Source organism: Echiichthys vipera (genome assembly GCF_963691815.1).
Source record: "Echiichthys vipera genome assembly, chromosome: 13".
Classification (NCBI taxonomy): domain Eukaryota; kingdom Metazoa; phylum Chordata; class Actinopteri; order Perciformes; family Trachinidae; genus Echiichthys; species Echiichthys vipera.
In genome coordinates, this window is record NC_139838.1 from 2908762 (window position 1) to 3030737 (window position 121976).

Here is a 121976-nt window from a genome sequence, read left to right on the forward strand (position 1 = left end):
TCTAACACAGTCTACATCACTCTTGGCTTTAAATAACTTTAAGACAATAGTCTACATAACTCTTTGCTTTAAGTAGCTCTAACACAAAAGTCAACATCACTCTTTGCTTTAAGTAGCCTTAAGACATAAGTCTACATCCCTCTCAGCTTTAAGGAACCGATCTAACACAAAAGTCTACATCCATTTTAGCTTTACGTAGCTCTAACAAAAAGTCTACTTCACTCTTAGCTTTAAGTAGTTCTAACACAAATGTCAACATAACTCTTAGCTTTAAGTAGCTCTAACACAAAAGTCTACATCACTCTCAGCTAAGTAGCTAACACAAAAGTCTACATCACTCTTAGTTTTAAGTAGCTCTAATGAAAGTCTACGTCACTCTTAGCTTTACGTAGCTCTAACACAAAAGTCTACTTCACTCTTAGCTTTAAGTAGTTCTAACACAAAAGTCTACCTCGCTCTAAGCATAAGGTAGCTCTAACACAAATGTCAAGATAACTCTTAGCTTTAAGTAGTTCTAATACAAAAGTCTACTTCACTCTTAGCTTTAAGTAGTTCTAACACAAAAGTCTACGTCACTCTTAGCTCTAAGTAGCTCTAACAGAAAGTCTGTCACTCTTAGCTTTAAGTAGCCTTAACACAAAAGTCTACATTTCTCTTAGCTTTAAGTAGCCTTAACACAAACGTCTACCTCACTCTAAGCTTTAAGTAGCTGTAACACAAAAGTCTACATCACTATTAGCTTTAAGTAGCTCTAACAAAAAGGTTTATGTCCCTCTCGATACTGTTAGCTTTCAGTAGCTCTAACACAAAGGTCTACATAACTCTTAGCTTTAAGTATCTCTAACACAAAAGTCTACATAACTATTAGCTTTCAGTAGCCTTAACACAAAAGTCTACATCACTCTTAGCTTTAAGTAGCTCTAACACAAAAGTCTACATGACTCTTAGCTTTAAGTAGCACTAACACAAAAGTCTATGACACTCTTAGCTTTAAGTATTTCGAACACAAAAGGCTAAGTCACTCTTAGCTTTGAGGAGCTCTAACACAAAAGTCTACGTCACTCTTAGCTTTAAGGAGCTCTAAAACAAAAGTCTACGTCATTCTTAGCTTTAAGTAGCTCTAACAAAAAGGTTTATGTCCCTCTACGTCACTGTTAGCTTTAAGTAGCTCTAACACAAAAGTCTACATAACTCTAAAATTTAAGTCGCTCAAACACAAGTCTACATAACTCTTAGCTTTCAGTAGCCTTAACACAAAAGTCTACATCACTCTTAGCTTTAAGTAGCCTTAACACAAAAGTCTACATCCATTTTAGCTTTACGTAGCTCTAACACAAAAGTCTACTTCACTCTTAGCTTTAAGTAGTTCTAACACAAATGTCAACATAACTCTTAGCTTTAAGTAGCTCTAACACAAAAGTCTACATCACTCTCAGCTAAGTAGCTAACACAAAAGTCTACATCACTCTTAGTTTTAAGTAGCTCTAATGAAAGTCTACGTCACTCTTAGCTTTACGTAGCTCTAACACAAAAGTCTACTTCACTCTTAGCTTTAAGTAGTTCTAACACAAAAGTCTACCTCGCTCTAAGCATTAAGTAGCTCTAACACAAATGTCAAGATAACTCTTAGCTTTAAGTAGTTCTAATACAAAAGTCTACTTCACTCTTAGCTTTAAGTAGTTCTAACACAAAAGTCTACGTCACTCTTAGCTCTAAGTAGCTCTAACAGAAAGTCTGTCACTCTTAGCTTTAAGTAGCCTTAACACAAAAGTCTACATTTCTCTTAGCTTTAAGTAGCCTTAACACAAACGTCTACCTCACTCTAAGCTTTAAGTAGCTGTAACACAAAAGTCTACATCACTATTAGCTTTAAGTAGCTCTAACAAAAAGGTTTATGTCCCTCTCGATACTGTTAGCTTTCAGTAGCTCTAACACAAAGGTCTACATAACTCTTAGCTTTAAGTATCTCTAACACAAAAGTCTACATAACTATTAGCTTTCAGTAGCCTTAGCACAAAAGTCTACATCACTCTTAGCTTTAAGTAGCTCTAACACAAAAGTCTACATGACTCTTAGCTTTAAGTAGCTCTAACACAAAAGTCTATGACACTCTTAGCTTTAAGTATTTCGAACACAAAAGGCTAAGTCACTCTTAGCTTTGAGGAGCTCTAACACAAAAGTCTACGTCACTCTTAGCTTTAAGGAGCTCTAAAACAAAAGTCTACGTCATTCTTAGCTTTAAGTAGCTCTAACAAAAAGGTTTATGTCCCTCTACGTCACTGTTAGCTTTAAGTAGCTCTAACACAAAAGTCTACATCACTCTTAGTTTTAAGTAGCTCTAATGAAAGTCTACGTCACTCTTAGCTTTACGTAGCTCTAACACAAAAGTCTACTTCACTCTTAGCTTTAAGTAGTTCTAACACAAAAGTCTACCTCGCTCTAAGCATAAGGTAGCTCTAACACAAATGTCAAGATAACTCTTAGCTTTAAGTAGTTCTAATACAAAAGTCTACTTCACTCTTAGCTTTAAGTAGTTCTAACACAAAAGTCTACGTCACTCTTAGCTCTAAGTAGCTCTAACAGAAAGTCTGTCACTCTTAGCTTTAAGTAGCCTTAACACAAAAGTCTACATTTCTCTTAGCTTTAAGTAGCCTTAACACAAACGTCTAACTCACTCTAAGCTTTAAGTAGCTGTAACACAAAAGTCTACATCACTATTAGCTTTAAGTAGCTCTAACAAAAAGGTTTATGTCCCTCTCGATACTGTTAGCTTTCAGTAGCTCTAACACAAAGGTCTACATAACTCTTAGCTTTAAGTATCTCTAACACAAAAGTCTACATAACTATTAGTAGCCTTAACACAAAAGTCTACATCACTCTTAGCTTTAAGTAGCTCTAACACAAAAGTCTACATGACTCTTAGCTTTAAGTAGCTCTAACACAAAAGTCTATGACACTCTTAGCTTTAAGTATTTCGAACACAAAAGGCTAAGTCACTCTTAGCTTTGAGGAGCTCTAACACAAAAGTCTACGTCACTCTTAGCTTTAAGGAGCTCTAAAACAAAAGTCTACGTCATTCTTAGCTTTAAGTAGCTCTAACAAAAAGGTTTATGTCCCTCTACGTCACTGTTAGCTTTAAGTAGCTCTAACACAAAAGTCTACATAACTCTAAAATTTAAGTCGCTCAAACACAAGTCTACATAACTCTTAGCTTTCAGTAGCCTTAACACAAAAGTCTACATCACTCTTAGCTTTAAGTAGTTCTAACACAAATGTCAACATAACTCTTAGCTTTAAGTAGCTCTAACACAAAAGTCTACATCACTCTCAGCTAAGTAGCTAACACAAAAGTCTACATCACTCTTAGTTTTAAGTAGCTCTAATGAAAGTCTACGTCACTCTTAGCTTCACGTAGCTCTAACACAAAAGTCTACTTCACTCTTAGCTTTAAGTAGTTCTAACACAAAAGTCTACCTCGCTCTAAGCATTAAGTAGCTCTAACACAAATGTCAAGATAACTCTTAGCTTTAAGTAGTTCTAATACAAAAGTCTACATAACTCTTTGCTTTAAGTAGAACTAACACAAAAGTATAAGTCACTCTTAGCTTTAAGTAGCCTTAAGACAGAAGTCTACATCACTCTCAGCATAAGGAACCGATCTAACACAAAAGTCTACATCCATTTTAGCTTTAAGTAGCTCTAACGCAAACGTCTATGTCACTCTCAGCTTTAAGTAGCTCTAAAACAAAAGTCTACGTCACTCTTAGCTTTAAGTAGCTCTAACAAAAAGGTTTGTCCCTCTACGTCACTGTTAGCTTTAAGTAGCTCTAACACAAAAGTCTAAGTCACTCTTAGCTTTGAGGAATTCTAACAAAAAAGTCTACATCACTCTTAGCTTTAAGTAGCTCTAACAAAGAGGTTTATGTCCCTCTACGTCACTCTTAGCTTTAAGTAGCTCTAACACAAAGTCTACATCACTCTTGGCTTTAAATAGCTTTAAGACAAAAGTCTACATAACTCTTCGCTTTAAGTAGAACTAACACAAAAGTCTAAGTCACTCTTAGCTTTAAGTAGCCTTAAGACAGAAGTCTACATCACTCTCAGCAGAAGGAACCGATCTAACACAAAAGTCTACATCCATTTAAGCTTTAAGTAGCTCTAACACAAACGTCTATGTCACTCTCAGCTTTAAGTAGCTCTAAAACAAAAGTCTACGTCACTCTTAGCTTTAAGTAGCTCTAACAAAAAGGTTTGTCCCTCTACGTCACTGTTAGCTTTAAGTAGCTCTAACACAAAAGTCTACGTCATTCTTAGCTTTAAGTAGCTCTAACACAAAAGTCTACTTCACTCTTAGCTTTAAGTAGTTCTAACACAAAAGTCTACCTCGCTCTAAGCATAAGGTAGCTCTAACACAAATGTCAAGATAACTCTTAGCTTTAAGTAGTTCTAATACAAAAGTCTACTTCACTCTTAGCTTTAAGTAGTTCTAACACAAAAGTCTACGTCACTCTTAGCTCTAAGTAGCTCTAACAGAAAGTCTGTCACTCTTAGCTTTAAGTAGCCTTAACACAAAAGTCTACATTTCTCTTAGCTTTAAGTAGCCTTAACACAAACGTCTACCTCACTCTAAGCTTTAAGTAGCTGTAACACAAAAGTCTACATCACTATTAGCTTTAAGTAGCTCTAACAAAAAGGTTTATGTCCCTCTCGATACTGTTAGCTTTCAGTAGCTCTAACACAAAGGTCTACATAACTCTTAGCTTTAAGTATCTCTAACACAAAAGTCTACATAACTATTAGCTTTCAGTAGCCTTAACACAAAAGTCTACATCACTCTTAGCTTTAAGTAGCTCTAACACAAAAGTCTACATGACTCTTAGCTTTAAGTAGCTCTAACACAAAAGTCTATGACACTCTTAGCTTTAAGTATTTCGAACACAAAAGGCTAAGTCACTCTTAGCTTTGAGGAGCTCTAACACAAAAGTCTACGTCACTCTTAGCTTTAAGGAGCTCTAAAACAAAAGTCTACGTCATTCTTAGCTTTAAGTAGCTCTAACAAAAAGGTTTATGTCCCTCTACGTCACTGTTAGCTTTAAGTAGCTCTAACACAAAAGTCTACATAACTCTAAAATTTAAGTCGCTCAAACACAAGTCTACATAACTCTTAGCTTTCAGTAGCCTTAACACAAAAGTCTACATCACTCTTAGCTTTAAGTAGTTCTAACACAAATGTCAACATAACTCTTAGCTTTAAGTAGCTCTAACACAAAAGTCTACATCACTCTCAGCTAAGTAGCTAACACAAAAGTCTACATCACTCTTAGTTTTAAGTAGCTCTAATGAAAGTCTACGTCACTCTTAGCTTCACGTAGCTCTAACACAAAAGTCTACTTCACTCTTAGCTTTAAGTAGTTCTAACACAAAAGTCTACCTCGCTCTAAGCATTAAGTAGCTCTAACACAAATGTCAAGATAACTCTTAGCTTTAAGTAGTTCTAATACAAAAGTCTACATAACTCTTTGCTTTAAGTAGAACTAACACAAAAGTATAAGTCACTCTTAGCTTTAAGTAGCCTTAAGACAGAAGTCTACATCACTCTCAGCATAAGGAACCGATCTAACACAAAAGTCTACATCCATTTTAGCTTTAAGTAGCTCTAACGCAAACGTCTATGTCACTCTCAGCTTTAAGTAGCTCTAAAACAAAAGTCTACGTCACTCTTAGCTTTAAGTAGCTCTAACAAAAAGGTTTGTCCCTCTACGTCACTGTTAGCTTTAAGTAGCTCTAACACAAAAGTCTAAGTCACTCTTAGCTTTGAGGAATTCTAACAAAAAAGTCTACATCACTCTTAGCTTTAAGTAGCTCTAACAAAGAGGTTTATGTCCCTCTACGTCACTCTTAGCTTTAAGTAGCTCTAATACAAAGTCTACATCACTCTTGGCTTTAAATAGCTTTAAGACAAAAGTCTACATAACTCTTCGCTTTAAGTAGAACTAACACAAAAGTCTAAGTCACTCTTAGCTTTAAGTAGCCTTAAGACAGAAGTCTACATCACTCTCAGCAGAAGGAACCGATCTAACACAAAAGTCTACATCCATTTTAGCTTTAAGTAGCTCTAACACAAACGTCTATGTCACTCTCAGCTTTAAGTAGCTCTAAAACAAAAGTCTACGTCATTCTTAGCTTTAAGTAGCTCTAACAAAAAGGTTTATGTCCCTCTACGTCACTGTTAGCTTTAAGTAGCTCTAACACAAAAGTCTACATAACTCTAAAATTTAAGTCGCTCAAACACAAGTCTACATAACTCTTAGCTTTCAGTAGCCTTAACACAAAAGTCTACATCACTCTTAGCTTTAAGTAGTTCTAACACAAATGTCAACATAACTCTTAGCTTTAAGTAGCTCTAACACAAAAGTCTACATCACTCTCAGCTAAGTAGCTAACACAAAAGTCTACATCACTCTTAGTTTTAAGTAGCTCTAATGAAAGTCTACGTCACTCTTAGCTTCACGTAGCTCTAACACAAAAGTCTACTTCACTCTTAGCTTTAAGTAGTTCTAACACAAAAGTCTACCTCGCTCTAAGCATTAAGTAGCTCTAACACAAATGTCAAGATAACTCTTAGCTTTAAGTAGTTCTAATACAAAAGTCTACATAACTCTTTGCTTTAAGTAGAACTAACACAAAAGTATAAGTCACTCTTAGCTTTAAGTAGCCTTAAGACAGAAGTCTACATCACTCTCAGCATAAGGAACCGATCTAACACAAAAGTCTACATCCATTTTAGCTTTAAGTAGCTCTAACGCAAACGTCTATGTCACTCTCAGCTTTAAGTAGCTCTAAAACAAAAGTCTACGTCACTCTTAGCTTTAAGTAGCTCTAACAAAAAGGTTTGTCCCTCTACATCACTCTTAGCTTTAAGTAGCTCTAACAAAGAGGTTTATGTCCCTCTACGTCACTCTTAGCTTTAAGTAGCTCTAACACAAAGTCTACATCACTCTTGGCTTTAAATAGCTTTAAGACAAAAGTCTACATAACTCTTCGCTTTAAGTAGAACTAACACAAAAGTCTAAGTCACTCTTAGCTTTAAGTAGCCTTAAGACAGAAGTCTACATCACTCTCAGCAGAAGGAACCGATCTAACACAAAAGTCTACATCCATTTAAGCTTTAAGTAGCTCTAACACAAACGTCTATGTCACTCTCAGCTTTAAGTAGCTCTAAAACAAAAGTCTACGTCACTCTTAGCTTTAAGTAGCTCTAACAAAAAGGTTTGTCCCTCTACGTCACTGTTAGCTTTAAGTAGCTCTAACACAAAAGTCTACGTCACTCTTAGCTTTAAGTAGCTCTAACACAAAAGTCTACATAACTCTTAGCTTTAAATAGCTCTAACACAAAAGTCTACGTCATTCTTAGCTTTAAGTAGCTCTAACACAAAAGTCTACTTCACTCTTAGCTTTAAGTAGTTCTAACACAAAAGTCTACCTCGCTCTAAGCATAAGGTAGCTCTAACACAAATGTCAAGATAACTCTTAGCTTTAAGTAGTTCTAATACAAAAGTCTACTTCACTCTTAGCTTTAAGTAGTTCTAACACAAAAGTCTACGTCACTCTTAGCTCTAAGTAGCTCTAACAGAAAGTCTGTCACTCTTAGCTTTAAGTAGCCTTAACACAAAAGTCTACATTTCTCTTAGCTTTAAGTAGCCTTAACACAAACGTCTACCTCACTCTAAGCTTTAAGTAGCTGTAACACAAAAGTCTACATCACTATTAGCTTTAAGTAGCTCTAACAAAAAGGTTTATGTCCCTGTCGATACTGTTAGCTTTCAGTAGCTCTAACACAAAGGTCTACATAACTCTTAGCTTTAAGTATCTCTAACACAAAAGTCTACATAACTATTAGCTTTCAGTAGCCTTAACACAAAAGTCTACATCACTCTTAGCTTTAAGTAGCTCTAACACAAAAGTCTACATGACTCTTAGCTTTAAGTAGCTCTAAAACAAAAGTGTACGTCATTCTTAGCTTTAAGTAGCTCTAACAAAAAGGTTTATGTCCCTCTACGTCACTGTTAGCTTTAAGTAGCTCTAACACAAAAGTCTACATAACTCTAAAATTTAAGTCGCTCAAACACAAGTCTACATAACTCTTAGCTTTCAGTAGCCTTAACACAAAAGTCTACATCACTCTTAGCTTTAAGTAGCCTTAACACAGAAGTCTACATCACTCTTAGCTTTAAGTAGCCTTAACACAAAAGTCTACATCACTCTTAGCTTTAAGTAGCCTTAACACAAAAGTCTATATAACTCTAAAATTTAAGTCGCTCAAACACAAGTCTACATAACTCTTAGCTTTCAGTAGCCTTAACACAAAACTCTACATCACTCTTAGCTTCAAGTAGCTCTAACACAAAAGTCTACGTCACTCTTAGCTTTAAGTATTTCGAACACAAAAGTCTAAGTCACTCTTAGCTTTGAGGAATTCTAACAAAAAAGTCTACGTCACTCTTAGCTTTAAGTAGCTCTAACAAAAAGGTTTATGTCCCTCTACAGCACTCTTAGCTTTAAGTAGCTCTAACACAAAGTCTACATCACTCTTGGCTTTAAATAGCTTTAAGACAAAAGTCTACATAACTCTTTGCTTTAAGTAGAACTAACACAAAAGTCTAAGTCACTCTTAGCTTTAAGTAGCCTTAAGACAGAAGTCTACATCACTCTCAGCATAAGGAACCGATCTAACACAAAAGTCTACATCCATTTTAGCTTTAAGTAGATCTAACACAAACGTCTATGTCACTCTCAGCTTTAAGTAGCTCTAAAACAAAAGTCTACGTCACTCTTAGCTTTAAGTAGCTCTAACAAAAAGGTTTGTCCCTCTATGTCACTGTTAGCTTTAAGTAGCTCTAACACAAAAGTCTAAGTCACTCTTAGCTTTGAGGAATTCTAACAAAAAAGTCTACGTCACTCTTAGCTTTAAGTAGCTCTAACAAAGAGGTTTATGTCCCTCTACGTCACTCTTAGCTTTAAGTAGCTCTAACACAAAGTCTACATCACTCTTGGCTTTAAATAGCTTTAAGACAAAAGTCTACATAACTCTTTGCTTTAAGTAGAACTAACACAAAAGTCTAAGTCACTCTTAGCTTTAAGTAGCCTTAAGACAGAAGTCTACATCACTCTCAATATAAGGAACCGATCTAACACAAAAGTCTACATCCATTTTAGCTTTAAGTAGCTCTAACACAAACGTCTACGTCACTCTTAGCTTTAAGTAGCTCTAAAACAAAAGTCTACGTCACTCTTAGCTTTAACTAGCTCTAACAAAAAGGTTTATGTCCCTCTAAGTCACTGTTAGCTTTAAGTAGCTCTAACACAAAAGTCTACATAACTCTTAGCTTTAAGGAGCTCTAACACAAAAGTCTACGTCACTCTTAGCTTTAAGTAGCCTTAAGACAAAAGTCTACATCACTCTTAGCTTTAAGGAACCAATCTAACAGAAAAGTCTACATCACTTTTAGCTTTGAATAGCTCTAACACAAACGTTTACGTCACTCATAGCTTTAAGTAGCTCTAACACAAAAGTCACCATCACTTTAGCTTGAAGTAGAACTAACACAAAATCTAAATCACTCTTAGCTTTAAGTATTTCGAACACAAAAATCTACATCACTCTTAGCTTTAAGTAGCTCTGACACAAAAGTCTACGTCACTCTTAGCTTCAAGTATTTCGAACACAAAAGTCTAAGTCACTCTTAGCTTTGAGGAGCTCTAACACAAAAATCTACGTCACTCTTAGCTTTAAGTAGCCTAAAGACAAAAGTCTACATCACTCTTAGCTTTAAGGAAACGATCTAACACAAAAGTCTACATCACTTTTAGCTTTGAATAGCTCTAACACAAACGTTTACATCATTCATAGCTTTAAGTAGCTCTAACACAAAAGTCACCATCACTTTAGCTTGAAGTAGAACTAACACAAAATCTAAATCACTCTTAGCTTTAAGTATTTTGAACACAAAAATCTACATCACTCTTAGCTTTAAGTAGCTCTAACACAAAAGTCTACGTCACTCTTAGCTTCAAGTATTTCGAACACAAAAGTCTAAGTCACTCTTAGCTTTGAGGAGCTCTAACACAAAAATCTACGTCACTCTTAGCTTTAAGTAGCCTAAAGACAAAAGTCTACATCACTCTTAGCTTAAAGGAAACGATCTAACACAAAAGTCTACATCACTTTTAGCTTTGGGGCGGGAGGTACTACTATGGTACTGTCTGGACCATGTATGGACCATGTATGGAGCGTGGATTGGTGGCTGGAGAGGTGCCAGTTCATCTCCTGGGCACTGCCGAGGTGCTGTTGAGCAAGGCACCGAACCCCCAACTGCTCGGGGCGCTGGTCACTGGCAGCCCCCTCGCTCTAACATCTCTCCTTAATTGCAGGTATAGGTCCTGTTTGTGCATGTGTGTATTTCGGGCCTGTGTGTGTAACATGTATAATAATAAGAGTGAAAAAATTCAATTTCCCTGTGCGGGATAAATAAAGTAATTCTTCTTCTTCTTCTTCTTCTTCTGAAGTAGCTCTAACACAAACGTCTACCTCACTCTTAGCTTCAAGTAGCTCTAACACAAAAGTCTACGTCACTCTTAGCTTTAAGTATTTCGAACACAAAAGTCTAAGTCAGTCTTAGCTTTGAGGAATTCTAACAAAAAAGTCTACGTCACTCTTAGCTTTAAGTAGCTCTAACAAAAAGGTTTATGTCCCTCTACGTCACTCTTAGCTTTAAGTAGCTCTAACACAAAAGTCTACCTCACTCTTAGCTCTATGTAGCTCTAACACAAAGTCTACACTGATAAAAATATTGACCTTGATCTACTTAAAAAAGGTAAGGCAACTTTTTGCATCAAATTAGTACGTAGATAAAGCAAGGCTAGTCTTTGTATAGGCTACTTAATTTCTTATGTGTAAGAAATGAGTTTTGCAAGTAAAGTCAACATTCATTTATCAAGTAAAGTCAACATTCATTTATCAATTAAAGTCAACATTCATTTATCAAGTAAAGTCAACTTAGCTTTGCTAATGAGTGAACTAAATTTTATAAGTATTTCTATTTAATTAAGCTAAGTTGACTTTACTTGCAAAATTAAAATTGAATTTATATGCGAAACATTAAGTAGACTTTACTTACTAAATGAAATAGACTTTACTTCCAAAACTAATTTCTTACATTCAAAAAATTAAGTAGCCTATACAAAGACTAGCCTTGCATTATATACATGATCATCTGATGCAAAAAGTTGCCTTACCTTTTTTAAGTAGATCAGGCACAATATTTTGTATCATGCTTGGTCTATTTAAAGTTAAAGTTAGGTACATGTATGTGTCATTTAACTGTTGGAAATGACAATCTTCTTACCACATGGCAAGATATGCGCCAAGTGTTGACCATACTGATAAATAGCCACGAGCTGCAACGATTAGTTGATTAATCAATTAGTTGCTAACAACTAAATTAATCCTCAACATTATTGATAGTTTTCTTTGAGTCATTTTTGAAGAAGAAAAACCCCACATTCTCTGACATTAATATGTTAAATTGTCAACTGTTGATCTGGACAAAACAAGATATATTAGGTTGCGTCTTGGGCTTTAGGAGACAGTGATAGATTTTTTGTAATTTTCTTACATTGCATGGACCAATGTACAATCGATACAATCGATCTATCAATTTATCACACTGTATACTGTGAACACGACCCATATGAGTCAAACAATATCAGGTATAGTTATGCAGCATAACCCGAAATGAGACTTGGAAGTCGTTTTCGTTTAGCTCAAATAAACAAATTTATTTGACAATCAAAGAGTCATGAACACTGTAGAAAAAATTGCCATCAGCTATCAGAACCCCACTGTCACCTTAATAAAATCAAAATTGTGGCTGTCAAAACAAATACAGTCACATTCACAGCTACATTCTGGTTCACTGATAAGGCAAAAAAAAAAACAACCAAAATCCAGCAGCTCTAAAAATTAAAAAATGTAGTAAAGAAAATTCTGCATGGTTTCTCTGCCTCTTGTGGCAATACCTTCAATGCCATCTGTATGGCTTTTAAGTGTGCAAACAGACCTTAAGATCGTGGACTTTGGAGGACATTTTTTTGTTTGCATCCTCCAGCTCGAGAAAGATCTTTTGAAAGACCTCAAACGTGTATTTGAGTTTGTTGGGGTACCTTAGTTCCATGGCATAAATAAGGCCCATCAAATAAGTGCAGGCATGTGCCACATCTGGAATACCAAAGAGTACTTCAGCTCCCTCAATTGCTATTCCAGCTTGCTTGGGGAGACCATCCCTGGGTTTGCCGGTAACAAAGATGCCAAGGACAAAGGCTGTAATGGCATCTTGGACAGCTGCAGCATCATCGTCATCGAACACCTGTGAAATACACCAGAAAGAGAATAAAACTTATTTATTGTATAGTAATGTAAAGGATGCATAACTCTTTGTTACCTCTCCAAACAGAGGATCAGATTGTTTTAGTAGTTTTGAGTAGTATTGTACCTTAGCAAGGGTGTCTACAGGTATCACAGGGTTCTATTAAATGCCATTTAAGGCCATTTTTAGTCCATGTAAGACCTTTTGTTGGACAAATCATCTTTTACTCATTCAATAAAGAAATGCAGCTTTATATAAAAAGTGTCATATATTTGGTTCTATTAGCTAGAATTCTATAAATAGTTCTACGTTGGGCATTACTTTTTGTTCTTTCACTACAGCATTTTTAATAATTTAAAAAATCAAATTCTTCGAAATTCCATAAAATAACCAAATCCAATTGTTAGCAGCAGTTATCAGCAAACCCCAGCATATTCTTGTACAGTGTACAAGTAGTCTTTAGATATCTGTGTTTTTTATTCTCAAATGTACAATTAATTAAATAAATCAAATCAATCATCATTATTAAAAATCTATTAAAAAAATTTCAAAAGTCATCAGCAAACAGCTATTTTTGCACAAACTTCTCTCATATTGAAGGGTTTCGAAACAGAGTTAGATTTTCTTTACCTGGAAGTCCTTGATCAACTCTCCAGTGTTTTCCCCAAGGTAGAGTGTGAGGCCTCTGATTGCAACTTCTCTACGGGAGTCAATGTTGCTGTCCTACAAAAATATGAAATTAGATTACTCATTAATATGAAAAATATGAGATTACAAACTTCAGAATACAAATACATAAAACTAACTACTACTACATTGTTGTAAATACATGCCTCATTTAAGATGTCAAGGGTTTTATCAAGTTTCTTCCCAACGGCTCCACCCTTCCTCCTGTACAGGCTCAACAGCTTGGGTGTGTATTCGTCCAACTTGCCCAGGAATGTGGACTGCAGTGGCTTTAGTGTAATTCTGTGGAATTCCTCCTCAATCTTAGAAAGACCAAGAGAGAAACATGGAGATGTAGAAACATAATGAGATACAGAGAGAAAGGTACACTGGCAAGAGAAACAGAATGTGACACAGAAAAATGTATCCAAAGACTACGCTGAAATGGACATTTAAGTGATAATGCTTTTTCCACAGGTAATCAGGCAAGAATAGCTTTCATTCTAGACTTAGGGATGACTCCCACAGGGATCAATAAAGTGAAGTCTAAGTCTAAGTTAATCAAATAAGTTTAGCTTTTATTCTCAAAGCTTCATGAGCTAAGCATTGTGCTCATTTGTGTTCACAGATGATTAGTAGTAGGTAAAGTTTTTCTTTACAGCTTAATTTTGGCATGCGATTGCTCCCTCTGACACAGAAGGAACCCCTCACTGCTCAGCCAGCTATATGCTAAAACTAAGCAGCTGCCTACAGCTATGCACTTAGGAATTAAAAGCACGCTCAAAACACTTTTGAATCTTAAAAAACAGTAAGATGTGTAACTTTCACTTCAGAAAGTGTCACATAGGTTACAGGATAATGGCAGGGATACTGTCAAATTAGGAAATAAATATTAATTCACATTAGTGACATTCACTTTGAAACTTCACCCAACACCCTGTATTGGAGAAGCCGTGATTAAAATGTTAAATATACCTGGGAAAACTCAAACAAGGCAGGCCATCGAGCTTTGAAGTCAATCACAGGTGGTTTGTTGAGGATTACATCTTTTCGACGCAGTGAGAAGGTTTTTGCCATCTTTTCATTTATGAGTTTGTTATTGTCTCTCTTCTTGTACTCATAGAGAAGCTCCACTCGCTCCTTCTCAAGTGTTGCATCGGTTTCACCTTGAGGGTGAGGTGGGAGGTAGTTTACCTCAGATTTCTTTGCCTTTTTCAACTTTCTGCCTGGAGTGCTGGAGTCTGCAGCCATTTTTTTTTTCCGGGAGTTAACATTTAGTTCTGGTAGACCAAGGTGTCTCACCTTTGCTCTGTAATTGCCAAGCTTATACTTCAAGCTGTTATGCCAACTATATAAACCATTGAAGGACACTGGGTCCCTCAAAGATGGATGCTTCGCAACCAGGGCCTCAGCAACTTGCTCCCTTTGTGCTTGTGAAGGATATGCAGTGTAGACAAAGATGCTCTCTGCTAGTTTGTCCAGAATGTTGGATTTTACTGCAGGATTGTTGAGTAAGGTTCCATCCTTTCTGTAAGCTTCATTTGCAGCTTGCAAAATGAGTTCAGTGTCAAAGGAGAAGGTAGGTATCTCAAACTGAGCTGGCCAGGACTCAGAACGAAGGGAGGAGGTACTCTCTGGAGAAGACAGAATTATGGTGGATGCTGTGGAACAGGCATCTTCCGATGATTCTGCACAACTGCTGCCAATGCTCTCGTTGAGTCTTTTAGCATTCAAAGAATCCTCAAACGTTAGTGTGGTCATTGGTTCAATAAGAACCACCTTGATAGTGTCTTTGTCGTTTATGTCCTTAGTTTCAAGGAGACTAAAAAACTGACCATCAAAATCTTGGTCTTGAAACTGAATACTAAAATCTTGTTCAATTGCAAATGTCTCTTGTAAAACATTCTTCAATTCCCCCACAGTCTGAGGGATTCCTGAGGGCAGGGAAAGCTTGCGAATTTCTTCTTGCAGTATGACTCGAAGTCGTACAGACATGTTGGTTCTGCAGTAGGTAAAAAAGACAAAAAGCACAAAAAGTTATGTTGAATTTAGGCATGCAAACAATGAATTTACATCTTATTACAAAGAGATAACTTAAATTAAAAAAAAAAAAGATAGTATTAAAACACATAAGAGGCATTCTCAGGTAAGTAAATCATTACATTAAACACTAAAACAAGCCTCTAGGCCAGTGATTTTAATGTTGTGCAAAATCAGTGTATGCAATAGAAGTAGTGTTTTCAATGCAAGTAAAGGTAAATAAGAACCAAGTATTCAACAACAATACTTATATATTAATACTTAATATTACTTTAATGATTTTTTCTATTTTCAGTTTTGTCTACTGTTTTGTATTCTATCTCATTAAAATTATCAATTGTGTTTGTGTAAACTGCATGCTTTTTATGAGATTGTTTTATTAGCTCACAAAATACCTGAGAATAGTTTGACCTTTCCTTGCTGCTCATAATTGTCAATGTTGCTGTAAATAATGCTGTAATTTCTTCAGTTTCATCTCATATAAACCAATGACAGTTTGGCGCATGCACACATCAATCTGACAACAAGTGAAATGAAACTATGATCCTGGGAAAGGTAAAAAATCATTTGAAACACTGATGGTATTGAAAAATCAAGAACAATATTAAACATGTAATTATATACTGTATTTACTACCTAATCTTGCAGGGGAATGTGACGCTTCAAGGTCACAAATCTCTTTTGCTCAACAGTGTATGCTGCAAGAGGGTAGGAATCTGTCAATTCCTGTAGGTCGAGGACTGTCACATGTCTTGTAGATTCCAATTCGAAAGACCTTAGGTGCTCACTGTACCATGAATTCAGACATTTGACAGCAAATGCAGGCTGGCCTTGCACAATGAGGATGAGACTTAGTTCAACAAAATCTGGAAGTCCTCCAGTGGATCCATAGGGCAAGATCATTCCCACTGAGTAACTGGTGCCATAGCAATTCACTGTATTTGCCACCTGAACACAAGTCTCTACTGGAAACTTTTTTTGCACTGCTTCCTGTAAGTTTTCCTTGAGGACATCCAAAGGCACTGTGGACAGATTTGAAACACTGAGGGCAGGTTTAAGTATGTCTGTGCCATGCAGATGGTAAGCCAGCATCAACTGATGCTTGAGAGCAAGAGACAGTAAAATGTTGCGAAAACAGCTGGTATGTCGAACGACTCGCTTAAAAAAGCTGTGTTTCGCTTCAAATCGCATCGTCCACAGAGCTACAAGGGGTCCAAATTCTTTGATCAGTTGAGGGTAATGCTCCAGGAAATGGTGCTTTGGCAGAAGTTTTGCATTAGGGAAAAGTTGCTTGTATCTATGCCTGTGTTCTGATATCTTGGTGTCCAAGTGTCTAATTGTGTCATTTGTGTGAAATGGAGAAACGACTAGCTCCACAATGTCCTTCAGATCCATTATAAGATGCCATGCTGGTTCACTCTCTGGCACTTTAAAACCAATGATGAGAGGGAGCAAACGCAAGATGCTCCAATTTTCATGAGCATTTCCACCTATGCTCTTCCGTCTGGCAAAATTCAGTGGCACAGGCTGTGGTCTGTCAGCTTTGTCAGTCCACTTGTAGGGGAACTGTCTGATTAAGTCATTGAGTTGAATGAATGTCAAGTATTTTTTCTTGAACAGAACATCAAGGCATAAAGCCAACTCCAGAGGTACTATTCCCTCAAAAAGGTCGTGTAGCAGATCTTGTGGATACCCTGACAAAACATGAAAATATTTCAATTTATCAGTTAAGGCACACTGCCTTTTCACACCAAAGCAGTGAGTCCGAGTGGGACTTTCCAAAGCTGCTTGCAGATGAAGTGAATGTTCCTGTTTTGTTCTGGCTTGGAAGGATCCCGTTCTCACTTCTTTTTCCTGAAACTCAGAGAGCTGTCCCAAACAAAACCTGCAGACATGCGACCCAGAAAAGCTTTCCAAAAAGCCACAAATTGAATGGGCACCTAAATTATCAGCTATTACACTAACTATTGTGCCCTTGATTTTCCTTTCAAACACAGGAATAAAAACTCCTTCCTCTTCCAGCTGGACAAGGTCTTTTAACAGTGGCTGAAGTACTTCCTCATAACCATACTTCTTAACATCCACAACCTTGCAAAGCAGAGCCAAATAAATTGACTTCAGTGTAGCGCGAAACTGTGTTGGAAAATTTGCCAATACCCAGTACACTGCAGTAATCTTGTGTTTTTTTCTAGACGTTCCTAGGGGATTGCAAACCTCAAAATCATCAATGTAGAGAAGAAGTGAGATGGTTATGCTTTCAGTGGATAGCAGTGCATTTTCTTTGAAATGTGTTCCATCATGAAAGGACTCGTATCTACCCTCGTGAGTAGTGTATGAAGAATTGAAAGCTTTCTCTTGTATGACTTTCAGGCTTAATATCTGTGACAATGACTGAAGAATGGGAACATACTGAAATGTTTTACCTTCCTTCTTGTCCAGAATGTATTCAACTGGCTCAACCACATTAAAGGTCTTCTTATAAAACTCCTTTCGTTTGTAAGATGTGGAAAGAGGACCATCAGCTCTTAAAGCTGTGCTAATTGGGTTTGACTGACTCAACTGTTTGACTAAATCGGAGAGGAATAGGTCATCAAGTACACAGTCATGTTTCCTTAAACATAAGTTTACAGTATTTCTTATGTCAGGACCTGACACCAAGGAGGATATAAACTGGAGCTCTGCCACTACTTCAGAGATGCACTTGCTTGGCACATTGTAAATGCTCTCCAATTTTAATAAAAGGTGACCTAAATTCAGTTCAATTTCTTCCCCTTTCAATTCTTCTATTTCATACTCTCCTATACAGTCGTTTGTTTCTGAATGCTCGTATGCATCAGAACAATGTGCTTCAGCAATATCTGTGATATTTGTCTGACCTACATACTTATGTAGAACTTGTGGCCGAAAATCACTTGAAGAATGTATAGTGTGTTTTCTGGATCTATGTGATGCAAAGGTTCCATACACATTTGTGTAGAAATCACACTCTTTAAAGACACAATGCACAGTTTGATTTTTCCTAAGATGAAATCCAAGATGTTGGAAGTAATCCTTCTCAGTGGAGAAACAAGAACTGCAAAGTTCACAATTGAAATAAATTACTTCTGGTGTTGACTTTTTAGTTGAATGTTTCCTTGACAAATGTGATTTGAGGCTATTCCAGGTTTTGAAGGAGCAGGGGCAATCCGCATACACACAGGGAAGATATCTGCTGTGGTTATGCCTTAACTTGTAGTGCCTCAAAAGTGCATTTGTTTCAGGTGCAACGAAGGGACAGATCTTGCAAATCCACCCCATAAACAGTGAAAGTCAGATGCTAAATCGAAGTAGTCCAGACCAAAAGAGCAAAGTGGGTTCCGTCTCTGTCTGCTTGTCCGTCCTTCCTCCAAAAATTAAACAAAAAAAGACCACAATCAATTTCTGCTGTTTACATGTTAAATATAAACAAATCAAGGAAATATTCAACTTATAAGCCAACACCGTACACTATTTGTGGATTACTTTTAACATCTTTGAGTTCATCTTAATGAAACTATACACATTCTTTAGTTTGATTTTTATATAAAGGGGTACACTTGTGTTAAGTGTTAATATTTTGTCCCCCTCAAATATGTTAATAGTTGGCAAAAAGTACAAGGATCTGTGCTCTCAATAATAAACATGAAGTATAATTATCACCTTTCTGACAATGTCAACAAAAAACAAAAATGTAAAAATTTTGTAAAAATAAACTTTATGGCATAACTGTTGTATTGAATTGCATTAGATTGCACACGTTCCTAATGAAGTGGCTGATAAGTCTAGATTGGTCAAATATTAAAGACTATTTTGCTGAAGCATATTGTTCTGAGGCATACAAGAGTAAGGAGCATACAATCGTTCAAGAAAGTATATAACTTGAGAACTGAAAGAAAAAAATGAACTAAAGCTAGGTCACCTTAAATAATGTAGTGAAGTATGGCTTTTATTCTGAGAGCTGCCTCAGGTAATATATACTGCTTGCCACCCCCCACCCCCCAGTTAATCAGGTAAGTTTAGCCTTTATTCTCAAAGCTTCATGAGCCAAGCATTGTGTTCATTAGTTTGTGCATATAATGAAAACAGCATAGTTTTTCCCTGGCAGTTTAATTTTGGCATTTGTCTAAATGAACTTGGGAATTAACAGCTAGTAACAATAGTAATAGTAATAGTAATAGTTGCAAATACAATAACATAATAAAGTTCTAATAAATAAAGCTGTTCTATATATGGGTTAAATACACACATAAAATATGTATCACCAACTCCCCCCCCCCCCCCCCCGAGAGAACAGTGAGTCTAATTTTTCCCCCACATTCAATTAACCAAGTGTTCGTACAAACCTTAATCCGTAGTTGTAGAGTCACCTGCAGCACACTTTCATCCAGTAGTTGTAGTTGTTCAGTAACAGCTGATAAAGATACATCATAGTTAGTTATTGACCATGGCAATTAACCAACTGCACTATAATAAACATCCAAAATAAAATGCATGAAATCTAGTAAGTCAACTTTACAGATTTGAGTTTACCAATACATCTTTATTTTACATCTTCCACATTAATCTCATGTTCATTTGTATCTCTTTACAGATTATTTCTGTTTCTTGCATGAGTTCACATCTTAACAGTTCACTACTTTTTTTAATGTTATTTAAAGAGGCACTATGCAACATTTTTATAGTTATAAAACCGCTTAGAAATCATAGTTCAGGGTTTATACAGAGATTCTTAAGTTGAATTTACTACCTTTTTATACCATCACAATATTTTTTACTACCGGCACGACTTCAAGCTTCAACTGTAGCAGCGTAAAGTGTGAAGTAAAGTGACGTGTAAAGTAATTAAATATGTTTCCAAAACTAAAACTAAAATAATAAGTAATCGTTTTTACTGAATAAGGCTTAATATTCAGAATATACCTTGGAAAAAAAAATGGATGTAAAATATGAACTATGAACTGTAAACATACAAAAACAACATGCATGGAAACATTGGCCTCTTTTTTCCAGGTCAGTCCTGATGTAAAAAATACACCGGCAGAAACAGCCTCTGTCTCTTTAGGAGCCGCTGAGACGCGTTGTCTGCGATTACCGTAATGACCCGCATGTAACATTTATAACATCCCTCAGTAGACATGATGAGTGACCGTAATCTGGCTCTGAAACAGCTGATACAAGGGGGGGTTGTCGCTTATATCCTCTATGGGGCTCCCCCTGAGACTTGCAAGAAAAAAGTTACTGAGTGCCTCTGACGAGCGGCTTAACTGCTGCTGTGTTTGCATTCTGGTTTCTTTCCTATTGGACGCGCAGAAATTTATAAATGTTCTATTCGGGCGCCGCGCACGAACGGCGGCAGTGGCCGACCTAGCCCGCCGCTCAGATCGGTGCAAATGAATCGGTTTGCTAACGGCCGCCTGCGCTTTGGTGTGGAGAGGCCTTAACAGTTCTGCTGTTCAAACAGTAACAATTGCAAGTCGCTTTATGAGCAAGTTAATTTTGTAATAAACTTGAAATACTATGAAAACTGGAAACTGCCGTACCAACAGGCGGGCTAAATCTACTTTCTGGCGGCCCTGTTGGCTAGCGTTCAGAGCCAGAGTACGAAAAACCACATACAACATTATCCAAACTGAAAAGTCAGTAATATTTCATTTATTACTTATTATTTAGTATTATAACCAGCTATTGGCGAACTTTATTCTTACCTTTAAGTTCAGCCTCTGGAAACGTGGCAGTCTGCTTTCCATGCAGGAAGTACCCAGAATGCATTGTCAGTTGGCGAGTTACAGAGCAACGTAAATGAAACGCGTTTGCTGTTCGTTGAGTGTTTGTACTTAAGAAGATCAACTGGTATAACTGAATAACGCTTGTAAATGAAAAAAACACACAATATATTGTATTTTGAACAAATGCATATTAATTTCAAACAATAAATTTCCATGTAAAGATACAAACTAAGATATGTATTGTTCATTTCACAGATTTTATTTATGTTAGATGTACACATGCTCAGAATCACTTTTTTCAGTGTACATCACTCTTGGCTTTAAATAGCTTTAAGACAAAAGTCTACATAACTCTTTGCTTTAAGTAGAACTAACACAAAAGTCTAAGTCACTCTTAGCTTTAAGTAGCCTTAAGACAGAAGTCTACATCACTCACAGCATAAGGAACCCATCTAACACAAAAGTCTACATCCATTTTAGCTTTAAGTAGCTCTAACACAAAAGTCTACGTCACTCTTAGCTTTAAGTAGCTCTAACAAAAAGGTTTGTCCCTCTACGTCATTGTTAGCTTTAAGTAGCTCTAACACAAAAGTCTACATATCTCTTAGCTTTAAGTAGCTCTAACACAAAATTCTAAATAACTCTTAGCTTTCAGTAGCCTTAACACAAAAGTCTACATCACTCTTAGCTTTAAATAGCTCTAACACAAAAGTCTACGTCATTCTTAGCTTTAAGTAGCTCTAACACAAAAGTCTACGTCACTCTTAGCTTTAAAGAACCGATCTAACACAAAAGTCTACCTCACTCTTAGCTTTAAGAAGCCCTAACACAAAAGTCTGTCACTCTTAGCTTTAAATAGTTCTAACACAAAAGTCTACCTCACTCTTGGCTCTAACACAAAGTCGACATCACTCTTGGCTTTAAATAACTTTAAGACAAAAGTCTACATAACTCTTTGCTTTAAGTAGCTCTAAAAACAAAAGTCAACATCACTCTTTGCTTTAAGTAGCCTTAAGACATAAGTCTACATCACTCTCAGCTTTAAGGAACCGATCTAACACAAAAGTCTACATCCATTTTAGCTTTAAGTAGCTCTAACACAAACGTCTACGTCACTCTTAGCTTTAAGTCGCTCTAAAACAAAAGTCTACGTCACTCTTAGCTTTAAGTAGCTCTAACAAAAAGGTTTATGTCCCTCTAAGTCACTATTAGCTTTAAGTAGCTCTAACACAAAAGTCTACATAACTCTTAGCTTTAAGGAGCTCTAACACAAAAGTCTACGTCACTCTTAGCTTTAAGTAGCCTTAAGACAAAAGTCTACATCACTCTTAGCTTTAAGGAAACGATCTAACAGAAAAGTCTACATCACTTTTAGCTTTGAATACCTCTAACACAAACGTTTACGTCACTCATAGCTTTAAGTAGCCCTAACACAAAAGTCACCATCACTCTTAGCTTGAAGTAGAACTAACACAAAAGTCTACGTCACTCTTAACTTTAAGTAGTTCTAACATAAAATCTAAATCACTCTTAGCTTTAAGTATTTTGAACACAAAAATCTACATCACTCTTAGCTTTAAGAAGCTCTAACACAAAAATCTACGTCACTCTTAGCTTTAAATAGTTCTAACACAAAATCTAAATCACTCTTAGCTTTAAGTATTTCGAACACAAAAATCTACATCACTCTTAGCTTTAAGAAGCTCTACCACAAAAATCTACGTCACTCTTAGCTTCAAGTATTTCGAACACAAAAGTCTAAGTCACTCTTAGCTTTGAGGAGCTCTAACACAAAACTCTACGTCACTCTTAGCTTTAAGTAGCCTTAAGACAAAAGTCTACATCACTCTTAGCTTTAAGGAACCATTCTAACACAAAAGTCTCCATCACTTTTAGCTTTAAGTAGCTCTAACACAAACGTCTACGTCACTCTTAGCTTCAAGTAGCTCTATCACAAAAGTCTACATCACTCTTAGCTTTAAGTATTTTGAACACAAAAGTCTAAGTCACTCTTAGCTTTGAGGAATTCTAACAAAAAAGACTACGTCACTCTTAGCTTTAAGTAGCTCTAACAAAAAGGTTTATGTCCCTCTACGTCACTCTAAGCTTTAACTAGCTCTAACACAAAAGTCTACCTCACTCTTAGCTCTATGTAGCTCTAACACAAAGTCTACATCACTCTTGGCTTTAAGAAGCTCTACCACAAAAATCTACGTCACTCTTAGCTTCAAGTATTTCGAACACAAAAGTCTAAGTCACTCTTAGCTTTGAGGAGCTCTAACACAAAACTCTACGTCACTCTTAGCTTTAAGTAGCCTTAAGACAAAAGTCTACATCACTCTTAGCTTTAAGGAACCATTCTAACACAAAAGTCTCCATCACTTTTAGCTTTAAGTAGCTCTAACACAAACGTCTACGTCACTCTTAGCTTCAAGTAGCTCTATCACAAAAGTCTACATCACTCTTAGCTTTAAGTATTTTGAACACAAAAGTCTAAGTCACTCTTAGCTTTGAGGAATTCTAACAAAAAAGACTACGTCACTCTTAGCTTTAAGTAGCTCTAACAAAAAGGTTTATGTCCCTCTACGTCACTCTAAGCTTTAACTAGCTCTAACACAAAAGTCTACCTCACTCTTAGCTCTATGTAGCTCTAACACAAAGTCTACATCACTCTTGGCTTTAAATAGCTTTAAGACAAAAGTCTACATAACTCTTTGCTTTAAGTAGCTCTAACACAAAAGTCAACATCACTCTTAGCTTTAAGTAGAACTAACACAAAAGTCTAAGTCACTCTTAGCTTGAAGTAGCCTTAAGACAGAAGTCTACATCCCTCTCAGCTTTAAGGAACCGATCTAACACAAAAGTCTACATCCATTTTAGCTTTAAGTAGCTCTAACACAAACGTCTATGTCACTCTCAGCTTTTAGTAGCTCTAAAACAAAAGTCTATGTCACTCTTAGCTTTAAGTAGCTCTAACAAAAAGGTTTATGTCCCTCTATGTCACTGTTAGCTTTAAGTAGCTCCAACACAAAAGTCTACATATCTCTTAGCTTTAAGTAGCTCTAACACAAAATTCTACATAACTCTTAGCTTTCAGTAGCCTTAACACAAAAGTCTACATCACTCTTGGCTTTAAGTAGCCTTAACAAAAAAAGTGTACATCACTCTTAGCTTTAAGTAGCTCTAACACAAAAGTCAACATCACCCTTAGCTTTAAGTAGCTCTAACACAAAAGTCTACTACACGCTTAGCTTTAAGTATTTCGAACACACAAGTCTAAGTCACTCTTAGCTCTAATGAGCTCTAACAAAAAAGTCTACGTCACTCTTAGCTTTAAGAAGCTCTAAAACAAAAGTCTACGTCATTCTTAGCTTTAAGGAGCTCTAAAACAAAAGTCTACGTCATTCTTAGCTTTCAGTAGCTCTAACAAAAAGGTTTATGTCCCTCTGCGTCACTGTTAGCTTTAAGTAGCTCTAACACAAAAGTCTACGTAACTCTTAGTTTTAAGTAGCTCTAACACAAAAGTCTGCATAACTCTTAGCTTTCAGTAGTCTTACCACAAAAGTCTACATCACTCTTAGCTTTAAGTGGCATTAACACAAAAGTCTACATCACTCATAGCTTTAAGTATTTCGAACACAAAAGTCTACATCACTCTTAGCTTTAAGTAGCTCTAACACAAAAGTCTACGTCACTCTTAGCTTTAAGTATTGCGAACACAAAAGTCTAAGTCACTCTTAGCTTTGAGGAGCTCTAACACAAAAGTCTACGTCACTCTTAGCTTTATGTAGCCTTAAGACAAAAGTCTACATCACTCTTAGCTTTAAGGAACCGATCTAACACAAAAGCCTACATCACTTTAAGCTGTAAGTAGCTCTAACACAAAAGTCTACGTCACTCTTAGCTTTAAGTAGCTCTAGCACAAAAGTCTACATAACTCTTAGCTTTAAGTAGCCTTAACACAAAAGTCTACATCACTCTTTGCTTTAAGTAGCTCTAACACAAAAGTCAACATCACTCTTAGCTTTAAGTAGAACTAACACAAAAGTCTACGTCACTCTTAGCTTTAAGTATTTCTAACACAAAAGTCTAAATCACTCTTAGCGTTAAGTAGCTGTAACTTAAAAGTCTACATCACTCTTAGCTTTAAGTAGCTCTAACACAAAAGTCTACGTCACTCTTAGCTTTAAGTAGCTCTAACAAAAAGGTTTATGCCCCCTCTACGTCACTCTTTGCTTTAAGTAGCTCTAACACAAAAGTCAACATCACTCTTTGCTTTAAGTAGAACTAACACAAAAGTCTGTCCCTCTACGTCACTCTTAGCTTTAAGTAGCTCTAACACAAAAGTCTACATCACTCTTAGCTTTAAGTAGCCTTAACACAAAAGTCTACATCACTCTTTGCTTGAAGTAGAACTAACACAAAAGTCTACGTCAATCTTTGCTTTAAGTAGCTCTAACACAAAAGTCTACATCACTCTTAGCTTTAAGTAGAACTAACACAAAAGTCTACGTCACTCTTAGCTTTAAGTATTTCTAACACAAAAGTCTAAATCACTCTTAGCTTTAAGTAGCTGTAACTTAAAAGTCTACATCACTCTTAGCTTTAAGTAGCTCTAACACAAAAGTCTACGTTACTCTTTGCTTTAAGTAGCTCTAACACAAAAGTCAACATCACTCTTAGCTTTAAGTAGAACTAACACAAAAGTCTAAGTCACTCTTAGCTTTAAGTAGCCTTAAGACAGAAGTCTACATCCCTCTCAGCTTTAAGGAACCGATCTAACACAAAAGTCTACATCCATTTTAGCTTTAAGTAGCTCTAACACAAACGTCTATGTCACTCTCAGCTTTTAGTAGCTCTAAAACAAAAGTCTATGTCACTCTTAGCTTTAAGTAGCTCTAACAAAAAGGTTTATGTCCCTCTATGTCACTGTTAGCTTTAAGTAGCTCTAACACAAAAGTCTACATATCTCTTAGCTTTAAGTAGCTCTAACACAAAATTCTACATAACTCTTAGCTTTCAGTAGCCTTAACACAAAAGTCTACATCACTCTTGGCTTTAAGTAGCCTTAACAAAAAAAGTGTACATCACTCTTAGCTTTAAGTAGCTCTAACACAAAAGTCAACATCACCCTTAGCTTTAAGTAGCTCTAACACAAAAGTCTACTACACGCTTAGCTTTAAGTATTTCGAACACACAAGTCTAAGTCACTCTTAGCTCTAATGAGCTCTAACAAAAAAGTCTACGTCACTCTTAGCTTTAAGAAGCTCTAAAACAAAAGTCTACGTCATTCTTAGCTTTAAGGAGCTCTAAAACAAAAGTCTACGTCATTCTTAGCTTTCAGTAGCTCTAACAAAAAGGTTTATGTCCCTCTGCGTCACTGTTAGCTTTAAGTAGCTCTAACACAAAAGTCTACGTAACTCTTAGTTTTAAGTAGCTCTAACACAAAAGTCTGCATAACTCTTAGCTTTCAGTAGTCTTACCACAAAAGTCTACATCACTCTTAGCTTTAAGTGGCCTTAACACAAAAGTCTACATCACTCATAGCTTTAAGTATTTCGAACACAAAAGTCTACATCACTCTTAGCTTTAAGTAGCTCTAACACAAAAGTCTACGTCACTCTTAGCTTTAAGTATTGCGAACACAAAAGTCTAAGTCACTCTTAGCTTTGAGGAGCTCTAACACAAAAGTCTACGTCACTCTTAGCTTTATGTAGCCTTAAGACAAAAGTCTACATCACTCTTAGCTTTAAGGAACCGATCTAACACAAAAGCCTACATCACTTTAAGCTGTAAGTAGCTCTAACACAAAAGTCTACGTCACTCTTAGCTTTAAGTAGCTCTAGCACAAAAGTCTACATAACTCTTAGCTTTAAGTAGCCTTAACACAAAAGTCTACATCACTCTTTGCTTTAAGTAGCTCTAACACAAAAGTCAACATCACTCTTAGCTTTAAGTAGAACTAACACAAAAGTCTACGTCACTCTTAGCTTTAAGTAGAACTAACACAAAAGTCTAAATCACTCTTAGCGTTAAGTAGCTGTAACTTAAAAGTCTACATCACTCTTAGCTTTAAGTAGCTCTAACACAAAAGTCTACGTCACTCTTAGCTTTAAGTAGCTCTAACAAAAAGGTTTATGCCCCCTCTACGTCACTCTTAGCTTTAAGTAGCTCTAACACAAAAGTCAACATCACTCTTTGCTTTAAGTAGAACTAACACAAAAGTCTGTCCCTCTACGTCACTCTTAGCTTTAAGTAGCTCTAACACAAAAGTCTACATCACTCTTAGCTTTAAGTAGCCTTAACACAAAAGTCTACATCACTCTTTGCTTGAAGTAGAACTAACACAAAAGTCTACGTCACTCTTAGCTTCAAGTAGTTCTAACACAAAATCTAAATCACTCTTAGCTTTAAGTAGCTCTAACACAAAAGTCTACATCAATCTTTGCTTTAAGTAGCTCTAACACAAAAGTCTACATCACTCTTAGCTTTAAGTAGAACTAACACAAAAGTCTACGTCACTCTTAGCTTTAAGTATTTCTAACACAAAAGTCTAAGTCACTCTTAGCTTTGAGGGGCTCTAACACAAAATTATGTCCCTATTAGCTTTAAGTAGCCTTAATACAAAAGTCTACATCACTCTTAGCTTTAAGTAGCTCTAACACAAAAGTCTACGTCACTCTTAGCTTTAAGTAGCTCTAACACAAAAGTCTGCGTCACTCTTAGCTTTAAGTAGCTCTAACACAAAAGTCTGCGTCACTCTTAGCTTTAAGTAGCTCTAACACAAAAGTTAACATCACTCTCTGCTTTAAGTAGAACTAACACAAAAGTCTATGTCCCTCTATGTCACTCTTAGCTTTAAGTATCTCTAACACAAAAGTCTACATCACTCTTACCTTTAAGTATTTCTAACACAAAAGTCTAAATCACTCTTAGCTTTAAGTAGCTGTAACTTAAAAGTCTACATCACTCTTAGCTTTAAGTAGCTCTAACACAAAAGTCTACGTTACTCTTTGCTTTAAGTAGCTCTAACACAAAAGTCTACATCACTCTTAGCTTTCAGTAGCCTTAACACAAAAGTCTACATCACTCTTAGCTTTAAGTAGCCTTAACACAAAAGTCTACATAACTCTTAGCTTTAAGTAGCTCTAACACCAAAGTCTACATCACTCTTGGCTTTAAGTAGCTCTAACACAAAAGTTTACGTCACTCTTAGCTTTAAGTAATTCAAACACAAAAGTCTAAGTCACTCTTAGCTTTGAGGTGCTCTAACACAAAAGTATGTCCCTATTAGCTTTAAGTAGCCTTAATACAAAAGTCTACATCACTCTTAGCTTTAAGTAGCTCTAACACAAACGTCTACGTCACTCTTAGCTTTAAGTAGCTCTAACACAAAAGTCTGCGTCACTCTTAGCTTTAAGTAGCTCTAACACAAAAGTCTGCGTCACTCTTAGCTTTAAGTAGCTCTAACACAAAAGTTAACATCACTCTCTGCTTTAAGTAGAACTAACACAAAAGTCTATGTCCCTCTATGTCACTCTTAGCTTTAAGTATCTCTAACACAAAAGTCTACATCACTCTTACCTTTAAGTATTTCTAACACAAAAGTCTAAATCACTCTTAGCTTTAAGTAGCTGTAACTTAAAAGTCTACATCACTCTTAGCTTTAAGTAGCTCTAACACAAAAGTCTACGTTACTCTTTGCTTTAAGTAGCTCTAACACAAAAGTCTACATCACTCTTAGCTTTCAGTAGCCTTAACACAAAAGTCTACATCACTCTTAGCTTTAAGTAGCCTTAACACAAAAGTCTACATAACTCTTAGCTTTAAGTAGCTCTAACACCAAAGTCTACATCACTCTTGGCTTTAAGTAGCTCTAACACAAAAGTTTACGTCACTCTTAGCTTTAAGTAATTCAAACACAAAAGTCTAAGTCACTCTTAGCTTTGAGGGGCTCTAACACAAAAGTATGTCCCTATTAGCTTTAAGTAGCCTTAATACAAAAGTCTACATCACTCTTAGCTTTAAGTAGCTCTAACACAAACGTCTAAGTCACTCTTAGCTTTAAGTAGCTCTAACACTAAAGTCTGCGTCACTCTTAGCTTTAAGTAGCTCTAACACAAAAGTCTGCGTCACTCTTAGCTTTAAGTAGCTCTAACACAAAAGTTAACATCACTCTCTGCTTTAAGTAGAACTAACACAAAAGTCTATGTCCCTCTATGTCACTCTTAGCTTTAAGTATCTCTAACACAAAAGTCTACATCACTCTTACCTTTAAGTAGCTTTAACACAAAAGTCTTCATCACTGTTAGCTTTAAGTATCTCTAACACAAAAGTCTACATCACTCTTAGCTTTAAGTAGCTCTAACACAAAAGTCTACATCACTCTTAGCTTTAAGTAGCTCTAACACAAAAGTCTACATCAGTCTTAGCTTTAAGTAGCTCTAACACAAAGGTCTACACCACTCTTAGCTTTAAGTATCTCTAACACAAAAGTCTACGTCACTCTTAGGTTTAAGTAGCTCTAACACAAAAGTCTGCGTCACTCTTAGCTTTAAGTAGCTCTAACACAAAAGTCAACATCACCCTTAGCTTTAAGTAGCTCTAACACAAAAGTCTACGACACGCTTAGCTTTAAGTATTTCGAACACACAAGTCTAAGTCACTCTTAGCTTTAATGAGCTCTAACAAAAAAGTCTACGTCACTCTTAGCTTTAAGAAGCTCTAAAACAAAAGTCTACGTCATTCTTAGCTTTAAGGAGCTCTAAAACAAAAGTCTACGTCATTCTTAGCTTTCAGTAGCTCTAACAAAAAGGTTTATGTCCCTCTGCGTCACTGTTAGCTTTAAGTAGCTCTAACACAAAAGTCTACGTAACTCTTAGTTTTAAGTAGCTCTAACACAAAAGTCTGCATAACTCTTAGCTTTCAGTAGTCTTACCACCAAAGTCTACATCACTCTTAGCTTTAAGTGGCCTTAACACAAAAGTCTACATAACTCTTAGCTTTAAGTATTTCGAACACAAAAGTCTACATCACTCTTAGCTTTAAGTAGCTCTAACACAAAAGTCTACGTCACTCTTAGCTTTAAGTATTTCGAACACAAAAGTCTAAGTCACTCTTAGCTTTGAGGAGCTCTAACACAAAAGTCTACGTCACTCTTAGCTTTATGTAGCTTTAAGACAAAAGTCTACATCACTCTTAGCTTTAAGGAACCGATCTAACACAAAAGTCTACATCACTTTAAGCTGTAAGTAGCTCTAACAAAAAAGTCTACGTCACTCTTAGCTTTAAGTAGCTCTAGCACAAAAGTCTACATAACTCTTAGCTTTAAGTAGCCTTAACACAAAAGTCTACATCACTCTTTGCTTTAAGTAGCTCTAACACAAAAGTCAACATCACTCTTAGCTTTAAGTAGAACTAACACAAAAGTCTACGTCACTCTTAGCTTTAAGTATTTCTAACACAAAAGTCTAAATCACTCTTAGCGTTAAGTAGCTGTAACTTAAAAGTCTACATCACTCTTAGCTTTAAGTAGCTCTAACACAAAAGTCTACCTCACTCTTAGCTTTAAGTAGCTCTAACAAAAAGGTTTATGCCCCCTGTACGTCACTCTTAGCTTTAAGTAGCTCTAACACAAAAGTCAACATCACTCTTTGCTTTAAGTAGAACTAACACAAAAGTCTGTCCCTCTACGTCACTCTTAGCTTTAAGTAGCTCTAACACAAAAGTCTACATCACTCTTAGCTTTAAGTAGCCTTAACACAAAAGTCTACATCACTCTTTGCTTGAAGTAGAACTAACACAAAAGTCTACGTCACTCTTAGCTTCAAGTAGTTCTAACACAAAATCTAAATCACTCTTAGCTTTAAGTAGCTCTAACACAAAAGTCTACATCAATCTTTGCTTTAAGTAGCTCTAACACAAAAGTCTACATCACTCTTAGCTTTAAGTAGAACTAACACAAAAGTCTACGTCACTCTTAGCTTTAAGTATTTCTAACACAAAAGTCTAAATCACCCTTAGCTTTAAGTAGCTGTAACTTAAAAGTCTACATCACTCTTAGCTTTAAGTAGCTCTAACACAAAAGTCTACGTTACTCTTTGCTTTAAGTAGCTCTAACACAAAAGTCTACATCACTCTTAGCTTTCAGTAGCCTTAACACAAAAGTCTACATCACTCTTAGCTTTAAGTAGCCTTAACACAAAAGTCTACATAACTCTTAGCTTTAAGTAGCCCTAACACCAAAGTCTACATCACTCTTGGCTTTAAGTAGCTCTAACACAAAAGTTTACGTCACTCTTAGCTTTAAGTAATTCAAACACAAAAGTCTAAGTCACTCTTAGCTTTGAGGGGCTCTAACACAAAAGTATGTCCCTATTAGCTTTAAGTAGCCTTAATACAAAAGTCTACATCACTCTTAGCTTTAAGTAGCTCTAACACAAACGTCTACGTCACTCTTAGCTTTAAGTAGCTCTAACACAAAAGTCTGCGTCACTCTTAGCTTTAAGTAGCTCTAACACAAAAGTCTGCGTCACTCTTAGCTTTAAGTAGCTCTAACACAAAAGTTAACATCACTCTCGCTTTAAGTAGAACTAACACAAAAGTCTATGTCCCTCTATGTCACTCTTAGCTTTAAGTATCTCTAACACAAAAGTCTACATCACTCTTACCTTTAAGTATTTCTAACACAAAAGTCTAAATCACTCTTAGCTTTAAGTAGCTGTAACTTAAAAGTCTACATCACTCTTAGCTTTAAGTAGCTCTAACACAAAAGTTTACGTTACTCTTTGCTTTAAGTAGCTCTAACACAAAAGTCTACATCACTCTTAGCTTTCAGTAGCCTTAACACAAAAGTCTACATCACTCTTAGCTTTAAGTAGCCTTAACACAAAAGTCTACATAACTCTTAGCTTTAAGTAGCTCTAACACCAAAGTCTACATCACTCTTGGCTTTAAGTAGCTCTAACACAAAAGTTTACGTCACTCTTAGCTTTAAGTAATTCAAACACAAAAGTCTAAGTCACTCTTAGCTTTGAGGGGCTCTAACACAAAAGTATGTCCCTATTAGCTTTAAGTAGCCTTAATACAAAAGTCTACATCACTCTTAGCTTTAAGTAGCTCTAACACAAACGTCTACGTCACTCTTAGCTTTGAGTAGCTCTAACACAAAAGTCTGCGTCACTCTTAGCTTTAAGTAGCTCTAACACAAAAGTCTGCGTCACTCTTAGCTTTAAGTAGCTCTAACACAAAAGTTAACATCACTCTCTGCTTTAAGTAGAACTAACACAAAAGTCTATGTCCCTCTATGTCACTCTTAGCTTTAATTATCTCTAACACAAAAGTCTACATCACTCTTACCTTTAAGTAGCTTTAACACAAAAGTCTTCATCACTGTTAGCTTTAAGTATCTCTAACACAAAAGTCTACATCACTCTTAGCTTTAAGTAGCTCTAACACAAAAGTCTACATCACTCTTAGCTTTAAGTAGCTCTAACACAAAAGTCTACATCAGTCTTAGCTTTAAGTAGCTCTAACACAAAGGTCTAGACCACTCTTAGCTTTAAGTATCTCTAACACAAAAGTCTACGTCACTCTTAGGTTTAAGTAGCTCTTACAAAAGTCTACATCATTCTTACCTTTAAGTAGCTCTAACAAAAGTCTACATCACTCTTGATCGCTAACATCACTTTCATCTTTATTTAGCTGGAAGGGCTAACGTTAATGGCTAACACTAACTGTCAGTCAAACTCCTCTAGTCCTTGTTTTTATGGTGTTATTTGCTGGAGGGTATGTGTTCAAACAGGCCCAAACAGACTCTGGTCTCCTGTAGGCTACTGGACAACGAACCTGGAAACCTGACTGCTCGAATTATTTTTTATTGTTGCGTCTACGATCTTGAAACACTAGATGGTGGTGTTCTGCTCATTCTCCATATTCAACCTTTAATGTTCAGCACAAAATGCATCAACAGAAATTTAAAAATATGAGTTGAAGTGTCACTGAGCTTTCAATAATTTCACCAAATACAATTATTTCAGTGTAAATCTTATTTAACTTTAAGTAACAAAAGAGTAAAAGACCATGAAATCACAGTTTCTATATCATGCAGCTCCACATTCAAAAACCAACAGCTGAAACAAAAAAAATTCCTTGAAAAGTTTCACCAGGGTCATGTAGCTCAGCTCTGAAATAAAGTGGCCACTTTTCCTAAGGCAGTGCCATAGGACTGGTTCAGATGATGGAGGATGATCGCATGCATGTGGTCAGTAGCAGTAGGCCAGTGACCCAGCCTACCTCTCAGGTTACATCCTATATATAACCCCCCCTCCCTCTCCAGCACAACTTCCCTGGAAGCTCCCTCTCCTTCCACACTGGTCCTGGCGTTCTCCGCTGTCATCTGAAATCCCCTTTCACTGTTTACCCGCCATCCGCGTGTCGACCGTCTGCATGCTCAGGATTACCGGAGAATTTTTTTTCAACATCATCTCTACCCTTCTTTAGCTGCCTTTCTTTGGGAATTAGGGGGTCTGGAGGTCTGAACTGAGAGGGGCTTCAAGGAGAGTTGGGACTTGCTGTCCACATCACTGACTTCTTTTCCTTTCTTCTTGCTTGTTGTTTTGAGAGTTGGTTGAATCTGACAGGCAGAGTGAGGTTTTGGAGGAGTCCTCCACCATGGATCACTCTTTGTTTGGTTGCATACGCAGCCCTCACGCCCCAGCCCAGGGCCTGCACCCTGCCATCACCCAATCACCACTGACCCTGCACGGCCGGAGTGACTATGCATCCTACATTGATCTACCCAACTCCTCACCCCCCTGCAGGTACTCTGGAGGAGAGGACAATGGAGCGTTTGGTGGCCCAACCCTGCGTGACCACCTGCCACAGCAGCAGCACCCTGTCCACCCTCAGCACCCACCTGGGTGGCTGGTCCCCCCGCAGATACTCTCACCTAACACTGGGCACAGTGTCTGTCTGCCATCGCTTGAGGCCACGGCCCCGGAACTGTGCTCAAGGGGCCCAAACCTGTGTGGCAACAACCCTGGTTTGGGCAATGGCGACCCCACTTCCTGTGTGACTGGGGAATATGGCCTGCAGAGTCTGTCTTCAGAGGACTCACGCAGAAGGAGCAGTAAAGGCAAGAATGATAGCTCAGGTAAGATCAGGAGGTCCATAATGCATTTCATTTTGAGCTGTTTCCCAAGAAATGTTCTCTGCCCTGCAAAGATATTCCTCTTTTCACAGACTCAACTCCCTGAATGAAATAAGTTTTTGGGATTGTACGTCCTTTTTATCCAATGCTCAAAACCTCTGTTTTTAAAATGTATTTTGCTTGTGTTATGATGGTGTTCTTTTGTTTACACTGCAAAAATGTACTAAGAAAACATAGTACAGACTGTGAAATATCTGAATCTTCCTTTAACTTGGGAAAATAGTCTGCAGGATTCAAAGAATCTTTTAGAAGTTTTTAAATCTAAAATTGTTTAGTGGGACTGTCATATACCATCATTTAGCATAAGTTGAGTCCAAAATTCTTATTTTCTTGGGTCAAAAAAAAATCTGCCAATGTGCTGACATGGTATTACATGTTTCTATTGCAAGCTAACTTTTTCGTCTGTCTTTTCTAAATCTTCTGGAAACAAAAGCAACTGAATTGTTTCTGTCCTACTTCTTATTTGAGAACTAAAGACTTGAGTTGAATTTGTTGTGGACTGGGTTTTTACAGCACAGTGCTGATACTGACTTGCTCATACAAGGCTTTCAAACTCATTGTACTATTATTGATGAAGACCAAACATTGTTTTTAGTCTAATTTCAATCTAATGAAAAAGGGCACGTCATTTTTTTATTTTATATTTCTCAGTTAATTTGAAAATACAGTATGTATGTCACCAATAGCTTTACTCCTAAATGATATTCCATCATAAACAGTAAAACTAGATATGCTTCAGATGTTTACAGCATTAATAAACAAAAAGATACTGTGTTAGGCATTATGATATTCCTTATAAGACAATCATGTAATATTTTCTTAATTTTGAGTGAGAGCATTCATTTATTTTGAATAAAAAAATGTAAAATATATATTTATGTAGGCAAGGCAATGGAAGTTTATGCTATAGCACAATTCAACAACAGGGTGATTCAAAGTGCTTTACATAAAACATTAAAAGCCATAATATATACCATAATATACATGTATCTTTAGATACAGCCTTCAGCAAATATGAACAAGTAGTCCAAATGTATTGAAAATAAACTCCCTCCAGATGGTTAAAATCCCCAAACCTAGTCACTGCTGAAGTAGTTAAGGTGAAGGAAAGTGTAGGTCACTTAGGCCTCTCAACAGCATAAATTTTAAAGTTTTACATCTGCACACATGCTTCCTATGAATGCTGAAGGACACGAAAGAGCACATCATCTCCAGGATATATCCACAAGATTTAATAACAGGCACCATATCTGCATCTCTCTCTCTCTCTCTCTGACGTGCAGCTCGGAGTGGTTGCCAAGTTGAGAACTTTCCGATTCCCCTGAGTCGATGTCCCAGCCAGGAGAAAGGGAGCTTTGACTGACAGATTGAACACTTGGAAAGGATATGCTGAAGCTGCCAATGGTCTAACCTAAATCCAATTTCCTAACTCTAACTTCACTGGCACTCACCGAAGCCACAGCACTTTTATTACAGAGGTTTTTTCTGGACTTGATGTTCTAAAAAAGGATCTATGACTAAATATACATAGTTACTGACATACAGCGCAGAGCAGGTTGTGTGGATGATGAGGCTGAAAAAAAAACTCTGTCTGGTAAAGTGAAATTCTGGCGTAAAATCATCCCATGGTCTTTTTTGACACTTCAAATAAGCCACCGAGATTGTTTTTCTGGTGTATGAACTATTAACGGAAAAATCTCGGAGAGTAACTAACAGACGCTAACAGCCAGACGTGGCTAACAGTGATTAGCTCAGGGCAGTACGATGAAGGCATTCAAACGTCTTTTTTAACCATTAATACTGCTCAAAATAACACCAAACATCCGCAGTAGCATGAGAAGAGTCCCTACACAGAAAAAAAAGCACCAATGGGCTCCTTCCATTGGGATTGACTTTGGTAATCCACTTGAATGGACTTTACTATAAGAGGAGCTGGTACAGGGGCCAGTAGGTAAGTCTTTAAAACACACTTTTAATTAACTCTGGCTTCACTAACTACGTAGTTGGTGCGTTGTTTTCTGTGTAGGGACTCTTCTCATACTATTGCAGAGGTTTGGTGTTATTTTGAGCAGTATTAGTGGTTAAAAAAGACGTTTGAATGCCTTCACCGTGCTGCCCTAAGCTAATCAGTGTTAGCCACATCCGGCTGTTAGCAACACTCCAGGATTTGTCCGTTTTTAGTTTTTACACAAAAAAAATTGTCTCGATGGCTTATTTGATGTGTGGAAGTCTAGAAAAAAAGACCATGGGATGATTTTAGGCCGGAATTTCCCTTTAACTGCACTGATTCCAACTGACTGAATGACTGAAAACATAAATTCTTTAAATGAAAGACTCCAAGGCTGAATGTGAGAATCTAGACGGGGCAGTTATTAATGACACTGAATGAAAAAACATGACAAAAGGATCATATTAGACAAAAACACCAGCGGACCATGTCTTTGATTAATTCATTGGCTGTCTGTCTGTAGTGTCACATTACGGCACAGACAGGGTCTCTTTCCTGGCATTCTGTGGTTTGTCAGCACATCCCACATTTACACAGTTAATGAAATGTCGGCTAGATTTATGCACTGAGGACTGGAGAACAGCGTAGAAATGATGCGCTCTGTCTATTTTCACCATTCTCTGACCACAAATGCATAAAAGACATTCTTGCAATATACTTGTAATGACAGACAATATGAGAGGAAAAAATGTGATTTCACCCTTAAAGCATGAACAATTGGGGAAAAGTTTAGTGTTTATATGTAATAAAATGTTGAGTAGGACTAAAGAGTGTACATATTAACATGTGGCTTTTCCCTTTATTCTGAAACATCCAGATACTGTAGCTACGAGAATATGTAGTTGTGAATAGTTTAAATGTCACAAATATATAGTTTTAAAGGATAATTCCAGTTTATTCCAATCATTCCCATCAGTAATAATAAGTACTCCTAAGATCATACAATCCTATTGCCAGAAAACAACATTAGCATTACATGATTCAGCAAAACCTGAATTACATCCATTGTTACTTTTCTTTTTCATTTTATTTCTAATCCATCTATTCACTCTGACTACAGTTTTAATAAAGTTGAAGAAAGACTAGTTATGGCAAATCAATAAGATGGTTAAAGTGGGTAAAGGTCATAAACTTTCTCAAATAAGCGAAACAGTACACCAAAATCAAATAGAACTGTCAATCTAGGCAACACTGATCGAATATGACTAAATATTCTGTTATTGTATTTTTTATTTATTGTCATTTTTCCATCCATCCATCCATCCATCCATCCATGGATCTGGTCAGCTGGTGATCTGTCTGAATGGGAGTCGGGCCAGACTTCCTTCCAGAGCAAATGAAACATGAGCTCAGCACATTCGTCTGGTTCCCAGGCTAGGGTGCTCACATTTGCTTGTTCAATACACAATTGTTGATACACAGCATTTATTATGCATGGGTAAAGTGGTTCAGATAATTTTGTTTAACTTATTACACCATAGTTCAAATTGGAATTATCCTCATATAGTATATTTCTTCTAAGAAATTCTATGTGTGCAGTAGGTGTTTAAAAGCAGATCAGATCAGTTATCTCAAACAAGAGTGGCTAAGGAGTGTTAGTTTTCACTGATGATAGAACACAGCTGTCTGGGAGCAAACTCCCTGCTCCGGTTGAATACAGCAGGAGGCAACACCAATAAAAGGTGATTGGCACTCCTAATCGTCTTGCCTTCATTTTTATTTTTGTTGCAGATGGGCCCCTGCAGTTTGTCAATCCCCCCTAATTTTTTCAACCCTTTTTTGTTCTTCCTCCCCCTCTCTATTGGAGACTCAGCTGTGGTCGGAAAATGTTCTGTTTTTCATTTCAGAGTCCCAAGACGGGAGCTATAAGTCAGACATGAACAGCAAGCCCAGGAAGGAACGCACAGCCTTCACCAAAGAACAGATCCGGGAACTGGAGTCCGAGTTTGCACACCACAACTATTTGACCAGACTGAGACGCTACGAAATAGCTGTCAACCTCGACCTCACGGAACGACAAGTACGGTACCTGCTGAATGACTGTGAATCATTGTGAGGGAACAGGAGCAGCCTGATAAATACTTTAGCCCTCCAAATCTTACTAGCTAATGTGCTCCAAGTCATGAACGAGGGATTAAAGAGGGATTCAAGAGGGATTCAATTGGCCATGACTTTTATGAAACATTTTTTGGCAACCACTAGGTATGGCAACAAAAACAACAGGTCTCACTAATTATCACTTGAGTCTTAATAGTTTTTTTTAAAGCAGAGATCCAAAAGAAATGTCTAGGGAGGTAATAAATCCCACTGTAATACCGTAGTCATTGTTTGTCTTGAGAACAATGTTTCTGCTCTGTGGGGGAAAGGGGAGAAGAAGTACTTTAATACTCAAAGTAAACTATATATATATATATATATATATATATATATATATATATATATATATATATATATATAAGAGGAGCTCTTTTCCAAAACGCTATAAATCCATTTTAATAGTTTTCAGGAAAATTAAATTTTTTTACCTAGACCCACACATTTGGTTAATATTCAATTGATCTTGTCAAAATGGTTTATGGCTCAGTCTGAACATGTTGAACGGACGGACAAAACAAAAAACTGTCCCGCTTCAGAGCGCCGCCATGTTGGATCGCATAGAACGCTCACTGAATTCTGATTGGTCGAGAGGACGTATCGCATTTAGGCTAAAAATAGGTTTGCCGCTGGTCGCGGTTTGGAAAGGAACTGCATCTTGAGGACCATTTTAAACAAGGAAATATAGCGATTTGGCATGAAACATTGATGAAGCAGTGAAAAGGTTCTGTATACAGCAAAGTGGCATGACAAACTAATTTTTTTTAAATTTGGCTTTTATCTCGTTTTGGAAAAGAGCCCTCCATATATATATATCTATATATATATATATAAAATATCAAATTTACAATAATATATACAGTACTGTAATAACATGCAAAGTACCGTATAAATGTGCAAAAAACAGATTGTTTATGATTGAGTTCGTATTACAGAGAGGGGGTGACAGACTCTCCTAGGGATGCGTTATATAGTTTAACGATCACAGGCAGGAAAGATTTCCTGTGGCGCTCTGTGGTGCATCTGGGTGCGAGGAGTCTTCTGCTGAAGGTGCTCCTCTGCTGGGCCATTGTGTCGTAGAGAGGGTGGGAGACATTGTCCAGGATAGACCGAAGCCTGGACAGCATCCTCCTCTCTGCCACGGTCGTCAGGGTGTCCAGCTCCTCCCCCACGACATCACCGGCCCTCCTGATCAGTTTGTTCAGTCTGGCACTGGCCCAGCCTGTGACAGCGAAGAAGATCGCACTGGACACAACAGACTCATAAAACATCCTCAGAATCGTCAGGCAGATGTTAAAGGACCTCAGCCTCCTCAGGAAGAAGAGTCGACTTTTGCCCTTTTTGTAGACCGCCTCTGCGTTTCTAGTCCAGCTCAACTTTTTATTGAAGTATACCCCCAGGTACTTGTACTCCTCTACAGTGTCCACAGGGACACCCTGGATGGAGACAGGGGTCACAGTTGTTTTCACCCTCCTCAAATCCACTATGCGCTCCTTTGTTTTAGTCACGTTAAACTGCAAATGATTCAGCAAGTGACAAAGTTGCCCACAACAGTCCTGTAGTCACTTTCATCCCCCTTTCCAATGCAGCCAACTATTGCTGAGTCATCAGAAAACTTCTGAAGGACTCATAGTTGCAATAGTGCAATAGTTGAAGTCTGAGGGGGAGAGGGTGAAGACAAAGGGAGAGAGGACAGTCCCCTGTGGGGCCCCAGTGTTGCGGGCCACCCTGTCAGACACACAGTTCTGTAGGCGTACATACTGTGGTCTGCCCATCAGGTAATCCAAAATCCAGGACATGATGGGGGGCCTCCACCTGCATCACAGGCATCTTCTCACCCAGTAGAGCCGGACAGATGGTGTTGAATGCACTGGAGAAGTCAAAGAACTTGGCTCTCACAGTGCTCGCAGGCTTGTCCAGATGACTGTAGACTCTGTTCAGCAGGTAGGTGATGCAGTCCTCAACTCCCAGGCGGGGCTGGTAAGCGAACTGTAGCAGATCAGTGAAGGGCCTGACCAAAGGCCTTAGCTGCTCCAGGACGAGTCTCTCCATGGTCTTCATGATGTGGGACTTCAGGGCGACCGGTCTGTAGTCCTGCGGGCCACTGGGACCTGGCGTCTTTGGCACAGGCACGAGGCAGGACGTCTTCCACAGCACAGGGACCCTCTGGAGGTGCAGGCTCAGGCTGAAGACTTGACTCATTACTCCACACAGCTGGGGGGCACAGGCTTTAAGCACCCTGGAAAACAGCCATCGGGGTATGCAGCTTTTGCCAGAGTGGAATCTTGTCAACTAGGTCAGGTGTGAAGGAAACTGTAGAGGTGTTCGTTGGGGGAGGGCTGAGGTTGTCAGGTTGTGGAAGACATGATGTAGAGCAGGTGGGAGGAGTGGAATAAGTAGGAGTGAAGGGAGGTGGTAAGGGGAAGGTAAGGGGTCTGTAAGGAGGAGGAGTAGGTGGAGGTAAAGTGGCATTAGTTGAGAGGCAGCCAGCAGCAGAGTCATGTGGGGGATGGGCCGCAGTATCAAACCTATTGAAAAATAGGTTCAGTTCATTGGCCTGGTCCAGACGGTCCTCCAACTCTGTGCTACCAGTCTTCTGGAACCCGGTGATGGTTCTCATGCCCCTCCAAACGTCCCTCATGTTGTTACACTGGAGTTTATTTTCCAGCTTTCTCCTATAATCGTCTTTAGCCTCCCTGATTTTAAGTCTGTGTACCCCTTGCACTCTCCTCAGCTCATCACTGTCGTCATCTCTGAAGGCTTTCTTCATTTCATTCAGGATGGCCTGAGTGTCCTTGGTGATCCAGGGTTTGTTGTTGGCATAGCAGGTTACAGTCGAGCTGGGACATTGCAGTCCACACAAAAATTCATGTAGTCTGTGATGCACTCAGTGATCGATGTCCTCCCCATGCGGCTCACAAAGTGCTCACCTGCAGTGTCTCATAAGCCTCCTCAGACCACCTCCTCACAGTCCTTGTGGTCGTAGACTTCCTCTTCACCAGAGGACTATAGCAGGGTCTTAGGGTGAACCAGGTTATGATCTGACCTGCCCAGAGGGGGGAGAGAAGAGATGTATGCATCCTTAATGTTGGCATACATCAGGTCCAGACCATAGACTGTATACTGTAAATGAATGGACAGAGCGACCGGGTCTGAAAAATGAAACCAACGCAGAGGTGTCTTAAGCCTAGATTCTAGCCGGTGGCCGGCAGGGGGCGATTCGTGGGTTGCAGTAGACATCCAGTTGCATTCATTTCAACAGTGAAAAGGTACTGGTCCGTGATGTCCCTGTGCAGCCATGTCTCCGTGAAACACATCAGACTGCACTCACAGTACTCCGGGTGGCTCCAGGTTAGTGCCGTCAGTTCATCCATTTTATTGTACAGAGACCGTACATCGCCCATAACAACAGGGGGGAGACACGGCTTAAATCTTCTCCTCTCCATAAGCCAGTCCCGTCTTGACCCTCTGCCCCGATGTTACTTCCCAGAGTTCGGGTGGAATTATGCCGGCATTAGCGCGATCAGCTGTTCTCTGGAGTAAACAAAGACAGCATGTCCCTGTGGAAGTGGCATTGACAAACAACACGAAAAGAAACACGAAGACTAGCGAAAGTAACCTCATTTTAGAAGGCAGAACTTCACAGAAGTTAAGGGTGAAGAAACAAGTGAACGCAAAGGCTGGAGTAGAAAAGAAGCTAACATTAGCAGTATCAAGGTAGCAATACCTCACGGATAGCGTTATCATTACCTCACTACAGGTAGCCCAGAGGAATGTGACGCAACTTTTAAACGGAAATGTAAAGATATTTTTCTAGGGATGCTCGATATTGGCTTTTCTGCCGATATCCGATATTCCGATATTGTCCAACCCTTAATTTCCGATACCGATATCAGCCGATGCCGATATATGCAGCCTTTTTACACCAAAATTCATCACATATCACCTATTATGGAATTAACACATTATGCCTAATTTTATTGTGATGCCCCACTGGATGCATACATAAATGCAACACGGCTTTTCAAATGTAAACACAGTCTGTACAAAATAAGTTATTGAAAAAAGTGCCATTCATTTATTTGTTTGTGTTTTTAGAGAGAATATTTTGCCTCAAACAACACTACAGACAACATCACAACAAGGAAGATGCATAGCTTCAGTCCAGAGTAGTAAACAAACATAGTCCTCTTTTTCCAGACTGAGTAACGACTGAGCCGTAACTTGGCAAATAATACAATCAATAAATTAGCAGTCAAGCTCAACATGCTAACCTGTATTGGATCTAACGGATACAGCACCAGAAATTAACTTCTCGACGTGACTGTAAGAAATGCTGTGCAATTCGGGTAAACACTGGTCTGAGAAATACCTGGGCGTTATACAGACATAACGGGGCTAGAGGAACTCCACACGTTTGGTGAATCCGGCATCCTGAACGATAGAAAAAGTTTGTTTCTCGGTGTCGGCTGTTGCTTCTTTTCATCACTTTGCTGCACAGATGTAGCGTTTAACTCCGCATGATTCTTCTTGAGGTGGATGATCAAATGTGATGTATTAAAGGAAGACTCCTTGTTTCCTCCTCTCATAACTAACGCCTTGCAGTCATTGCAAAGCGCACATTTACTGTTAGTAGATGACACTTGGAAATACTTCCAAACCACGGACATCTCATGCACCGGGAGAGCTGAAGCTTGTTAGCCACGGTTAGCAACCTACGAGTGAAGCGTGTTGTTGTTGTTATACGTCATCAAGCACGCGCCTGTAAACGGCCCGTGTTGCATTCAGGTACACTCGGAAATGCTGAAGCCTACAGAACTAACATCGGTTGTAAAAACCCGATACCGATAATTCCCGATATTACATTTTTAACTCAATATCGGCCGATAATATCGGTGGGCCGATATTATCGGACATCCCTATATTTTTCCATTGTTTTTCACCCAGTGGCTGCATTAGCTGTTTAGCGTAGTGTCTTTAGCCCATCAGCTAACCATGGCCATGACTAATAACCATGGTTAGCTGGAAAAAAATAATTCTTTAATGATTTTTTTGTACAGTAGAGCTGAAGATTAACAGGAAATGGGGGAGAGAGAGGGGATACAGCAAAGAGCTGCAGAGGACTTTAAGGGCACACTCACACTGTCCATCCGTACCGTGCCCGAGCACGTTTCAAGGCTAAAGTCTAGTTCGTTTGACCAGTGTGAGTGCAACTGCACCATGCCGAGCACGGCTCTCTACTGGTTTAGAGAGGTGGGCTTCACCACGGCATGAGCACGCACATTGACGGCAGTCCTGACAACTATTTATATACGACTGTTCCCAGCGACGGACATTTAAAAAATGCCACTGAAGGGTTTGTTTTGGTCTAATGTGGAGGTGGAGTGTTTACTTCAGATTTGGTTTAAAAACAGTTGGACAAAACACAACACACACTGGCACACGGACTGATAGTTGGGAGCAGTGTGCACCTGCAGTCACTGAGAGAGACTCATACCAGGAGTTCTGAATCACAGGGTGGATCTGTTTTTTCCCCCAATAAAGGGTGTACATTTTACATGGTCTGTGAGTGCTTCACTTGTCGTGAGAACAGCACAGTCGATCATGATGTTAGCATTGTTAGCTCTGTCATGTTAGCGCTGTTGATTATGTGATTAGCCTGGTTGTGCCTAGACCATGGTTGTGCGTACGGCTCATAAGGTATTTATAATCCACTGGTTAGCTGCCCCTCCACATCATTCACCGCATACTGCCCAGGTTGAGAGAGCATGGATGAGCAGTGCAGTCCTTATTATAGAAGTGGCACTCTGGTTCTCCCACGTGTTTCATGTAATTTGAGCAGTTAATAGATACATTTCAATTTTCTTTTCACTACTCTCTGAATCAAACAGGATAGGGAATGAGAATTCCTCGTCATTGCCTGTAGTTCGCTATGATTGGTTGTGATTTTGGGCAGAGCATAGAACAGCAGTGTCCTACAGATGATACTACGATCTCTCTGCTTTGGCAGATCGTCAACACGTTGTAATCCTTCATATTCTAATATTGTCATATCTACCACCCATAGTAGATCATCATATTGTTGTCATGGTTTAGTATTACTGGTACAGCAGGGAAAACAAAAGCACATCAGATACCATATTGGCATTTATTTTGATAGTGGCTCATTGGCTAATTAATTACATTTTCTAATAAAATAAGGCAATGAAGATCAATGAAATTCAAACGGGCTCATCATGTGTTACTTTTGTCTTGAAACAGCAGACAATATGCACAATATTTTTGACTGAGTTATAAGATCTAACGTCTGTCAGTAGTGGCATCTCTCGGCCTACTGCTGCTCAATAGCGCTCTGAACACACGGCCTAAGGAAGGACGAGAGACACCAACATCATACAGAGAGAGAGATGTTATGTTTTTATTATGAACTGAAGAATCTCAGTGTCATCAAATATGATAATTTCTCCCTGGGATTTTTTTCTGATTCTGATTGTGATATGTCTTAATGATGCCAACAAAGCTAGGTTAGCATGTAGGCTACATACAGCTTTCACATTCAGTTTAACATTGAATACTGTTCATACTCAGTCAAGTTTTTACACAGTAAAGTAATCCAACTGAAGAAAGTTGTGTACCGAACCAACATTCTGCACCGAACTGTACAGGACAAATACAGACAGACTAGCCATGATGTCACCTAAAAATGTATACAGTATAAGTATAATTTTATTGTGTGATATTGACTTTTTAATAATCAATCCACTGTAGGCTACACAACCCATACAGAACAATGATAACGAAACAACAATGATATTGAAAGTGACAGATTATTGCACTTCTGGTCTGCAAGCAGATTCTTTCATTGTACTGAGTTGAATGAAAATCAGTGGGTTCCTGTAAAGTGGCTAAACAGATTCATACTGAGGTATCTGGGTCAGCAGAACTATAGTTTAGTGTGATGTAGATGTTTTGAGGTAAAACATATAAAACACTACTACTGTCTAATGAAATGTTGACATATGGTGATGAGCAGTAGTTTTTTTCACTTTCTTATTCAGCCTGCTGGATTTGTACAGAAGAATCTTTTTAAGTGAAGCTTTGACTAAAGATTAATCTCTTCCTGTGGGTTTTAGTACTCTAGCTTTACATTGTCCTGTAAATGTCTTATAAGTATAGGTTTGAAGACAGTTCAGCACTTCTGTCCAACAACAACCCTGCAGTCTCAGCACCCCAATTAAGTACAGTGCACATCAGTGTTTTGGCTCAGGCAACAGTCAAGACAACTCACTCAGGATTTAGGTCTTCCTGTCTGGAGCCAACTCCCTTAACTCCCCCTTACATTGGCTGCTTTTCCAAACGTCTCAATAGTAGTCGAATAAATCTGTGCATTACAGCTTTGATTCTGGTTCCCTAACGTTGTGACTGTTATGTTATGGCTTCTGCTTCCCACTTACTGCACGGATGTACAAGTTATGTTCAATTGAGCTGTTTCTTTAACAACGAGATACGCCCTCTACATATGGCCTTTTCATGACTCAACAATACAATTAATCAATAACAAGGATTAACTGACTTTGTACAATCATAGATCAAATTAATATCTGTAATGTGACTGTGTCACTCAACTCTGCTGTTCTCTTCAACTCTATGGGGAGTTTTAGTGTCCTTCAGCTCACTGTTTTACCACCCACCAATTTGCCTCGGTTCAGTCCATGCGTTAACCTCTGGGTCAATGCGGAAATGCCAAAAAACTGCAGTTCACTGAGTGTCCCGATAGAGCCCCATGTTAAGAAGCACAACTTTACAGCAGAAATAAACATGTTTACAGACTGGTACAAAAGTGTGATTTGGCTGTCACCAAACTGACTCGCTGGACATGTGTTGGTGTTTTTTGGGGAACTTTTCATCCAAATATTTGACTAATAATCCATGTCCATGGTTTAACTGGACTAAAGGACCACTAAAGAAGTAACGTTATGTGCTCCAGTTTTTTCAGTGAGTGAAATTCTGATATTTTATTGTAACTGACTGGGGGAGTCTCAGTCTTCAGTTAGCTGCAGTAGAGATTCAAATTCAGGCAGAACAAACCCCAGGGTCCAGTTCACACTCTTGTTCCAGACTGCCTTGACTTGTTGCTGCTGTACACAGGGTAGACCCAGCACTGCAGCTGGCCTCCACACTGCTGTGACCCATGGTGCTGTGGTTGTCCCTGCCTGAATTTGATTTACCTCCACTACCACAGTTTAAGTGTAATTCCGGCGCAAAATCATCCCAGGGTATTTTTCGGCACCGACGTAGATTAAATAAGCAATCTAGATTTTTTCATTGATCAATTCAATTCAATTCAATTCAAAAAACTTTATTTGTCCCCGGGGGGCAATTCAAGGCACACAGAGCAGCAAATCACGACAGTGCAACTATACAAAAACATTTTAACCTAATAACAAGAATAAAGTGTAAAAGAAGAGTAAGTGTCAGGATGTTAGTGTGTTAGTACAGGTAGGATAAGTGTCAGGATGTTAGTGTGTAAGTACAGGTTAGATACAGAGAACATCGTCGGCGTGAGATGTAGAAAGACATGTGTGTATCAGATGTAAGCAGACATGTGAACGGGTGTATAAGATGTAAACAATGTAAACATGCAGTAGACTGTTGAAACAGGTATAAACAGAACTGTAGTGCAGAGAAGATATAAGTGGACAGTGATCGGATTCAGATGAGGTCAGACATGATACATGTGTGTAATGAGCAGACGTAAACAGAACTATAGTGCAGTAATAGAGTATAAATATAATATACAACTATAAGCTAAATAATAAAGTGATAGTGGTGCATGGCAGGAAAACAGCAGTCTAAGTATATGCTAGCTCTGTGTAACAGATGAATACTGAAAAATAAAGTGACCATAGTGCTGTGATGGATACAATATTAGACCTGATAGACACAATAAAGTGGAGTAGTGCATTAATACCATAAACTAACATAATTAACAGAATCAAGTGGACCAGTAAGAACAGAGTAACAGAATAAGTCCGGTGTGAACATAATAACAGAATAAATAAGTAAGTGGCGTAGTGCAACAGACCGGAGTAACATTATAAACAGAATAAATAAGTGGCGTAGTGCAACAGTCCAGTAACATTATAAACCGAGTGAACAGCATAAGTGGAATTGTGCATCAAACCAGTAGTTCACAGCTTTGAGGACAGGAGTGGAGGTAGATAGCCAGTTCACGTGTCCGGTAAGTGTCCAGGGGGGGGGGGGGGGTGTCCAGGGGGTGAAGGTGTCCAGGGAAGGTGTCAGGGTTGGGAAGGGGGGGGGGGGTGATGGTGATGGTGTCCAGGGAGGGTGTTCTGGGGAGGGGAGGAGGAGGGGTGAAGGGAGGGGTGTCCAGGGGGAGAGGTGTCCAGGGAGGGTGTCTGGAGTGGGGGTGGGGGGGGGGGTGGGGTGAAGTGTCCAGGGGAGGGTGTCAAGAGTGGGGAGGGGGATGGTCAGAGGGGTCAGGAGTTGAGGAGCTGGACAGCCCTGAGGATGAAGGTTGCTCTTCTCCTCTGTGTCCTGCAGCAGGGACAGCGAAGACGGCGTCCTGAGGGGAGCCACTCAAACGCTGAGAAAGAGAGCGTGAGAGGGGTCCTGCATGATCCGACCAGCTAACCCGAGTGTCTGCTGCTCGTGGATGGTCGACAGAGTTCTAACAGGAAGTCCAATGATCTTAGAGCAGACCGTGGCGACGCTCTGCAGGCGGTTTCTGTTCTGGAGGCTGGTGGAGTAGAACCAGCATGTGATGGAGAACGTGATGATGCTCTCGATGAAGGAGTAGTAAAAGGTCAGGAGGATGTTCTTGCTGACTCCAAAGGAATTGAGCTTCCTAAGGAGGTATTTCCGCTGCTGACATTTCCTGAGAATCTCCTCTGTGTTGGAGGAGAATTTCAGCAGGCTGTCGAAGATGGTGCCCAGGTACCTGTACTCCTCAACTGCTTCAACAGGCTTCCCGTGGATCACGGTGTTTGCTGATGCAGCCAGTTCCCTCTGCTTGTTGGAGAAGGTCACCACCATGTCTTTGGTTTTGTTGACATTCAGCTCCAGGCAGGAGCTGTCACACCACTCCACAAACTCCTGAAGAGCTGGTCCGTGGTGCAGAGATGGGCCTGACAGCAGAGACAGGAGGACGGTGTCGTCAGCGTACTTCACCAGATGACAGTTAGGCTGTGTGGTTCTGCAGTCATCGGTGTAGAGGATGAAGAGCAGAGGTGAGAGCACACAGCCCTGAGGGGTGCCGGTTGAGGTGTGTTGGAGGTCGGAGAAGGTGCTGTTGACCAGGACTCTCTGTGAACGGTTGGTCAGGAAGTCCAGTATCCACAGGATTAGCAGTTGGTCCAGATGAAAGAGGGCTGAGAGTTTGTCAGCCAGGATGTGGGGCTGCATGGTGTTAAATGCAGAGGAGAAGTCTGCAAACAGGAGTCTGGCTGCGGTGTTGGGGCGCTCCAGGTGTTTGTGAACAGTGTCTATTATTAATGTTTTTGCATCATCGACGCCCCTGCCAGCTCGATAAGCGAATTGGAGCGGGTCCATCTGGGAGTGGGTTTCCCTGATGATGTGTTGTTTTATGATCCTCTCCATGGCCTTCATCACAAGAGAGGTGAGGGCCACCGGCTGTAGGTCATTCAGACATTTGACGGCGCTCTTCTTCGGGATGGGGATAACTGTAGAGTGTTTCCATTGCTGGGGGACTATGCTGCTGTCCATGGATCTTTGGAACAGGGTCTGAAACACGCCCCCTAGCTGCTCAGCACAGTGCTTCAGGACGCGGCCGCTGATGTTGTCTGGGCCAGGTGAGCTGTTCTCCCTTGTCTTCCTGAGGGCTTTCACCACGTCCTCTTCACTGAAGGTGAAGGCTGCTGAGTCACTGGGCTTGAGCTTGGACATCGCTTCTTCCAGCTGGGTGGTGTTGTCCTGCTCGAACCTTGTGTAGAAAGAGTTAAGGTCATTGGGGAGAGATGAAGAGCTGCTGCCTGAAACCTGGATGGTTTTTGTGTTGCTGGCAGCAGTGTTCACAGCAGCCATGTTCTTAAGTCCCTGCCAGGCTGAGCGGAGGTTACCCTGCGTGAAGCACTCCTCCACTTTGTTCTTGTACTCCAGCTTGGCAGTTTTTATGGCATGCTTGACCTCTCTGTTGACCTCCTTTTTCTCCATTTCAGAGCCGGTGAAGAAGACCCTTTTCTTCTTGTTGAGGATCTCCTTGAGCTCTTTGGTGATCCAGGGTTTGTTGTTGGGGTAGATAGTGACCGTTTTGGAGGGGATGATGTTGTCCACACAGAAGGAAATGTACGATGACACAGTGTCCACATGTTCATTAATGCCATCAGAGGGGGCCAGGAGGTTGTCCCAGTCAGTGGATTCAAAGCATCCTTGGAGTGTGATGATGCTTTCGTTGGTCCACTGCTTGATGTTCTTGACAACTTTCTTCACCCTTCTCATGACAGAGATGTAAGCCGGAGCAAGCAGGATGGCATGGTGATCAGCAGAGCCCAGAGGGGGGAGGGCGACAGATCTGTATGCGTCGGGTACTGAACCATAGCACTTGTCCAGTGTCTTCTCCTGGCGTGTGGCATGTGATATACTGTTGATAACCTTTTAATGATTTGTCCAGGGAGCAGTGGTTGAAATCACCCAAGATGAATTTGGGAGAGTCCGGTGAAATGTGGTCCAGTTTGTTTAAGGAAAATCAACTATTAATGGAAAAATCTGGTACAGCCGGACGTGGCTAACAGTGATTAGCTTGGGGCAGTACGGTGAAGGCATTCAAACGTCTTTTTTTAACCACTAATACTGCTCAAATTAACAGCAAACCTCTGCAGTAGCATGAGAAGAGTCACTACACAGAAGTCTAGTGGGCGCAGCCGTGTTTGAAAGTGTAGTGAACGTCCTGTGGATGGATAAAAAGTTATGTGCATAATTTGTTATTTATCTGAGGGGTTTGAAAACGTTTGATGTTAGATTTGCTGTGTTAACAGATCTCACAGAGGCTCAAGCTGAGACAGAAACAGGTCTCAAACTCATTTTCTCCTGATCTGTCCGTCTTAAAAATGCCATTTTATTGTCAGAATGTTCTGGAAATATGTGTTTTGTAAAAAATGGGACTAATATAACTTATTTTGGGGCTAAGTGAAAGGTCATAATCCGTGTTCATATTCATTACTCCCATTGGAGTCAAGTCTTTGTTAAATAAATGGGCTGTTATATCTGACGTTCTCAAATAAAACAGGGAGTTGTTTGAACTACAGAATGGAATTGATCACAAAAGGATCTGAATGAAGAAACAGGAATCAGTTTTGCCATATTTCATTTACTGCGCATTCTTCAGTAGAGAAGGGGGTTATAATCTGAGGGGGAAAATAGATTTAAAACTGTTATTGTGTGCACCACAATGAAAAGTTTCTGTATTTCAGTCCGGGGGGGATAAGGAGTGTGAGTGTGGAGTTGAGTACAAGATTCAGTTTAAAAAAGATGTATAAAGTAGGAATTTTCATAAAGTACATAGAGGAAGAAGGAAGACATAATTACAGATCATAAAGATGGACTGAAGAAAAAAAAGAAGAAAGTGGCTAAATGTCTAAACTGTATATTATGAAATGGATTTAAAAAGCATTTCTGACTTCTGGTATGGCTGAGATGGTGTAGACACGGGTCGAGTCTTGTTCCCGCAACTTTTGATAATTTTACGTTTCAGGACCCCGAAAGTCACTGCAATAGTAATATTTGTTGGCTACACCACCAGAATTTGTCAACGTATGCGACCAGACAGACTGTAAAAGACCAGGGGGCGAAGGCTAGCACCGCAGACGAGGCAGGTGACAAGATTAGCATGGTGGCTAACCTCTGGGAAGAGCACCATACAGCCCTCTCTGTTGAGTTCAATGCCCTGTCCGTTGATCTTAGTCTCCATTTCAACGTTCAAAGCCAAGCTGGACCACTTCCACGCCACAGTGTCCAACCATGCTCAGAAGATAGGCTCCCTCAAGGTAAATGCAAATTTACAAGATGAGCGTCTGCTAACGCTGGAGGCCTCCTGTGCCACGCTAACAGAGAGCAACGCTAAGCTGCTGGCTAAAGACGGTAAACTGGAATCCAGGAGCCGGTGGAATAATCTCTGTGTGATTGGCCTACCTGAATGAGTGGAGGGTCCGCGGCTGAAAGCCTTCTTCGTCGAGCTGCTCATGGAGGTTTTCGGAGATGGCTTCCTAGAATCACTGCCAGAATCTGACAGGGCTCACTGCACACTCTCCGAGAAGCCGCAGACGAGTCGCTGTCATGTTATCTGGATAACCATGAGTTGATGTGATGCCAACTGTATAGCTGTGCTTTAACCAGCCAAGGACCGGCCGGATTTTATTTTTGGAACGCAGTATTAGTTACGGTCCTGACGGGTTGCTGATATTCTGACTGTTAAGAGTTTTGAACAGAAATCGCTAAGCGGACATTTTAACACATCACGGACATGTTCTGGTGATCTGGTGTTTTCGGATGTTTCAGAATTCCCAATAATCGTCTTCAATCTGCTCCCGTGCCATGTACAGGAAGCTCGTTTACATGTGGATTTCAGTTCCTTATTATATATTTTCTCATCTCATCTCATCTTCATCCGCTTATCCGGGGTCGGGTCGCAGGGGCAGCAGCTTTAGCAGGGGACCCCAAACTTCCCTTTCCCGGGCCACATTAACCAGCTCTAACTGGGGGATCCCGAGGCGTTCCCAAGCCAGTGTGGAGATATAATCTCTCCACCTAGTGTTGGGTCTTCCCCGAGGCCTCCTCCCAGCTGGACGTGCCTGGAACACCTCCCTAGGGTGGCGCCCAGGGGGCATCCTTACTAGATGTCCGAACCACCTCAACTGGCTCCTTTCAACGCAAAGGAGCAGCGACTCTACTCCGAGTTCCTCACGGATGGCTGAACTTCTCACCCTATCTCTAAGGGAGACTCCAGCCACCCTCCTGAGAAAACCCATTTCGGCCGCTTGTACCCGCGACCTCGTTCTTTCGGTCATGACCTAGCTTTCATGACCATAGGTGAGGGTATGAACGAAGATTGACCGGTAGATCGAGAGCTTTGCCTTTTGGCTCAGCTCTCTTTTCATCACAACGGTGCGGTAGAGCGACTGCAACACCGCCCCCACTGGTCCGATTCTCCGGCCAAACTCACGCTCCATCGTCCCCTCACTCGTGAACATGATCCCGAGGTACTTGAACTCCTTCACTTGGGGTAAGGATTCCCTACCTGGAGTAGGAAATCCACCGGTTTCCTGCTGAGAGCCATGGCCTCAGATTTAGAGGTGCTGATCCTCATCCCAGCCGTTTCACACTCGGCTGAGAACTGATCCAGTGAGTGCTGAAGGTCACTGACCGACGATGCCATCAGGACCACATCATCTGCAAAAAGGGGAGATCCTCAGCCCACTGAACTGCAACCTCTCCCCACCATGACTACGCCTCGATATCCTGTCCGTGAAAAATCACGAATAGGATTGGTGACAAAGCGCACCCCTGGCGGAGGCCAACCCCCACCGGGAGGACACAGCTCTCGCTTTGGGTGTACGGAGATTTGATGGCCCACAGAAGTGACTCCCTCACCCCATACTCCCGCAGCACCTCCCACAGTATCTCCCGGGTGACCCGGTCATATGCCTACTCCAGATCCACAAAACACATGTAGACTGGATGGGCATACTCCCAGCCCCCTCCAGGATCCTTGCGAGAGTGAAGAGCTGGTCCGTTGTTCCACGTCCAGGACGGAATCCGCATTGTTCCTCTTCAATCTGAGGTTCGACTATAGGACGAACCCTCCTTTCCAGCACCTTGGAGTAGACTTTACCAGGGAGGCTGAGTAGTGTGATACCCCTGTAGTTGGCACACACCCTCTGGTCCCCCTTTTTAAATAGGGGAACCACCACCCCGGTCTGCCACTCCCTTGGCACTGTCCCAGACTTCCACGCATATTGAAGAGACGTGTCAACCAAGACAGCCCCTCCAAACCCAAAGCTTTCAGCATTTCTGGACAAATCTCATCAATCCCTGGGGCTTTGCCACTGTAGAGTTGTTTGACTACCTCAGTGACTTCCGCCAGAGATATTGACAATGATTCCCCATCAGCCTCCAGCTCTGCCTCTACCAAAGAGGGTGTGTTAGTTGGATAGTTCGGTGCATATGCATAAACAACAGTCAGAGTTTTCCCCCCTACCACCCGTAGGTGTAAGGAGGCGACCCTCTCGTCCACCGGGTGAACTCCAACACCGCGGCGCTCAGCTGGGGGTTTGTGAGTGAGTGTAAAGCTACTGTTCCAAGCTTTTCTAACCCCAAACGACTACAGAAATGCAAAACGACCACAAAGACACAGTAATGACAGTTAATTGAGTGAATTAATATTGGTAACCTTATTACCTACTGACAAGCTTGTAAATACCGGGTAAACTGTATTTCACTTGTTTTCATCAGAATAATAATTTTGTATGTAGTATGATAAAAAGATAGAAAATATTATCTTGGTGACATTGCATTGATATGCTTTTATATTATATAAACATAACTTTTATGACTACGTTTCATGTTGAATTTGGTTGGCGTTGACTTTAAAACTTGTGTGTCTGTGTTGTCTGCTTTAGGTGGCTTAATGCTCATCAGTTTCTATTATTTGACAGTTCTGTGTCTTTTTAAAGCTGACTGAAACTAAGCTTTGTACTTTTTTTTAATCATTATTAGAATTCCCATTGTAAATGCCTATTTTTATTTTGTATCACAAAAAATGATGTACAATAGGTTTTGAGTGTTTTAATGAATATTGCTTTATTTGTTTCCTGTCAGTTTGGTGGTTATGGTTGTTTAATAATACTGTATGACATTTTAACAACACATATGCCCCTCACATTTCAGTGATTTTATTATGCATAACTGAAATAAAAAGATAAAACATAAAGTCATAGAGTGTGGCCTATAGCTACTCTGTAAAGTTTCCTGGGATAACTTTTGTTATGATTTGTTATTTATTTGTGACTACGTCTGACATGGGTTGTTGGGAGGGATAGTTGGATTCATGTTGGGGTTTTTTGTTTTTCCTTTTCACTTTAAGGCAGACGCTCCGACTCAGTTTGCAACTGCTGTATTTTTATTTGCCCGTCTCCAAAAACTCAATAAAGAAAAAAAAAAGGATTTCAATATATGATAAAGTTTGTTAATGTATTCTTCTTACTAATCATGTTAAACTGTTTAAATATAGTGTTGGTTATTTTGTGTTTTATTACTGGCAAAAAAAACACTATAAAAAAGACTTCTGACTTTGTTTTTTCCTTTTCTTTACATTATTTCCATTCGTGTTGTTATTCCTTTCACATGTTCAAAATAATAAACTAAACTAACTAAACAATATCTTCTATAAAGTACTTTATACTGAATGAATGAATGAATGGGTTGTCTTCTGTGGAGCCCACCATGATACACTGCCATGTTTCTACAGTAGCTTAGAACGGACAAACTCATAGAACCTGTACATATTCTTTATGTTATAGTCTATGCAATAGTAATTTTTTGTGTTTCAAACTCAAGTATTGCATATATCGATACATAAGATTGTAAAAGAGATTGAACAGAAACTTCTGTGCTGATACTTTGGGCTGATAATGGCAAAAACAATGATTGTCCCCAAACATATGAAAATGGCAACAGTATATGACCTGTACAAATAAACTGGCAGCAAAGAGATTTGCCACCTTAGTTGTTAAGAGATGATGTCATTAATCATGTCTGTTTATGTTTCCTCTCAGGTGAAGGTTTGGTTCCAAAACAGGAGGATGAAGTGGAAGCGTGTGAAAGGAGGCCAACAGGGGGCAGCAGCACGAGAGAAAGAGCTGGTCAGTGTGAAAAAAGGGGTGTTACCGCCATCAGAGTATTCAGAGATAGAAGGACTTAAGCGCTCTGCCAGCTCACCGAGGCTGGCTACTGAGGAGGACAGTTACGACAGTGACCAGAGCTCAGATAATCCTCACTCATGACCTTCCATGGTGTTATTGGACTGGACCGAAATGAAGGAAGCATTGGTGAGACAAAGAAATACATGTATACAGCTTGCTGTGAGCAAAGACTCTCAACAGACAATAACACGAGACTCAAAGAACATTCCAGAGATGCTTCGTTCTCATGCTTGTACTTTGCACTGTCAAGAATTAGTTTCAGTCAAATACTAATTTACTTCCTTTAACAATCAATATAAACATGTTTATGTTGTGTGGACAATGAAATAACCTGAAAGCACTCAGTTCAATAACTTATCAAAATCAAAGGGGTCCCAAGAATGTAACCATCATAAACTCAAACTTCTAAAGGTATTATTTGCATTCTGAAATAATGTATCAGATAAACGTGTTCGGCCTCTCGCTCTGCTTCTTGGTCCATCTAAAAGTGTACATGCCTTTTGCAAAAACTTGGATTTTCAATGCAAATAAATCAGAAAAATCCAAATGTCTTGGAGGCGATTTGTTTTAGCATATATACACTGTTAGGCAAACGGTACCATTAGGCAACCTTACCTTAGCCGGCCCCCAACAGCTAGAGATTTATTATGATATCTAGTATAGGTACTTTGGGTTTAATTGGATCAATAGTGACTATCAAAATGAAATATTTGATAAGGAAAATTAATAAAGAAAAATTACTAAAAATTAATAACTTCAATTTATTAAAAACGTCATATATAATAACATATGGTAAACACAAACATTTATTAACAGGTTAATAAATGCAACAAACAAGACACAATAAACTAACTAAAGCTAACAGCAAACGTATGTTTGTGTGTATGTGTGCGTGTGTGCGTGTGTGAGAGAGAGAGACAAAGAGAAGAGGTGGGGGCTCGGAGAAGGTGTGAACATTCTCTTTGTTACACAAAGGCCGGAAGCCTGATCTCTCAGTTCTTATGACAAAGTTACAATTGTTTCTAGCCGTTCATACAGTCCTATAACATGTAGTAATGCCCAGTTGGTGATTAGTTACCAGTCCATGAGATGGGAGATGTTGCGCATTGCTTGATGCCAGCAGCTGGGTTGAAGAAAGAAAGCTCCGTGGTAGTTTGTCTTAGTTGTTCTTAGGCAAAAGAGGACTCGGATCGCTCTGTGCGGTGCTCAGTTGAGGATAACCGGTTGGTTAACCTTCGTGGTGATCCCACGCCATAGGCCAGGTCCAGGGCCGAGGGGACAGCGGGAAGCTGGTCTCCTGGATCGGGATCGCGTAGAGTTGGAGAAGAGCAGCAGGAAGATCCGGTAGAAAGATTCAGTAGAAAGATTCAGTAGAAAGAGAGCGAGAGATGGGGGGCTCCACTTTATATAGGCCCGGATGATGTCATTGTCAGTGGTCAATTCAGCCAATGAACAGTTTGGGTGCCTTGGAGAATTCACACCTGGGTGTGACCTGTTGTGGGGGAGAGGGCATGGCAGCCAAACTTTTGAGGTCTTTGTTCCAGCAGGCTGTGGGCCTACTGTAATCAAACTGACAGTTCGAGTTAATCCAGAAAATGAACAATCATCTTTGGGCGCCGGTTGCACCTACATATCCCCCCGATGTCCTTGAGACTGCACCCGATGTGCGGTTTTAAGGGCATCTTTCACAGTCCATAGATGTACAGAGTTCATTTGTCAGTTCATTTAGTGTTTGCAACGTTTTGGGCAGTTATTTCACCAACTGGGAATTGGCTAAACACTACTAATATCTCGACTAGGCAAGAACAAAAGCTACAAAACAAAATCTAAACATGACAATGGCACTATACGAAATACATAATAAACATTGTTTCTCAGCTACTCTTCAGGTTAGTGAGAACAGAAGTGTTAGTTATGTAAATGACTTGGGGTGAGATACAGATGAGATGCAGCTGTCAGTTGCATGAGGACAGTTGTATGATTGGTGTGTCAATCCAAGATGTGTCCTAAATTAGTGTTTACCAGTGAGCTTATAACAAAATACAAGGAGTTGATCCAAAAGTATTTGCAAAGTTTGTACAAGGTGTTAAGTCCAATTACAATTTGGGTCTTATTGAGTTTGCTGCGGCTGCTAACAAATCAAAGTTTACCAATTTAACTGTAAGAAAAGTAAGGCTGCTGAGCTTGCATTAATCTTACTATCAGTGCAGATAGACTGTTACCTACAAAACCGAGAGGAGCTCTGTTGTTTGAAGTACGTCTTCACTGGTGGCTCAGGGCTGTAACGCTGCCTGTAGCCGTGTACAGAAAGACACTCAGAGGCACTGTCACTGTCGGATTCTGAGCTGCGGTCAGAGATGCTGTGGTCATCATCTGAGCAGTGGTTTGGCAGGTCATTATGCTGGGCCAGGATCTCAGAATATGGCCTTCTACAGCTCCTGCTCTGGGCATGACTATCCCGTGGCAGCTGGCGGACATGGCGTTTACGCTCTGCGTCCCTATGCTGTGTTTTGTCCCCCCCTTTCGATCTGTTCTGAGGATGGGGTTCTGAGACAGAAGGTCTGTGTGACCTCACGGTGTTTGAGCTGCTGGAAGCAGATGTTGTTTCCCTTGCTTTACAATTGACAACAGTTTCCCAAGCCACCTGTGCTATTTTCCTAACCTCGTTAAGAGAGAGGTTATCTTTTCTTGTCTCAAGAATAACGTGTGTACATATACAAGGATGAAGGTTCTGCAAGTACAGGGACTTAAAGGTTGGGTTCTCTTCTAAGCCTGGTGCATTCTTTCCTTGGAAGTATACGTGTCTCAAACGTCTGTAATAGTCTCTGGGACTCTCTTGACGGGAATGTTTAATTTGACTAGCTGCAACCAAAGAAGCGATTTCGTCTGCAGTAGAAGAGAATTCTTCTGTCAGTGCATGACGGAGCTCCTTGTAGTCATTTCTGACTCTGGCAGGTTGAGACTGTATAACTTTGCGGACAGCTTTTGAGCTGGTTTTCCACACAAGTTTAACTTTCTCTCTGTGTGTTGCATTGGGCAGGTCAATTAGATTTTGATCTAATTCCCTAAAATGGTCCTCAATGTTATGATCGCAGTTGTCTGGATCAAACACGTCCATATCTTTAGCTAGAAGCTCAAGCTCTTCAAGGCGGGGACATTGTGATGTCACCGTTTGTGAAGGCAAGACTATGCTAGCTCTTTCATCACTCTCAAAGTGATGCAGTGAGGAGGTAGAGCAGGACTGAACTTCCTTGGTCTGCTGTGGAGAGGGTGTTAATCTCTCATTGAGGGAGGAATTTGAATTTGAAAAGCCAGAATCAGCAAGGCTGAACGACTTTGGTGGGGCAAGAGTTTCAGATCTAAGCCCTAACAATTCCTTTTTGTGGGAGAAGAGCTGTGACTCTGCTGAGTGCAAATCTTCTAAATAACGCAGGACTTTGTGATTTGCTATCTGAACTTCACTAATGAGATTAGCATTTTGAGCTTTAAGGGATTCTATCTCCTTTTCTAATGCTGTTTTGCTCTGACAGACAATGTTAATTTGCCGGTGGAAGTTCAGGAGCAAACATCTCAACACTGACCCTTTAGATGTGTCGCTGAGAAGGGAGTCTATTTCTTTACTGCACTCACTTAAGTTCAATGTGTTAATGAACCCAGGGTAGCCAGGTTTAAGGCTCTGTGCTAGGGAAGAAATGAAATTCTCTACACACGGGTTCTCCATTGTGTTAAAATGGAAGGTGAGATTAAAACTTGTTGTCTAGTACAACAATGCAATTGTTTTGGCTCTGGTGTTGCTGGGCAGACACCTTGTGATGTAAATTGGGTAGTACACTAGCCTAAAACAACAGTTCCTCTGATCTACACTGTGTCGGTAGCTTGCTTCCTGCACGGGGAGGGGCAACTACAGCACCATGTGATTCTGGGACCAGAATTTACACTAACTGAGATGCGGGGCCGTCAGTCAGGGAATTATATCTGTACTACTCAAGCTGAGACACATGGAAGAAACAGCTGGGCATGTAACTTTATTTCACAGGGGCTGGTAGCACACTGTGGCTCTATCTATCTCCACTCAGGTTGAAATGCAAGGCAGTTCCAACAGTTAAAACTCTCAGGTTCATAGGGCCGGGGGCACGCTATGAGTTAAGGGGAAGAAGCACTTAATTTAGCAACAACTTATGACAAGACTCATTAAATTGCATTGAATATGTGATATTCAAATGCAAAACCAAACTTCAATAGCTAGCAGCAATAGCAAAATCCTAAGGGTAACTATCAGGCTTACAGAGGTTATCAGTATTCTCAAATCGCTTTAGCTAAATTTGGAGAATTAATCCAATAACACCACCTTGTACTTGTTTGTAAGTACAGCTGGATGTCTACTCCTGTGGAAGACAAGTGGGGTTAAATGGAACGACTTTGGAAAATTTTGGATGAAAAATCCAAAAAATGCAAAATGTCAAAAAATATGATGAATATTAATATCACAAAATTATGAGTTATTGCCAAGCCAACATAACTAAGCCTCACACGGGGCACCAAATGTAGGTACTTTGGCTTTAATTGGATCAATGGTGACTATCAAATGAAATATTTGATAAGGAAAATTAATAAAGAAAAATTACTAAAAATTAATAACTTCAATTTATTAAAAACGTCACACGGAGAACCAATCAAATATAGTGCCTTGACTCACGTTCAGATTATGAGATTGAGTATTCTCAATAAACTTATCGTTAATCAAGGAAATATTAGTTATCACCAATAATTATTAAAGATAATAATAAAAATGACTCTAGTTAAACCAGAATTCCTCGGGGCACCACCGTCATAGACGGAGTGATAACTAATATTAAAGTCTCATAAAATATATTAAACTACTAATTAAGGGTTAAACACCGATAAATGTAATAGTTTCATTAGTTGAAGGATTTAAAAGTTCTTTTCTTAGTAGAAGCTGGCTCATTCATCTTTGTGTAATATTAAATAATCAGACATATGGTAAACACAAACATTTATTAACAGGTTCATAAATGCAACAAACAAGACACAATAAACTAACTAAAGCTAACAGCAAACGTATGTTTGTGTGTATGTGTGTGTGTGTGCGTGTGTGCGTGTGTGAGAGAGAGAGACAAAGAGAAGAGGTGGGGGCTCGGAGAAGGTGTGAACATTCTCTTTGTTACACAAAGGCCGGAAGCCTGATCTCTCAGTTCTTATGACAAAGTTACAATTGTTTCTAGCCGTTCATACAGTCCTATAACATGTAGTAATGCCCAGTTGGTGATTAGTTACCAGTCCATGAGATGGGAGATGTTGCGCATTGCTTGATGCCAGCAGCTGGGTTGAAGAAAGAAAGCTCCGTGGTAGTTTGTCTTAGTTGTTCTTAGGCAAAAGAGGACTCGGATCGCTCTGTGCGGTGCTCAGTTGAGGATAATCGGTTGGTTAACCTTCGTGGTGATCCCACGCCATAGGCCAGGTCCAGGGCCGAGGGGACAGCGGGAAGCTGGTCTCCTGGATCGGGATCGCGTAGAGTTGGAGAAGAGCAGCAGGAAGATCCGGTAGAAAGATTCAGTAGAAAGATTCAGTAGAAAGAGAGCGAGAGATGGGGGGCTCCACTTTATATAGGCCCGGATGATGTCATTGTCAGTGGTCAATTCAGCCAATGAACAGTTTGGGTGCCTTGGAGAATTCACACCTGGGTGTGACCTGTTGTGGGGGAGAGGGCATGGCAGCCAAACTTTTGAGGTCTTTGTTCCAGCAGGCTGTGGGCCTACTGTAATCAAACTGACAATTCGAGTTAATCCAGAAAATGAACAATCATCTTTGGGCGCCGGTTGCACCTACACTAGATACAAATGCCATGACGGTGGCTCAAAGGTAGAGCGAGCGTCCTCCATTTTAAAGATCCCCGGCTCCTCCGGTCCGCATGTCGAAGTGTCCTTGGGCAAGACACTGAACCCTAAATTGCTACTACTACTACTACTGCTACACCATATGGAGGTAATGAGGGTATCACTGATAAATGTAGCTTATGAGGGGTCAGGTAGGTCCTGTAGTCCATTTACTTTTCTGTTTTGGTCCTGATATGTTCTGTACCAAATTTGGGGATGATTGCTCAAAATTTGTAGGAGTGGAGCGATTCTAGGGTCTGACTTTTGGGGGGGCTCAGCCCCCACAGGGGTAGATTGTGTAGGGGGATTTTGAATATTGTAGATGTGATTTCCTGCATTCTGCTGCATTTTAGGGTGACCATTTAGGGTGACATTTTTAGGGATATCCTACATTTATTATGGTGGGGATCTAAATGGATAATAATACATAATAATAAATCTATCTATTTATCTATCTAGTCTAGTGGTTCATTGTCAGAAAAGCACAGACCTTTTATTGAAGTTTAACTGTTAGACTCATAATACCTATATGAGTATTTCATCCCAGAGAAAAGAAATATTAAACACTAGAAGAAGAAAATAAATTGTTTATAACCTAACAGACAACCCATGATTTTTCGGCCCAAGATTCTGTTCCCTTTATTCCCTTCGCTGCTATGCTGCTGCATGTCTGAGCCAATAGATGGCAGAATGAACTAAATCATTTCTTAATTAATAAAAAGTGATGAAAGGAAAAAAGACAGTTCAGATGAAGGAATGATGATATAGATGTGAACTGTAATAACAAATTAGATTTTTCACTCAAATATCGACCATGTTGTATTTTATCCTTTTTTGTATTTACACAGTAACTGAAATTATTCATGGTAAATATAACGGATGCTTAAAATGTGAAGACAAAGTCAAATGTGAACCTCAAAATAAATATTGTTTTATTTATATCAGAATATTGTATAAACATACATTTTCATAAAACTTGTGATGCAAAAAAAGAGTTCTAAAAATAAAAACAACTTCAACATTAGACTATGTATCACCAAGTATAACATGTACTAGCTTAAGCCCATTAGCTTAAACATACAAGCAATTCAAGGATAGGCATTAAATCAGCTTGTGGTTAACTGTGGTCATATAATATACATGTATAATAATCAATATACAACTAAGAGATAATGTCAAGGTTTCCAGACACAAATGGGCGTGGCTTATATTTCCTAACAGATTGTGGCTCTGCTTTATATAGCTTAGCTCAAGATAGCTGCTACATCATCATACAGGACCAGATCCATTATCACAGAGCCGACTGTGATTATTACCAAGGCCAAGGCAATGCCGTCTAGAGTAACTATATGTTATAGAATGGTTCATTGCTAGTGAAGTGGCCATTAAAGCTGATTCTGATCTTCCAGATGACGACTACTTATGCTCCTGTTATTTTTCTGGCTGAATGATGATCCAGGTTTGGGAGTTCACTGAAGCCAGGTGTAGTGGAATGCATCTGGCCAGTGTCATGCCTGATCTCGGATGAACCTCCTACCTTGACCCCTGAGGGAGTAGCTTTCCTCCAGCAGGAAGGGCCATGTTGTCATTACAGTTTGCCATGCCAAGAACAACACAGCCAGCTCAAGACTTTTCAACATTCGACTGGAGTCCCTGCTTTGCTTTCCCAACTCAATTATTTAGTGAGATTGTTGATGGTGGTGGGATTCTTTTCATTTTTTGCGAGTGTTTTAGCAGATCGAATGAATCGAAGCAGCGAATGGAAGAAATGTAATCTTTCATGAAAGCAGAAAATAAAAAGAGATATTTAAGTCAGGGTTGTTAAGCAAAGTCTCAGTTTTTCCTCAGTGACTTGGTCACTTTTGGGAAAAAGCTCTGACCATGGATGTTCCTGCACTGGATCTCTCACAGATTTTTTACTTTGGGATGTTTCCATGCTGTTCATCTGGGATATATTAAAAACAGCCATCTGTGAAAAATCTACAAGTGATACATGTTTATTCAAATAAAAACTGGAAGATCAGTGCTGTTAAAATCTTTTAAGGCAGGTTGTGGTCTGTGGAGAAAACTGAATCCAAATATGATTCACCATAGAAACTGAGAGAGAGCAGATGAAAGTGATTCAGATCTTTATTTGTTCAGTCCTGGTTAAACGTGTGTAATGATGTGATGGTAAGCTGTGTAGGTCTACGACAGTGGAAAGAGGGATCAGGGGCTCAGGAAGTTGTTCAGATTCTGCAGATTATGGCTGAATGAGACTGAATGACGAAACACAGGAAACCACAAACCCTCCAATAAACTGGCAGGGGACCCTGACTGACAGCTGTGATACCTATTTAGAGCTTTAGGTGTTGGACTGAGATCCATGCTGACTTGTGGTATGAGGGAATTGGCTACCTGTACCATAAAATAAGGGTGCACAAACATAAAGTGACTTCACACTCAGATACTGAGAATTATTTGAACTAGTGTTAATTTCGGTGACAAACAAAAAAAAAGGTTAATGGCCCCTAACACCAGACTTTGATGAGATGAACCATGCTCATATAGTATTGTTGACAACAAATACTAAAATGGAAGTTATGAAAGCAAACTTAGAAAAGGAAATGTAAACTAAATTACAAATGAAAAAATAACTAGAGACCATTTTGGCATGGGATCACAGCAGCTGCAATGCCAAATTGAGCCAGGGGAGTGAAGGCTATGGCCCCTTCACTACTTTCTACCCTCCTATTTCGGCCCTCTTTGCTCGGACCACACCCATCTTTGAACTCAGCCTTCGTTTTGATCTCAACTACACCTGCTAAGTTTTTTGACTGCTTATTGCACTTCTTGTTATCGGGCCAGGATTTAATCTTACTGCTCATTTCTGTCATATACAGTCACACATATTTTATCGTATACATTTCCTCTACATTTGACTTTTCTGATTTAACTTTTTTGTGAATTTTATTTGACCTGTATTCTTACATCTACCTCATATACATTTGAGTTTGTTTATTTCCTTTTTTATACTTTATGTATTTATTTAGCCAAGAGTATATTGGTTATCCTATACTGTATTTTTTTTATACCTCCCTTGTGTTTTCCTAAGCTGCTGGAAATTAAATTTCCTTGGGGGGAGTTCATCCCAAAGGATCAATAAAGAGAAGTCTAAGTCTAAGGTCCCCTTCCCTACTTCCGGCCCCCTGGCTCGGACAACACATATTTTGAAACTCTCACTTCAATTTGATTTAAACTACACACCTTTAAAATTCCATGATTACAGTCCCTATAGAAATTCATGATACTTTTGTTTCACAGCCTGAATTGATAATACATAAAATAATATATATTCCAGTGGACTGGTTGTTTGTCTAGGAAGACGTTTCACCTCTCATCCAAGAGTCTGAACGACAGTGGTTGGGGTGACCCCAACCACTGTCGTTCAGACTCAATAGAGCATTAACGAAGTCGAAACCAACGGCCCACCAACGACTGTCACTCTAACGACGGGCGTGGGCACTTGGAGCACAAAGGGCGTCAGTGACATCATCGGCCTTGTGAGAGGTTAAATACCTGGATCTCCACACCAGTTAGTTGGACCAGTCCCAGCCTGGTCAGATGCGTACATGAACTGATGAAGCCTCTTGGATGAGAGGTGAAACGTCTTCCTAGACAAACAACCAGTCCAGTTGTTTTTTGACTGAAATTGCTTTGCGGATAACGATGACCTGGACGAATGAGAACATTCACAGGAATATATATTCCAGCATGATTTAAACATTTTGCCTGACAACATTCAAAATAAATTTTTTTCTTTTCAAAATTTCTGAGAATGAATAAGAATAAAAAAAACTAGAATAGCAGGGTTGTAAAAGTGATGAGTCCCCAGATGTAATCCTTTGTGGAGGCACCTTTTGCTTTAATTACAGCCATCAGTCTGTTTGGATCTGTCTCTACCAGCTTTGTGCACCTAGATTGGGAAATATTTCTCCATTCTTCCTGCAGAACTGTTGGAGTTCAGTCAGATTCTGTGGTGAGTGGTGATGGACTGCACTCTTCAAGTCCATCCACAGGTGTTCTGTAGGATTCAGGTCAGGGCCCTGACTGGGCCACTCTAGGATATTCCGAACTCCCAACTGCTCGAGGCAGCGGTCACTGGCAGCCCCCTCGCTCTAACATCTCTCAATTGGTTGCGTGTATATAGGTCCTGTCTGTGCATGTGTGTGTATTTCGGGCCTGTGTGTGTGTAAAATGAAAAAAATTTGAGTGAAAATTGAATTTCCCCATTCGCGGGACTAATAAAGGAATTCTTCTTCAGGCTTCACTGTATGGATGCTGTGTTTTGGGTGGTGTGCTGTGTTTGGTTTCTGACAAACAGCTTGGAGTTCAGCCCAAAAAGCTTTACAGACTCAGTGTGACATTTTTTAAACTTTAACCTTTTTCAAACTACCAAACATTCAATCATTTTCAGGGTTTTAACTCTTTGAATGTAAGTTTAATTATTTTACAGGCTTTGCTGGTGATTGTAATCTTGGATATGTCAAAGATCAGCAAAAAATATATATGTGATATATTGGACACAATTAAAAAAATCGAATTAATTAAGTTAATTAATCTCAATTAATCGCATATAAATATTTGACTCAAGATACAACATTTTTCAATTTAAATGGATTTTGATATATCACTTAATGAATAGACACAAAAATTAGTTTAAACAACAAAATGTGTGTTTATTTTTTACCAGTGAGCACTAACGTTTTGTAAACGTTTACGTCACATTTGTTTTTGTTTATAAAAAATAGAACTATGCTTAGTACGGTATATTCATGACAAGTGGAAACCTACTATGGAAAAATATTTATAAAAATATTCTTGGCATAAAATAAACAGTTTAAGTATTTTTTTTCCCATGTTTTCAAAAACACAGAAAATAAATGATGATGAACCGTTCGATTGGACAGATGGACTGTCGGTCTTTTAACAGGGAGGAGAGGTGGAAAAACACGGAAATGCACCTATTTTGAAAACATGAATACTTCAGCAGATACTTTGGCTATTATTGGGAAGGGCAGGGCATACATACGACGTGATAGTTGATATATGTTGTCAACTAATCACAACATCAGGATGACTTTACGCATTATGAAGTCATGTTCGAGAGAAGCAGGGTTGCACAGAAGAAAAAACTATTCACAACTGGATGAGTTTAGATTGCCGTTCTACAGAGCTGCGTGGACCAGGGCAACCATTCTGCTATCTGACTATGTGCCAAATACTTTAGCAAAAACACGAGCTACGTGTTAAACAACACACAGTGATGAGATTGCTGAAGCAACTTAATCCACAAAGAATGGATGCAAGAACACGCCAGAGGTTTGTGAGGAAAACATATCCCTCCATATGGCATGTAGATGGATACGATAATTCAATTCAATTCAATTTTATTTATAGTGTCAAATCATAACAAAAGTTATCTCAGGACACTTTACAGAGTAGGTAAAGACCACACTCAATGACTTATTTATGATTTACATAGACCCAACAATTCCGCTGTAGAGTACAGTGGCAACGAAAACCTTCCCTATAACAGTCAGGAACGTCAGACAGACCCAGCTCTGTGGAGGACGGCCATCTGTCTTGACCGGTTGGGGAGGAAGAAAAGGAGAGAGAAAGAGAGAAAAGACACACAGATGGACAGAGAGAGACAGACAGACACACTTCCAGAGATGCAAGCAAAGCCTAACAGTAACTATAATATTTATAGTAATGTGAATATGACGTATATGTTAAGGCAGTTAATACAACAGAATAGTAGAAACAAGCACAGCTAAGGTGACAGAATATGAAAATGATAATAATTATGGTGGCAAACATGATCAATGATGAGTAGTGGCAATAGCAGCTACGATACAGCTACAAATTTTATAGTTTATTAAACTAGTGATAGTATATATGAGTAACAGTGACAATAGCAGCAGGAAGTGTCATGTAGGACCACGGCAGCAGGCACCACCACGATCAGCAGAGACCTGCGAGACGACAAAGCACAAACAGCTCCGGGGAAGAAGCTGAATCAGTAACATGCATTGATGGGACATGAATGATTCAGACAGAGAGGAGAGAAGCTCAGAGTATCAGGAAAAGTATTATCCCCCGGCAGACTAGGCCTATAGCAGCATCATTAAGCAGAATAAAGTCTTATCGTAAGCCCTAGCTGTAAGCTTTATCAAAAAGGAAAGTTTTAAGTTTACTTTTAAATAAGGGGACAGTGTCTGCCTCCCGAATAACATTTGGGAGTTTGTTCCACAGGAGAGGAGCTTGGTAGCTGAAGGCTCTGCCTCCCATTCTACTTTTGGAGACTCTAGGAACGACGAGTAGCCCTGCATTCTCAGAGCGCAGAGATCTAGTTGGGTGATACGGTACTATGAGCTCTTTAAGATACGACGGAACCTGACAAATAAGAGCTTTGTACGTAAGGAGAAGGATTTTAAATTCTATTCTAGATTTTACAGGTAGCCAGTGCAGAGAAGCTAATACAGGAGAAATATGTTCTCTTCTATTTGTTTTAGTTAGTACACGAGCTGCAGATAAGCTGAAACCCTTTGGCTTGGCCCTCTCAGAATGTATATATACAGAATATATACATATTCACATTACTATAGATATTATTATAGCTACTGTTACTCTTTGTTTTTGCTTGCATCTCTGGGACTGTCTCTCTGTCTGTCTTTGTGTCTCTCTGTCCATCTGTCTGTCTTTTCTCTCTTTCTCTCTCCTTTTCTTCCTCCCCAACCGGTGCAGACAGATGGCCGTCCTCCACAGAGCTTGGTCTGTTCCACGTTCCTGCCTGTAATAGGGAAGGTTTTCAACGCCACTGTGCTCAAAGGGGAAATTGTTGGGTCTATGTAAATCATAAATAAGTCATAGAGTGTGGTCTTTACCTACTCTGTAAAATGTCCTGAGATAACTTTTGTTATGATTTGGCACTATAAATAAAATAAAATAAAATTGAATTGAAACCATAGGTCATCACCCAACAACTATTTCAACTGTGTCAAGAGTGTTGGTGTGGTCCCTATGAGACGGAGGACAGACCATGGAACTAAAAATGGCACCACGGCTGCCATACAGTGTACCCTCAGACAGGAGCATACGGACTACTATGCAGGCCCGTTAAGCAGGGCAGTTGCTAGGAATTCTGGGCCCCCTGAAAGAATATCGGTGTGGGCCCCTCTACCCTACCATACTGACACTATGGTAGATGCACACTGTGCATACATAAGTAATTTGGCATTCATAATGAAGTAACCTTCTGCATACTGCACAGAAAAAATGAAACAGAAAAAAAGTATCTGTGTTCTTGTACACCAAGGAAGGATCTTATGCTGACCCAGAGCTCCTCATCTAGCTCCCCAAGGTGTTTACTCACTCACCATCAAAGGCATCATTGGACTGCTGGGGGTGAGCATCTGCTGTGGGGTCAAACTCAGATGAAGCAGGCACTGCTGATTCTGGAGCAGCAGAGGATAAAGGTTTATTGGTAAATTATATATATTGTATATAATAATGGTGGGTGTCAGTAGCTCAGTCCGTTGGGACTTGGCTTGAGAACCAGAAGGTGGCTGGTTCAAGTCCTGATATGGATAAAATATTTTTAAACCATTCAAAAGTCAGTGTAAACTGTCCAAAATTCTAAATAGTCTTTTTTTTACTTTGTTGTTGTCAAAAAAAACAGAACAACAACGACAAATCTTTGAACAATTAACTTTTTTTGTATTTAGACTATTCAAATGTCCCACTAATGACACATTTTACAAGACCACATTGAACACATCATGTAAAACGTAACTGACCTTCGTCAGATGCTCATAATTACTGAGTAGAAATTGAATGGGTCATAATACAATTGAATGCAGCCTCTGAATGGGCGCTTACTGGAGCACTGTCCGACAGTGTTATGTGCGAAACACACAGTCACGGTGGTAGCCCCTAGATTAGTAACGTTCAGTTATAGCTACTCTAGGAACCGTCGCTCTACAATGACCTGGCGATTTTTTTTTAATGAACTGGCGACCTGTCCAGAGCGGGGCCCGATGACAGCTAGCGTAGGCTCCAGCCTGCGCCCCGTCAAAGGTAATATTACAGACATTAAATGAATGAACAAGCAGGCTAATTGTTTAAGCCGCCCTCGGTAGTTTACTCTCACCATTCTTAAAAAAAAAAGGTTTTGATGTCTTGGGCCCCTGCTCTGCTGTTCCTACACCTGACCTCTTTCTCAACTCTTTTCTGGTGTCCAGACTTGTGTTTTTTGGGGGGCATACTGACTCTGCTGCAGTTAGCTTCTCTACCGGCTAGCACTTAATTCCGATGAGGAAGAACCCCGGGAAGAAAGAGCCGCGGTGTGGACCAAACCATTTTCTAAGAAGGGGCCAGGGGGGTTATTGAATAGAATAAACATATATATAGAGTATTGTACAACTTGTGGCTTTGTTTTAATTCGGATTCATTCGTATGAATATATATTAGTTCAGTGCATAATCATTTTGTCATAGAGGCTACTGGAGCAGTGTGTGGGCCCTGGCTGGCTGTGGGCCCTTAGAATTGTCATCACCTTTCCCCCCTATACGACGGCGCTTTTAAGCCACAGTTATGGATCATCGATTGGGAATCAACGTATCGAGGCGTGGAGGTCCATTCTGAGAAGAGGAAGGTAAATGGCCCACTGTTACGGCTCCAGCCGCACAAAAGTGTAATTATGTAAAGTGATTTCAGCCAAATAAAAAGGTATTTTAGCAGGTAAAACAGACTGGGTGGGCTCTAATTTGTCCAGTATAAAAATATAAAGTATATGCTGTAATCACATATGTTATGACTGATCACGCTACAAACTGCAAAATCGATTGAATTAGGTAACAAGAAATTTAAGCTTCAAAAAGACATGTATTTGCAGTTACCACGGACATACAGAATAGTTATGCATATTTGCACATTATGATCCTGATAAAAACAACTGTCCATATAAAAGTGGGCGATGTAGCTTTAACATGTTGTGCCCGTGGCCTGAAATCACTTTTAAGCAGAACACGTTATTAAAGTCAGAGTACGGTCATACCCAAATCAAATGCATAGGACGCATAGAAATATCTCTGTGTTTGGCGTGTGTTTGGCGTGTGTTTGGTTTGGATTGGCGAGATTTCTAAATCCTTCTGCACCGCTGACATTACTTAGCGGCATGTGCTCTCCCTCCTAGGGCATTTAAACTTTGCCATGCGCGTCATTCCGCAAGGGCGCTCTTCCATATCTCGACTTGTCCTCGTCGGTGCCGAACCTCCACGACGTTTTAAGCTTAGATGAAGGATGCCGTTCTGGCCTGCGCTTCTGGTCCCTGCTGCTTCACAATGGAACGGCGTCTTGTTTTTCTAGGACCAGCTGGTGCTTTCTTCTGACTCACTGTTCTTTACGGATGCCACTCCATCCGTAGGTTTCTGGGTTTTTTCTCAGGGACAAACCGTTGGCCCGCCACCTTCGGTCATCTCGATTCTTTGTCCACACTGTACGGAAGTTTCCCCATCGCTGTAGCTTGCCACGTCTGGGGGAAATCATGGGAACAAATTTCCGTTCTCTGCGACAATCAAACCGTAGTAAACATAGTTCATAAAGGTTGCTCTTCCGCAAAAGACATCCTGCCTTTCACGCGAAGCATTACCTGGTCCTCTGTCATGCATAATTTCATTCTCACGGACACTTTCACATCCTAGCTGACTCTCTTTCTCGGTTTAAATTCCAGACGTTCCGGGACATCTGTCCAGCAGCCAGCCCAGAGCCGATCCAAGACATGACACGAGAAAGGGATTAGCTTCTTCCACACTGAGATCATGATGATGATTTTGCCTGGCGCACTTTTGCTTTTTTTTCTGTTTCCATCAATTTGCCCCTTAAACCTATTCTCATTAATACTGTGTGCCCCTTTATTTGCTACTGCATGGATGCTCGCATTTCAGACCTCTGAATACCTGCAATTAAGCTGCAAATATACTGTTTGATATCAGGTGTTTTGACCCTTCTTTTCCTAGTTTATCTGTTCATCCAGCCGTTAAATTCATTTTGAAAGGTATCTCTAAATCTGCTCCTCCTGTCCCAGACAGCAGGCGGCCCATCACCCTCTCTGTTTTGCACAAATGCTTGGGGGCTTTAAGGGAAGACGAGTCTGTATTTTCACTAGCTTTCTATGCATTTCTCAAATGCGGTGAATTTACTAATCCCTCAGGCTCTTTAATCCCGACAGGGATATTACATTTTCTGATCTTACATTTGATCCTAGCCACTACAGACTTCATCTCAAACATTCTAAAAAGTTGCTCGCACCGATTCGCTATTCTTCCCTTTCAGATCCCTTATTCATTACATAAAAACTCAGACCTAAAACCAGCTCTTCTGCTCCCTCGTTTCTTACATCAGATTACACTCACATGACCAAGCCTTGGTTCATTCAGCATCTTGCCATAGTACTCGATAAAATAGGCTTATCCTCCCACATGATATGTTGCCTGCAGAAGTCGTTGCTGCTGATGTTACAGGTAAACAGAAGTAAAACTGCATCATGAAGTAAAGCCAAGATGTTCCCACACAAGGAAGAAAGAGAGACAGCAGGAATGATGCTCAGCCGTTTTCATTGATAACCAGACACTGTTATTTAGAAATGTTACATTCTTTGTGACCTAATGTAAGTCATATTAGAAATTAATACAATGTTTTAAAGCTATTCCTATTTTGTAAGTCAATCACACTAAATACAAAACAATGCTAGTGAAGAGGTCACTTGGGCTAGAACAATTCTTCAGAAGTGTAGGACAATACTTAGTACAACAGCATGGCTCAGAGATGTGTTACTGACTCATGTCACGTGTGAAGGCACAAATAGCAGTGTTCGTCAGTAGTCAACACACACACACACACACACACACACACACACACACACACACACACACACACACACACACACACACACACACACACACACACACACACACACACACACACACACACACACACACACACACACACACACACACACACACACACACACACACACACACACACACACACACACACACACACACACACACACACACACACACACACACACACACACACACACACACACACACACACACACACACACACACACACACACACACACACACACACACACACACAAAAACACCTGATGTCTCACTGCTTCTTTGTCCACTTAGTACTCGATCGTCACTGACTTTGTCTTCAGGTATTCGTTGAGAGCCTCTTGTCCTGTAGGAGTGACAGAGACACTGACAGTAAGTATAGATATGAATCATCATTGCATCAGTGTTTCCAGCTGGGATTCAAAACGTCAGCAGCAAGATGAAGGGAATAAGGGAAAATTACATTTTTGTCTACTGTTATTCGGAACATTGCACAGCAGTTCCTTTGTGAAAAGCTCTTTTACTCAGGTTTTGGTCATGGATATATCACGCGTCAAGTGAGCACTGGTCATCTGGTGGTGCTGAGTCCACAGTCAAATTTAATGATGAGATATGTTCTTTATAGGACATTTACTGTGTGGAATACACTCCACATCAGCAGCAGACACACAAAAAGCAGACTTTCTTTTAAAACGTTACTTTAACATAAATTAATGAATCCTTTTAGATCTACTGTAATTGTGCTTGTTGATTACTATTAGTTACTACTGTTTGTTTACTGTGGAGTGGGTTCACTTATTCACTGTTAATTATTAACCTCCAGATGGATTGATTCTCATTGTCTCAGCATATCCATCTGGAAACTCTGGTTTGGAGATCTTTTGGGAAGGTGCGAAAATACTGGTTGCTGATTGGATACATCTACTGTCCATCACCAACATACGGGCCAAGTTCATCCGTGGAAGCCTTAATGTTGTTTACACTGAACAGTCTCTTCTCGTTTCGTTACTTAAATCCAACTCCAAACCAACACTGATTGGTTCAGACGCTTGGCAAATTTCTCCAAATTTTCTCCGCCGCACGTTACCAGACTGATCTGAGAGTAAAATAGCACTGAAACAATTACGAGTAATATATAACAAAAGAATGTGCAGTCTTTTAGGTTCGATAGCTGCAGCCCTACAGTAAAATACAGTGGAGCTCACAAGATCAGGATGAAAAAAGGCTAGTGAGGCTGTTGATTTTTGTTGTTTGTTTTGTTTTTGTTGTATGAATATAGCTACCTTGTTTTTGTTTTTTTGATATAGTGTGCTTTTATTATTGTTTGTTTGAACTGCTGTCGCTTTCAGTGTAGACCCCAGTAAGACTAGCGGGCACTTTGTGGAAGCTTACAGGGATCCAAATAAAGAATAAAGAATGGGGATATGAGTGACTTTTCCCTTAGGCCACAGTGACAAAGCAGCTACCCTCAGACTGCCTATCTTCCCATTGAACATTTTTTTCTCAGTAACACGACCAACTGTAGAAACCTCTTTCATTTATTTCATATTTGTATCTTCATACATACTTTATATATACGTATATATCCACACATCTACTTTAGAGGAATTGTTGTACACGTTGTTTGACACGTTGTTTGAAACATGCTTATTTCATATTTCTTATGCTTTCTCTCTGCGCTGAGAAGATCCATGAATGATATTGAGTTTCAACTTGTTTTAAATTTTTGTTTTTTGCTAAGCTAGGCTAATCAGCGGAGGGTTCCAGCTACACGTTAAGCGTACAGCCATTACAGTGGTATAGAACTACTCATGTGAGAGAAAGCGGATTTCTAAAAATGTTTCAAGTGTGACTGCAACCCTTTCCTCAATGTATCTTTATTTATTTTACTGTAATCACGATACGTGGATAAAAGACGTACAGCTACACAGTAAGAGCAGCAGGTTTTTTTACCTAGGTCTTTGCCAAAGCCAGACTGTTTGAAGCCTCCGAAAGGCGAGGCCACATCAGTCTTGTTGTAGGTGTTGACAAAAACTGTGCCGGCGTTGAGCTTTTCACTGACATACAGAGCTTTGCTGATGTCCTGTGTGAAAACCCCTGAGGCCAGGCCGTACTCCGTTGCATTGGCTCTTCTCAGGACATCGTCCACCTCACTGAGACATGAAGGCGGCGGGAGAGAAGAGAAGACAAGACAGTGTGAACATTTTGTGAGCCGTGGTAAATGGGGATATGAATCCGGAGTTAGTCTGACCCGCTCTTGAACTTGGAAAGGATCATGACGGGGCCGAATGATTCCTCTATAGCGATGTACATGTGGTCTTGCACATCCGTGAACACCGTGGGCTCGAAGAAAAAACCTGCAAGCAGATATGTAACAAGTCAGCACATTATAGAGCTCCATCACAAATGAATATGGAATAAGTCATCTGCATCAGCAGTCATATCAGCAGTGGACCAAGGGCTACTTACTGTGGTCAGTATTGAGATTACAATTTTGAATGACTCACTGACTTCGGAAACGTGTAAAAAAGAAACAGATAAATTAAATATCTATTTATCTTTTTATGATGTGCATTAATTGCACAGACCGACTAATTACAAGCAGGAGTGTGTAGAAGAACACTTGTCATTTCTTTTTTGTATGATGGAAGTTAGCAAGAAAACAGGAGCTAATGCTAACACTTGTACTTTTATTGGATGCTAGGGAAGTTGTCATAAACAGAATGTGCTGAACTTTTAACAGAAAATAACTTTCAATTAATTGAGCAGCTGAAGCTGGACCACAGAGTCATTACTGTTATATACATTATCAAGCTTCATTGCAGATAGCGAGGCCTTACCTGGCCGCTGCACCTGTGTACCACCACAGACCAGAGTGGCCCCCTCCTTGATGCCGATCTGACAATACTCCACCAGTTTGTCTAGGTGGGCTTTGTGGTTCTGAGGGCCATGGTCTGTGGAACGGTCAAGTGGATCACCGATCTTCATCTTCTTCACCTCCTCTACCTAACAGAAAAGACATCCAAATAAGACCATCAAAATATAGATACATATGGTAGGAGGTACATTCATGTATTTAGTATTATATGTATGTATTATGAATGGTTATCTTTCTCTCTAAGAGATGTACAGAAAAGTTGTTACACGTCTACGTTGATATTATCATTTAAAGTTGTACTTGATGAGAATTGAGATACGTTGTTTCTAGCGGCCTCTTTGGCGGTAAGATGTAACGTCTTTCAGAGCCTCCATATTGTCACGTTCATGGTTCACATTCACTATGTGTGTTGACGTTTTTTTGTTTTTTTTGTAAGAAATAATCAAACAAGATAAAGCCACTATACAATCAAATAAGTAATGACACAGCCAGGCCTTTGGTACAGACTAGGGCAATCAACATAGAATATTCCGGCAGGGGGCGCAATTTGCACCAGATTGAGCACCACTCGGTCCCAACATTATGTGCCTCTTGGAAAGCATCTGGGGTTATACTCCATCAAACACAGCCACTGTGAGACCAGAAATGAAAGGTGAGGTGGGCGGGTTCATGGATGACCCTCCTTGTTCGACATGAACACCAACCATTTCTTCCATCTTGCAAAGTATAAGTCTCTTTTTAGTCTGAGCATGAGTCTCTTCATCTGGTGAATTTCTTTTATGACATCTAACCAGTTAGAGATAGTGGGTAAATCTGACTGCCGCCACTTGCGGATGATTGCTTTTTTTTCTGCTACGGACATTATTTTTAAGAGATATCTATCATTTCCTGCCATCCCATCTGGTAAATCACCAAGATAAAGAGTTGTAAATGACAGAGGAATCTGCTGTTTCAGTATGCAATGTAAACTTTACATCATATCGTTCCAAAATGGCTGCAGTCTGATAACCTATCTCTCGCCAGATGACTTTCGTTTCCTTGCTTCCGTCTTGACTCCGCCTAGCTCCACTCAACCACCTTGGATCGCTCCACTGCAGAGGGATTTCAGGTTCCGCAAAAAAGGGTCAGGCCAATCAGGACCGCCGGGCAGCGTTTTATGGATGTGACGTAGCAGAGAAACGACTGTTCTGATTCAGACAACAATGGTGACTCATGGATGAAGCAGGCGTCAACATGGATGCTGCTGTTTCATCCGTGTTTTTCAATCTAGAGAATCTTTCTTCTTTAAAGAACACCAGAGAACGGCTCTCTTGTTGGTGGAAACCATGTCGGCTGTTCTGTTTGGCTTTTCCCTGCGTCGCTCTTATCAGCGTCACAGGTTGGCTTCCATGTGAGTGGTTGAAGTAGCACGTCAATAAAGATGACGGAAAAGTGGTTTATCCAATCATATGCAAGGATTTTTGATACGACCCAGCCTCCTGAAATCACTTCCCAGTCGAGCGATCCCAAATGGATGAGTGAAGCAAGGAAGAACCAAATTTATATGGAGAGAGTCAGGTTAGCAGTCTGGGGCAGCCCCAAAAGATGTGGTAGTAGTTTTCCTCGTCATCCCCACACTTTCTCCAGCATGTGTGAACTGTTGACACTAAATATGTTTTCATTTTTCATTTACTAAAAAACAAACAAGGTTCTTCCAACCAAATTCACGCCAATACATGGAACGCAAAGTAGAAAAAACAGCATCACACTTGTCATTCCAATGCTCACAGGTTATTTTGTCATCTAGTTCTTTCTCCCATCTCTCTTTGATGTATGTTGTGGTACTATCTCTGCCCCCTGCAATACCACAGGTAAGCTTTGAAACAATTGACTTACAAGTCCCATTATACGCCTGTATTATTGGTTGTATTATTTTGTTTTATTCTGCAGGTTCTTCTTTCAGATTTCTTTCATATAATGTCGTCATACTTGTAAATATCTAAAAGAAATCACAGTTTTTTAAGTTGTATTTGTCTCTCAGCCTGAAAACTTTTCCGTTACATTATAATAGGTAGTAATACCATTATTTGTCCAGTACTTGAAACTAGAATCCATATCATTTGGTTTAAAATCTGTCATGTTCAACCCATCTAAATTTTTTCAATTGGTTCCACAAATTTAATTGCTTCTGAACCCCAAACCAGGTGTGCAGTGTCAAGTAGATGATTGGGTTTTGATGTTCTTGGTGGGTTGTCATTAACTTATAATTTGTCAATGCCCCTGCATTCCCTTTCCATGTCCTTCCATTTTGCCTCATAATTACCATCATACCAGAGAATCACATATTTACACATTATGCATTCAGACAAAACGCAGTACAACTGGGCGTTGCATCACCTTAACATATAGTCAAGTACAACAGAGTTATATTACTCTACTGAGTTTTTTTCACTCCACCAACAGTATGAGCTTTAACAAGTTTGTTCACAAAACAGCGCAGAGCCACTGTCAAATCAATTCAATCAACCAACCAATCAAGTCGCAGCCAAAGCAGTGTCACAGAAACATTCATTAATATATTTTTTAACAATAATATTAACTTAACAAAATAAAGAAAGCTGCAAAAGTCACCAACGAAAATACAAAAATAACTCAACTATAAGCTATACTGTCACGTTAATTTGCTCCATTTATTCCACCACAGGCTCACGCGCCATTATATATCACACAAAGGCATAATTTCAGAAAAAAAATAAAAGGCTTTTAAGGTATAATACAAAGTTGTATTAAGTCCACCAACACTAAAGCGATGAGCTTTAACAAGTGTGTTCACCAAACAGCGCATCATCACACACAGTGTCATAGAAACATGTCTGACGCACACACAGACACTGTTCAGTGAAAAATAAACAATTTACAGAATATTTTCCAATTTAGGTTGTTAATATATATTTAACATTACTAAATAAAATGGGGAAAAGGCTTAAAAATCTAATAAAACATAAATTGCTTTGTACTCACTCAGATCAAGATTATTTGAACACAAAATCCATCCTTCTCATCATTGACTTTAAGCTACCATTCGCCAGCACTGTTGCTTCTGGAAGCAGAGCAACCAACTTAGGAAAGCTATGAAATGAAGAGTATAGACTATGGGGAACAATTTAATACAGATTTGTGGAAAGAATTTATATTTAAAAAATATATTCCTGATTATGTTTAGGCCAGCAGAGAAGGCCTTGCTGGCCTTGAGGGTCCACCACTGGCAGAATGGTAATAATCCCTGACATACCACCTCTTTCTTTATTAATAATTAATGTGCTGTATCTAATCCTTGGCTTTTTCCCTTTACAAATAAAGAATAAGATTTCCTTTTCCCATTCATGAAATTGACGGATTAGAATTTTAATTGGCAGTGACATAAATAGATATAATAGTTTAGGTAAAAGAGACATTTGTATAATGTCAATTCTTGCACTGAAATTTAGTAGAGATGCTGACCAGTTACTAAAATCTTCTTTAATTTTCTGTTGACTTTTTTTTCTCTTTTGTAAACTTTATTAAAACACATTCACCTCTCTACTTCCAGACCGTCCCCTTTATGTTGCCCTCTTAAATCCACACACACACACATGTTCCTATTTCCCTGGGCACCTCCCTAGGGAGGTGTTCCAGGCACGTCCAGCTGGGAGGAAGGCCTCAGGATCCCCCAGTTAGAGCTGGTTAATATGGCCTGGGAAAGTGAAGTTTGAGGTCCCCTGCTAGAGCTGCTACCCCCACGACCCAACCCCCGATAAGAGGCTGAAGATGAGTGATTGATGACATAATTACATCTAGAGAGGGAATGTCTCCACAGACACACAGATGTGAATACTCAGCAAAAATATCCACTAATGAAAAAGTGGATAACCCATTTCACCAAAGTTACTGACACCCCGATGGAGCCTCTTCAGGTTACCTATCGCCCAGGCACAGGAGTCAATGACGCCAAAGCATTCATCATTGACACCATCCATAAGCACCTGGAGCTACCTGCCACCACAGCCAGGCTGCTGTTTGCAGCATTTGGCACCCTGCAGCCACACATTCTGGCTGAAAAGCTCAGCACCCAACTTCACCTGGTTGACCAGCTATCTCTGTGGATCACTGACTTTCTCACCAGCAGGTCACAGCAAGTGCTGGTCAGTGGTGCCTTTTCCAACATCCTGTATACTTCTACCGGCTCCCCGCAGGGCTGCGTGCTTTAACCCCTGCTGTACATTCTCTACACAGACGACTGCAGGTCCACCCAAAAGAACTGTCACCTGGTGAAATTTGCTGACGACACAGTCCTACTGTCCCTGCTGTCAGGACCGTGTCAGACGATTTTCTTCGCCCACGCCCCCATAAAAATAATAATAATAATCCTAATTTCCTAGGGGAAGCCCTGATCCCAATCGAGAAAACCTCAACACCGTGAGATGAAAAGTCACATACCACTTTTTTCACAAACTGGTCATGAATGGTGTCCTCTACAAACAGTCTGCCAGCTGCGATGCAGTTCTCTCCCTTGTTGAAAAACACAGAGCTCATGCCCTGAAATACACAGATATTACAGTGAGTTACTTGTGCAACTCTTTCAAAGTGTATAAAATTATTAAAAACTTGCTCCCATGAATGACCTTACCATGCGTACAGCTTTGTTCATGTCACAGTCACTGAAGATGATGAGAGGGGATTTTCCTCCAAGCTCCAGGGAAACTTTCTTCACGTTACTGAGTGCACAGCTTTGGATGGAGGAGAACACAGGTGCTGAGCACTGACGGGAAATTTGGTTTGGACAGAGTTTTGAAAATGTGCTCTACCTCTCACCTCTTCATGATGTGTTTGCCAATTTCAGTGGAACCTGTGAAGCCCAGTTTACGAACGTCAGGATGGTCAGACATACGCTGACCAACCAGAGCACCTAGAAAGGAAAAGCATGAGATTAATAACAATTAGTTAGTCACATTAGCTAGAGGTTGAATATGTAGAATCTTTATTAAAAGCTATATTTTCAAAAATAACACACCCACGGGGTGTTTTGAAGGGTACAGAATGAAAGTATTGCTTTTCCATAAAAAATATATATTTAGTCTGAATTAATATTTAAAAAATGTTGATGGGTTTGACAATGACTTTCTGTCACATTCTGTTTCCATTGTAGCAGCCAAAAGCGTTGGGCATTGCTGGTTGCCAGGGTTGTCTGTCGTTGCTACAGAAAGGAATAATTTTGAGTTGAGAGCGAGCTTATGGATTCAACAGCACTCAAAGAAAGGCTTCCATAGTTGAGAGACAGCTGCGACAATACAAAAAAAGCTTTTTTAGGCAGGGAGATAAGGCAGGGAGACTCTTGGCACAGCAGGCCCGTGCAGTAGACTGATCTCTAAAATTCAACTACCGGACGGAAGCCACACTTCTGATACAGGGATTATCAACAAGTCTTTTTCTGATTTTTACACCGCACTATATACTTTTGAATGCAACATGTCTTTCCCATCAACTTTTAAGTTTCTTCAGCTTCAGGTTTGTTTTAACTTTGGTATGTACTCACTTATTGACAACAGAGTTCCATATACGTGGGTTCATTCCACATGAATGTGCAGTGTGTTGTGTTTCACGGAGACATGGCTTCACTCACACATCCCGGACCACAGCGTGGTGATTCCCGGCTTCAGCACTGTTCGGGCGGACAGGGACGTGACAAGCAGCGGAAAGAAAAAAGGAGGAGGGATTGCACTGTACGTGAGTGAGAGGTGGGGTAATCCCGGGCATGTTCACGTGAACAAACGTCTCTGTACCCCGGACATTGAACTGTTTACTGTGGGGATGAGGCCTTATTATTTGCCCCGGGAATTCACGTCTGCCATCATTATTGGTGTGTACGTTCCTCCTACAGCTGATGCAGCGCTGGCCTGTGACGTCATCCACTCCGCTGTTGCCCAGATCCAGACGCTCTATCCTAACGCATTTGTTGTCATCACTGGAGATTTTAATCAGGTCTCACTGGATAAAATCCTCCCAACATTTGACCAGTATGTTGACCAGAGACTGTAACACACTGGATCTGTTGTATGCAAATGCTAAGGATGCATACAGTCCCACAGCCCTCCCCCCTCTTGGAAGATCTGACCACAACCTGGTTCTGCTGACCCCTAAGTATATTCCCCTTGTTCAGCGGCAGCCTGTCCACACTAGGAGCGTGAGGAGGTGGACTCAGGAGGCCGCTGACGCACTACAGGACTGCTTTGAGTCGACAGACTGGGATGCACTTGTTGAGCCACATGGAGAGGATCTGGACAGCATGACCGACTGCAACACAGAATACATTTCGTTCGGTGAATACACCACCATGCCAACCCCGGACTGTGAGCCGCTTCCGTAATAATAAGCCGTGGATCACCAATGACCTGAAAGCCCTTCTTAACAAGAAGAAGAGGGCATTCAGGTCTGGAGACAGGGAAGAACTGAGGAGAGTGCAGCATGAACTGAAGGAATATGCTGAGGACCTGTAAAGCCGTCTACAGGAGGAAGCTGGAGGCCAAACTCCAGAAGAACAATGTAATTTGTTTTTGCCATTAGTTTTAATTTTTTTTTTACTTTACCTATCTACTTATCTTATATGTTATTCAGTAACTTGTTTTTGTTATTTTGATCGTGTCTGACGTGGGTTGTTGTGAAGGATGGCAAGATTCATGTTGGGGTTTTTCTGTTTTTGTCTTTATTAATATAAAGCACGTACGGCTGTAATGCTTTTTTTTTTTGCACTTTTTAAATTTTGACAAAAAATAAAAATAACGACCTCCAGTTAAAGGCTAGAGTTAAATACTGTTGTAAAACTAATTCATTGGTCGAAATGAGTGGTTCCCCTGAATGATTCATCACTGACATTGAGCAGGCTGATCACTGACACACTCAGCAACACACCTGGCAACCTGACTGCTGGAATTATTTTTTGTTGTTGCCACTACGTTCTTGAGACACTAGATGGCGGTGTTCTGCTCATTCTCCATTTTCAACCTTTAATTGTAGGCACATGTGATGCTCCTAATGAGCTGCTGGTATTCAAAGTGGATGCTTCATCTGGGGATGATCTTTACCATAAAACTAATGTGTCTGTTCCTACCTGATCCAGGCAGAATATTAATCACTCCTTTGGGCAGACCCGCCCTCGCCGCCAACTCGGCAAACTTCAGTGCTGTCAGTGGAGTCACCTGGAGACAAAAGACTGCAGAAGTTCATGTTCCCTTCAGGATCAATTGTAATAACTGACTAAGACTTTTCATCTACGTAGCGCAATCATCAGGTCAAAACACCTGCAAAACTAATGACACTCCCATAACTACAACTTCCACGTTGGCAATGTGTTCCATTGGGCTAAAAATACTTTTTCCTATTGACTTGTATGGTGAAGGATTCGTCTGTAAATCTGTGGATACATTTTTGTGAGCGTCACGACCCCCACAAAATGACTCATGTAAATATCAGAATTTGATTCTTTCAGTTTGATAACATTTAGAAATGTTATCAGCCCTTCTGTGTGGAGTTTGCATCTTCCCCCCCGTGTCTGCATGACTTTTCTCCGGGTTCACCGGGTTCTTCCTCCCACAATCCAAAGACATGCAGGTGCCCAAATTGCTCCCTGTGCTGGGTGTGTAAATTGGGTTGGATTGGATTAGATGGTATGTAGATGTCTGTGTGAATGTCTGTGTGAATGGGTGAATGTGACAAGTAGTGTGAAAGCGCCTTGAGTAGTCAGAAGACTAGAAAGGAGCTATATAAGTATAAGTCAATTTACCAAGTCCATTCCAATGGGAGAAGTGACCATGAACTCAGATAATGACATTTCCCTTAGTCCCATAATCACTGAAGTCAATATCGGACCCATTTTTCACAAGACGCATCTCTCCAGAACATTCTGACACGAAAATGACAGCAATAAACTCTAGCAAGATCTGTGAACACAGCTAAGCTAACATAAGCTAACACAAGCCTCAAGTAAATACGTTTTGTACTGCTTAATCTGTGTGTAAATATCTAATCCTACTTTAGCACTGAGCCAAAGATAGTTTATGACTAATCAAATAAAAATATTGGCATGCTAAAATGCTACGCTAAGATAGCAAACATTATACCTGCTAAACATCAGCCTGTTCGCATTTAGCTCAAAGCCCTGCTACTCTACGCAGAGCCTTACAGAGCTGCTGGTGTGAATGTTATCCAGTCTACAGTATTACTGCAGACTGCAGTCATTTTCATTTAGTCTTGTATGGACAGAGCCTGACTGACAGTGTGGAGGCTGACCTGAGCAGGTTTGAGGACAATTGTGTTTCCAGCTGCCAGGCAGGCTGCGGTCTTCCAGGCCAGCATCATCAAAGGGTAGTTCCAGGGGATCACAATGGCACACACTCTGAGATGAAAGAAAGGGAAGGTTCTGTTCGTATCTCTAATTTATTTATTCATGTAGTAGAGGAAAAACATTAAGATGACTGTAATTCAAGGCAGTACGTTTAGTTCTAAAGTGTTAAAGACACTTGTTTTGCCTGAGTCACACTAAAAGTTGTATCTGGTAGTGTCTCTATTTGTAACATTTTAAGAACAATAGTCACAAATAACATTTTCTACCTGATCAACATAAGTGTGTGTGTGTGTGTGTAAAATCACACAGTCATGTAAATCCGCTCTCTTACCCTATTGGTTCCTTCTTGGTGAAGGTGAGGTTACGATTGGGTCTGGCCTGGTTGATGGGAATGGTGCTGCCCTATGATGAGAGAACACCATGTACTCCATATGCTATTGCTGATTAGCCATATGCTACTCACATTTGGTGGTTTTTACATATTTAAGAAAAGTTTGATCTAAACTCATGATCAGCTCAAACGGCTGTCTTACTTGGATCTTATCACACCAGCCAGCAAAGTAACGGAAGGTCTGAATGGACATGCCCACATGAGTCTTTAGGGCCAGCGTATAAACGGCTCCAGAGTCGATGGCTTCGATAGTGGCCAGCTCCTCCTGGTGCTCCTCCATCAGGTTAGCCAGCCTGTTGGCAGGGTAACAGAGGAGACACAACGTGTTGACTTTTGAATGTGCTTTTCTTTGCCCAGTGACACAGAATGACTACAACACACAGCTGATTACACTATCTATAAAATAATTAATACTTTATTCTCGGATTTTGATCTCCACTGTATATACACACAGTGGAGATTAGAATTTGATAGAATATCTGTTGTTGCTATACCACTGCTGTACTAGCATGTTTTTTAAATAACCAAAACCTTTATTTAGTGAAAAAAAAACAATGATCAAAATTAGAAACCAGTGTTCATTGTGTCAGAAGAAGCTTTGAATGACTTCAGCACATCTGCGCCCACAGGACATCACTAGTTTCTCACACTGCTCTGGTTTGATCTGCGTCCATTCTGACTCAATCTCTTCCACAGTTCACTAACTGGAGTGGGTTTCTTAGACATTACTTTGTTGATTTTGCAGAGATTCTCTATGGGCTTTAGATCTGGACTCTGGGCTGGACATTTCATTGTTTCAATATTTTTAACTTCAAGGAACTGATTAACCTGTTTTGCAGTGAGACAGGGGTCATATCAAATTCTGAACAATAAAAAGTATCAGTAGTAACAGTATTTCAGAATAAATCAAGTATTTATACTTTGTTCTCTAATTTTGTTATCTCCACTGCATATGATGCAAATGATCTATAACCTGTGTTATTAGCTGTTGCATTTAATGGTGTCCATCCCTGAATAAAGGTTCAAACCATGCAGTATGCAGTGTAACATGCACTGCCTGAGTGTGTTGTCTTAAGAGCTTAAAGCTGCAGAATTAAGTTTAGGAAGAAGAAAACAAGAACAAGTGCACTGACTTGTAAATGAGTCTGCCTCTGTCTCTGGGGTTCATCTTGCCCCACTCTCCCTCTTCAAAGGCCTCCTTAGCAGCAGCCACTGCCCTGTCCACATCACTTATCTGGGCTAGAGACACATCACAGATGGCCTGCAGGACAGACAGATACAGGACATCAAATTACAAAGCCAGCATAGAGGACAATGTGTCGCATCAGTAAGGGTGACAGGAAGGATAACAAAAATAGTGGATTCTGATTTTCCTTCTTTTAAATTGGAATTCTGGTGCATATTTCCTAATATAATGACTGGCTCACATGCATTCTAATGAGCACTGATAACTAACAATGCAGTTAAATAGCCATCAACACCAGAAATAAAAAAATAAATAAAAACTTTTATTGGCCTTGAAAAAAGAAAGTGATATTTTAATGAAAGAACGAATGAACACGGGATAATGTGCTCTAGACTGAACTTGTAGTATTAAAAGTGATTTATAACAGCGTCCTCTGTTGTGGTCCTCACCGTGCCGTCAGTGGGGTTGATGGTCTTGTAGGTCTTTCCTCCTTCTGCATCAACAAACTCCCCGTTGATAAACAGCTGATGCGGCATCTTTATGGTCATATTGTTGGTGTTCTTCTCCACCTGACAAATTAAACAGAGCACTGTTGACAACTGTTGTGATATAAATGTATTTTTTAGTTTTGGTTCATGTGGGGGGTGGGACGGCTTGGAATTAGTGGGTTTACATGCAGTTTATAAACCCGATTATATTACACCCCCTCCCCGCTCCATGGCAGTGGCTTTTGACCCGGGAATAGAATAAACCAGGAAGCAACGCCGCTGAAAACAACATGAAAAAACAACAGCAGAGCGTTCCCTTTAAACTGAGGGAGGACTTCACAACGGCAACTAACTATCACTACCAAGAAGACCCGTTTCTGTCGTGGTTCTGTCCAAAAGTCGGCCATTTTCCCCACGCTTGTGATTTTGACAAAGGTGAACTGGAAAAAAAGCTGTATTCAGTCCAGCTGGATGTTGGTGGAGCTCTACCTACTGTACCGGAGGAAGAGTTACTCCGTCATTTCCCCATTCAACCCCCTTTCATGTATACGTGGGGAACTTCAATAATCTGGTTATTCCCTTAACCGGGGTAAGGCCATTTTCCGGTTACTGATGTGCACGTGAACACACTGTTTTCTCAGTCTTTTTTCACAAAAATGTCTTGTCTCTTGCCACTCATAATCAGTGTGCTCACCCACCACCACTAATGATCATCGTCGTATAAACACCTTTTGAATTGAACAACCACACAGAAGAGTGGGCCGGGCTTCAGTGAAGTCTGAGGGAACTGGTCGTGGGGAACAAGACTACACAGACACACCACCAGGGAGGAAGGTTTGCTTTTTCCCAGGGAAGTCCAAGTCACGTATTTTCATGTCTAATGCAACACTAGGTTAAAGGCCTTATACTGTAAGTTATCATGAGGCTGGTTAGCATAGCAGCGTAACAACACCAGTCAAAATGTCATCTTCGAGGCCAATCAGTTACAAACACCAGCCAGTCGCAGCAGCTCTCTGAGAATTCAAACACAGCCAATCAAACTTACATAGTCAACAACCAGCTCCTCTTCATCATCCTCGCCTCGGAGCTTCCTGACGCACATCTGGATGAAATCCTGGAAAGTGCAGTTCATGTAGACGTCCTCGTTCTGCAGCTGGCAGCTACTGGCCCGGAGCTTCACCTCCTCCACAAGCCTGAGGGCAGCAACAGGAGAGGGAAGGAGGAGGAACATGTATTCACTGAGATAATGAATCAAACTACTTAATTTCCTCTGTTGCAGTACTGTGGTATTTTTGGTGCTTAGATTTTTCAAACTGAGCTGTGAGCAAAATGCTAATGCCAGCATGCTAATATGCTCATAATGACAATGCCAACATGCTGATGTGTAAAAGAAATGTTTGCTCTGTTCCCTGTCTTAGTTTGGGCTGATGGCAATGTTGTTTATTTTTCAAGTATTGGACAAACAGAAATGTTGACATGGGTGAAAAGGTCAGGGAATAAAAGTGAATAAATATTTTAAATATCATGGTAATCCATCCAATAGTTGTCAAGATCATTTACTCTGTTGCATAGTGGCAGAGCAAAGGTCAGAAGGACCTCTGGGGACCGAGGCATGTCTGAAGATTGATATGGAGAGGTGGATTTTGCAACAGAGGTTATTATACATCTCCAAGAGCTGATTCTTATTTTCTGCTGTGCAAACCTTGACACTGTTGGAACTGACAAGAAATAAAGAAAATGAAAAAATACATTAAAGAGTCCAGCAGCTGAAGGAAACAAACGGAAAATAGTTTTTGCCTTTCAAGCCTACAAGCTATGGCAACCTACAGTCACTGCTAAGTTTGTATTAATTACTTTATTTTAATGAACTTACATATATAGTATAGTACAGATAGATTCACTCTTAACTTTTGGATGTTTGGGACTGTCTAGAAATTACTTCTTTTTTTAACAACTGGACTCTGCATCAGATGCCAGTGTCAGCTAAATGTCTATGGTAGGGGTGGGAATTTTTGGGTGCCTCACGGTTCGATTCAGAATCGATTTTCAATTCAAAATCATGTTTTTAATTAGTGCATGCTTCAGGATCTACTCCGGTCCTAATTATGGCATGAACACATAAGATTATACTTTATTGTTTGACAAAGGTATCAACTGATTACTATAATGTGAACACAAAAAGGTAACTCTATAACCAGATATAATTTAGTCATGCTTAACTTTCACATTTTTTTAGTATATCTCATTTCTCAGTGACTTAAATAATAAAAGCGCTATAAACAGATAAAATCATACATAGGCTAAGCTGCCCTTTTTCTCAGAATCCTGGCCATTTCCAAAACAAAAGTTGTACAAAAGTAATACTGCAAAACTGACATTTTTCGTGTTTGTAGTTTTTTATACAATATAATATTTTAGTGTACAGTATATTTTGAAATACCGTTCATCCTGAAATTCAGTGAGCAGTTCTGGGAAAATTATGCAATTAATCTTATTTCCTTATTTATTTGGTATTTGGGCCTGGTTGTGTAACATTTGATATGTCATAGAATGACAGTAAAGTGTTAACCTTCATGTCAGAGTTTCATAATGCAGAGTAAGACAGAATGACAGTAAAGTGTTTACCTTCATGTCAGTTTTATACCGCAGAGTGAGACAGAATGACAGTAAAGTGTTTACCTTCATGTCAGAGTTTCATAATGCAGAGTAAGACAGATTGACAGTAAAGTGTTTACCTTCATGTCAGTTTTATACCGCAGAGTGAGACAGAATGACAGTAAAGTGTTTACCTTCATGTCAGAGTTTTAGACTGCAGAGTGAGACAGAATGACAGTAAAGTGTTTACCTTCATGTCAGAGATTTATACTGCAGAGTGAGACAGAATGACAGTAAAGTGTTTACCTTCAGGTCAGCTCCTCTGAGCAGTTTCAATGCATTTACCATAAATGTTAAAATAAAGGTGCACTACAAATATAGGGCCGGCTGGTTTGACTACGGAGAAGCCAATGACTGCTTAGTGGGCGTTCATTGTTTTGCTGAAATACTTGACTTTCATTTTGCGAAAAACCTTGCGTATTAAATGAGTCATGTCCAACTTCATACTCCTGAAGGTTGTCAAATCCAAAGTGTGCCCAAACGCCTTTAATGACGGGCGGGCTGGCAGTGAATGCAACAGTTGGAGCCGCGATGTGCGCACCGTGAGACAGAATAAAATAGTTTTTTTAAATCGATTTTTGGAAGTTATGAAACGATTGTCGACGATTATTATTATTTTTGCCCACCCCTAGTCTATGGTGTACCAGATTCATTAGATTAGATCTCTCCACCTGTTTTCATTACCTGACAACATCCATGGAAGCAGCACCAGACTTGAAGAAATCTGTGGAGTCTTCAATCTGACAGACATTAGTCAGAATACTCTGCCACACGGTCTGTGATCGTCAAACACAGGACATTTTTAGTGGACAAATACACTACACACACATGTGCCATGCTGGCAACTTCTCAGTTATACTTTCTTTATCATTACAAGTGAGTAGGAGAAGAGGCCCTACCCTCATCTGTGCAGCGAAGGTTTTCTCCTCCTCTGTGAGTTCCACTGCAGCACTGCTCCCTGAGCGGAAGTACTGTGCTGCAGCAATCATCTTCCCATCCTGAAACTGCAGATTCTTTACCAACAGCTGCAGAGAAGGAGAGCATGACATGACCATACAGACTTGATTTCATGTGAAACCAGTGTTACCTAAAAATCAACTTTAAAAACATGACATTAGCAGTGGAAGTCTCAGTCTGTGTGTCTACAGGAGGAAACATCTCACACTGTATTTAAGAGTTCATTAAAAAATTCATTTTTGTGTGCTGACATTTGTTAAGGCCGTGTAAACACACTTTAAGCTAGTGATGGGCAAATGAAGCTTCATGAAGCATTTTCATTATTTTCTGAGTCCACTACATGGAAACTCTCTGTTGAAATACACTGAATCACCATTCATTGAGTCTTTTTCTTTAATGTCCTAAATGTATGCTCTGAAGAAACTTTAGGCAAGTTCATAAGATTGGGACTGAAGAGTTAACAATCTAAAAACATAACGTCTCCATCCATGGATGTTGCTGGAGCAGAGGCATAAAAATGTATGGCATCTGTACATCCTTTTGGAACCCTTTTCAGTTAAAAGATGACGGTACTTTTACAAATCATTTTATCACGTGATGAACAATTCACATGTGTATTCTCTTAGCTCCAAGTGTAATTTAATACATAAGTCGGATGACCACGCTGTTTTTGAACTCCGAACGCAAGTTGACATTTGTTTCAAACACCCCGCGTGGTCGGGACATTTGAAACAGATATGACGAATGAAACAGCCGATTTAAAACAGAAACTATTGGCTTTTACTCTTGTTTTATGCAACATACCAGAAAACATACTAGTGAACTCGTCATTGCTAAAGTTTCAAATCATTTCTCAGAATATAAATAGGTCAGAGATATATTTTTTATATTTATTAGTGTGTTTATCAATTCATTTTTAACTTGGTGATTTATACAGGTTTTGATCACGCAATGTGACCGCAATTGTGCATGGTGGAGCTGTTGGAACGACTGAAACACTTGTTTCTTTTCTTATTAATTGTGTTTCCTTTTACAAAGCATTTTATATAGTTACACAGTATTTTCACAGTATTACAGCAAATTAATTATAGTAATTATAATGTACATCTTTTAAAAAAAAAAAACCTTCAACAAAGGAAGGGTGTTTCAGGGAAATGAATTCAGATTGCTGGAGCCTCGTTAAAAAAGGGATTATTTCCGTTACAAACACATCGTAAATAATATCAGTTTGGTTAAATCACCACATCAATGTCTCTTTCTACTCTGAAAAAAAGAAAGGTTGACACAGAAAACCGTCAGTTCACCAGAGAATGGACAGAGAAGTTTTTGTTTCGGTCTCTGTGAAGCCTGTGTTTACTCTGCAGCCATATCTGAGTGTAAAGAGGAGAAGTTGATAAAAATCATGCTACTCTGCATTTATGTGACGTTCATTTGTGTCAGTCCAGTTTTTGATGAATAAACTAATGTTTCATATGTGCTTGTCAGCCTGGTAAAGTAACTAGTAACTGCAGTAATCAGATAAATGCAGTTGAGTAAAAAGTTGAATATTTTATATTTTTGATTTGTAGCGGAGTAGAAGAATAAAGTAGCATGTAAATAAAATACTCAAGTAAAGGAGAAGAGCCTCAAGCTTGTCCTTTGTCCAATAATGGAGTGAAAACCTCTGGTTTGTTCACAGGTTTGATCATTCAACAAGGATTGTTTTTTGACAAGCTTGTTGCACTTTGAGGCCTATTGTTCCTATTTATATTGATAAAATAAAGACAATAAATGCACTCATATGTCGCTGTAGTGTTTTACAATATCCATTACGCTTATATTTTTCTGGCCTCTCATTTTGGATCATTTTTGTCAACCGGCCCAGAACCCAAGTTAACTGAGTAGCCCTGGTGTAGAGCATGTAGAAATCTGTATCAGAGAGAGAGGACGTGAAAGAAGACATGATAGATTAGAGCTAACAGGAGCAGAAGGGAAGAGCATGCTGTAATGTAGTGTGGTGGAAGTGGACAAGGCATCTAAGTTCAGCTTCCTGAGGAGAACAGGATACTGTATGAGTGAACTCAATCCAGAAGATGGCGGAAATGCAACATGTTAAAGCTCAAAGAAGAAGAAATCTACATTGACTGACCGCCTTGCCGTCATTGCCATACAGCACCAGGCCTGCCTTGGTGACGATGCCGGGGCAGCTCGCTCCGGGGATCTCTAGGGGCTGACCGTTAGCTGTGGTGCCGTTATCCACCAGAGTGGATCCGTAGAACGTCACATTCTACAGGAAGAGAGACACAGAAGATCATTAGTTTTATGAATTATAAAATTTGTAGCCATAAAAACATCATGTAATACATCTCATTGTATCACATCTGTTATTATCACTTCTCATCATTGATCATGTTTGCCACCATAATTATTATCTTTTCATAATCTATCACCTTAGCTTGGCTTGTTTCTACTTTTCTGCTGTATTAACTGCTCTAACATATAAGTCATATTCACATTACTATAGATATTATTATAGTTTATGTTACTTTTGTGGTTGCTTGCATCTCTGGAAGTGTGTCTGTCTGCCTGTCTGTCTGTGTGTGTCTGTCTTTTTCTCTCCTTTTCTTCCACCCCAACAGGTGCAGACAGATGTCCGTCCTCCACAGAGCTGGGTCTGTTTGTTCCTGCCTGTTATAGGGAAGGTTTTCGTTGCCACTGTGTGCACAAGTTATCATCATAGAGTGCGGTCTTTACCTACTCTATAAATTGTCTTGAAATAACTTTTGTTATGAATTGGCACTGTAAATACATTTGAATTGAATTTAATTACTGTCATATGAAATACTTGTGTGTCGTTAGACAGGAGCCAAAATAAAAAAATAGGTGAGAGAATATTTTTTTAAATATCACTGGATGATTTAGGGATTTAACATTCCGATTTATGAAGTTTGCAGGCCAACCATCATAACCTCTTGTATTATTTATAATGGCCATATTGTGTATACAGAGAAGTGAGCACCATACAAGAAACCCAAAGACACAAAAACAAACAAAAATAAAAGTCTGGCAGAGAAGCATCAGTTCGTAGATGGGCCGTGGGTAAATACTGGGCCTATCACGCAAATGAACAAGGTGATAACAACCCCCAGAAAGAAAATCCACACATTAAGTGTTTGTGGTTGGGAAGTACAAAGCTAAGCACTCAGGCTCCCATCGAGCATCCAACATTAAGAAAATAAGGAATAGTAAAGTGTAGTAATACATTTCTAGGTATAATGCACAGTAAACTTAAGTTATGATTCTGGGAGAGAATCTATTAATCATGCTGAGTATCAATAAGCCTGTGAATTTCCGTGTGAATGTTCTCATTTGTCAAGGTCATTGTTATCCTCAAAGCAATTTCAGTCAAAAGAAACTGGACTTGGTTATTTGTCTAGGAAGACGTTTCACCTCTCATCCAAGAGGCTTCATCAATTCATGTACGCATCTGACCAGGCTGGGACTGGTCCAACTAACTGGTGTGAAGATCAAGACTATACAGCATTCACTTCCTTAAATAACACTGCATCAAGTGTAATGTCTCTTACAACCAAATATTGCTGACCCACTTAATCAATAATAATAATAATAATAATAATAATAATAATAACAACAATAATAATAATAATAATAATAATGAACTGAAACAACATGTCTTTTGTTTTAATTCGGATAACCTTTAAGTAAAAACAGCAAACCAGTACTTTAGTAGAAACACTAGGTTGAACCTGAAATAGTTAGTTAGCGTGCACAGTTCATGCTGGTCAGCGTTACCAATAAGAAAGTGGAACAGTATAGAAAACGTAAACATTGTGTTATGAATTTGTACCTGATGACATCTAGCACAGTATACACATGGTCAACATTACCCTAGGTCAAAAGAGATATATTCAGTTGAGATGATCAGTCTCACGCACATTCTCCAGCCTCTGTGGATGGGATCATACTCTTCTTGATATATCCCCAGAGAAAATTAAGTCCAAAGCAACTGGTCTTGGTTATTTGTCTAGGAAGACGTTTCACCTCTCATCCGAGAGGTTTAATCAGATCATGTACATATCTGACCAGGGTGGGACTGGTCCAACTAACTGGTGTGAGATTGCGGTATTTAACCTCTCACAAGGCCGATGATGTCACTGTAACCCTTTGTGCTCCAAGTGCCAACGACTATCGTTAGAGTGACAGTCATTGGTGGGAAGTAGGTTTGGACTTTGTTAGTGCTCTATTGAGTCTTAACGACTGTCGTTGGAGTCACAGGAGGCCTTTTGTGAACAGTTGTTCTTTGAGGTTAGATTGTTGAATCTCCTGAAGGGATGAAGGGGCAGCATTGTAAATTGGAGATAAGTGGTGACTCAGACCTCCTTCTCTATTTAGCGATGGTTCCTCTACTTTTGCATAGACGGCTTCTTTTATTCCTCTTTCAAACCATCTGTTCTCTTTGTCCAGGATGTGGACATTGTTGTCATCAATGGAGTGGGCTTTCTCCTTGAGATGCAAGTGGACAGCAGAGTCCAGGCCTGAGGAGTTAGCTCTCCTGTGTTGGGCCATGCGTTTATGCAGTGGTTGTTTTGTTTCTCCAATGTAGAGATCTTTGCATTCCTCGTTGCATTGGACAGCATAAACCAGATTGCTTTTGTGGGTGTGTGGTATTCTGTCCTTCGGATGTACTAGTCTCTGTCTGAGTGTGTTACTGGGTTTGAAATACACAGGGATGCAGTGTTTGTTGAAAATCCTCCTGAGTTTCTCCGATACCCCAGCCACATACGGAATGACTATTTTGTTTCTCTTGTTTTCTTTTTATTTCTCAACCACTTTGGTTTTCTTTCTGGAAGCAGCTGCCGTTTTGACAAAGGTCCAGCTGGGTCAGCCACAAGTTGTGAGGGCGCCTCTCAGGTGCTTGCGTTCTTCCCCTTGGGCCTGTGAGCCGGTGGGTAAGTTATCAGCTCTATGTTGCAGTGTTCTGATAACTCCAAGCTTGTGTTCCAGGGGGTGGTGAGATTCAAACAGTAGATATTGATCTGTGTGAGTGGGTTTTCTGTTTATCCCAATGTGGTGGCTACTGTCCTTCTCCATATGGATGTCACAGTCTAAGAAAGGCAAACTATTACCCTTGACTTCTTCTCTGGTGAACTTGATGTTTCTGCCCACTGAGTTTATATGTTCAGTAAACGTTTGCACCTCTTTTAAAGGAATAATCACAATCCGGTGGAGTTAAGTGATAGTTTACTGTTGTATGAGAAGGATTACACTTAAAGTTTTTTCGGTTAAAATAGAGGTTTAATGGGCGCTCACGTGGAACAAGGCTCATTTGTTGTTTAGTTTTATTGTGTGTTTTGTTTGTTGTGTTTGTGTTTACAATATGTCTGTTTATTTAATATTGCACAAAGATGAATGTGACAACCTTTTCTAAGAAAACAACTTTAAAATTCTTCAACTGAGTAAACTACATTAATTGGTGTTTTATCCTTAATAAGTAGTTTAATATATGTAATGAGACTTTAATATTAGTTGTCACTCCTGTGACCGTGGTGCCCCAGAGGAACTCTGGTTTAACTAAAGTCAGTCATGGTTTTATAATTATCTTTAATTTATCTTTATTTATTGATAGCTAATTTAATTGATTAACGATGAATCTATTGAGAATACTTGATCTCATAATCTGAACGTGAGTTGAGGCCCTACACATGTTTGAACCAGCTACAGACAGGAGGCAGCTGCCTGCCCAGAGAGCTAACGTTAGCAGGCTACAACTAAGTTATAGTTTGAGCGGCTTGGACCTTTCAGTCAGACTCAGACTCAGATGAGGAGTCTGTTGTCACTAAAATGGTGGACTAGCAGATGTATCAGAATGGTAAGTGTAGTTAGCATCTTTTCTTAGGTAGTGATGTTTTTTTTGTTAGCTTGTTAGCTTGTAACTGTCACAGGCTGACAGCTATGATGACAGTGTTTTTTTTCTCTGTACTGATAGTCTCTGAGCTGGAGGTTTCACCTTTCTTTGCCAGTGTTGTGCCTAAGGGCGCACTCACACTGTCCTTCCGCACCGCGCCCCGGACTTTAGGGTACTTGTCCCCCCCCTTGCCAGCCCGTTTGTACTCACACTGCCTGGGCCTTGGCCAATGCTTCTTGCCTGCCTATACGTCATCGCAATGCGTCGCTTTGTTTACAAATCTTTCCATGCACCTCAGAGTTTTTGTGCGTCTTGTCCGACTGTTTTTGAATATTTTCATCCGACCAAATCTGCAGTAAACACTCCAACTCCGCATCACACCAACATGAACCTTTCGCCACCATTGTTGTTGTTGTAAATGTCCGTGCATGGTTCGTCCTTCTATTTACTATGTCCGAACAGGCGCACATAAATGACGTCAGAACTGCCGTGGCCATCATGCTCGTACACGTGCTTGCGCTCGTACATGTGCAAACGCGCTCTACAAAAGCCCACCCCTCTCTGGCCGCAGTTATGCGCGGAGCGGGTGCACTCACACTGGTCAAACGCACTAGGCTTTAGCTGAAAAAACGGTTTTGGCCCGGTGCGGAAGGACAGTGTGAGTGTTTCACATATCAGAGCTGCTTGGTTTACAGATTACTGACGTACCAACTAAAGCTGCCCGGTGTTAGGGAAGATTTTGTGGTGATGCCAGAAAATAAGACACAGTACCAGAATCCTGGAGGTCTTATGCTGAAGGACGTCAACACAAAGTAGAGCGTGACGCCACCTCAATTCTAAGGCTCAGACAGCAAAGATCAGATTCTCATACTAGGAAGGTGGATCGAGACAGCAAGAGGAGATATTCGATCATCTCATTGGCTATAATGCATAAACATAAGATTAAGGAAGTGACAGTGAGCATTATCGTTTAATCCTGCAGCTGTGACTTGCAGCCTGCAGGGAGTGAGATTGAAGGCGCTAAGGGAATCATGGCCTTGGGTGTTCCTCCGGGAGTTTAGGGAAGATTATCTGACCCCAGCAGTAATGGAACAGAAAGTCCTGCCATTAAGAGCTGTCCACCATCATAGAGGGACTGATCATTAACTTATGCAAACTGTCTAGGGAAAATTAAATATTCCCTTACACCCGGGATGAATTTTGTCACACCGCGGTGAGAGGTGTCCTGTCTTGGGTTTTTTGACTTTGAAATTCATGTTTTATTTTGAAAAGTAATCCTCCTTTCCATTCAGCTCACTTGCCCTTCCTCCTGTGTCACCGGTCTGCTGTGTTCCCCGATTACCTGATAGTGTCCATCTGAGTCATCCTCCCTCATGTGTATATAGTCCTCGTCTTCCCCTGTCTTGTTGCCAGAGTATATTGTCATGTTGTGTAGCTCTAACCATTACCACAGCCTTGTCAAGTCTCTAAGTATTGCCTCGCGAGTATTTCTGTTTCCTCGAATACCTCTGAAGAAGAGTGAATTTTTGTTTCTATAGTTTTTTGGTCAGCTTGAGAAGCTAGTTTAATTTCATAGTGCCTTTGTTTTTCCTCCTCTTGTAATATTTTTGAGTTGTAGTTTAATTAGCTCTGTGCAGTATAGTTTATGTTTGTAACCTTTGGTTTTTTCCTCCATGTGAGTGACTTTTGTTTGTGAACTTTTCATAGATTATTATTCAGATCAGTGTAGCTTTGGCCTGTTGTCCTTTTCTCCCTCCGGAGCGATGGTGTTTCTGGCCACGATTGTTTTCTTTGTAAAGTTCTCGTCCGAGTAGACAAGTTTAGAGTTAGGGCGTGATCACACTATCCTTTTGGCCGCGGCCAAAACCGGTTTTTCAGCTAAAGTCTAGTACCTTTAAGTAGTGTGAGCGCACCCGCTCCGCGCTCAACTGGGGCCAGCTGGGCCGCCACGGCCCGCTTGAAAGAGGTGGGCTTTAGCGGAGCCGTTTGCGAATGTACGAGCACGAGCGTGCGCACGTGTACGAGCACGAGCACGAGCCCTACGGCAGTAGCGTTATGTCCGCCTGTTCGGACATGTAAATAGAAGGACGGACCATGCGCGGACATTTAACAACAACAACAATGGTGGTGAAGGTTCACGTTGGTGTGATGCGGAGGTGGAGTGTTTACTGCAGATTTGGTCGGATGAAAATATTCAAAAACAGTCGACAAGACGCACAAAAACTCCGAGGTCTGTGGAAAGATTTGTAAACAAAGCCACACACACGCGATCAATGCGTGTGACGTGTTACGGCGTGATGGCGTATGGACAGCAAGAAGCATTGGCCGTGGCCCAGGCAGTGTGAGTACAAACGGGGCTGGGGCGCGGGGGGGAGAGGGAGGGGGGACAAGTACCCTCAAGTCCGGGTCTCGGTCCGGGAGGATAGTGTGATCGCGCCCTTAAATAGCCTATTGAGTTCTCGCTCTGTCTAAAGAGGGTATTTGAGTGTCAGAAATAAAGCCTGCATTTATCGTACCCTGACTGCACTAGAGTCCTCATTTCGCCAAGTCCTCACAAATTTGAATTTCAGAGAAGTGCACAGACATCTCCTTCAGAAGAGAAATGTGAAAAAACACCTCTGGTGACAAAATGTGCTCAGATACAAGTCACTATAGTCAGTGTGAGACAGAAACAGAAGAAAAACACTTTTTCAGCATATCAATAGACAATATGATTTCTGTTCTAATGATTGAGTATGCGGTGTTCTGTCACCTGTCCATCCACCTCTGCCCAGGCACCAGGCACTTTGTCGTTTCCTCGGATCCAGTTGTGGAGAGCCTCAGCAGGCTGGTTCCAGTCAATCTGCCAACACACAGAGAATCTGCTGTGACTATGTGACTAGCTTAGCAGAAAACATCCCCCAAATCATGACTTGATATTGCTAAAATTCAAAATATTTGGGTCTGATAGGAAACATTATGTTCTCCACTGGATAGGGGAAAGACTGAAGCCAAAGTGTCTAACGAAGTTTGGAGGAGGGAGTGTTAATGTCCAGATTTTTGATATTTTTAAAAATGTCTACCTTTAGTTTTACATCAGCATAAACCTATAGGGTATTATAGCAACTTATGGTTATAACAGCCGTTCATCAGGTTGTCCTCACATTTAAACAGGTAGATTGGTTTAAAAAGCATGTTTATGCCATTTGTTGACTTTAATGTGAAATAGAGAGAAGTGATGGTTGTCTCTTACCTTAGCATTGTCTTTCTTCTGAATGCACTCATATGTGGCTCCCTCCTGTGGCTGGATGATCCTCGGGGCCTTCCCTTCTGCAATCAGCCTCACTGCATCCACCTGAAATCACATGATACCCTCACTTATTTACTCATTACTACGGAAGCCCTAAAGGGTCATAAATTACATACATTTTATTCCCTCTGTTTTCCTGTGAAAGCGAGAGAATACCTTCATTTTTCTGTGATAACGAGATAATTATGATCCGTTTACCTGAGATAACAAGATAATTAATTTGAGAGATAATGAATAAAACATGATAGGCCTCAAATTTCCATCACATCTGACATGTCCTGCCTAGTAAAGACTTCTCATATCTTGAAGAACACTAAAGACAACACTGACAGATGATTTCAGTTGGTTATTAACTGTTATGAAATTAAACTGTAATCTGTATATTTATGTGCACATTGTAAAACTCCTCCATGTATTTATGTTTTTATAATATTGTTGACATTAAAGTTTGTTAAAGGAATTGTAGTTAATGAGGACATCATGCTCACTTACACCTCAGATAATAATAATAACTTTATTTAAGCTTTATTGTTTACCATCCTTTTAGATGGTGCACACTAATGTGAACATTATCTCTAATAGAATAAAGCTGTTTCAGCCTGTGTCAGGAAGAGATGTGTGATGGTGATCCATATTCTAATGTGAACATTATCTCTAATAGAATAAAGCTGTTTCAGCCTGTGTCAGGGTGTGTGATGGTGATCCATATTCTAATGTGAACATTATCTCTAATAGAATAAAGCTGTTTCAGCCTGTGTCAGGAAGAGATGTGTGATGGTGATCCATATTCTAATGTGAACATGATCTCTAATAGAATAAAGCTGTTTCAGCCTGTGTCAGGATGTGTGATGATGATCCATATTCTGCTGCTCCCCTGACATTGATACACTGAATGATGTTTTCTGCAGTCATTTTATACACCAGACTATCGTGTTTTCTCCAGATCTCAAATTAATCATCTCGTTATCACAAGAAAACTGTTTATGTCCGTCTGTCTTTTATTACTGTTATTATTGTTACTATTGATTAGTCATATTCCTATTATTCTCATTATGGGGTAATGGTTGGGTCTCTGTAAATCATGCATAAGTCACAGACCTACTCTATATGGAGATTGTCTTGAGAAAACTTTCTGTTATGATTTGGTACTATAAATAAAACTGAATTGCTTTGCCCGCCGTGCTTTACCAAGGGGTCTTGCCTTTTGTCTTTTTAAAATGGCTAATATTGCAACAACTGAACTTGCACCATCAAGTGACTGGAATATATCGGTGCACTCACACTGTCAAGCAAGGACACGGGTCTTTAGTTAGTAAAGCTGTGTTTCTCCCATTCTAAAAGAGGAGTAACCTTTGCTTTTTTCATCCTTTTGATAAAAGACCTGTACAGGACGATTGATTCAAAATACAGCTTAAACTGCTTTCATGCCACCACATGGTAACTCCTCGCCCCCAATCATTTCAATGGTAGGGGGGCAGAGGGGCAGCAGTTTTGAGCAGGGGCCAGCAGTTATGAAGCATTTGCTGCACACATGAACACACACAGCCTTTGCCACCCAGAGTTCATCGTGCTGATCAGCGGGCGGTAACTGCACGTGGCAGGAATTGCTTTTAAAAACGTCTTGCTTTTTGATGAAATGCTTTTGAAGGTAGGCAGTTGACAGGGTGGTAGACACGCGGCGGTGTCAAAACAGCTTTAGCGGTTTGGTAACAGTCAATAGTCTTTTTCATTATAGTCATGTCGGTGCCATCACTATCAAATTTTGGCTTTCGCAAGGGATCTGAAGTCACTTTCACCCACTTCTCTAAGAAACACAGACTGCAACACTTTACTTCCCCCGTTCAAACTCATTCATGTTTTTTGCTCAGATATTGAAATCTTCAAACGACAGCGAATATTGAATGTCTGCTCTGAAAAGTATGTACAAGGGGTTGTTTATTATTCTGCCGCCACAACAGATAACAGGGTGGTACCTGAGACGGGTTGCTGTGTAATGTGTGAGGGGCTCAGGGATTCTTCAAGTTTTCTGGTGACTGCTTTCATTCATACATGTGCCAGAAGCTTCTCTGATCAGATCTATGTATTAAACCATATATTTTTGTAAGGACAACTGAGGCTCTTCGGGTTATTTTCTGTATTCATCATCTGGAAGGATCAACGATTAATTTTTCTTCATCACCTGTTATTGTCATTATGAACAGATGTCTGTCTTCTATAGAGCTGGGTCTGTCCCACATTCCTGCCTGTTAAAGGGAAGGTTTTTCGTTGCCAGCGTACTCTACGGAGGAATTGTTGGGTCCATGTAAATCATAAATAAGTCATAGAGTGTGGTCTATACCTACTCTATATGTAAAATGTAAACATTTTGTTATGATTTGGCACTATAAATAAAATTGAATTGACTTAAATTGAAAGTACAAATGTCACTGTTTAGGATTTCCCAAGTGTCTTTGATATATATGTTCTTTTTTGGCTTGTCCCATATATTTGCTAACTTGTTTTTTTATAACCTTGTATTGCTTTTCAGCGATCTTCCAAGTCTGAAAAGTGAAGCCAATACAGATGTGCCTTAACCCTGCATTCTTTCTAATGTCAGCAGGGGTCACCTAAAAATGTCTTGTTCAGCATTCAGTGGCTTGCATCAGCCAGTTGAAAATCAGCAGTTCCCTCTTTGGCCCTTTGATCCAGTGGGCGTAGCACAGCCTGAAGCTCCTCCACAGTTCAGCCCTCTTGTCCAATGGTCACAGTGGCTATGTTTTTCTCATATACAATCAATGCTGCATACCATACTTCCTCTACTTTATTTTACCAACTAGCTCAGCCTACACTACCCACCCATAATGCCTTGCACCACCACTACACTTACTGTGCCTTTGACTCCCTCTGGGAAAAGAAATCTCTTGTAGATGGTATTGACGGTGTCATTGGGTTCAACATCACACTCTCTCTGCAGCAGGATTGGTCCTGTGTCCAGTCCATCATCAGCCCAGAACACTGTAAACCCGCCCTTTTTGTCACCATGGATCAGGGTCCTGTGTGTCAGAGACAGCAGGTCAAAGACTGGGTTTGTCACCATGCCAACCCCAACCTAATCAGCATGACATGACTCACCAGTTGATAGCTGAGGCTCCCCTGTGGCGAGGCAGCAGGGAGGGGTGGTAGATGATGGAGCCGTGTTTCGGGTGGTCAATGACCTCCATGGGGATAAACTGGGAGCAGAAGGGCAGGACGTTGAGCTCGGCACCAGTGGCCTCGTACTGAGCCACCACCTCTGGAATGGCTTGGCCCTTCACACGCCAGCGGGGGAACTTGAAGACAGCAACACCATCCTTCTCTGCCTCAGTGGCTGTGGGAGGTAAAAATAATCAAACTTTTGAAGTGCCCCACATACAAAAATGGTTTTAGTTACATAAAGACTAAAGCATATAAAGATGATTTCTATTATGAATTACCCTCAAAACCTGAAGCATGTAACTGAAATTATTGATAATCAATTCCGGCATCCTTAAACTGTGAGGTCACTGTTAAAACTGTACATGAGAGTGAGAGAGAGAGTGAGAGAGAGAGAGAGAGAGAGCAAAGCCTGGCCATAGAGACAGGACGGGAAAACATGTCTACCTAGAGAGGAGTAGCTATGCCGGCAGTGTGGAGAAGCTGCTGTGGAGATAGAAAGACACTTCCTCACACACTGTCAAAAATCCCCCCTTTGGACAAAAAACACCCACATTTTCTGAAAACTAAATTCTAAAAAAAAAAAAGTTATTGGGGGAAAAAAAGGGAGTTGCTAATAAAGCTCATTAAAATATATGTATCCCTATATTCTAATGAGCTTTATTATATATTAAAAAAAAAAAAAAAAAGAGAGAGAGAGAGAGAGAGAGAGAGAGAGAGAGAGAGAGAGAGAGAGAGAGAGAGAGAGAAAATTGCCAATGAGAGAGATGAAATTCCACTGAGAGGGGTCACAGAAAAGATGAGCTCCGGAAAATATCGTCAACTTTAGGATGAAAGAGTGAAACAGAGGAACCAGCAACCTGGGGAAAGCAACATAAAGTTAGAGAGATTGAAAAGGAAGACAAATAGCAACAACAGTATGTATTTTAACATTAAAAAAGAGAAAATTTCCAGCAAATCAATCTGGAAAACAGTAAGGAGCAGCCAACCAACTCTGCTAGCCTAACACAAAACCTGGAGCTGAGGTAAGAAAAGAGGGAAAAAAGAGGAAGAGAGATAGAAGAGAAAAACAATTCTACAACATTTGAACAAGAAGAACAGAAACAAATCTGTCAAGGACTTATTGGCCTAACATCATCAAAAAAATAGCTAAATAACAGTTGGGACAGTTGAAAACAAAGCAGGTTACCATGGAGACGGAACACAACAACCGCAGAGCGATCGAATACACTACTAACTTTTTCAATGCTAAAACCACACACACATAAAGAGGCAACACTCTTTTCCAATACAGAGCAACTCTTTGCTGACTACATCATATGCAACAGCAGGAAGATAAAAAATAAAAAATCCTTTCATACGGATCACATCAGCACATGGAAGCAGGTCATATGTAATAACTACACACACATTGCCAAAGAAGGCATTGGTCATGGTGGCTGCTTGACTGTATGTCAACCTGTATGAAACCCTGGACACAGACAACCCTCTGCTCACAATTACGTACTGCACTAAGAAAGGAACAGTGCTAGTACAGGGAAATGAGGCAAGCCTCAACTCCTTTGAGGAACTCTTCCCCAAAATGAAGGCAGAAACTGAGAGAGACCGACCCAGTACAAGCAACAGCACTGTAAGAGGAAACACAGGAAGAGGAGGATGACACATTGGTCCTAGAGGTCACAGAGCCGGACCTCAAGCCAACAACCAGGCTGCCATCCGGCTCCACCCCACCCCAGCACCTCCCAAGCTCTTCCAACAACTAAGAGAGAGCCTGTCTCTCCTTGAGCTGGACTTCACTGAGTTCAAGGAGCTCACCAGGCCAGGCCTTCTGAGCCTGATACCACCCAACAAATGAGATATGAGCTCCAACAGTTGAAGCAGGACAGTCAGGAGGCCATAGCAGAGCTGATTAGGTTGAACGAGGAAACCAACAAGCTATAGGAGACCCAGAGGAGACTCAGGCAGCTGACACAGGTCGTCCATGAACTGGTGGAGGAGAACACCACCTTACGAACCCGGGCCCTGAAAACAAAGGAGGATAAAGCAAATGGAGACTTGAGCTTCAGAAGAGAGCTACAGGAGATGAGTGCAACTCCAGGAGAAAAACACTCATATCTCTGCCCAGCGACACACATGCTGCTGCCCCAACACCTATCCTCCCCCCTGCTGCTCAACCACCAGTTCCCTCCGACATCTCCAACCCTAACACCCAAAGACTCCTCTCCTGATGCAAACTCCCTCCCTGCTGTCCAACCACTGTCTTACACAGAGCCCAACCCTGACAGCCCAGCCAAGCCAGAAGCCCAGGTGGTCCTACTCCTGAATTTCAATGGAAAATACTTGGACACCAAACGTCTCTTTCCTGGCTTCAACACCACGACCAAACGCTGTCGAAACACAGGCCTTGCCATGGAGCTGCTTAGACACACTGGGAAGCCCCCAGTATATAGTGGGACATACAGGCACCGATGACCTCCATACCCTACTACGGGGTACTGCAGGGGCTATGATCAAGGTTGCTGAGAGGGCCTCCAGGGAGTTCCCTGACAGCAGGGTGGTTATTTTGACCCTTCTCGCCAGGACAGACACCCCTCCACATGTCATCCATGAGATCAACATGGAAATCTTAAGGAGCTGTGCGGCCCTCCCAAACATCCACACCAACATTGGGATATGGGCTCTCTATGGCAAACACCTACACCTGAACAAGGCTGGGATAAGAACTTCTGCTTAAACATTGAAAGATATTACTCTTGGTCACCACCCAACAGCCTTGCCCACAGCTGCTGTGCCCTGAAACTACAGACCACCCAGATACCAACAAGGAAATCAGAAGAATTCTACCTCCTACCTCCCTGCAGCACCAAGCCACCCTGCAGCACAATATCACCCTGCAGCACTACACCACCATGCAGCACCACACCACCCTGCAGCACAATATCACCCTGCAGCACTACACCACCATGCAGCACCACACCACCCTGCAGCACCACACCACCCTGCAGCACCACACCACCCTGCAGCACTACATCACCCTGCAGCACCAGGCCACCCCGCAGCACCAGGCCACCCCGCAGCACCAGGCCACCCTGCAGCACTACATCACCCTGCAGCACCTCACCACCCTGCAGCACCAGGCCACCGTGCAGCACTACATTACCCTGCAGCACCAGGCCACCCTGCAGCACTACATCACCCTGCAGCACCAGACCACCCTGATGCACTACATCACCCTGCAGCACTACATCACCCTGCAGCACCACACCACCCTGCAGCACCACACCACCCTGGAGCACTACATCACCCTGCAGCACCACACCACCCTGCAGCACTACATCACCCTGCAGCACTACATCACCCTGCAGCACCACACAACCCTGCAGCACCAGGCCACCCTGCAGCACTACACCACCCTGCAGCACCAGGCCACCCTGCAGCACCAGGCCACCCTGCAGCACCAGACCACCCTGCAGCACCAGACCACCCTGCAGCACTACATCACCCTGCAGCACCAGGCTACCTTGCAGCACCAGGCCACCCTGCAGCACTATATCATCCTGCAGGACTCCATCTACATCCTATATCCCACCCTCCTGGGGGATATAGGATGTAGATGGAGGAGCTGTGCGGCCCTCCCAAACATCCACATAGACCACCACACCAACATAGACCACCACACCAACATTGGGACATGGGCTCTCTATGGCAAACACCTACACCTGAACAAGGCTGGGATAAGAACTTCTGCTTAAACATTGAGAGATGTTACTCTTGGTCACCACCCAACAGCCTTGCCCACAGCTGCTGTGCCCTGGAACTACGGACCACCCAGATACCAACAAGGAAATCAGAAGAATTCTACCTCCTACCTCCCTGCAGCACCAGGCCACCCTGCAGCACTACATCACACTGCAGCACCACACCATCCTGCAGCACCACATCACCCTGCAGCACCACATCACCCTGCAGCACCACACCATCCTGCAGCACCACATCACCCTGCAGCACCACATCACCCTGCAGAACTACATCACCCTGCAGCACCAGGCCACCCTGCAGCACCAGGCCACCCTGCAGCACTACATTACCCTGCAGCACCAGGCCACCCTGCAGCACTACATCACCCTGCAGCACCAGAGCACCCTGATGCAGTACATCACCCTGCAGCACCAGGCTACCTTGCTGCACCAGGCCACCCTGCAGCACTATATCATCCTGCAGGACTCCATCTACATCCTATATCCCACCCTCCTGCCCCATCCAACCACAGAAGACGCCCCCACCATCACCAACAAATGAACACGAACACACACACACACACACACACACACACACACACACACACACACACACACACACACACACACACACACACACACACACACACACACACACACACACACACACACACACACACACACACACACACACACACACACACACACACACACACACACACACACACACACACACACACACACACACACACACACACACACACACACACACACACACACACACACACACACACACACACACACACACACACACACACACACACACACACACACACACACACACACACACACACACACACACACACACACACACACACACACACACACACACACACACACCAACCAACCAACCAACCAACCAACCAACCAACCAACCAACCAACCAAATTGTTAATTTTAACCAATTTCTTTTTTTTATCATGTTGTTGTTGCCAGTTTGAACCCACAGTTTTACGTTTTAATATGTAAACATTTGTTTACATTTTGCTTTTGTTGTGGTATACATATACTAGATTATAAGAATATGAATAGCAGGAAGCTGTTTAGTGGAGCAAATGTTGCAAATGGTGTGAGGAGTCCAAATGTTATTTGGCACCATGCTGAGTCTAGTCATGGCAGCAGTGCTTTTATTGAGGAAGAAAAGACAGCATGTCCATTTATATTTCACTTGAATTGGGGTGCTCAGTCAGTAAAGTTCTTACCCAGTGGGTCAGCTTTGCCATCTTTGTCAGGGATGGTGAAGACTCCTACGATGGTGTGGCCGTCCTTCCTCAGCTCCTTGTACACGTCCTGGCCGAACAGACTCTGTCCAATCACTGCTATCTTCATCCTCAAACCTCAATGTGTTCTGGTGAGGCAGCAACACAAAGAATTATGTTGGAAATTAGTACAAGCAATCAAAATATAAAATATTTTTCTAACGTACAAGTTGTTTGCAACTATGAAGCAACTGAAATGTATCCATTTGTTCTGAACGTTCTTTGGCTTAAGGGTATTTAAATCTCAAGGGGCCATCAAGTTCATTCGGTCAAAACACGGACTTCAGAATAAGAGTTCAGACCGGTTCAGACAGGACAGAGCTTGCCTGTGCTTCTGTCCTGGTCATTATTTCATGCTACAGCTCTGTGGTAACAGTGACAAAACCCCCTCTCTAACCGTATGCAAACATGCCAAAGTCTTCACTGTGTGACCAGGTCCAAAGAGCACAGTGTCACCTTTATGTTTGAAGAATAAGATGTGTACAGGTGTGTTACACCATAACAGGCACAATAGATATGTACGTGTAGAAGATAGCATTCCAGATCTACTTTCAGACAGCTCAAATATTTTAGATGTGGTTACACATTTTATCAAAAGTACAAACAAGGATGTATGCGCTGTGTAATATCCCATATAGCACGTTTTGAATACGTTTGAATTTTTCTTTCTTTTTGTTATGTTCCAAAGTAATTGTGGCATGCAGGATGACATAGTTTGCTTATGTTATTTTTGTCATTCTTCAGCTTGTCTGTATATAACTTTATATAGAATCAGAAAGAGCTTTAATGGCCAAGTATGCACACATAAATGGAATTTGACTTCGGAAGGCATTCGCTCTCTCAGACAGGTAGACATATACAATATAGACACAGAGTACACATAAGTAAAAAAAAAATAAAAAATACATTGGGACAAATATACAATCCAGATGGCAAAAATAGACAGGCATATTATGGATACATACAATATACATACATGCAATATGAAGTAGGGGCTTATATCCAATTATACATATATAAAACAAATGTAAAGGATGAACATACTAAATGCAGGAGGCAGATTTAAGAGGCAGAACAACAGATCAGCTGCTCAGTAGAGTCAGAGCAGATAGTCAGCATAAATACACTGATGTGATCACTGCCAAGCACCGCTATACAGCTGCACATGAAATGAATGAAACATCGTTCAGAAATAACTGTTAGACAGTTTATTGACCCCACAGAGAGGGGCGGCGCCTGCTTTCCAGCCAACTAATCAAATCCCTCAGTGTTGTTCATGCCTCCAAGGCTGACCAATCAAAAGCCCGGAGGGGTTGAAAGGATTTGACAGGCCACTGGAGGGTCAAAGTTTAACCCCAAACACCCACAGACTAATACACTAATAATGACAAACTATCCAAGCCACATTTGATCAAGTCATGTGCAGCCATGGTGTGGATCTGTAACTGTAATATCCTCAATATCCAACACATCCAACAACAGCCTCCTACTGCAGATACAAACTGTGTGTGTGTGTGTGTGTGTGTGTGTGTGTGTGTGTGTGTGTGTGTGTGTGTGTGTGTGTGTGTGTGTGTGTGTGTGTGTGTGTGTGTGTGTGTGTGTGTGTGTGTGTGTGTGTGTGTGTGTGTGTGTGTGTGTGTGTGTGTGTGTGTGTGTGTGTGTGACAGGTGGCCAACCAGCAGTATATGCCTCGTGCAATGAAAGCGAAGAACAGCAGTGAAATGTGGCACCTTACCCTGCCTGCAGACCCAGCGCTCCTCTGCCTGCCTGGAAAGAGCGATCAGACGGAGAGCAGGGCTTTTAATTTCCTCCCCCAGCCGCACGGATAGGCGGCCCAATTGCATAACATGCAAATAAAGCCAAGTGATTGGACAGGACGGCCATGAGGCTGCAGGGGGCAGCCAATCAGCTGCTCCTGTTTCTGCGCGAGAGAGATGTCAACGATGATAAATCACTGAAGTGTTACAATAAGGATCGAGAGTGTGTTTCTACTGCAATATGACTTTATATGACCTTTTTTAGATTAAAAAGTATTCTCACAGTGAGATTAATTTATATGTCGTTGAATCTTTTAATTTTATTCTAATATTGTCTATGTAGCCATAGCTTTTGGAATAACATGGTGGTCTATCCTAAAAATAATAAACCATAATAAATGATCAAACATGACCTTTTAGAATCAAACACATCAAATATGAATATTATGAAGGTATTGCTAACAGTTTTTCTATGTAAGTAAGCGCAGAAATCCACACCTTTTGTCGTTTCTACAATAATTAGTACGAATAAAAAACAAGGAATAAAACTTGAACTATGAAGTAAACATGTATCAACAATGAGAGAAAATAGGCGAGTTAGACCAAAAACTGTCATTGATTGATTGATTGAAGAACTTTATTATCCCAGAGGGGAAATGGCAGAAAAATGAAGATGCACAGTAAAACAATTAAAGATATAGATCACACATAGCCTACAGTGACGACATATAGTTTGGTGCCATAACACATGCAGGAGAACTTTATAAATAAGCACATAATACGACACCGCTCCAGAGTTACAATAGGCCGACAAGGATTTGATAAAAAAAAACAACCTGTGTTACTAATCTTATACCTTCTCTGAAAGTGTCCAGGAAATAACTTTATCATTTGGCAGTCGGCCTATTATAAGTTTAGCTAAACTGAGTTCAACAGCAGCTCTTTTCCATTTTCAGATGAATTTCCTTGAAATAATCTAAAGTCAGACTGTAATGTTTAATTCATAAAGCCATAAAATGCTGCCATAGCTGTCTTTGGACTGGTATGGCCAATAGTTTACAGTGGCTAATGTTAAATGTCAAACTGCCTTGAGATTAAATTTGATGCTGCTTTTAGAGAAATTGTACAATTTTAAAGCTTAACTGTCCTGCTGTGCACTGACTGAAAGAGGCTTTCCCAGCTGTAGCAATGAATGTCAAGTATCGGCCCACTATTTCAACTCTGTCTCGTTTTTTTCTCTAGTGTCAAATTACCTTGTTATTCCAGGAAATGATTAGATTATCTAGGTAATTATTAGGAATTTAGGCAGCTGTAAAATACAATGTTACTAAATCAAACAAATAAAGGCCGATTTATTTATTTATTTTAAAAATCTAAGCAGGATGAAAAAAAATAAGGCTTAAAGGTTGAATATGTAGAATCTTTATTGAAAGCTATATTTCAAAAATTCTGTACCATTCTGTTTCCATGGTAGCAGCCAATAGCGTTAGGCGTTGCTGGTTGCCAGGGTTGTCTGTTGTTGGGTGCAGCTACTGTAGGCTGGCACTGGGCAAAATGGAGTTTGCCAATCCTGCAGCTGCTTCGGAGCCTTGGAGTGAAGGGGGCGTTATTTGTCCCAGCAGCTGAGTGAGCGGAGACGGGCAAAAACCAGTCAATACAGGCCAAGCCTTCACTCCATGGACTGAGAGAAAGGAGAGACGCACGGCGAAATGGCTACGTTTCTCCTTGATCGCTAACATCCCTTTTATCTTTACTTAGCTGGTACGGCTAATGCTAACGGCTAACGCTAACTGTCAGTCAAACTCCTCTACTTGTTTTTATGGTGTGATTTGCGGAGAGGATGGGTTCAAACAGGCTCAAACAGACTCAAACAGGGTCTGACCAACCTGGCAACCCGACTGCTGGAATTATCTTTTAACTTCTAACGTTAAGTGTTATTCGAAGCTTCAAACAAACTGCAGCTTCCATGATCGTCATTGTGTGGTCTGTCTGACGCTCTATAAATACATGAGAGACTAATTACACACGACTGCCATGTCCATGCACACACAGTATCATTGAGCAGAAATGAGGAGACACTGATGGGACCAGTGTGATCACAGGCTCATACTTCCTGAAGGTGACTTGCAGTTTAGATAAAGAGATAAAGAGAAATGGTAAGAACATACCTGATAAGGTTGTTGTTGTTGTTGTTGTTTGGAAAGATCAGAGGGCAGATGGGTCAAAGTGTCAAAATGCAGAACAACAACAACGTAGCCTAACTCCAACCTTCAACCAGACATTCAGTGCAACACACAAAATGTGTCCAGCAGAAAGTGAGTATTAACTCCCTTAAAGTGAAATTTAGGGGTAAAACCTTCCCATGGTCTTTTTCAGCCATCAAATAAGCCACTGTGATAGTTTTTTTTGTGTAACAACTATTAACGTGTCAGCCTCCACCTGCCAGTGGATTATAGACTTCATCATCATTGAGTCCATCCTCACCTGCTCCATCACTGTCTGGTACGCTGCTGCCTCTGCCGAGGACAGGTGAAGACTGCAGAAAGGGTGATCGGCTGTAACCTCCCAGCAGGACCCTGAAGAGAGCTAGGAAAATAGCTGCTGACCCCTCTCAGCCCGGACACAGGTTGTTTGAACCTCTCCGATCCGGCCCGAAGGCTGCGGTCTATCAGGACCAAAACCTTCCACCACAAGGACAGTTACTACCCCTCTGCCATCAGGCTTTGGAACACAGCTAAAGACTCTGACTGACACTTATGGATCTACGACTCACATATGCGTTGCGTTGTCTCGATGGCTTGTATTTGCCGAAAAAGACCCTGGGATGATTTTACGCCGGAATTTCACTTTAAGTTCATGTTGAGTGTTCTATAGTATTTCCTCACCGGATCACTTTAGTCTGAGTTGAAGGATTTTTTCATGCAGATACAGTTAAAATGACTCAGAACACCGTCTTCTCTTAACGTCTCCCGTCTGCCGTGTCTTACTTACCCTACATTTGTTGTGCAGACTGATATAAAGCATTTTGGGCACACTGAGTAGGCTGATAGATCGCCATTATTTCTCTTTTGTGTCTTTTGTTAAAGGAGTGTTTTGTTGTCTGCCAACAGGCCTTTACTGCAGCAGTCTTTTTGTGACATGAAACATTCCTGGTCAATAGTAGACACTAAGAAAGTTTAAGACTGATTGTCAGACTGAGACATTCCGTTTACCTGCATGCATGTTGACATAGTGCATTTCTGACAATGTCAAACCTCAGGAACAAGTCTTTAGAACTTGATACTTTCTCAACCAAACATGCTCAATCACACACTTTTTTCAGATGACCTAGAGTCAATTAAAAAAATTCCCTACTAAAAAACTAGTGTAAAACATCTCTTTATGTAACACAAGCAGGAAAGATCGGAACCATTTCTTCACTTGTACTAAGTGTGTGTGTGTGTGTGTGTGTGTGTGTGTGTGTGTGTGTGTGTGTGTGTGTGTGTGTGTGTGTGTGTGTGTGTGTGTGTGTGTGTGTGTGTGTACCTTAGTTTGATCTGAACTGGTTGGTTCTTGTCCTCAGTTATCACTTATGTTACAGTTTTTTTTGATTGCTTTGACCTGGTTGAAGAAACTGGTGACCTCTCAGTCTTCATCATCACTCTCTCAACAGAGCAAAAGACACCTCTTGCAAATGAGTTAAACCATTGTCATTGTTTTGAATTGAATTGAATTGAATTGAATTGAATTTTGACACACTTCCCGCACCATTTTGCAAATCAGTTAACGCAGATGTCATTCAAGCAGTCCAAACGCCATTGATTTAGCTGTGGTAACTAAACAGAAAATATATGTTCCCATCTCTTAGAAACTTTTGACCAGTATGAAATCACTGAAGCACCTGTTTGACACTGCTTCACAAAACTTTTCAATTTGCAATCAGTATGCCCAAGATATAGATGCAGAGGCATGCCAAGGCTGGATCAGGCATGCAAGAAGATTTTTCCCTAGGTGCATCGCAAGAGAAAATATTGAGTGCGATGTAGATGAGGCCATGTGGTCCATTCGTCAAGAGAGAATTGACTAGAAGAGATTTTTTTCTTTATTGTACAGAATTTTTATTTTTATTTTCCTTATGTCTTACATAGTGATGGATTTTACTGTATTTTTTCTTTCATACTATATATGTGGTTTCTGTTGGAATATTTCATTTCTTAGCCACAATCTAAAAAAAAAGAATGAATACTGCATTCAATCAAATTTGAAAAATCATTGTATATGATTCTGGATCTATTTTTATCTGATGTGTGAGCTGCTGACCAGTAATGCAGCACTGATTCACAGTGAAAGCTGAATTTTGTATTTTGATGCCCCTTATCTAATGACTTATGCACTTCAATTCGATTCAATTCAATTTTATTTATAGTGTCGAATCATAACACAAGTTATCTCAGGACACTTTACAGAGTAGGTAAAGACCACACTCAATGACTTATTTTTGATTTACATAGACCCAACAATTCCTCTGTAGAGTACGGTGGCAACGAAAACCTACCCTATAACAGGCAGGAACGTCAGACAGACCCAGCTCTGTGGAGGACGGCCATCTGTCTTGACCGGTTGGGGAGGAAGAAAAGGAGAGAGAAAGAGAGAAAAGACAAACAGATGGACAGAGAGAGACAGACAGACACACTTCCTGAGATGCAAGCAAAGCCTAACAGTAACTATAATATTTATAGTAATGTGAATATAACGTATATGTTAAGACAGTTAATACAACAGAATAGTAGAAACAAGCACAGCTAAGGTGACAGAATATGAAAATGATAATAATTATGGTGGCAAACATGATCAATGATGAGTAGTGGCAATAGCAGCTACGATACAGCTACAGGACTAAATTTGACAGAAACTCTGAGAATTCAGACAGAAATTCAGAGTACGGACCAGGAGCACGGTACACTATAACAAATATAATTGGCTGCACAGTTTTCCAGGTTGAATGTGAAAGACTAAGAACAAGACTTTCAAATGAATTATAATTTAGTTTAGGTTTGGGGTTTATTACAGTTTTTTTTGATTGCTATGACCTGGTTGAAGAAACTGGTAACCTCTCAGTCTTCATCATCACTCTCTCAGCAGAGCAGAAGACACCTCTTGCAAATGAGTTAACCCATTGTCATTGTTTTGACACACTTCCCACACCCTTTTGCAAATCAGTTAACGCAGATGTCATTCAAGCAGTCCCAACTCCACTGCTTTAGCTGTGGTAACCAAACAGAACATATATGTCCCAATCTCTTAGACACTTCTTGACCAGTATGAAATCACTGAAGCACCTGTTTGACACTGCTTCACAAAACTTTTCAATTTGCAATCAGTCTGCAGGCTTCCTCCATACTCTCCATTTTTAAATCCTCTAGAGGAATTCTTCAGTGCATGGAGATGGAAGGTTTACGATCATCGCCCCTATGACCAGATACCCTTGATCGATGCAATGACCGCTGCTGCCCAAGATATAGATTCAGAGGCATGCCAAGGCTGGATCAGGCATGCAAGAAGATTTTTCCCTAGGTGCATCGCAAGAGAAAATATTGAGTGCGATGTAGATGAGGCCATGTGGCCTATTCGTCAAGAGAGAACTGACTAGAAGATATTTTTTTCTTTATTGTACAGAATTTTTATTTTCATTTTCCTTATGTCTTACACAGAGATGAATTTTTATACTATATATGTGGTTTCTGTTGGAATATTTAATTTCTTAGCCACAATCTCCAAAAAAAAAAGAATGAATACTGCATTCAATAAAATTTGAAAAATCATTGTATATGATTCTGGATCTATTTTTTGCAAGAAAGCAAATTGGCACTGAAATGTAAGCTGCTGACCAGTAATGCAGCACTGATTCACATTGAGAGCTGAATTTTGTATTTTGATGCCCCTTGTCTAATGACTGATTGGAAGCGCTTATGCACTTGTGTGCAAGTTGTGTTGTTTGAGGGCAAAATTTGCTTTTGGTCCATATTTTAAATGTTTTGGCGCAGGTAGAGCCTTTTGCAGGCAAAATGAGTCATTTTGACCGTTGGTGCAACGGTTTAGGCCTTTGCGTTAACAGTTTTGAAAAATGTGTATTTTGAGTCGACTACTGCGTCAAAGCAATAAAAAAAAAACTGTATTAGGAGAGATGGTATTCATCCTACTTTGGAGGGTGCCGCTCTCATATCTAAGAACCTGGACGCAGTTGTTAGCGGTCTAAAACCATGACAACCCAGTGTTGGGATCAGGAAGCAGAGTCGCAGTTTACTGTAAATGTCTGTTTCAGAGTGAGTGTGTGTGTGTGTGTGTGTGTGTGTGTGTGTGTGTGTGTGTGTGTGTGTGTGTGTGTGTGTGTGTGTGTGTGTGTGTGTGTGTGAGAGTGAGTGTGTGTGTGTGTGTGTGAGAGTGAGTGTGTGAGTGTAAGTGTGTGTGTGCGTGTGAGTGTGTGTGTGTGTGTGTGTGTGTGTGAGAGTGAGTGTTTGAGTGTGTGTGTGTGTGTGTGTGTGTGCGTGTGTGTGTGTGCGTGTGTGTGTGTGTGTGTACACCTCTTCTCTTTGCAGTAAAAGTATGAAGTCAAAAAAATGAATACATGTTTTTCTTTCAGTTTTTAGTTTTTCATTAGAATAGTAGCCCATTTGTCATCTGGTAAGCTAAGTAAGAAAGTTACTGTATTTCCATTTTATTGTCTTTGTTTTCAAACACAAGGGGGCAACCTTCCACCATAAAACAGCCCCTGTATCAGCAAGAGCGCTGATACACACAAGAAGATGATGTCAGCTTATGGGAAACTGGATTTTGTCTATCAACTTTATAAAAATACAAAACTAAATCACTGGAGTTCAACTTTGAGTGAAAAATCACTACCAGACTTCCTTTCTGAGCAGTAAGATGAATGAAATGGGGCTACATTTATTCATAGCAGTAAATATATATATATAGTAGTAATAGTAATTTCCTGTCTGTCTCAGTGTGTTTGCAGCGTGTTGCTCTTTGCAGTGTGCCCAGATTACAGTGTGTCCATTCTGATTGGCTACGAGCGCTGTTGTGTACCCAGGCGTCTGAACGTATTTTCACCCCAAACTCAGGCTCCACAGATGGAGATCCACTGGCTTCAAATACACACTGTACACACAGTGTCCTGCAGCTTTCCTGGAATATACTGAAACATCTGCCACGGCGCACATGCACACGCGCACACACACACACACACACACACACACACACACACACACACACACACACACACACACACACACACACACACACACACACATTAAAACACTGACGGAAAGGCTAAATAAAAGGCTTCTGGTGAAGTGGAGATTTGTGGTGATGTGCTGGCAGGTCCTTGGGCACTAAATAAAGCTTGAGAAGGAAATGGAGGGAAGTGAAAAAGTGCAGGTTGTTGACTGATGAAACCCAACCCAGGCCATCACCATCCAGGGGAGTCTACCGGCTAGAGTCTTTCCTGAGATCAAAATCTCCAAGGGCCTTTTTCAATACAATGATCTGGCTCGGCTTGGCACATCAGAGGATTTGCGTTCCGATTAGTTTTATTACATTTTATACTACAGAGTAGTATAAAATGTAATAAAACTACACACACGTGGGACTGCAGTCATTCCTGTTCTGACATCGCAATGACTGATGTTGTTATTTAGAAGCCCTAGTGGTCAAAGAACTGCTGCTAAACAGTGGGAAACATTTAATTTCCTGTAATATCTTTACAATAAAAGTGCCCCTGTTATGTTGTTATTTAAAAGCTTTTATTATGAAACAGCAAAATCAGGGGTCTGTTTCACAAAGCAGGTTCAACAAACTCTGAGTCTAACCCTGAACTCTGAGTTGATCTACTCTGAGATAGGAAACTCTGAGTTTTCAGTTCCAGAACAGCAGATTTGCATTAGGTTGATCAACTCAGAGTAGTTTGACCTGGAGTTAAGCGCGTGCACCACAAGTAAAAAAAGTCAGCATCAATGGAGCCCTGATTCGACGAGTCACCATAGCAACGGGGAAGGGGAGGGCTACGCTACAACTGTAAATATTAATGCGCTCATACGGTGAGTTTGAGCAGGTTTACACTGCTGCAGCAGCAAAAGAGAGGGAGACGGTGCGGGAGAACATTGCTGCTCGGGTCCGTGCATACGTTTAAATGTAGTCCAGTTGCAATCACAGTAATATCACAGGGGGAACTGCTTGAGTGGTAGCCTATTACAGTTTTTTTTGATTGCTTTGACGCAGTAGTCGACTCAAAATCCACATTTTTCAAAACTGTTAACGCAAAGGCCTAAACAGTGGCACCAATGGTCAAAATGACTAATTTTGCCTGCAAAAGGCTCTACCTCCGCCAAAACATTTAAAATACGGACCAAAAGCAAATTTTGCCCTCAAACAACACAACCTGCACACAAGTGCATAAGCGCTTCCAATCAGTCATTAGACAAGGGGCATCAAGTACAAAATTCAGCTCTCAATGTGAATCAGTGCTGTATTACTGGTCAGCAGCTTACATATCAGTGCCAATTTGCTTTCTTGCAAAAAATAGATCCAGAATCATATACAATGATTTTTCAAATGTTATTGAATGCAGTATTAATTCTTTTTTTTTTTTTCGAGATTGTGGCTTAGAAATGAATTATTCCAACAGAAACCACATATATAGTATACAATAAAAAATACAGTAAAATCTATCACTGTGTAAGACATGAGGAAAAAAAATAAAAAAATCCTGTACAATAAAGAAAAAAATCTCTTCTAGTCAATTCTCAGTTGACGAATGGGCCACATGGCCTCATCTACATCGCACTCAATATTTTCTCTTGCGATGCACCTAGGGAAAATCTTCTTGCGTGCCTGATCCAGCCTTGGCATGCCTCTGCATCTATATCTTGGGCAGCAGCGGTCATTGCATCGATCAAGGGCATCTGGTCATAGGGGCGATGATCGTAAACCTTCCATCTCCATGCACTGAAGAATTCCTCTAGAGGATTTAAAAATGGAGAGTATGGAGGAAGCCTGCAGACTGATTGCAAATTGAAAAGTTTTGTGAAGCAGTGTCAAACAGGTGCTTCAGTGATTTCATACTGGTCAAGAAGTGTCTAAGAGATTGGGACATATATGTTCTGTTTGGTTACCACAGCTAAAGCAATGGAGTTTGGACTGCTTGAATGACATCTGCGTTAACTGATTTGTAAAAGGGTGCGGGAAGTGTGTCAAAACAATGACAATGGGTTAACTCATTTGCAAGAGGTGTCTTTTGCTCTGCTGAGAGAGTGATGATGAAGACTGAGAGGTTACCCGTTTCTTCAACCAGGTCAAAGCAATCAAAAAAAACTGTAATTTGTTTAATTTAGGTGCTTCACACGGGGGAGAAGCGCACTTGGCAGCAGCTTAAGATGAAACATAAAAACATTGTTCAAACAGGTAAAACATCGGCACAATCTCATGGTGACGCCTCATTTTGAGCATGTTTTACATTGTAAAGTAAATATTACCGTAAGTGGCTGTTTAATATGTTGTATAAAAAACTCCCATTTGTAAAAAAACGCAGTGCAACACACAATATCTGCTGGGATGTGAAAGTATGACTTTGGTTGTTAATGTTGGAAATGTAAGGACGGATGAGGTTGTGTATGTAAATGATGGACTGTGACATGAAACGGTGTTGTGCCGTATTCAGCCCCTGCAGTGAAATGCACCCCTCGCATTATAGATGATATTCTGGACCAGAAGGCTATATAGGAGTAGTTTATATACCGGCAAGCACACACTTTTGAACCTTTGAATTGCAAGAAAAGCTGGGATTATATTTAGGAAACGCCAAGTCAAATACATTCAACTTGCTCAAAAGATCCATTTCATTCATTTTGTAATCATGGCTGCAGCATATTAAGGACGTCTATGCGCGGCCTGATAATCATCTCCCGACGAATATTTAATTCTCTGTGCAGTAATGCTGCACCTTCATCCACGGGATCGTCATCAAAAGGACCTGCCATGGTAGTGAAATAGTCACCACCTAATATAACTTCTAATGTAGGCCTACTGAATAATTTTTATACGTTGTATAAAAAACTCACCCAAAGCCAAACTTCCCTTTCCCGGGCCACATTAACCACCTTTAACTGGGGGATCCTGAGGCGTTCCCAGGCCAGTGTGGAGATATAATCTCTCCACCTAGTCCTGGGTCTTCCCCGAGGCCTCCTCCCAGCTGGATGTGCCTGGACCACCTCCCTAGGGAAGCGCCCAGGGGGCATCCTTACTAGATGCCCAAGCCACCTCAACTGACTCCTTTCAACGCAAAGGAGCAGCGTCTCTACTCCGAGTTCCTCATGGATGGCTGAACTTCTCACCCTATCTCTAAGGGAGACTCTAGCCACCCTCCTGAGAAAACCCATTCCGGCCGCTTGTACCCGCAACCTCGTTCTTTCGGTCATGACCCAGCTTTCATGACCATAGGTGAGGGTAGGAACGAAGATTGATCGGTAGATCGAGAGCTTTGCCTTCCGGCTCACCATAGACAGATTACCGCATGGGCAAAGTGGGCGTGTGCCCAGGGCCCCAGAGCCAATAGGGGCATTTTTTTTTTCGGTACAATTTAAAAAAAAAATATATTGGAATGAATGTTGTTTTGAAAATGTACTATGATAATAAAATCATTTGAAAGTTTTAGAAATTATAAGATTAAATCAGTTATGTGTGTTCAAGTGTTTGAGGTTCGGTTTCGTTTGCAGCTCTTTAGACAGGTGTTGTGCCGTATTCAGCACCCCTGCCGTGAAATGCACCCCCTCACAATATAGGTGATATTCTGGATCAGAAGGCTGTTGTTTCGACCCATAGGAGTAGTTTATATACAGGTAACCCAGAACGGTCAGAACATTGTTTACTTACAGTCTTTAAACTATTTTAAAGAGTTTAAAATCACAAACTCTGATAATAGCGAACACAAAACAACACCTTTTTGTATGTTCTGTCGAAATATACTGCAGCCTTAATTACAAAATGAATTAAATGGATCTTTTGAGCAAGTTGAATATATTTGACTCAGCGTTTCCTACTTTGGGGCGGTAGTAGCTCAGTCCATAGGTGACTGGGCTGGGAACCAGAGGGCTGCTGGTTCGAGTCCCTGTGTGGACCATAATTGGAGTGTAGACTGGTGGCTGGAGAGGTATCAGTTCATCTCCTGGGCACTGTCAAGGTGCTGTTGGGAAAGGCACCAAACCCCCAACTGCTCGGGGCGCTGGTCACTGGCAGCCCCCTCGCTCTAACATCTCTCCATTGTTTGCATGTATATAGGTCCTGCGTGTGTGAAAAATGAATTTCCCCATTTGTGGGACTAATAAAGGAATTCTTCTTCTTCTAAATATAATCCCAGCTTTTCTTGCAATTCATAGGTTCAAAAGTGTGTGCTTTTAATTGGGTTGCCGGTATATAAACTACTCCTACAGGTCGAAACAACATCCAGAATATCACCTTAATGTTAGGGGGTGCATTTCACGGCAGGGGTGCTGAATACGGCACAACACCGGCCGTCTTCTGTACCGTCTTTGACAGAGTAGCCTACCCCTTTCGCACCTTGTCCGGGACGTCCTCGCTGTACTTGGTGTTGTTATAGCACATCACAGTTTCTGGTGTTGCCTTCGTCCCACTAAAGGTGCCCACACCAGTGCGCAAGGTGCTCAGGATGCAGACAGTCTTCCTCGGCTTTCCCTGCTACACAGACTCGCTTTATTTCAGCACCGAACTGTTCCGCTCGCTGTTTCACAGAGGGGAACTCCTGTTATTATTTGCCCATGGTGCCAACCAGGCGATATAATACAGCTATATAATAATTGACTTACAAGTAAATTCACAAAGAGGCACAGCTGGAGACCGCTAACAACGGCACTGTGCTCTTTTCTTCGTGCTTTAGCAATATTGTTGTTGTGGCAACAACACAACCCCTCCGTTGTGTGACATCGGAGCAGAGGGTCAGCAGCTGGATTTTGCATGCATGGTCAGTATTATTAGTGGGTGTCTGTGGTTTATTACGTTTGCTGACATTATTACATTGGCTGGCGTCACAGCGCCTTTGCGTGCATGCGCACTGTTTGCATGTGTTGGCAGGGGACCTTGGTGAGTTTGTGTCCAGGGCCTGTAGTCATGATAATCCGTTTATGCGGATCAGCTCTCTTTTCGTCACAACGGTGCGGTAGAGCGACTGCAATACCGCCCCCGCTGCTCCGATTCTCCGGCCAAACTCACGCTCCATCGTCCCCTCACTAATGAACATGATCCCGAGGTACTTGAACTCATTCCCTACCTGGAGTAAGCATGGCCTCAGATTTAGAGGTGCTGATCCTCATCCCAGCCGTTTCACACAAGCTGCGAACCGATCCAGTGAGTGCTGAAGGTCACTGACCGAAGGTCACTGTAGTACATCCCTGCATTTATTTATTTAATAATAATACTAATAATAATACATTTTATTTGTATTGCACTTTACATTCAACAATCTCAAAGATCTACAGAGCAGAATAGAAACAATATAAAAAGAAAATGAAAAAAGAAAATTTAGAAAAATGCTTTGGTGAACAGGAAGGTTTTAAGGTTTTTTTTCCAAAAAAAGCTTTGTTATGCTGATTAAATATCAGTAACTAAGTGGTAAGTAACTAAGGGGAGAGCCATCTTGCTTCCTTCTCATATCTTTTGAGAATTGCAGTAAGTAAACTGCACTGATGGGGGAAAGTTAATATTGACTTGGGCAAGTCGAAAACTTACGTTGTTTTATTATTGCGTTTTATTTATTTATATTGTGTTTTACGTTATAACATCTTACAGCTGCATTATAGTTTTATATACCATTTATTAAGCGCTTTTAAATACAATATAGGAGGGTTAGAGGAAGGTGTTACCCAGACAAGAATTTACACAGTCTCTACACTGTACTACTGTTGTTCAGGAGGCAGACACCGTCCCCATATTTTAAAGTAAACATAAAACTTTCCTCTTTGACAAAGCTTATAGTTAGGACTTATGAGCCCTTAATTCTGCTGCTATAGGCCTAGTGTGCCAGGGGATAATCCTGTTCCTGATACTCTGAGCTTCTCTCCTCTCTGTTTGTATCATTCATGTCTCATCAATGCATGTTACTAATTCAACTTCTTCCCCGGAGTTGTTTGTGCTTTGTTGTCTCTAAGGTCTCTGCTGATCGTGGTGGTGCCTGCTGCCGTGGTCCTGCATGACGCTATTATCATTATTGTTCATATTATCATTACTTATTCATTCTAATATTCACTGCCATAATAACACTATTAATCATTTTTCTAGAAGTATTAGTGCTACTATTCATATCATTTATCATATATACCACCATAATTATTATTATTCATATCTCTATCACCTTAACTATAGTATACTGTTTCAGTACTGTTCTAGTATATTAACTGCCATAACCTATTAGGCATTACAATTACTAGATATATTTTTATATCTATTATATTATATTTATTATTATTATTGTTAATGTTAATTCTGCGGTTGCTTACTTCCCTGCAACTGTCTGTCTTTCTCTCTTCCCAAGGTCAAGACAGATGTCCGTCCTGCATAGAGATGAGTCTGTTCGACGTTCCTGCCTGTTGAAGGGAAGGTTTTTGTTGCCACTGTGTGCACAAGATTGCTGGATTAATACTGTATATAATAACTATAATTATTATGACTATTATTAAAGATAGTGCAACTTGTTGCTGCTCATGGGGGAATTGGTGGGTCTCTATAAATCATAAATAAGTCATAGAGTGCGGTTTTGACCTACTGGATATGTAAAGTGTTCTGTGATAACTTTTGTTATGATTTGAATTGAATTCAATTTCAGCTGACTAATAATGTGTTGGTGCTTAGTCTAATCAG

General features: G+C 40.5%; 2 protein-coding genes across 2 annotated transcripts; one reads left to right on the top strand and one right to left on the bottom strand.

The window, feature by feature from the left end:
- Positions 1-33342: 33342 nt before the first annotated feature.
- LOC310955356 (homeobox protein MOX-2-like) lies at positions 33343-55477 on the top strand. Its single transcript, XM_083925169.1, has 3 exons — positions 33343-34028; positions 37941-38113; positions 54996-55477. Exons 1-3 carry the CDS (start codon positions 33548-33550, stop codon positions 55221-55223), a joined length of 882 nt encoding a protein of 293 aa, XP_083781295.1. The 5' UTR covers positions 33343-33547; the 3' UTR covers positions 55224-55477.
- Positions 55478-72173: 16696 nt separating this feature from the next.
- Positions 72174-108085, bottom strand: aldh1l1 (aldehyde dehydrogenase 1 family, member L1). The gene is made up of 23 exons (XM_083925017.1): positions 108053-108085; positions 106261-106406; positions 101202-101436; positions 100957-101122; positions 98034-98135; positions 97554-97643; positions 91025-91162; positions 88839-88964; positions 88624-88715; positions 86330-86477; positions 85246-85365; positions 84744-84871; positions 83753-83903; positions 83551-83621; positions 83165-83270; positions 81987-82074; positions 79694-79787; positions 79509-79608; positions 79319-79417; positions 74826-74991; positions 74237-74342; positions 73939-74138; positions 72174-72331 (listed from the first exon to the last, which is right to left on the bottom strand). Exons 2-23 carry the CDS (start codon positions 106385-106387, stop codon positions 72276-72278), a joined length of 2709 nt encoding a protein of 902 aa, XP_083781143.1. The 5' UTR covers positions 106388-106406; positions 108053-108085; the 3' UTR covers positions 72174-72275.
- Positions 108086-121976: the final 13891 nt, after the last annotated feature.

What these genes read in the sequence shown, in the direction of transcription:
- LOC310955356 (XM_083925169.1), top strand. Translation starts at nt 33,548, where the DNA reads ATGGATCACTCTTTGTTTGGTTGCATACGCAGCCCTCACGCCCCAGCC. An exon ending in AGGCAAGAATGATAGCTCAG is followed by an intron (nt 34,029 to 37,940) that starts GTAAGATCAGGA and finishes TTTTCATTTCAG; the next exon opens with AGTCCCAAGACGGGAGCTAT. An exon ending in TCGACCTCACGGAACGACAA is followed by an intron (nt 38,114 to 54,995) that starts GTACGGTACCTG and finishes GTTTCCTCTCAG; the next exon opens with GTGAAGGTTTGGTTCCAAAA.
- aldh1l1 (XM_083925017.1), bottom strand. Translation starts at nt 106,387, where the DNA reads ATGAAGATAGCAGTGATTGGACAGAGTCTGTTCGGCCAGGACGTGTAC. An exon ending in AGAAGAAAGACAATGCTAAG is followed by an intron (nt 97,644 to 98,033) that starts GTAAGAGACAAC and finishes GTGTGTTGGCAG; the next exon opens with ATTGACTGGAACCAGCCTGC. An exon ending in GCTGGTGTGATAAGATCCAA is followed by an intron (nt 83,622 to 83,752) that starts GTAAGACAGCCG and finishes CTCTCATCATAG; the next exon opens with GGCAGCACCATTCCCATCAA.